Source organism: Urocitellus parryii, chromosome 5, assembly GCF_045843805.1.
Source record: "Urocitellus parryii isolate mUroPar1 chromosome 5, mUroPar1.hap1, whole genome shotgun sequence".
Classification (NCBI taxonomy): Eukaryota; Metazoa; Chordata; class Mammalia; order Rodentia; family Sciuridae; genus Urocitellus; species Urocitellus parryii.
This window is the reverse complement of record NC_135535.1, coordinates 687,594-826,671: the sequence shown is the minus strand read 5'-3', so window position 1 is coordinate 826,671 and position 139,078 is coordinate 687,594. Positions and strand designations below refer to the sequence as shown.

General features: G+C 54.6%; 4 protein-coding genes across 11 annotated transcripts in view; 2 read left to right on the top strand and 2 right to left on the bottom strand.

Annotated features, from left to right (window-relative positions):
- Nucleotides 1–35,621, bottom strand: part of Ttll8 (tubulin tyrosine ligase like 8) — a 40,490-nt gene extending 4,869 nt beyond the window's left edge. The window contains exons 1-13 of the mRNA XM_026413596.2: nt 35,552–35,621; nt 27,709–27,800; nt 26,311–26,449; nt 25,649–25,722; nt 23,667–23,795; nt 23,211–23,325; nt 22,447–22,569; nt 18,570–18,756; nt 9,884–10,032; nt 7,563–7,803; nt 5,918–6,353; nt 4,719–5,214; nt 556–669 (exon numbers count right to left, since the gene is read on the bottom strand). Of these exons, the coding sequence (XP_026269381.2) occupies nt 556–669; nt 4,719–5,214; nt 5,918–6,353; nt 7,563–7,803; nt 9,884–10,032; nt 18,570–18,756; nt 22,447–22,569; nt 23,211–23,325; nt 23,667–23,795; nt 25,649–25,722; nt 26,311–26,449; nt 27,709–27,800; nt 35,552–35,612 (2,356 nt within the window). The 5' untranslated portion in view covers nt 35,613–35,621. The remainder of the gene's footprint in view (nt 1–555; nt 670–4,718; nt 5,215–5,917; nt 6,354–7,562; nt 7,804–9,883; nt 10,033–18,569; nt 18,757–22,446; nt 22,570–23,210; nt 23,326–23,666; nt 23,796–25,648; nt 25,723–26,310; nt 26,450–27,708; nt 27,801–35,551) is intronic.
- A 3,445-nt stretch (nt 35,622–39,066) lies between these two features.
- On the bottom strand, nt 39,067–59,521 carry Mlc1 (modulator of VRAC current 1). 6 transcript variants are annotated; one of them, XM_026413599.2, is made up of 12 exons: nt 59,312–59,506; nt 58,188–58,277; nt 56,712–56,765; nt 56,424–56,525; nt 49,593–49,694; nt 49,195–49,266; nt 47,487–47,603; nt 44,838–44,894; nt 44,158–44,280; nt 43,989–43,991; nt 40,365–40,526; nt 39,067–39,141 (listed from the first exon to the last, which is right to left on the bottom strand). In XM_026413599.2, exons 1-12 carry the CDS (start codon nt 59,504–59,506, stop codon nt 39,067–39,069), a joined length of 1,152 nt encoding a protein of 383 aa, XP_026269384.1. The 6 variants fall into 6 exon arrangements, with proteins under 6 accessions (XP_026269384.1, XP_026269385.1, XP_077655311.1 ...); XM_026413600.2 differs by lacking the exon at nt 43,989–43,991 and having other exon boundaries at nt 59,312–59,521; XM_077799185.1 differs by lacking the exon at nt 44,838–44,894.
- Nucleotides 59,522–63,326: 3,805 nt separating this feature from the next.
- Mov10l1 (Mov10 like RNA helicase 1) lies at nt 63,327–123,982 on the top strand. The gene is made up of 27 exons (XM_026413589.2): nt 63,327–63,423; nt 64,815–64,999; nt 68,714–68,876; nt 69,711–69,823; nt 70,308–70,495; nt 73,122–73,265; nt 73,518–73,738; nt 74,149–74,281; nt 75,623–75,817; nt 78,563–78,677; nt 85,142–85,319; nt 85,560–85,630; nt 89,601–89,692; nt 95,015–95,073; nt 95,675–95,775; nt 103,843–103,951; nt 104,490–104,668; nt 105,295–105,441; nt 106,365–106,486; nt 108,489–108,588; nt 109,474–109,638; nt 111,523–111,696; nt 118,170–118,319; nt 122,480–122,587; nt 123,155–123,292; nt 123,418–123,509; nt 123,783–123,982. Exons 1-27 carry the CDS (start codon nt 63,327–63,329, stop codon nt 123,790–123,792), a joined length of 3,549 nt encoding a protein of 1,182 aa, XP_026269374.2. The 3' UTR covers nt 123,793–123,982.
- Nucleotides 123,983–130,094: 6,112 nt separating this feature from the next.
- Panx2 (pannexin 2) lies at nt 130,095–138,575 on the top strand. 3 transcript variants are annotated; one of them, XM_026413536.2, is made up of 3 exons: nt 130,095–130,359; nt 135,426–136,883; nt 137,667–138,575. In XM_026413536.2, exons 1-3 carry the CDS (start codon nt 130,134–130,136, stop codon nt 138,200–138,202), a joined length of 2,220 nt encoding a protein of 739 aa, XP_026269321.2. In that variant the 5' UTR covers nt 130,095–130,133; the 3' UTR covers nt 138,203–138,575. The 3 variants fall into 3 exon arrangements, with proteins under 3 accessions (XP_026269321.2, XP_026269320.2, XP_026269322.2); XM_026413535.2 differs by having other exon boundaries at nt 137,664–138,575; XM_026413537.2 differs by having other exon boundaries at nt 137,380–137,824.
- Nucleotides 138,576–139,078: the final 503 nt, after the last annotated feature.

Sequence of the window (139,078 nt, the reverse complement as noted above, 5' to 3'; positions counted from 1 at the left end):
AGGAGAACAGTCAGGAAAAGGCAGCCAAAGAGAAAGGCCATTCACTGGAAGGCCAGCCACCCTGCCCAGAGAAGCCCTGTGAGGATGGCCGAGGAGCGCCTGCTGGGAGCTGGCCTGTGAGTTCATGCATAATGGGGCAAAGGAATAAAGGACTCTGGCCTGTAAACACGGTTTCTTAACTGAGTAGCAGTGTGGGGGCCTCTCTTCCAAAGAAATAGTCCAAGGAAAAAGTGGGTGGCTGGGGACGCAGCTCAGTGGGAGAGCACCCCCAGGCTCAACCCCACCCCCAAAGAAGGAAAGCTGAAATGAGAAAGAAACAAGTCCATCCAGAACAGGCGGGAACAGAGGGCGAGGAGGCTGGACTGGGTGGGCTACAGGGCAGTCAGCTGAAGTGGAGGGTGACTGCTGGCCCCTGCCTGCTGCCCTGTCCCTCCCTGCTGCCCTGTCCCTCCCTGGCGCAGTCAGGACTGTTCGGGGAGATGGTGCATAGCAGTGGTGCCGGGCGCTCTCAGGCTGCCCACTCCCCGCAGGCGGCTCTCTGCGCAGCAAGCCCACCCCCAACGCCGCCCTGGGGGCTGCCCATGCCCTGGTGTGGGCCGGCGGCCTGGTGACCGCTGGTCAGCACCCAGGGCTCCCTCTGACTGCAGAGGTGTCGGACTCCTTGCACACCTAGGGGCAGACACAGAAAGCTCAGGGAATGCGCAGAGTCTCTCAAGAGAACAAGGGGCTTGGAGGGTGGTCACTGTGTGAACGGCAGAGAACAAGGGACACAGGCACTCGCAGAGACGACACAGGTGCCGTAGCAACCAGACCAGGTGTGATGACACGCACATGCCCTCCAAGGAGCATGCAGCGCAGTCACAAGTCCAAGGTAGTGGGAATGCACGAGGCTCGAGGAGGGGAAGGCAGATCCTTAATCATCAATTTCCCCAAGTTGGCCTATGGATTCAATGTGAGTCCCACCGATCCCTCAGCAGGGCTTTCTGTGACACTTCATAAGACAGTTGTGACATGTGTCAAGAAGAGAGTACAACCAGAGGGACCCTCCCCTGCAGATATAAGATGCGGCAGCTGGGCAGCGTGGCCCTGCGCAGGGACAAGGGAACTTCTAGCAACGTGGAGCAGGCTCCAGGCCCAGCTGTGCACCCACGCGGGAGGGACATCAGCCCATCAGAGGAAGGTTGTCCAACAAGTGACCGTGTCGATGTAGAGTTTGATCCGTACCTCACACTGTGCACACAGATCAGCTTCAGATGGGCTAAAGGTGTTCATCGAAAATCGGAACTTGAAGCTCTAGTAATTAATACAGGAGAGTAGTATTTTAAACTCTGACCTAAGGAAAGATTCCCTAAAACCAAGATAGCACTGAAAGAAAAAGATCGATAATTTGGCCACACGAAAATGAAGAACTTTTGCTGATCAAAGGGCATCTTTTAAAAAACTGAGAACAAATTGCTAACTGGGAGAAGCCATCCAAAACAGTGTCTTTGAGCACAACTCACCCCCAGGAGAAAAGGCAATGGTAGGAAACTGCACAGGAAGTTACACCACCAACAAAGCACACCAGGAAACCCAGCTGTCGATCAAGGGTGTGTGAGACATTAGCACAATCAAAACCGCAACCTGCCACCTCTCCAGTCCACTCGCTGGCAGCACCTGATGACCCACTTCTGTGGGTCCAGGAGACCTCTCACAAGCTTCCCGTTGTCTCCTTAACCGAAGCATCTGCAGATCCCATGAGCTAGCAATTCCATCAGGAAATACACTCACAAGACACTTGCTCATGGCCATGGGGCGTAAGAATGTTCACTAAAGCGCTGCCCCCCAAAGCAGAGCCTGCTACAGCCTCAACGCAGCCACGGGCGAGCAGGTCCAAGAGTTGCAGAATCCCCACAGGAACTGCAGCCACAGGGGCCAGTCTCAGCGATAGGACCTCTGTGGGAATGTCCCGTTCCCCCCAGGGGGCCTTACAATACCTCCTTAACAAGTAAGAATGGCTGCAGTCCAAAGTCTGTTAAAAGAGAGCACATAGGCTCAATAACGAGAATCAGAAAGGGACGCACAGGCAGGACTGGCGGGCGTAGGAATGGCGGCTCAGTGCTGGGGAGTCCCACTCCACTGCCAGGCCGCGCTCACACCAAGGCTGCCCGGAGAAGCAAAGCAGGAGGGCGTGATGGGCGGAGGTCGCTGCGGCAGCAGCTCATTACTTGATCACAGTGACTGAGATGAAAAACAGCCCAGCAAGAACACAAGAGTGTTTCATGAACTGAGAACTACCATCAGCCACAGCATGTGCACCTGAGGCCCCCGGAGTGAGAGAGGAATGAATGGACGAATCAGATAGAGTCCTGGCCAGGTGATTAAGTAAGGAAAAAAGGTACGACGATGATAAGGGTAAAGACAATTCATGAGATGACATAATCGCCTATGTGACAAATCCAAGGGAATATTAATCCATAAAATCGACAAAAATGTCCAGTGAGATGACTGGATTTAAAAAATCAACTCCATTTCTAGAAACCAGCTGTATTTGTAGATATAATAAAATTTCGACAAGAGGGAACATTTACAATAGAGGAAAAAGAAGAATAAATCTACCCAAAAGAGAGTAAGAGCATTACAAAGAGAACTACAGGGGTTTATTGAAAACTCTGAGGGATCAACAAATGGGGAGCCACCCAGTGTTCACAGACTGGAAGACTCGAGGCCGCGAAGGACTTGGCCCTTCCCAAATTAATACGTGAGTCTGATTTAACCCCAGTGAGAGCCTCAGCCGCCTCACTGCTGGGGCTCCTCTGTGCACTCTGTCTAGAGCGCCAGGAGCTCGGGGCCTGTCCAGGGAGGAGGAGGCTGGGACCTGCCTGGGGGATGCAGGCCCAGGGCAGAGCAGACCCACGCAGCAGGCCAAGTGGGCGCACACCAGTCACGGGGGGGGATGTGTGCCCAAGAGCGGGGAGGGGCTTTCCCACAGGGGCCGGTCGGCACCCACAAAAGTCACCTAGACCCTGACCCGTAGGACACCACAAGCCAGTTCCAGGAGACCTAGGGGTAAAAGGCAGCAGCAATCTGCTGAAAGACTCCTCTGGAAGTCACCTCCATGACCCTGGAGCAAGGACTCCAATCAATGTGCCAAGAAATCACCTGACTTAGGAAGTTGATGCTTGCATCAAAGGACACCCTGAAGGAGTGCAAAGACAGGACACGGGTGGAAGAAGGTCTCTGCAATCAAAGTCAGCTGAGAGGAAACTGCACATGAAGAGAAAGACCAGCACTCATGGAGCAGTGGACGGGCACGTTCCAGGACAGGAAACCTACGTGGTCACCAAGTGTCTGAAAGAGCGATTTGCATTCCATTTGTGAGTAGGAAGACACAGAGTCCCACTGTACACCACAGAGAGGCCCGTGCTGAGGTGTCGGGAGCAGTGGCTGCTGCAGTGGTGGTCAGAGTGCAGACCAGCCCGCTCCCTGGGCTGCTTGCAGCACCCAGGGAAGGGGTTGGCCGTGTCCCCCAAATTCACGTCCATCTGGAACCTGTGGAGGTGACCTTATCTAGGAACAGAATCTTTGCCAGTGTAATCAGTGAATGACGTCATGCCGGAGCAGGTAGGCCCAACTGCTGTCCTTGTGAGGGATTCTGAACGTACAGGCACAGGGGCAGTGTGCCTGGGGACAGACCTAAGGGGGTGATGCAGCCAGCAGCCCTGGGAGCTGGAGGAGGCAGGAGGGAGCCTCCCTGGAGCCCCCACAGTCCTTCCGACACTCTGGAGTGTCTGTTGTTCTCAGGCTGTTCACACACCCAGCTAAGGTGCAGCTGTCCGTCTACTGACCTTTCCCCCAGGCCCATGGAGGCCCCTTAGTCTTCCTGGAGACACCTTCTTAATAATGTAAGCCTGGAAGTCACCCGCACTAGGATGCCAGGCACCAGGCAGTAGGACAGACAGGCCTGGTGACAGGTAGGACCAGGGGCTGGCAGTGTCCTCCAGGGGCACTGCCCGCCCTGCAGAGGTATGGTGCTGCTCCTGCCTGGAGCCCCCGCAGGCAATCCATGCATCCGCATGTCCAGCAGACCTGCTGAGAGCCGGGCATATCCCAGGCACTGGGGATACAGAGGAGGAGACAGAGCGGCAGTCCTGCCCAGAGCTTCCCATCGAGGGGAGACTGGCCTGGCCAGGAGGGCTGCTGGGAGGGACCAGGTACAGTCAGACAGACAGATTGACCATGGAGGGGACAGCCAGTGGGAGGGGAGTGCACCAGGCAGAACAGGTGGGGGCTGGCTGGCCCTGGGTCTCATGGCTACACTCGGGGCAGCACTGGCGTGCAGATACAGTCCAGCCACACTGCCCCATCTCAGGCACGACTTGGCTCCATCAGAACCTTCAAGAAACCAAGGCCAGAGCCTGGTGGTCCGCTGCTTTGGGAAGCTGCTGGTCTAGTGACATTTCCCTTGCCTGGCTCTGTTCAAACACTCTGGCACAAACCCATCTGCACTACATCCAGAGAGACAGGGCACCGCCCACCGAGGCCCAGGGCGGGGTCACACTGGAATTGCTGCTCCCGGCACTGTCTCCACCAGAGACCCCATGCTGGGTGCCAGTTGCCCCCAGTCCCGCTCCCAAGCTCATGCTGATGCCCCAGTCCCATCCCTTCAAGACACAGCCGCTGCAATCCCCAAACAAGCACAGGTGACCTGGGGACACAGTCTTGAGCGCGCATCTCACCTGCTGCGGCGGGAGGCGTTGGGGACAGCGAGGTCTGCACCGACTTCGCGCTCTGCGGCGCGGGCGCCAGGGGGCGCACGCTCAGCGAGCTCGCATCCAGGAGTTCGGCGGGCTGCGCTTTGGAGAAGGTGCTCTTGGGGGCCTTACTGTCCGCGCGCGGGCAGGCGCAGGCGGGCAGCGCGAGCTTCCCGCCCGCCTCGGCGTGCGCCGGTCTCGCTCTGCAGCTTCGCTCTGCCGGCCGCTGCGGAGGCGCCGGCAGCGGGGAGCAGAGCGCCTTCGCGTCTTCCCGCTTCCAGTCCTGCACAGCCCCGCGCGGCGCGCCGCCCGCCAGGCCCGACACGGCCGAGGGGCACCGCACTTTGAGTAGCTGAGCGTCGCAGAGGGAAGCCGGGAAATTGAAGTTGGTAATGGGCGGCATTTGCCTCTTGGCCTTCTTCATGCCGATGCCCTCCACGCAGAGGTCGGATCCGTTGAAGGGCGGCAGCTCCACCACGGGCTGCGGAGAGGATGCGGGAGCGAGGGTGGGCCTGCACACCTGACTCTGGGGTGATGTGGACCCCAGGTGGCTCTTGGGACCTGCCGGCCAGGGGTCGGCCTCTGACCCCACACCCAGGGACCAGAGATGCCCTTCTCTCCCAGTTCTGCCTCGGTAGTGAGGCCGCAGCCAGGCACCTGGTCCCTCCTTCAGGGCCTGACCCAAGGTGCAGAAGCCCAGAGGTAAAGGCCCCAGATAGCCCTGCTGTCCAGCCTGGAGAGTTCTCTAGGGGAGGAGGCCCAGCAGGCCCTGGAAAATACAGCCTGGAGTCTGGGGGAGCCCACGGAGTTCTAGCCAGGACCCAGCCATGGCCACAGTCAGGATGGGGGCTGAGCACCAGGGGGAGCAAAGTTAGACTTCAGAGGTCCTGGGACAAGGTGGCCAGGGGTGCCCAGACCTCCCGGGGTCTGGAGTGACCTCTTGGCTCATTGCAGAGAAGACTGAAGGCAGGGGAGCAGGGCAGGCCCAGCGCTTAGAGCACACCAGGACCAGGCTCACCAGACCTGGGCTCTGGACCTGTGTCCTCCAAGATCCAGCAGGGCTGGTGGCCTGTGGCTCTGTCCAGCTGCTTCCAGGAACAGGAAGTGGAGGTGGCTGCAGCTTGGGACCCAAACCCATCCCATGGACCGGTGCTTGCAGCCAAAGTGGGCAGCTGCTCTCTTACCTGTCTCCACAGAAGCTCAAAGTTGCCGATGTCACAGTTTCGGTCCACCTTGCGGTCCACCACCACCTTGATGGTGTCCTCCTGTACCTGGGCACAGAGCTGGGCTGTGACAGGGGTGGATGGGTGCATGGTGGGACTAGAATTGATCTCGATCAGCCAGGGCTTGAAGTCCCGCCCGAGGATGAAGTCCGCGCCGTAGAGTTCGAAGCTGTTCTTGCGGGCCTCCACGTGGTCCTGGGCCACCTTCATGGCGTTGGTGATGGCCCTCTTCATGGAGGGGTAGATGACGCTGCCCCACATGGCCCCACAGCCCCGCTTCTGCAGGTACTCCTGAAACCTGGAGCTGGACCACATGTTGTGGCCAGGCAGCAGTGGGCTGCGCCCCTGGTCATTCCTGAGCCGCTTCTGGATGGAGTGGTTACACAGGTGGATGGCACTGCAGGGCAAGGTGCTGTGAGGCCTGATGCCATCCCCCGTCGCCCGCCCAGGTGGCTCAGGCCTGGCTGTTCCCGGGACTCCACACCTGGCCCAGGTGGTGGCAGGAGGGGCCCATGCTGGGTTCTTCAGGCTCTGCCCCCTGGGGCCACGGGGATTGTGTGGAGGCAATGCAGAAGCCCAAGGGACTGTCACGACCTCCCCAAGACTGTTTCCCTGTCTGCACGTTGGCAGGGACACTGGCCCTTGAAGGGCTGATCTGGTGAGACAGATCCTGTGACATCTTAGTTATACTCTTATCTGGCTCTAAATGGATTCAAAGTAAACACCACCTTTTGGGAGACTATCAAGTGCGACAGGGGGGACGGAGGACATTTTTGTTTGAACTGTAGCTGTGTCGGGCCAGCGCCCTGGGCTGGGAATTCCAACCTGTTCTGGGGGCGGGACCTGCTCTCACAGCCACACGTGAGCACTACCACGTGAAGCAGAGGGAGAGGAAAGAGGTCCGAGCTTCTGGAAGCTAGAGAGCCGTGGGGCCAGGCCCTGGCCTACGGGCCCTGCCTGCCACTCGGGTCTGTGCACAGGCGGCCACAGCCACGCAGGCAGACTCTGGAATCCTCTGTCGGTCCAGGCGGAGCAGGCTCAGCGAGGGTGTGGGACCTGCCAGGCAGGCGCTCATGGCTTGGTGAGGCATCGTGGGGCAGGCGTGGGGCTGGCGGGGGCTCCCTGGGGTTCTTCTCCCTGGGGTTCTGCACAGAGAGTTCCCAGATCCCCTCTCTCTGGACCCCCTTGTTCTGGACAATTAGCCAGCAGCCCTACCCCAGGTGTGACCTAACAGGTGGGACTTGGGTGTGGCGGCCCACCCCCCATCGGGGTAGAGTTCACCCCAGCAAGGTCTCTGTTGGGCCACTCACAAAACTGCAAGAGGAAGCCCTGGTTTGGGCAGAGGCTGGGGGATGCTCGTGTGGATGGCACCGTGCCTTAGGAGAGGAGTCACAGACAGGCCCTCACTGTCCTGTCCGTGCTGGTACCTGGTGAGGTGGGGTTCACCACCCAGGCGCCCTGTTCCCGGATGTGTGAGCCTCTGCCTGGTGCCCAGTGCTTTGGTGGTGGAAGGTGACCGTGAGTGTGTGGAGTGGTCGGCAGCTGGGGCACCTGCCCACACCCACCCCGGTGCTTGGCACTGTGGGCATGACAGCCCTCCACTGACCTGTCCAGATTGTCCAGGGAGAAGCGCTGTGTGGAAAACCGCAGGTAGCTCTCCTTGTAGAACCAGATGGTCAGGGGGTTCCAGTCTGTGACCAGGAACCACTGCCTGATGTCGAACTTGGTGTCATAGATGAGCATGGGTGTCTCGATGTACTTCTGCACCACCCACTTGTTGTCCTTGGTGGGCAGTTCCTCAGCCGCCAGCTCCAGGATGTCCTCCACCCGGTCCATGCACACTATGTCTGCAAGAGGCCACAGCTCAGGCCTGGGCACGGCCTCCAGGGTCCCAGCTCAGCTCCAGCGCCCACCTGGCCTTGGGTCCAGGGCCAGGAGACAGCCCGGCCAGCTGGGCAGGGCAGCTTCACCCTCAGTGGAGGAAGCCACAGTTAGTGCCCAGCTCGCCCACTGCAGGGCCACCGTCCACACTCCAGAGAGGGGGATGCAGAGATCCAGGAGGGACATGGCAGGGGCAGTGGGGCCCTCGAGGGCTGGACGGTCAGGACACTAATGGTGCCCTGATGGACGTGGTGCACGTGGGAGGTGGAGTCCCTGAGTTCTCTCTCTGTGCCGTGGCAGGTCTGCGGTTCCCCATCACCCCCTGAGGCCAGGTGACTTGCAGTGGCTGGGACACGTGGGCAGAGGGCAGGCCTCACTGGGTGCTGGAGTCCCTGCCTTTCTCTGCCGTGACAACTCTGAAGCCTGAGGGAGTGGGGTCCCCAGGCAGGGGACTTGACGGGCAGAGCGCCTGGTGGTCTGCCCAGGCCAGCCACAATGACCACAAGCCTGAGTGACAACATTTTGCTGAGGGCCACTGAGATTTGGGGCTGCCTGTTTCCTGACACCAGGGGTCTATCCTGGGTCTATTCTGACTGACACAGGGTGGAGGGACGCTCTGTCCACAGAACTCCAGAGGCAGGAGGGAGAGCTCCTCACAGGGCACCAGACGGGTCCCTTCAGTTCCAGGGAGTGGAGACCCTGCCTGACACCAGAGCTCAGGACATGGCACCCAACTCCTGAAGTCACTGAGCCCAGCACCTGGGCAGGAGCAGGGAGAGCACAGCCAGGGACCCGCAGAGGGGAATGCTGTGCTCTGGCTGTAGACAGGGGTCAAGGTGCCCAGGCAGTGGGAGGAAGGTTTGGCTGGCTGGATGGGCAGAGCACAGGGCAGGGGTGGGCAGAAGAGCAGAAAGAAGTCTGCAGGACACGGGGTGTGGACCACCTGCCAGGCAAGAGGAGGCTCAGGACTGAATGCAACAAAACCACATATTAATGCATGTTTTAAAATCACAAAAATCAACAAACCATTCAAAATAATTCAGGATGCAAATAGAATATCCAAACTAAAAATAAAGCTGACTCGGACACCCAGGAAGAAGAGGACATTCTGAATCACAAACAAGAGGGTGCCGCGAAGGCTGTCCACAGAGGGGATCTCGCAGCACTGGGGACAAGTGAGCTCAGCACTCAAGTCAGAGACAAGGGGGACGTGCCCAACAGGAAAACTGGAAAATGCCACCAAAGGTTGATTGAAAACACGGGTAAAGTGAGAAAACCACCTTGAGTTCTACCGAAACACACAGAAACACTCACTCCATTAGGAAAAAATCAGAATATAATAATGGCTGTAATTTGAGAAAATGAAGTAAAAAACATGAATAGGCAGTAACCACAACCACAGACAAAATCTAAGCAGTGTTAGGGCTCTGCTCTTTATTTTAGTTAATTAATGTGTCTAGTTTTCAGCACTGGGGATGAACTCAGGGGTGCTTTACCCCTGAGCTACACTGGCAGTCATTTTTATTTTTTATTTTGAGACAGGGTCTCACTAAATTACCGAGGGCCTCACTAAATTGTGAGGATGGCCTTGAACTTGTGATCTTCCTGCCTCAGCCTCCTGAGTTGCTGGGACTGTAGGTGTGGCCACCACATCCAGCAAGAGTCTGGGTTTTAGGGATGAGTTTGCTAGTGAATTAAGGTGTAGGAATCACTCTCCCTGAGATGAACGTCCACCCTCTGTTTCAAAGGCTGGTGTAAGCCTGTCACTAAGCTCAACCAAGGTCATAGAGAAGAGTCTAACCTGGGAATGCAGACGAGGAGACACTGGCTAACTGGCAGACCTGAACATGGCACTGAGACGGGATTGTGCGTCCTCCTCCTCCACCAGGCACCTGTGAGTCCTGAGCCCCCAGTGACCGCCACCCCAGCTCCCCACCTCCCCACAGGGCCACAAGCTGGAGACCACGGGTCGCTCCCGACACCCCCTGGGTGGATGTCAACAAGGGTGGCTCGTGCCCATGGAGCACCCATTCCCGGGGAACTCACCTCGGCCCCGGGACTTGGCTGCAGGTTTGATGATCCAGATGTTCCGGAGCCCGTCGATCTCTGTCTGGGGGTTCACAGAAGTGATCTTATTCAGCAGAGCCTGGCACTGCGAAAAGTAATTCCTTGAACTGGAGATGAAAGCATCGCCACTACAAAGCAAGATGCGGAAAGTGCGTGAGGCTGCAAAGATGGCCACGCCCAGTGCGCGTGGGTCTAGGACCCGCTGGGGCAGGCCTGGGTGTCCTTCTAACCAGAGCACAGCCAGGGACCCAGGCCTGCCAGAGTGCTCCTGGACAGGGAGGTCAAGAAGTGGGGACCCACCTTGTGGATCTGGCTGCATGTGTTCCCAGGATGCCAGGCCTGGGGCCACATGGGAACCACTGGAGGTTCCTATGCAGAGGCTCCATCTGCATGCACCGCGTCCGATGGTCCCCCGTAAGAAATGGACATGCCATGCAGACCTTCCAGTCCACACCAGTGGCCAGTGGCCACCCTGTGAGTCCACTGCTGCCCAGACCCCAAGATATTGTTGGTGGTTTTGCAGAGCCAGGCAGCAGTGGCCTGACCCAGGAGGCCCCAGGAGGCCCCAGGATCTTGTGGCACTAAGGCCAGTGGAGCTGCCGAGCAGCTCAGAGTCTGCGGAACCCTCTGCACCTGGAGAGGCTCCCATGCAGCACCTCGGCAGCCCGTGGCCTGGGACCCTCTGCGGGTGGCAGCCCAGCAGCTCAGGAGGAAGTACCAGGCCACGCTTCCTGCACAGGGCCCAGCACACTGGCCATGACCCAGGCTGAGGGGCATCTGTGTTCTGTTGCCCTGCTGGGAGGGCGGGCAGCACCCAGGAGAAAGTGAAGCGTGGGGGACCCAGGCCATGTGGGTGGTCACCATTGTGGAGCTGCAGTTGGGGGGGGGGCAAGAGAACATGAGCCCCAGCAGTGACTGCCTGCTGGGGGCAGGAAGCAGAGGACAGAGTGAGGGCCCTGCTTGCTGGCTGAGTAGCAGACAGGGCCCCACTCCCCTGAGAACCCTCTTGGGTGGTAGAGCAGGAGGGCCTCGAGGCTCAGAGAGCAGGTACAGCCCCTGCCCCAGAAAGCTGTGGCCTGAGCTGGCCCCAGACCTGCCGTGAGGTGGCTCCTGGCCACAGGCTGCTCCCATGGCTTTGGCTTGGGGAGGTTGAGCAGTGGCCGCCCCAGGGGAAGGAGTCTCTCAGCCTCTCCCAGGACACGGCGCCCAGGTCTGGAAGGACCCCTCCTCCAGGAGCTGCCCCGCCTGGGTCTGCTGTGGAGGGGAGCTGGGAGGCCACAGCTCTGAGAGCCAGAGCCCAGCCGGGCTTCAGGAGGCACCACAGGCCAGGTCTGGACCCTGCCGCTCAGGAGAACAGAGGGAGTCACTCCCACCCCAACAGGAGAAAGGGTGGTGCAGCCCGCCAGGCTCACTGGGTCCCCGTGCGTGGGGACCCCAGGAGCCTTGGCCAGTAAGGACACGTGCACCTGAGGCTCCCTGCCGGCCCCTCCAGAGCAGCCCAGACCAGACTCCACTGCCCACCCTCCTGACCAGACGCAGGGGGCCTCCGTGACCCCTGGGACCTTCCTTTTTATTGAGGTCTAAGAAAATGTGGTCAAGTGAATGACCCCCTACCCAAAAAAGGGGAGTGCTCCACACCCAACTGCCATGAGGGAGGAGGACGGAACGCTGCTCCTCAGCAGGTTCCCTAGGACTCCGCCGTGGACAGCAGCCACTCGCGTTCTGACTTCCTACCGCCTGGACCGGCTTTGCCTTGAACTGACACCTGGAACCACACACGCACCCTGATGGCCTCTTGGAACGGGCTGCAAGGCTCGCCTGGCCGCTGCGCCACGGGCAGGAGAGCCAGCGCCAGGTCTGGGCTCTCGGAACAAGGCCTTTCTGAGCACACGCGTCCGCCCTCGTGGGTGAAGACCTCGGGATGACTGTTTGGACACGGGGTGTGCAGGTGCCTGGATTTGTGGGAACCGTGGGAGTTGCAGGGGCCCACACGTGTGGGGTGGGTGGCCTCCGGAGTCAGGGAGCCGCTCTCCCCTCGCGAGCTCCTGTCTGGGGGCATCTGGAAGCCTTCTCTTGTGGACTCCTGAACGTTTCCCTCGGACGCCTCTTCCTGACCCACAGCAGTCCTCAGAGTGACTAGGGGAGGCCTCACCGGACCCGCGGGCTGTCACGGTCCTCCAGGACACTGCCTGGCTCGCCTTTCCATTCAGCCCATAGTGCGCTCCAGTCGGCTGGTCACCACTGCGACCAAGAGACCCGACAAGAACGAGAGGAGGGAAAGCTTATGTGGGGGCTCATGGTTTAGAGGTTCAGTCCTGGGGCAGCTGACACCACAGCTCTGGGCCCAGATGAGGTAGCACCTCATGGGCACGGAGGAGGAGAGCAGCTCAGGGCACGGCACCAGGAAGCAGAGAGTGTAAACCCCACAGGCCACCCCCACTGCCAGCAGTCACCACCAGCTGACCCCTCCGGTGGGTGAACCCACTGACCAGGTGACGGCTCTCATAACCCAGTCACTTCACCTCTGAACCTTCTTGCCTTGCCTCATGAGCTCCGGGGATGCCGCGTAGCGAACCCCAAGGCAGCGCTTTCTGAGAAACGAACGGCTCGTAACACCCACAGCACGCACGGCATGGGTCTTCTCATCCTGGTGGACTGTGGAAATCTTCCCTTGGGGGCTGGAGGTCACCCCAGTGTTGGTTTCTTAACTCTCTCACATCCTGTCTCAAGTTCCTCTTTGTGTGTCTGTGAAGCAGAATTCCACGTGCTGCCCGTGGCCCCAGCACTGTCCACTGAGGGGCCTGGCCTCAGGTTAAATGGCCGATTGAATGAGTTCCTGGGGTCTCCGTCCTGCCACGCTGGATGGATCTTCTATTCTATCCCAATATACCTTATTACTACAGACTTTGTCTTGAAATTGGAGCATGAAATCCTCTGATTTTGTTTTTCTTGATCGAGCCTTTCTTGTCTTAAATTATTATTATATTGCTGTATAAATTTTAGAGTCACTTTAATTTCTCTTGCCTCCAAAGAAATCCCTGCCCAGATTTCAGTTGGGATTCTGTTGACCTTTGGGTTGGTCTGGAGGAACAAACCACACCAGTAAGTCTCCTGATTTGTGAGCACATTTTTACACGCTCATACATGTATATTAGGCACCTGACACCTCTGAGCTTATTACTTTCAGTTTAGGGACTTGAGTTTTGCTACATTTATTTCTAGATCTCTGTTGTTGCTTTTTATTGTATACTGTGATTTTAAATGTTAGTCTTACCATCTCTGCTAGCACATGGAAATAGAATGACTTTGTATTAATCTTGAGTCCAGAGACCTTGTTAAATTCACTTAATTCTAATATTTTTAAATTTCTTAAAATTTTCTATGTGCACCATCACACCATCTACAAATAACGAGCTTCTCCACCTGTGCTCTTTGTCTCCCAACTGCTGGACACGCCAGCCTGCTGATCAGAGGACTGCTGTGAGCATCTGCGGACCATTCTGATTTCAGGACCACACTTCAGTGTATCCCACTAAGAAGCATCAGCTGTGGGATTGTTACAAACCACCCATCCACAAGCTTTTCTCTTCCTGGTTTGCTGAAAACTTGAACATGGACAGGGATAAAATTGTATCATTTTTGTGTGTGTTGAAATCATCACTTTATCTCTTCTGCAAAGGTGACAGAATTTGCTGGTCACTTTTTTTCCTTTTTTGGTACGGGGGTGAACCCAGGGGTGCTCTACCACTGAGCCACATTCCCAGCCCTTGTAATTTCATTTTGTTCTGACTCAGGGCTCACCAGTCTCCAAGGCTGGCCTTGCTCTGCATTCTTCTGCCCCAGCCTCCTGGCCGCTGGGATCACACCTGGCTGCCATGAGTCACTTTTAAATGGGTTTCTGGGTTTCCAAATGTGCAGCTTTCACACCTGTCTTCTGAGGTTGCTGTCTGGCTTAGCCCTTTCTCCAGAGCCCATGCCTCCATGGCGTTCACGTTGGGCATGGTCCCTGCACCTGCCTGGTGGGCGCTTTGACCATCAGGCTTCACTTCTGGCTCTGACCAGCCTCCTTGCTGCTGCTTCCCCGAGCGTCTTCTCTTGGTTTCATTCTGAGTGTCCCGCAGTCACATGTAAAAGGGGTCTCCATGAACCTAGTTGAGTCTTTGGGGTTTTTCTAAAGGATTACTCTGGGAGTCTTTGTCTTCAGGGTACTTGCTGCATTTAGCGGAACGGGGTGATTTTGTTTCTTCATTTCTAATCTGAATTACTCCCGTGTTGTATAACACGCATATGTTTGTAGGCTATATAAAGACGAGCCAACACGTTACTTACACACAGCTTGCATTTTAACATGGACTCACCGATGTGAATATATTCAAAGGGCTCCATGATTCTTATGTGCTTGGAAACTGGTAAGATGTTAAAAATCAAGAACCTATGTTCAAATTATAACTCAATAAGTATATTTTTAAACTTAGGCTGAAATGGAAGAAGTGGACATATGATCACCAAGGTGTATGTGGACTCCCGGAGAGCCGGCCAGACCATTCCCTTGGAAAGTCTGTCTATAGTGCCTCTGTGCAACTCTGACGTGGTCCTGGGCTTGTGACAGGGCCCTGGGGCCACTGATGACAAGGCACCTCACCATCCACGCGGTGGTATGTCTGGGGTCCTGAGCCACAAGCACAAGTTAGCTGGAGGTGGCGGGCCAGCACACAGAGGCAGAATGGGGGCCCAGAAGCAGCGAGGCTCTCTGCAGTGACTTCCAAAGTGTTCTCCCAAAGAGAAATGCAGGTAGACTGGACTCCAAGAGCGGAGCATTTTCTGGCCACACCCCCCATACCAGGATTCTGAGTGCATCCCACAAACCACCTGAAGAATGGGCAGGAGACGCACTCGGGCTCTGAAGAGCCTGTGAGGAGAAGCAGCAGAGACCGACCTCCTTGGTAGGAGCATGGGGAACACGCCCACTGAGGACAGAACATTCTGGAAGGGCCAGCAGGGCCAGGTCTTCCTGTGATGGCGTGAGCTGTGACTATGCAGGAGCCGCCCTGCACAGCTGTGTTTGGCTGAAGGGAGGACTCAGGCTAGTATCCAGAGTGGACCAGAAGGGCCTGGCACAGGGCAGGGCACAGCGGCCAGGGGGAGGCAGCCAGCCGTACACTGCACCTGCAGTTAGCCAGCGGTTCCCCAGAGCCGCGGGACAAGGCCCCCACAGGATGAGCAGGAAGACAAGGACTCCCAGGACCGCCGCCCAAGCCACTGAAACCAAAGCCAGAACCTCGGAGCAGCAGGAGAAAGCACCTGGCCTCCCGGACAGAAGAGTGCTGAAGGGTGGGGCAGCCATGGCCGCAAGGCACAGCCGAGCAAACCAAGAACTCTGCAGATGGAGGACTTCGCTCCAGAGAAGGCGTCCTTCAAAACTGAAGGAAACAGGCTGAGAAAGAAGCGAAACCAGGAGGGTCCCACCGGAGGGTCCCACCCGCAGATCATCCCTGGAAGGAATATCAAAAGCAGCTCTTCAGACGCAGCTGAGGGACCACAGGAGTCAGGAGCTGCTCTGGGAAGGGCCAAATCGCAGAAAACCCAGTAGGACTGACCCTGCAAAGCCACGGAGAATAGCCCTGGGCAGCTTGGAGCCCAGAACCAGTAGACCAGGGCGGGCGCCTCAGGGAGCCGGGGCTGTGAGGGGAGCAGGGCGAGTGCCGTGGGCAGTGGCAAGGGAGGGAGGCACAGCAACCGGGCAGACCACCAGCAGGGACGGGCGTGCCACAGGCTGAGGCACAGAGCCCTCAGGGCTTCCTCACCAGGTGGCCTAGGTGGGCACAGCGGCCATGTGCCCCTTGACAACCTGAAGAGGACCTGCTGTGCTGATCCACACGGCACTGTGGAAGCAGGGTGGATTGCAGGAGTGAGGGGCTCAGGGTGCCTTTCCTCCGAAGGCAGGTGGTCATTTTCTTCCCTGGCTGCAGGCTCCTGGGGAGGGCTTCACTGAGGGAGGAGAAGCCACGTGGCCACGTGAACTGTCACTGGGACTTGCCAGGGGGGCTGGACGCACAGCGTTTCCCAGCTGTCCTCCCTCAGTGGAACCTGGGTCATCTGCACAGAAACAGTGAGGCCGCCCGGCTGTGGGGCTCAGGAGGCTGTCTCTGGGCCGGGCCTGCGGCAGGCTTCTCGCATCCCCCAGACACCTGACCCAGAGCTGGCCCACGGCCACCCACAGCTGTCAGCTGGACCTGCGGATGCAGCTCAGAAGCACTGACTGACTGAGGACCTGGGCCCCTCGCCATGGCTTCACCACCACAGGGTGTGGCCCCAGGAGACGTCACACAGCAGTCCCCATTTCCTTCCTGCATGAGGTCTGGCGGGCAGGAAGAACCAAGGAGCAGGAAAAGAGAGCAGAATGTGAGTGGGGACGAGGACCAGCGGCAAGAGGGAACCCAGACCTGGTGCCAGAGCCAGGCAGACCACCAGCAGGGACGGGCGTGCCACAGGGTCCAGACGGAACCAGGAGACCTCAGACAGGCCAGTGGAAGACACCCAGGCTTCAGCACATGGGCCCAGATGGAACCAGGAGACCTCAGACAGGCCAGTGGAAGACACAACAGCCTCCCAAGTCTCTGGGATGACAGTGACACTGTGACACACTTTGAATATAAAGGTACCAGTAGATAAAAAGCAAAAGGTTGGAACAACAACAACAAAAAAGATCCATACCTTGCAAACTAAAGAATGCTGGTGTGGAGGGCAGGGCAGCTCAGTGGAGAGGGCCTAGCAAGCCCCAGGCCCTGGCTCCACTCCGTAGCCACACGCACACACACACTCACACACACACACACACACACACACACATACACACACAGAGTAAACAGAAGGCCAACATCGCTGTACTTTATCAGAAAAAGTGGAAAGTAAGGGAAGAATCACTCAGAAGAGGCTAAGAGGGTATTTCTTTACGACAGAAGATAGATTTCCCGTGATCACAGAAGAGAAGGCCACCTCACTGCATCCGAGCCAGCGGCCACAGGGTCAAGAGAGACACGGAAGTCTCCAAATGTGGCTGGCAACTCTAAGGTCCCCTCGGCATCTCAGGGAGAAGGAGGGGACACCATCAGGTCCTCAGAGGAGTGCCAGTACCTTCGGAGTACCCAGGGGCCAGAGAGCAGCAGTGCCGTGTCCACTCCCCACCCGCCCGCCCGGCCCTTGTCCTCTCGCCCCCGGCCGGTAGGAAGCAGAGGTGAGCCTCCTCCCGGGTGGCCAGGCCGAGGGGCTAGCTTGGTCCCCTCCTGACAGCGTGTGGCTGCCAGGTTCACCACCCCTATCACCTGCACCCACGCTGCACACTACACCAGTGACAGGGCCCACTTTGTGCCTCAGCAGGACAGGAAGGAGGAAGGAAAGAAGGGACAGGGACCAAACTGCCCTGGGATGGCATGGAGGCCCAGCAGACCCTCCTGAATGGGGGCTTGTCTCCCTCCTTTGCCCCAAGGGGCCTGGGCCGCCTCCGCCCCTCTCTTCTCCCCCATGGTGGCTGGGAAGGACTTGGCCCCCCGGGGGCGGTGAATAGGGCTGCAGCAGTAGGGATAGTGAGCATCCTGGACAGCCCAGGCCTGAGCAGCCCTGCAGACAGTCTCTCACCTACTACCCAGAGCCAGCCAGGTGCAGCTGCTCAGACCTGCCAGGCTGCTGTGGGATCAAGTGAGGCTACACATAAAGGTGGTACCCAGAGACACCCGAGGGTGTCTTCCTGTCCACAGCCAGCAGGGGACTGGGGGGACAGGCAGCAGAAGACCTGGGCAGCCCAGCACCCAGAGAGGCGCCCAACACCCAGGCAGGAGCCCCAACACCCAACACCCAGGCAGGAGCCCCAACACCCAACACCCAGGCAGGAGCCCCAACACCCAGACAGGAGCCCCGACACACAGACAGGAGCCCCGACACCCAGACAGGAGCCCAACAGCCAGAAAGGAGCCCTGACACCCAGACAGGAGCCCAACAGCCAGAAAGGAGCCCCGACACCCAGACAGGAGCCCCGACACACAGACAGGAGCCCCAACACACAGACAGGAGCGCCGACACACAGACAGGAGCCCCGACACACAGACAGGAGCCTGACAGCCAGAAAGGAGCCCCGACACCCAGGCAGGAGCCCTGACACACAGACAGGAGCCCAACAGCCAGACAGGAGCCCAACACACAGACAGGAGCCCCGACACACAGACAGGAGCCCCGACACACAGACAGGAGCCTGACAGCCAGAAAGGAGCCCCGACACCCAGGCAGGAGCCCGACAGCCAGAAAGGAGCCCCGACATACAGACAGGAGCCCCGACACACAGACAGGAGCCCCGACACACAGACAGGAGCCCCGACACACAGACAGGAACCCTGACACACAGACAGGAGCCCCAACACCCAGGCAGGAGCCCTGACACACAGCCCAGCACGGGCTGAAGTCCCACTGCTCAGGCAGGAGCCCGGCACCTGGACAAGCACCAGACATCCAGGCAGGTGTCCAGATGCCCAGGCAGGTACCCGATGCCCAGACAGGAGCCCAGCACTAAAGGCTGCTGGCCCCAGGAAGCTCCTGATATCCCCAGGGGAACGGAGGCCAGTGCAAGTGCCCACATCGCGCCTCCGCACTCAGGGCCATGGGAGGCATGTCTTACTGGACAAGGGAGTAGTACTGCTGGATCAGGTCGTTCCACTCATCCTCGGAGAGCTCCTCTTTGCTGCTCTCGGACACGTCGATGTCCTCGTGCTCCAGCTGCCCCAGGTAGGCCTGGCACACCTTGCAGGCTGTGTCCACAAGCTGCCCCGAGAGGCTCCTGAACTTCTCATCTGCATCCTCAGGATCTGAAACCCAAGCACAGGTGCTGGTGTGTCCCATGCCAAGGGGACAAAGGCCATCACTCAGCCACAGAGGTCCTCTGCACAGCCACCATAGGGTGATACCTCCTTCTGGGCAGGGGACCTCTCCCCGCACTGGACCGTCCTCCTCTGCTCGGTGTGCACCCCTTCCCCTCTGAGGACCAGACAGTTCTCCTGCCAGCAAGGAGATGCTACTGGAAAACTTTTTCAAAAACTCTGATATGACCACATTGGGCTACTGTAGGTGTTCCCCAGCACTACCGGCTTCTCAGAGCACAGGCACAGACGTCCCTGAGGCCCCTGAACCTGTCCATCACACAGCACCACATCCTTCTGAACCCCAGGCCTCAGGACCACTGTTCAATCTCAGGAAGTGCAGAGTGAAAGCAAGTCTTGGGCGCATCAGGGATGTGGGTACTGACTGAAAACAACCATGGCCCCCCTGGCCCTGGGGCGAGCCTGCAGCAACAGGGGACTCAGGACTCACTTGCAGGGGCAGCTGTGATGTGGCACAGACTTCCCAGCAACACTTCTGCAGAGATGACCGCGGGCACTCAGATTTCCTCCTTTTTTTTTTAATTTGTTTTTAGTAGATGGACACCAGACCTTTATTTTATTTATGCACGAAAGTCACACTCCATTCTCACGGGAAAAAGCCGAGCACATGAAAAACTAACAGCTCTTCCCTGATCTATCGGAAAAGTGAGGCAAAAACACCGTCTCCAAGCTGGAGAGACAGACGGACAAGCCCGAGTCTGACCTGCTGGAGGCAGGGGCACAGCAGGTGGACACAGAGAGGAAGTCCACAGGAGCAAAACTCACTTAGGTGGGGCTGTGGACCCCAGTGGAGGCTTTTCCCTGGATGTCCCAGCTCTTGCTCTCCACACACTGGTTGAGCACCCACATTCTGTGTGGAAACCCTCCTCCTGACCTGTAAGGCAGACTGACTCTTCCTTCTGGGTCTGTCATGAGTCTAGTCTTTTTGCTATTCCATTCTGAATGTCTCTCTGTGTGTCACATCTGACTACATATTAAATAACTTAAATATCTCACTTAACAGATCACATCAAAAGACTAAAGAAGCTGGACATGGTGCTGCATGCCTGTAATCCCATCAGTTTGGGAGGCTGAGGCAGAGGATCACAAGTTCAAAGCCAGCCTTAGCACCTGTGAAACTGTCTCAAAATACTAAAAAGAGTTGAGGATGTGGCTCAGTGTAAGCACCCCTTAGTACAATCCCTGGTACCAAAAAAAAAAAAAAAAAAAGCTAAAGATCAGATGCAGGAAAATAATTTGACAAATCCAACACCCACTCGTGATAAAAACCCTCAGGAAGAAAACTTCTTCAATGTGAAAAGAATATCCACCACAGATGCACAACTAGCATCATACTTAATGGTGAGAATCAGCAGCTATCTTGCAGGGATCAGAACAAGGCCAGGGCATCCTCTCTCACGACTGATTTTCAACACTGTGTTGGAAATGCTAGATAATGCAATAAGACAAGGAAATAAAAAGTATACAGATTGGAAAAGAAGAAATAAAACTGTCTTTATTCCAGATGGCATTATTGTCTATGTAGAAAATCCAAAACAGACACACACACTCCTGGAGGAAATAACTTTATTATATAACAACAATGAACAATTGAAATTTGAAATTAAAAACAAAATAGCATTTATATTAGCACCCCCAAAATTGAAATATTTATGTATAAATAAGAATAACAACATATGTGTAAGATCTGTGTAAGGAAAACCCCACAAAACTGTGATGAATGATCTCAAAGAACTAAATAAATGAAGAGTTATGTTGTGTGCATGAGTAGAAAAGACTCAATATTATCTTAATGTCAGTTCTTCAGAGTTTGGTCTATACATAGTCCCAACCGAAATCACATCAAGTTATTTTGTGAATATTGACAAACTGATTCTAAAGTTATACCGAGAGGCCCAAGACCAGAATCTGCTTCAACTCCAAATCGAAGGGGAAAAACTAACCTGACTCACTCTAGCTGACTTAGCAACTTCTGTGCCCGCTATGGTCAAGACGGCATGGTCCTGGGGACAGAATACATAGAGATCCGCAGACAGAATAGAGTCCAGAACAGGCCCACACAGATGTCACCCTCTCCACCAAGGAGCAGATGTAACAATGGGCAAAGACAGTCTTTCAACCAAGGGTGTGGAGCAGCTGGGTGTCCAAATGCAGAGGCAAACAGAACCACATCCAGGCACAGAATGCACATCTTCCCTCAAAGTAACTCCAAAGGGTTTCAGGCCCCATGTAAAGTGGAAAACTACAGAACTCCCAGGAGAAGAAACAAAATCCACACGACTTGGGGTCTCAGCGCCTTTTCATGGGGGGCCAAAGGTGCCATCCATGAAAGAAATCACTGGGAGGTCAGAACTCATTAAAAGCAGATGTATCTGCTCTGTGAGAGGCCCTGTCAAGAAGAGGGGAAGACAAGTGGCCACCTGGGAGAAAACACCTCCCAGTTTGGTAACGGAATGATCCAATTCAGCAAAGAACTCTTGAAACAGCAAGCAGACAACAGCCAGATTTAAGATGGGACAGGGGATCTGCCAGACGCAGATGCAGAGACGGCCAGCAGCGCAGGACAGGATGTTCCACATCCTGTTGCTGGGGAGCTGAAGTTAACAGCGGGTGATGCTGTGACCACTCTGCAGCACCAAGGACATGCAGCACATCTGTGAGCGCAGGCTGGTGGGAAGGCAAGGTGCCACCACCAGGGACACAGTGGGCGATTTCTCATGGAACTCAACACATTCCTGCCACAGTGCCTAGCAATCGCGCTCCTTGCGCTCCTTGGTATTCACCCAAATGAGTGGAAGACTTACACCCACAAGACCCACCCACGGAGCTTCACTGCAGCTTTATCACACCATGCCCTTGGGGCGAGCGGATAAACAAGCCAGAGTGCCAGGTTATTCAGCCCTGCAGGGAACAGCCATCAACCCATGGTGGACAGGACCTCAAAGGGCTATGGACAAGCAAATAAAGTCAGTCTGCAGAAAATATGGTCCTGGGACTCCAGCTATACCACCTTTATGGAACAGCAAAGGGACCAAGGCCCCAGGGGCCAGCTGAGCCAGCCACAGGTGGCCAAGGGAACGTTGGTCACACATCTTCAACATCCCACCTGGACAGGCGAATGAGGCAGCAGCTCCAACTGCTTCCACACCTACCCCATAACGGCCCTCCCGTTCGCCTTCCGCTGAACTGGGAGCCCCTGGAACCACTTGTGGCCCGGGACTGCCACATTCACAAATCAGTTTGCTCAAATACACGCATTAAAACGCCAACATTTAGCCTTTGACTGTAACAAATGCACCACTCTCGGGGGTGGCGGTGGTGGGCAGGGTATAGGAGACTCCTCTGCCTTCTGCACAATTTTGCTGTGAAGCTAAAATTTGCTGAAACAAATTTTCCAGAGTGACCCACTTATGTCCGTAGGCCACAGGGAGCGGGAGAGTGTGGTCCTCTCCTGAGTCAGCACCCTTGGCACTGTGAGCTCTGGTGCCACTGTGGGATGAGGGTCATGACCTCCCAGGCCCCCAGTAAAGGCAGGAAGGCCAACCAGTGAGAATCACGGGCGCCGGGGGACAGGACTGCTCAGACCCTAGAACCACGGTGCCACCCACCAGCCCTTACCTTTCCTGGGGCCAGTGTCGCTTTGCCTGGCCTCCTCCCGCCTCCTGGACCTGTTTCTGTTGTAGTTCTGGTGGCTGACCACCCACTTGAGGATGCTAGAAGCCACCGTGCGCCGGAAGTCCTCTGGAAGGAAATGGAGGCCTCAGCTGCTCCCCACGTCCAGGACTGGGGATGGGGATGCAGTGGGCAAGGCAAGGCTCCCTATTACTCTCAGCCAGCACCTAAGCCCTGCAGGGCCTCACTTCTGCCCCCAGCTGCCCTGTCCACCCCCCTCCTGCTCTTCCCTCCCTGTGCTTTCTCTGGTCCTGTCTTCAGCCCCACCCCCATCTCCACCCGTCTCAGCACAGGGCCAGAGGGATCTTTCTAGAAGCTCTTCTGCTACAGCTCCAGGATGCTCTGGGGTCTCCCAACCACTCTCCCCATCCTGGACCCCCTGGACCCTCAGGTGGCTGAGCCCTCCTGCCCAGGGGTCTTGTCTGCACCCCCCAGTACAGATGCAGAACACAGTGGTGGGTCCTGTGTTCTGGCTCTGAGCAGCACAGTGGTCACTTAGTCCAGGTCAGTGACCAGCAGGCAGAGCAGCTCAGAGCCCATCAACCAACACCCAGCTCTGCAGCCTCTGTCACCTCCTCCCTCCCATGCTCCCAGCATGGCCAGTGGAAGTCTCTGGATTGGTTCTCCCTGAGTGCATGGTGGTCCTTCCTTAGCGGTCCTGGCCCTAGGCCGGTGGGACGGTAGGCCCCAGGAGGTGGCCCGTCACTTACCCAGGAACTCCTGCTTTTCGCTCTCAGTGCAGAGGCTGTAGCAGCGCGGGAAGAAGGAGTCGGGGTTCGCCTGGACGTACCATGGCAGGCTTCGCATGTTCACACACAGCCCAATCTCCAGAGACAGCGGCACGTCAGGGACCCGCATGGGCAGCCCGGCTGCACCACACCCGCAAGGTGAGGACTGCTCGTCCACCTGGGACCCGTCCTTGGCTTGGCCAGTGTGCCCTGAGGAGGGGGCTTCTGTGGACCTGGCCGCACGTGGTGGTATGGCAAGAGACACAGGGGCGCCCTGGGGCGTGGGCAGCCAGGCAGGTGCCCAGCGACCAGCCACAGGAGGTAGGGCATCCTGGGGAGGAGCCCACTGACCCGGCGCTGGCTGTCCAGCCCTGAGGCCTGGGGCCTGCCCGCGCTCCGCCCACCTGCAGGCGCCTGGGGCCCGCGCGCTCCGCCCACCTTGGTGGTGAAGGAGGCGGTCTTGGCGTAGTGGTTCAGCATCTGGTCATAGGTCAGGCTGTGGTAGTCCACGACGTCCCTCTTGATGGTCCAGAGAAGGTACGGCATCTCGTTCTTTACCAACCTAGACTGGCAAGAAGAGACCTCTGTCAACAGCCGCCACTCAGGTCCGCCTCCTAGACAGAGGGACGCTGCCGAGACACGCAGGACTGGACAGGGCTGTGGCCTGACGGTTCCAGCAGGCCTTCCACCGCAACTGTGGCCACTCGCTGCCAAAGGCCCCAGTGGTGGACCCAGGTACATGCCACCTGCGACTTGGGGTGACCGCAATGCTCCACGAACCCTGGGGGGCTGTCTTCTCCCCCACGGTAGGAGGCGAGGTCTGGGCGGAGCCGACGCTGCGGCGGGGCGACCCTGGCTATAGGTGGTTTTCTAATGACCAGCAGAGGCCTGAGTGTGCTCAAATGTAACCAAGCAGAGACACCAGGAGAGGAAAACATGCTCTAAAATCCTGCCCCGGGTAACCCCTGTCCCTTGGCCTTGGTGAAGCGAAGCCCCTTCTGGGCCAGTTTCTGCAGACTAGCTTGTATGGCCCGAGGGCTGGACAGCCGGGGCTGGGCCGTGAGTGTGAGGGATCCTGCAGCAGGACTCCACCAGCTCTGGCCTGGCTGCTGGGCCTGGGGCCTCCTCCCACCGGGCTAGCCGCCACGCCCCAGAACTCCCGGTTCGCTGGACTCTGGGGCACTCTCCTTTCCAGGGTGGGACCTTTTCCCACCCTTAGAGAGATGTCCATGGTTCTGGTCCTCACTTTGGGGTGGAAGTCTCATTTCTAAATCCTGTTACGAATTCTCTTTGAAGCATAAAAGTACCCAGCAGGGGGCAGTAACCACTGTGCCAGGGGTGAAGCAGCGTGGGCAGAGCTAACCAGGGCGCCGTGCTCCCTGGAGGTGTCCCGTCTTCCATGTGCCACAGGTGGAATATTGTGTCTCCCCAATTCACACAGGCATCTTCGCCCCCCAAGGTGACAGTTTTAGGTGCAGACTCTGGGAGGAAATGAGGTCACTGGGGTGGAGCCCTCATACATGGGATCAGTGCCTTTATAAAAGGACCTTGGAGAGACTCTCACCCTTCCCACCTTGTGAGGACCAGCAAGGAGTCCATCACCTGCCAACCAGGAGGCTAGCACTGGTCCCAGGCGTCCAGCCTCCAGAACTGTGAGATGGGCCACCAGTCATGGTCCTTGTCACAGCAGCCTGAGCTAAGGCCCCCGCTCCCTTTCTTTGCCGCACAGAGATGCATTGCTAAGTGGTACACGCCCTGAAAAAGCCTGTGCTGGACACTCAGGCCTCAGGGCAGGGCTGTGTGGTCTCAGTGGCCCACCTTACCTGGGGACCATGCCCACAGGAGCCTGGGCTGTGAGCACATCTCCCTCCCTGTCTGCCGCCCTGGATGGTCCATTGTGGAGGCCCCCGGTGCAGCCTGTGGTACGGGACTCCCGGCCTCCAGAACCTCCTCCACGGCAGACCAGGACAGTACCTGGGCTGCCACGTGCATCTGGAGTTATGCTGTGAGCTCAGAATGGTGTGCTCCTTGGCCGTTCCTGAGGTGTCTAGCCACACTGGCCTGTTTTTCTGTCTTTTCATGGTTGATTTGTGAGTTCTTATAAATACTCTGGATACTTGAATTCTTAGGTCATTTGCACCACACGTAGCTCCTCCCGCACTTCGGTCAGGCACATGTACCTTCTCCATGGAGGGTCCTCTCCAGAGCCACTGAGTGGGGGCGAGGTGCTGCAGCTGCTGCGGGCAGCTGTGTTTGTGGAGACCCTATCTGGCGCATGGCCACGTCCCAGGATCTGCCTTACAGCACAGCCAGCTCCCCACTGCCCCACACAACCCGGGCCCACAAAGGCCCTGTCCCCATCTGCGGTGATCTGGGTCTGTTGTCCCTGCTCGTGCCCCTGGGCCAGTGCGTGGGCCTACCATCACACTGTGGATGTCCTCCATCTTCTCCAGGGCTATGGCTTGGTTTTCTTTGATGTCAGTGCATTTGTTATCTGCAAACAAAACATGCGTAAGAGACAGGCTGGTGCAGCCGGCACCTCAGTGGAGCCCCTCCACCGTCAGGGTCATGTAGCAGACAGAACAGCCACCTCTGATCTCCGTGGCATGGCACCCACCTGGGGTAGTGCCAGGGTTGGGGCCCCGGGGCCCTGGAGGCCCAGATGTCCCCATGTGGAGGGGCAGTGGAGGCAGCCCAGAAGTCGGCATGATGGAGTCTGAGGACCTGGGCGGTGGGGGAGGGTCCCTTCTGGGACTTGGGGGGTGGGGGAGATGTGTGGCCTGAGTCTCCAGGCCCTGGGACTGTCTAGTGCAGACACACTGTGCAGAGCAGCACAGGGACAGAGGGTCCTGGGGAGCAGCTGGCATGGTGGGCGCCTGAGGAGGAACACTGGGGCTGGGCATGGACATGGTGAGGTGAAGAAGTGACCAGTACCCTGATGGGTGCCTGGGTTGGGGAGCTGGGAAGGTGGTGGAGATATGGAATAGACCCCAGCAGGAGTGGGCATCCCCACACACAGCTCGGCCCTGCGACAGACTAGCGGAGCACCCCTACAGAAGCACAGGCCTCTCTGATACTCTACCGGCGGCCCCTTCCCCTCCGACCTCCACACCGGGAAGGGCCTTGGGAAGGAAGTGGAACTTCTTCTCCACCCAGCCCTTCTTCCGCAGAGCAGCCCGGATCACCGGGTAGTGTCCATAGATGGAGAAAATCTTCTTTTCCTAAGATGGCAGACATGACTTAACAGAAGCACAGAGAGCCAGGGGTCTGTCTCCCCACAGGGGGGTTTGCAAAGCAGAAGGAGGCACACTGTGCAGAGGGCAGACCCTGCCTCCTGTTCGGAGAATACCGCACGGCTGGGTGGGGGGGGCACCTGTGTAGGGGGCTCACCCACAGCTGGGACCAGGGGCTCATGTGCTTGGGGCATGGTCCCCAGTGCAGGGTGCCAAGAGGCACTGTCTTTACCAGCAGGCCTGGTGGGAGGTGGCTAGGCCACTGGGGGCTGCCCCAGGTCTCCAGGGTCAAGTTAGCTCTCCCACAGTGAGTTGTTATAAAGATCACCTGGCCCCCGCCGCTCTGGCTCCCTCTCTTCCCACAAGTCCTCCCTCTTGCATGCAGTCCCACCTTGATGCCATCTATGGTGATGTGATGCCAAAGGGGGCCTCACCAGGGGCTGCACAGAGAGGGCCACCTCAGCTTGGAGTTTCAGCCTCCAATACATGAGGCAAATAACATCTTTCCTTGATAAAGTTCCCAGTCTTGGGTATTTTGTTATAGCAACAGAAGACAGACTGACAGTCGTGAGGGCATCCCTGAACCCAGGTAGAAGATACAGCCTGGACTCAGTCACTGCCAGGCGCAGGGTCAGTGGGGCTGAGGCAGGAAGAGGGGCTGAGTCACCAGGGTCCTGGTGGTCCAGGCACACTGAAGGTGCCATGCTGAGTTGAACTCTGCAGAGCCCCTGCTGCACCAAAGGCAAGGCCTCTGTCCCACCCTAACCAACAGGTGCCTGCAACAGGGAGGGTCAGGATGTCACCAGGACTGTTGACATGGACCACCAGCGCCCAGGCAGCAGTCCCTTCCCCGGTCACCTGAGCTTCACGTTGGCGGGGTGTCAGATGTGGTGCCTTCCCACACACAGGACAAGATACCTTCTCCATTTCCCCAGGTCCCACGTGAGTGTTGCAGAGGGAGAAGATGGGCTTCCTGCCCTCCCCCCAGAACCCAGAGTTCCTCTCCTGTGGCACCAAGCCCCGCCCACACACCACGTCGGCCCCCTGGGGGATATCCCTGGCCCTCCTGTCAGGACAAGTGTGCAGACTGACATGGGGTCACACCCACACCACAGGGGGCTCCAGCCTCTCTGCAGGCAGGGAAGTGTCTCCACCAGCAGGGCCGCCAAGCCCAGCAGACACTCTCCAAATTCCAAAACAGATGCCTGCTTCAGAAAGTCTCCCCCCCTGGTCCCAGAGATCTTTACCCTGATGGCTTTTTCTGTCAACTGCCTTGCTATTTTGTATCTGTCCAGTTTGGGGGAAGATGCCGAGGCTTGGGAAACTCCTTGCTTTGATTCTGCAAGAGAGACAAGCATCAGAACAGAGGACAGAGCGCCCAGTTCCACACCACAGCACCCGACCTGACGGGGCGCTCAGCCATGGTGTCCCACTGCCCACCCTCCCAGCGCATGTCCCCACCTGTGCCCACCCACCTCATGCTCCAGCACCCAAGCCCCACAGCCTCTCCCCTCTCCCCTCTTCAGCACCTCTGCCCACCACCTCCTCCCCAGCCACCACTTCCTTCCTCCTCCCCGGGTGCCCTCCCTGCCTGCCCCTGGTCCCTCTGGCCTTGGGGAGTCTCCATCCTCTGGATCTTTCAAATGTGTGGCCAGAAGAGGAGCGGCATCTCAGCCCCTCCTGGCCGGCCCTCCTGCCCAGAGCATGCTCAGGTGACCTCTTCCCCTCCAGACACCCCCCTGCCTGACTCCAGATCCTTTCCTCCAAATCTCAAGTGCTTAGAGATAGGACTTGTGGGCAATGGTGAGCTCACCAGGGCTCTGGCTCCATCCGAGGGTGATGGACTCATCTACAGCTGAAGGACAACCGGGAGGGGGACCCAACTGAGGAGGTGGGCTGCCCAGGCCACCCTTAGGGAATGGGTCTGGTGCCCAGCTTTCTCTCTCTCTCTGCTTCCTGGCTGCAATGTCTGCCCTCTAAGTTATTCTTGTCAGGAGTTTGGTCACAATGACAGAAAACTAACCCACGTGGCCATTATGTGATCCTGACCCCACAAACACGCCCAAAGCTGCAGAGTCCAGAGCCCTCCACCCTGCTGCCCCAACTCTCCACTTCCTTCCTGGATACCACATCTGGTGGGCTCCACAGAGGCAGTGAGCTGGGTCCACACCTCCCCAGACCACCCCTGTGGTCCACCCTGCGTCTTCCCTCTAAGCAGCACGAGCATTGGGCTTACCAGTGACCCCACGTCCCCAACCCACTGCTGCCCCTCTCTCCCAAGCCCTCATGTGGAATCCTGGCACCCGCCACTGTGCCATCACGCCCATGCCCTGGGCACCTTGTCGAGTCTGAGGAATCCTTGAAATGCTCCTGCCCCACCAGACCATCCCAACTGCCAAGCGCCCTGACCCACAGTCCCTGGCTACCCAAGGAGCGCCCAGGAGGCACCAGTCCAGCCCTGCCCACATGTTCCTCCCTTGGTGCTCTGTGCCCACAATCCATGCCCACCAGCCAAGCGACTCCAACAAAAGGAAAGAGCGGCTGGGTGGGGGGACAACTATGCTAGAACCAGATGTCCATGGGGAAAAGCAAGTGCCCAGTCGCGTTCAAAGTGACTCGAGGTGAGTGAGCAGGAAGGTCACGGCAGGAACACAGGAGGGAGCGTTAGGACCCGGGTAGGCGACGCTCTGAGACGCACCAGAGAGCATCCACCACAGGAGCTGGGTCCACAAATCGGATCAAAATGTTCTAGATCAAAATGTTCTGCTTTGTTAGGGAAAGGAAAAGCAGTCCACAGACCCAGGGCAGTGTTCCCAGTGCTGCCCTGGAGCAGAGGCAGGGCGCAGGCCCAGGGCCTTCCACAGACCAGGGCTGGGAACCCACTCTGCAGAGATGAAGCAAGACGGCTGGATCACAGGAAGGCTTGAGGGGCGTCAGTGGGACTGAGGGTCTCAACATCACCTGGAAACACAGCCCCAGCCACATGGGGTCACAGGCACAGATTTTAGGGGCCAACAGACCAGTGGGGACAAAGACTTGAACATGACCTTCAGAAATGTGACCCACTCCCAGACACTGCACAGGTTTAAGAGCTGCTCCGGGCGGGGCTCATCTGAACTCAGAATTCAGACACCAAATATCAAATCCTGAGTGAGATGTCTCCAGCTCTGCTTATTAAGGAATTTCTAGTTGTATAAGCATCTATCAGAAAATAATAAAAGTGAAACACAATGAGTTAAGGGTGTATCCCAAGCAGGTGGAAAGAACACAATAAAACCTGAAGAAACTGTAAGAAAAAGAATAAAAAGCAGACGTGAATGAAAGATATCATTTTAAACATAATGAAGCAGATCAACCAATCCCAAAGTTTGGACTAGTAAAGTTGACAATGCCGTAGTGAGGCTAGTGCACAGACGAGGCTGAACCCTGACAAGAAGACAGGAAGCACCAGGCATGGCGGCCACACCTGTCATCCCAGCAGCCCGGGAGGCTGAGGCAGGAGGATCACGAATCCAAAGCCAGCCTCAGCAAGGGCGAGGCACTAAGCAACTCAGTGAGACCCTGTCTCTAAATAAACTACAAAATAGGGCTGGGGGTGTGGCTCAGTGGTCAAGAGCTCCTGAGATCAACACCCAGTGCCTCCCCCACCCACCCCAATAAAAGGCAGGAAGCTCCTGGGACGGTTAGGGATCTGGAGACACTCTGGGCTTCACAGCAACAGACCTGAAATTTAGATAAAATGAACACATTCCCCAGAAAATTCAAATTACCAAAACAGACTTAAGAAATAGGAGATGTAAAGAACACCCTACCTACTGCAGAAACTAAATCCTAGGCTTCATACTATCCTGGTAGGAAAGCTCCAGGCCTGCTGGCCTTGGGGTGAGCCCCGGTGAACTGCTCCTTCTGGGGCCACATTGTCCATGGGGCCTGGATATGGCCAGGACTGGCAAGAAAGTGAGGCCACACACAGGCAGCAACAACGAACACCAGAAGAGCCTGCTCCAGAGGTGGACAGGGTCCGCTCAGCCCCAGGGCTGTCCCACTCTGGGCTCTGAAAGTGAGCCTAGCAGTTCCCCCACAGAGAGAGCTGGGACAGGGAGCCCGCCTCCTGCAGAGACAGCACAGAGAGGCCGATTCCCCACAGCCCGAGAAGGCCATGAGCAAGAATGTCCCAGGAGACTCAGGAAAGTCCCTGGCATGAATCTCCCTTCCCGATCAAGCCCCTCCCCAGGAGACAGCTGGCAAGGGCCCTGGTGTCTTGGGCCCTCCCTGCAGGAGGACCAGGGCCTGCTGGAGGGGTGAGGGGTGGGAGGCCCAGGTGGCCTCAGGGCGTGGGAAGACCAGAGGGTGCTCCGTGAGCCCCTGGTGGCCAGCCCAACGTGCTGACTGCCCGTGAGCACAGACGTGCAGAGAGCACCACCAACAGACCATACCAGCCTCCGACGCCTCCGTCACACCAGCCGTCCCTGGAAAGCGCTCACCTGGGAAGGCCTGCAGGAGGCCTCTGGGGAGGGACCCTTCTCACTCAGCTGGTCAGCCACCCATGTGGGAGGCGTGGCCCCAGGAAATATCCAGAATGCCGACCCGCTGGGCAGTGCTGGGCAGGAGGCAGGAGGCCCCCAGATGCCCTCTCTGCCACAGGGGCAGTTGTACCTCACACCCCCACCAGGTCACACCCACCAGAGAGTGGTTCAGGATGACCTCCTGGAGTCCTGTGGGCTCAGCATTGCAGCCTGCTCCCCACAGGTACTGACCAAGGGCCCCTAGCTACCTCCCGCATGCCATCCCTGCACCCTGGAGGTCGGCCCCAGGGTACCTCCAGAGCTGCTGTGCTCTGTGCCTGGGTGACCCTGGCCACCGCCGGCTCTTTGGTTAAGTCCAGGACAGCAGCGACAGTGTGGCACGATGGGGTCTGTCTGGCTCCAGATGCTGGGCAGGACAGGGCACACAGCACCCCTGGAGGCATCTTGGCAAAGCCCCATTGAGCTACTGACATCTCCTCTAGGCACAGGGCACACTCACTGGGCAGAGGGACAGGTCAAGCACTCCAGGAGGCCACTGGCAGACAAAGCCTAAAGCAGGGCTTCCCACAGAACAGGTGCCCTCCTGTGCAGCAAGTCTGGGTCATGCAAGCACAGGGCAGAGGCCAGAGGGGATTAAGAGGAGCACCCACAGGCAGCGTGCGGATGCTGACCAGGGCAAACACTGGCGAGGAAGTGGGAAATAAGGACATCTGCTGGGAATCAGGTCTTACTAAGGTGCTTTTGTTAACTTGAGTGAGTGTGGAAAAAGAACTTGGTTACCTAAGTAAACATCACTTTTGGAGATGCATAGTAAATATCTAGATACATATTAACACTTAGGAACATTAACAAAAACTTAGGGAGACATTTCATAACATTAAAAAGACTTATCAGGCTGGGCTGGTGGCACACACCTATAATCCCAGCAGCTCAGGAAGCTGAGGCAGGAGGATTGCTAGTTCAGAGCCAGTTTCAGCAACTTAGTGAGACCCTAAGCAACTCTGAGACCCTGTCTCTAAATAAAATACACAATAGGGCTGGGGATGTGGCTCAGTGGTCAAGTGGCCCTGGGTTTAATTCCTGGTACTCCACCAAAAAAGAAAAAAAATCAATCTGCTCAGCTACTCAGGGAGCTGAGGCAGGAGGGTCACAAGTTTGAGGCCAGCCTTAGTAACTTAATGAGTCCCTGTTTCAAAGTAAAAGTTAAAAGTGTTAGAGGGTGAGCTAGGGCTGTAGTGGTACAGAACTTGCCTAGCATGTGGGAGGCACTGGGTTCAATCCTCAGCACCACATAAAAATAAATAAACAAAGTAAAGGCATTGTGTCCATCTACAAGTTTTTAAAAAAAGGGTTAGAGGGTGTAGCTCAGTGCTTACCTAGCATGTGCAAGTCCCTGGGTTCAATCCCGGGTACTTAAAAAAAGAAAAGAAAAAAATCAGTTTGTCAGGAAGGTACAAAAATCCCAAATGTGTATAGACCTAATAATATAGCTTCAAAATAAATAAAAACAAATTGACAGAAGCAAAAGACAGAAAAATCGACCATTATTTTGGGATATTTCAACCTGCTTCAGTAAGTGGAAGATTAAGCAAAGGATTCATAGAGTACAGGAAATCTGGACATGGTGATCAGCCACCTGGACCTCACCCCCATGCAGAGGACACCTGGGGCCCAGGAGCGTTTCCCAGCCAGCCATCACCACATTCCACAGGGCTGATGAGATGAAGCCTGGATTCTCCATCAACTGCCAAACCAAACCAGGAAGCGATGACACCAAGATGAGGAGACAATTTCCCAAATCTTCAAAAATCAAGTAGCACACTTTAAAAATAAAACAAGAAGGAGAAATCAAGTGGAAATTTAAAAGTGCTTGGAAGTAAATGATAAGGAAAATATGATACATCCAAGCATTACCATGCCACTAAAGTGGAAAGAAAAAGGAAATCTATAGCTTTTAATGCATGTTTCAGAAAAGAAAACAAATCAACAGGGCACAGTGGCCCACACCTGCCATCCCAGTGACTCAGGAGGCTGAGGCAGGAGGACAGTAAATTTGAGGCCAGCCTCAGAATCTTAGCAAGACCCTGCCTCAAAATAAAAAACAAAAAAGGCTACAATGTGCCTCAGTGATAAATCACCTTTGGGTTCAATCCCCAGCACCACAAAATAAATAAAAAGTGTTACCCAAAATGAAAACTCCCGGTCTAATGGTATTTCACATCAATCTCTCCAAGTATTTAGGGGGAAAAACTTTATATAAGCCATTTCACTAAATAGGAAACTCTTTCCAACTCTTTTTATGAGGCCATAATCTAATATCAAAACCTGATGAGAACACTACAGCAAAAGAATAGGGTATGCCAATGTCGCTCATAAAAATAAGCACAGAAATCTTAAACGATGAATTTGTAAATCAAATCCAGCAACAGAAAAACAATGCAGCATAACCACATGGGGTTTTCAAATACTAAACCAATTTTTATCAACAGAACACATCCTATAAATAGTCCAAGGGTTGGGGATGTCAGTGGGGGAAAATACTATCACCACTGCAAATGGAGAAGAAAGCATGGCATCTGTTCATTTAAAATCTCCTGCTAGGCCATCAATAAAAGGAAACTTTACCACCTACAGGACATCATAGTTTCCACTTAAGTTGGGGACAAAATTAAAAAGTCCACTATACCATTTCTACTCTGTTTTACTGAGAACACTAGCCAATGCAATAATGCAAGAAAAGAAAAGTCATAAAGATTGAAAAGATTTGTAGAGGAGGACTGTATACATGGAAAATCTAAATGAATCTATTACTAAGTGTACTTAGTGAGGTCACCAATTACTAAGTCAGTGCACTAAAACAACTGTGTTTTCAGAAAAGGTGAGAAAAATGAAACTAAAAAAGTCATCTATAGCATCTAAAACATCAAATATCTAGGAGTAAATCTAGCAACAGAAGTCCTGTGTATATGCACAATGAAAACAATAGACACTGCTGAGAAGAATTAAAGGAAAGTCAGATGCTGATGGGTTAGAATAGTCAATATTTTTAAGATTTTGATTCTCCAAAATTGATCCATAGGCTCAATGTAATAATAATTAAAATCCCAGCACAGTTTGTATGTATGTAAATTAACAATTTGATTCAGAATTTACATGGCAGTGCAGAAGTCCAAGAAAACCTAAGCAATCTTGAAGAATAAGGTCAGGGGACTTAAACCACCAGATAGTAAGACTTATTATAGAGCAACTGGAGCCAGGCGTGGTGGTGCATGCTTATAATCCCAGCTGCTCTTGAGGATGAGGCAAGAGAATCCAAGTTTGAGTACAGCCTGGACAACTTAGCAAGACCCTGTCTCAAAACTTTAAAAAGAAAAAGAAAAGAAGAAATCTCCTGGAATCAGAATGGTGGTACAGGGCCAGGACGGCCAGCAAAATCAATAGGATAAAATGGGGAACCCACACCTGAGAATAAGGATAGCCAGAAAGACCAAAGAACAGATGGGGATCCATGACTGGATGACCCCAGGGGACCTGCCAGGCAGAGGCTGAATCCCTGTACAGAATGGGGAATGTGCAACCTGGTTGACCCCAGGAAGCCGAGTCCTTGGATATACAAATGGGGGGATGACCCCTGCTTCACTTCATGTGCACCACTCAGTCCCAAAGGGTTGTATACCCAAATGTGAAAAGTGGAATTATAAAGCTTCTTAAAAAAACAAACCAAGGGCTGGGGATGTGGCTCAAGCGGTAGCGCGCTCGCCTGGCATGCGTGCGGCCCGGGTTCGATCCTCAGCACCACATAGAAGGAAAGATGTGTCCGCTGAAAACTAAAAAATAAATATTAAAATTCTCTCTCTCTCTCTCTCTCTCTCTCTCTCTCTCTCTCTTAAAAACAAACAAACAAAAACAAACAAACAAACAAAAAAACACCTTAGGGTAGTACCCTCTGGACAAGGGAGTAGGCACAGTTAAACAAGACACCAAAGCACTAAGGATAGGAGATTGATAAGTAAACACACTGAAGCCAGAAGCCCTGGGTACTGAAGGAATGGCTGAGTGACTTAAGTGACCCCACAGATATTTATGATACAGCTCTGTCAAAGAACTGGTATCCAGAACACACACGGATTTCCCACGTCAGCAACAAACAACCCAACTTGACCCCAGCCAAGATCTGGAAGGAACTCTCCAACAGGGCTGCGGGAAATGCAGAGAGGGGCTGTGGGGTGGCCAGCTCCTACCCAGGCTGCAGAACTGTCAGCACCCTACAAAGCAGAGGGGGTGCCCACCTGTGGTGCGGATCTTACTCCTAGGACTTTAGGTATTTACCAACCACGACCCTGTCCGACGGAAGGGAAGCGCAGGAAGGCAGCGAGGAAACCTCAGGGGAAGCCCAGTGGGAGTCCCCACCCCACCCTGCCCAGCGCCTCCCCTGGTGGGCCTGGGCGAGACACCTCCCTCTGAGCACCTGTGACCTTGGCCTCGCGCCCACTTAAGGCTGAGGACAGCGGGGACAGCCCGTCTGAGCGCTGCCCGACTCTGGGAAGCAAAGGCGGGTGCAGACTATTTTCTTCTCGGCGGTCTCCGTCCGACAAGGCAGAGGACAGCTTCTGGCCTGGCTCCATGATGGCCTCCAGCTCCTCCTTCAGGCTGTCGGCACCTGCTGGGAGAGGGGCACGAGGGAGCAAGGTCAGCAGGAGGGCTGGGTGGGAAGATCCAGGTGAGGGACAGGTCTAAGGGTAGGTGGACCTCAGTGAACAGGCCTGGGGATGAGGAGGCCCGGGTGGGGGCACAGGTCTGGGAGAGGGTAGGTCTGGGGGCGAGGATCTGGGTGGGAGGATAGGTCAGGGGTGGGGGGATAGGTGTGAGTGTGAGGGGGTCTGGAGTTGGGGGAGACAGGTCTGGGGTGGGGAGACAGAACTAGGCTGGAGGGACACGCCTGGGACCAGAGAAGGGAGACATTTAAGGAGTTCCAAGGGGAGGGGAGCAGCTCTTCCCGGCGGGAGGGGGGGTGGGCAGGTGGAGGGTTAGGGTTCGGGAGTTCTGGGGTTCCAGAGGGAGGAGGGCGGGTTCCGAGTGCGGGGAGCAGGGGGCCTGTGGGGTCAGAAGTGGGGACAGGCAGGCGTTGTGGGGCCGCTGCTCACCCGGGACCGGCCCCAAGGCGCGCGTCGCGCCTCCGCCCCCTGCCGCGCGTCCCCAAGTCCTGCGGTTGCCCAGGGCGACGGGCCCGGGCTGCGCGGCGCTTTGTGCAGGACCCCGGCGCTGGCGGTAGAGCCCGGGACGAGTGGTGCGGCGGCCGGCCCGGGGCGTGGGGCTGCGCGGGCGCGCGGGCGGCGGAGGGCGGCGGGCGCTGCGGTGGCGGCGCGCGGGCGGCGTGGGTGGCGCGGGCTCAGCCGGGTCGCAATCAGTGGCGCTCAGGCTGGGCTCGGGCTGGGGTTCTAGTCCCCGGCTGCTGTCCGAGCAAGCGCGGGGGCGGGGGCCGGGGCACAGGAACACGCGGGCCATGCGTCTGGGGAGGGCCCGCGAGTGGCCGCGACCCCCGCCCGGGTCACGCGCTTTGGCCCCGCGCGGAGGTCGGGGTCACACGGACCCGCCCTGGCACTTAGGCCCCTGCCAAGTCACAAAGACGGTGGTCACACCCTGCCCCTCCCGGGGCACCGGTCCAGGCCCTCGCCCCCTTGCTGCCCACAAGACACCCCACCCGGGCCAGAAGTAGGGGGTGCAGGGGCCAGTGTTGTGGTGGGGTCCTTCCCCACAAACTGCATAGGGCCCTCTCCCTGGACAGGGTGTCCTCTAGTGGGTGGTGGCGATGGGGTGGCAGGAGCAGGTAGTAGGTCCCACAAGGAGCCTGCAGCAGCCTTGGCACCCTTAACGCCATTCTTGGGAGCAGACCCACTCTCACATGGGCACTTCCTGGTGTTTTGCTGGACCCGGCTTCCTGGCCAGTATTGCTTGCCATGCAGGACCCCTGCAGTTCCTTTCTTCTTTGTCCCTGCCAGCCCAGCTTTTTGCGGGGTGGTTAGGAGAGACCCTCCCACTCCATCAGGGCATTCACTGCTGGGGATGGTTTAGAACATGGAGGTTATCTACATTTGGTTTAAATGCATCTTTATTTTGGAAGTTCTCCCCTCTGTGCACAGGTGGGCAGCTTCTCCTGGGCTGGCCAGTGCCTTCACCCACCAACACCTCTGCGCTGCCCCAGGCCCCACCTCCAAGGGTTACATCTAAATCAAGGAATCGATGCCAAGGTGCCCTCAGCTCAGCTCACCCTCCTGTTTTACATCTCCATTTGTTAAGAATGTGGGCAGGCAGATGCCCGGGCACCCCACATAAACAAACTGCTGGCCACATTGTATGTTAGCGTTTATTGTTCTAGCATATTAAATGATATATAGAAAAAAGTGTAAATCAGAACTGACAATTTTGAAATTCCACTTGGGTTGTTTAGTTCTGTGGAGTGCAAGCCAGTAGTGATCCTCCAGCCACATCTGTCCCCTGATGACCACTGCCCCAGGGCAGTCCCTGTGACTCCCACCCACTCTCAGGAACAGGGGAGCAGATCCCACCTGGCCTCCTCACGGCAGAGCTGCAGGGGGGCAGTGGCCTAGCCTGAGGACCTGGGCCTCACGTAGGCAGGAGAATGACCTCCATGGTGGTGCTCGTCTGGGCATGGCCTAGCTGGCCCTGGCTTTGTCCTTTGGAGCTGCCCAGGACAAGGGCTGCAGAGAGGTCACCCAGGGCTGGAGATAGCTGCTCTCTTGGCACCTTCCAGCTTCCTGAGTCTTATCTGCATTCCTCTTCTCCAGCTGAAAATAATGATCTCCCAATCATGATTCCTGGCAACCAGGGCCACTGGGATCAAGAGTAAGATGCCTGAGAAGGTCCTCACATCCCCCTGGCCAGGCTGCCCATCCCACCAAGTCCCTGGTTTACTGGTCCATTGGTGATAATGGCCTCCAGGCCTTTCCTCAGCCTCCCTGGGGTGGGGGCAGCAGTTAACACCCAGCTCAGTGGACAGCGAACATCAGTGCCTTCCTGAGCATGGCTTCTCCTCTTGTGCAGAGAGAGAAAAAACACTTTTGACTGCAAAAAACGCTGGTACCCAACTCACCGGGGATTAACAGGTGCCATGTCAGCGGGAGGATCCTGTGTCCTCAGAGGGTAGGCAGAGGGCACACAAGCCAACTTGTGGCCATGGTTTTATCAGAAACCAATATTATTCTCACCCAGACTGTCCCTGCAGCCTGGCAGCAGGCAGTGACAGACATGCTGGAGAGGTACACAAGTGCCTGAGACACCAACAGCTGACCCTGGCCAGAGCTTGGTGAGCAGGGATCAGTCAAGCAGTGAGAGGCCTGGGGCACAGGGACTTCCCACGCTCAAATGGGGTCTATCCTGCAGGAGCCAGGCAAATGTGGAGAGACCCAGCTTCAACTGTCCCTGCCGCAGGGTGGTGAGTGGCTACGCAGTCAGATCCATTTTTCCAAAGCCCCACAATCAGCTCCCTCCCTGAGAACAGTGGTCATGCAAAGCTCCAACTGGACCTGAGGATCCCAGGGACACCCTCCAGGGCTGGGGAGGAGGTGGAGCCTCTGGAATGCTGGGTGTATGGAAGACCGGGTGGAGACTTGGAGTGTGGGAAAAGCCATGGCAACTATGTGAAGTGGCCAGTTCTAGGGGTGGGACAGAGCGCTGGCCTGCTCTGGGGAAGGATGCTTGGTGGGCTGGGCCCTTGAGAGGTGTCATCTCAGAAGGGGAAAGTGCAAAGTGAAAGTGAGGAAGAGCCCCACACACACAGGCCACAGGGAAGGGCACACCAAGGAAGCTGGACCAGAGAGGCCTGGAATGCGGAGGGGCCTCTGCCCAGGCTCTCCCTCTGCCATCTTTACAGGGGCCTGGGTGGCTGGGCCACCAAACTAGCATTAAGCTGACGGATCCCACAGGACAAAACAGCCCACCTTCACCTACTTCAAAGTTAAGTCTGATGAGAATAAAAGCTGCCCTCAGGAAGGGAAAGGGTGTGTTAGAGAGTTGTGGCCACAGGACAGTGGGGCCTGTGCAGCTGGACATCTACTCTGGTCACTGGGCCATCTGCACCACAACGGCTCTCCAGGCTTTCTCCTTGTCAAACTCCTTCAGGGGGCTTCTGGCCACCTGTGAGGGAGACAGGACCTGGGTTAGCTCACCAGAGCCACGCCTGCTGCACCAGCAAGCTGGACAGGAGGTTGAGAGAGGCCTCCACTGTCCTGCTGTCCTCAAAATGACAGGCCCCTCACTCAGGGTTGGTCTCTGAGTCTCTGTACATATGGAGCCTGGGGTGGGGCAGGCTCCAGGGGTGGCTGGGCACATTCCTGGCAACTGAGGAACAGGTCACCTGAGGCAGAGGTGACTGCATGCTGCCAGGCAGCAGGGAGGACAGCAGCCAGCCTCGTGGTGCACCCAAGCACTAGCACGGGCAGTTCTGGACTTTGGAAGCACCAGGTGTCCACCTAGCACTGCCCCATTCTGGACTTGACCCAGAACCAGGAGGGTCTGCACTAGGCCAGGAACAATGCTGGGACAGACAGGAGACCTCCCTGGAGCAGAGAGGACCAGGTACAGGGGCCCTGTGGCTGCTGCTCCCAAGGGGTCATTAGCAGCTTTGCCCAGGGACACGCTGCCTGGAGGGGCAGCCCACAGAGAGCTGCTGAGCCCCTGCTGTCAGCTGTGGCAGCCTCTGGACTCAGGCTGGCAGCAGGAGGTGGGCAAGAGGCAGGGTCTGAGCAGAGGGCCGTGCAGGTGGCTGTGGCCTGGCCGAGGGGTGGGCATATTCCAGGCTGGGTGGGCACCCCTCTCCTGCAGAGCTGGCACTCTCTGGAGCCAGGGAGGGAACTCTGATGCATGGGAGTCCCTGAAAGGAGGCTCTATGTTTGTGAGAGCAAAGAAAAGCCTGAGGCCCTGGTACTTTTCAGGATCAGAAGTGCGTTTGTATTTGCCGAATGTGGAGAGGCCTCTGTCCAGGCTGTCCCTCTGCCATCTTCACAGGGACCTGGGTGGCTGGGCCACCAAACTAGCATTAAGCTGACGGATCCCACAGGACAAAACAGCCCACATTCACCTACTTCCAGGCTGGAAGGACCAGGTACAGGGGCCCTGTGGCTGCTGCTCCCAAGGGGCCATGAGCAGCTCTGCCCAGGGACACACTACCTGGAGGGGCAGCCCACAGAGAGCTGCTGAGGCCCTGCTGTCAGATTCACTTCTTCAAGATTTTTTTCTGGGTTAATTTTAAAATACAAAAGCATGAAAGGTTTTGAAGGACATTAGTGCAGGGGATGGTCACCTCCCCTGGGTTCTCAGAGGCCCCCAAGACAGGGAGTCTGTGAGAACAGGCCACTCACCTCCCCCTCTGGGCGCTCCTGGTGGCCAGCCTGGGTGTCCCAGGATGTGCACTGCAGCTTCGCGCTGACCTTGAAGCTCACACACAGGATGGCGGTGCCAGTGTTGAGGCCGCCCTGCAGCAGCAGCACCAGCAGCAGCAGCAGCAACAGCAGGTCATAGGACTGGGAGGCAGATCGAGCTGTGAGCGACCAAGCAGCAGACCTGCCCAAGGGCTTCCCCAGCACCCAGCACCTGCCAGCTCCATCAGCCACTACCGTCCCCTGCACGTTCTGCTGGTGGTGTTAACAGGCCTAAGAGTGCCCCAGAGGCCGCCAGGCCCTGTGGACAGCATGGCTGCTGCTCCTCTCCCCACCTCAAGGACCCCAAGGACAGATAAGGAGCCTACAAGACCACTGTGCTTCACACTCAGAGGGGAGCTGGCAGAAGGGACCACAACCTTCCAATGAGGGAAGGAGAGAGAGGGTGGGGGTCCTGGGCAGTGGGACTCTGACCCACCAGCGGAGTGGCCCAGCTGCTGGAGACGCAGGACTGGGTGCCGTGAGGAGGGGAAGGAAGTGGGAAGGGCTCCGGGGAGGAGGACAGGCCCAGAGTCCTCCTGGTGGCCAGAGCCCAGGCCAGACACAGCACCTAGGTGCAGCAAGGGAAAGCCTCCGTAAAGCACCCAGCACCTTCTGCTCCACACAGGGACGTCCCTCCAGGTGGCCCATGAAATACAAAGCACAGGAAGGAGTACAGCTGCCACTGAAGGGGAGGAAGTGGGAGGGAAACAGGGCACAGTTCCCAGAGGACCGAAGTGCTGGCCTCCTGCAGCCAGGCCCTGGATCTGAAATGCATGTAGAAAAACAGGTGTACCCCAAGAGAAGGCATCCAGCCCTGCCTGGCAGAGGAGGAGGCAGGTGCCCACTCTGCCATGGGCCCAGGGTCCTGGCACAGGTGAAGACGGTCATGGCAGAGAATGGGAAGAGAACAAACAGACCTCCTGGGTAGGAGCACTGCAGATGAAGGGGCTGAGGAAAAGATGGGTTTTTAATTTTTTAAAAAATGAAGGGTCTCATGACACAGGTCTAGCTGGGTCCCGGCGTGTTCTTACGAAACCTGGCTGAAGACGCAACTCAGATGTCCAGATGCAACTCAGGACATGTCGAAGAAACTCCCCCATGCAGGGCCAGGAGCAGAGGGGAAACCACTGCCAGGCCCTGAACCTGCTCCACACCTGGAGGGCGCCTCCCCAACAGCAGCGCTCCAAAGCCCCCTAGAAAGTGGGCTGGAGATGGGAGCAGAGCTTGCCGGGCTCAGTGAGGCCACACACGCTTCACCTGCATGGCCAAAGCAGCCCCCCTGCCTGAGGAGGAGGTGACCAGCGCACAGCATGGATGCACCTTCCCCTGCAGGCCCTCTCCCAGCCAGCACTCCGATAAAGTGCTGTGCAGATGGCTGGCAGCAGCCGGGCTCCCATCCCTAGGGCTGGTGGGATAAGGCTGGTTACAGCTGCGCGGGGTAGTAAAGGAGGACAGAAGAACACTGACTCCTGGGTGTTCAGGAACCACCAGAATAAATTAAGTTAAAAAGAAAAAAAGTTGGGTATGGTGGCCACACCTGTAATCCCAGCAACTGAGGCAGGAAGATTGCAAGTTTGAGGCCAGCCTCAGCAACTTAGTGAGGCCCTGTCTCTAAATAAAAAATAAAAACAAAAGGGCCTGTGAATGTAGCTCAGGTGTTGAGCACCTCTGGGTTCAATCCCCAGAAACAAACAAAAAAAGGGCCAAGGTCCAGAGTGATGGTTTTCGAGTCAACCTGTCCAGCATGGAAGGGAAGACTGTGGTGATGTGGCCACCTCCTGGACAGCAAGTCAGCAGGGCTGGCACCAGCCCCCCAGCAGGTCTTTACACAGCTTTGACTCTCGAACCATACAAATGTTTTAAACATTTACAAAATATCATTAAAAAGGAAAAAGGAGGGGCTGGTGTTGAAAGCTCAGTGGTAGAGCACTTGCCTTGCATGTGTGAGGCACTGGGTTTGATCCTCAGCACCACGTATAAATAAATAAAGGTATTGTGTCCATCTACAGCTAAAAAAATAAGAAAAAAAAGGAACCAAACCCTAAAGCTGAACACATTCAGAAACCATATATTGTGCATGGCACAACCCTCGGAGAGCCACACAGCAGGTGCCCGCCCTCCTTGGTGGGATGGACCTTAAGACTGCCAGTAGGGATGCCAGGCCCTGCGGTGGCAAGCAGCTGTGTGTGCCTGAGAAGACAAAATCTGGAGCCAGTGCACGGCAGCATGGAGCCATGGAACTGGAGCAAAGAGGAGCAGACCCAGGACTTGCCGAGTCTGACTGGAGACAGCATGCGAACCCCACTGCTGAATAAGTCTGTCCAGCTCTGTCCGCCGAAGGTTCAGGAGCTGTGGTCCTCAGGAAGGTGTCAGTGCTCGCAGCCCCATCTAAGCTGTGCACACTGTCCCCACCCGGCCCTCGCGCATGTCTGGACAGAGACAGAAAGGGCAGGCCTTCCGGTGTCTACCAGAAGCACAGTGCTGGCCACATGTGGGTCAACTTGAGTATTGAGAGAGGGACAGCTGTGACCCTCTAAAGCCTGGAAAACTTGGTGGGTCCTTGGCAGGTCCTTTGCTCAACAGAGGAGGGTGGCAGCCCGCCACACAGAGTGCCAGCACAGGAGCAGAGGAGGGGTCTGAGACCCCAGGCTCACCCTTTATTCACTTCCTTAGGTAAAAATGCCACCCTAGTGCCCTCACTAGACCAGGGGAAGACAGCAGGGACTGGCACCTGTGTGTGGCCAGAGCCTGGCCATAGCCCAGCTCCACAAGCACCCTGCACCACATATAAATAAATAAAGGTATTGTGTCCATGCGCCCCATGCATCCAGGTGCACGGAGGGCCCTCCCAGTCAGGGAGGAAAGGAAGAGGGCCCCTGTGCTAAGGAGCTGGAGACCAGGCATCCACTCTGGGGCTAAAAATCACATGAGGACAGACACCAAACAACACTGTGTCGGAATTTTGATGGTCACAGGTGTGATGATGAGACTGATGTGTGGGGGCAGCTGTCACTTTTAGAAATGCTGACCTAAGGCCAGCCAGCGTGAAGGGTCAGTTGTCCACGCCAGACTGCACTTTCAGATCCTCCCATCAGTAGGAGCAGCACACGCGGAAGGCAAGCTGCTATGGCACCTGTGTCCACTGCATGGTCTTTTCAGCCTGTGCTGAGGTTTCTGGGAGTGAACTTGGGGGACACCACTTATGCTGGTCACAAAAGACACAAAGTATCTAAGAGCCGTGAGGAGGCGGCTGGAAGGCCACGCAGAGCTCCACTGGAGACAGTCAGACTCTAGCTTTTCTCTGACTGACCTGCCCCCTCAGTGCAATTCCGAGCTAGACCCAGTGACAGCTGGTTCTACCGTGGCACGATGCTCAAGAGCAAGAAACCCACTGCCACTGTGCTAGGGCGGGCAACGTCCCACAGCTAGAGAAGCAGAGGCAGCCTAGGTGGAGGCCAGGGCAGAGCTGCCCGCTGAGCGGCGGCAGCAGGGCAGTCAGGTGGGCAGCCATGCCACTGTCCAGCGGGAAAGGCACGTTAGATCCACCTCACAGTACACGCACACTGGCTGCACCTGCGGCCGACTGAGGAGCCACTGTGGCCACGTGGTAGGTGCTTGTCTGCGCTGGCCACTGCCAGGACAGATCCATCTGCCCCAGAGTCCTCCTCGGATTCCCACGGACTATGAGTGGCAGTTTCTAGGAAGTTTCAGAAGAAAATGAAGGGATACGTACTTTGATGGCTGGTGGGTAATCTTTGAAGATCTCCACGAGCCTCACCACGCTGAAGGACAAGTACCCGGACGCCGTGAACAGCAGTGGGGACGTCAGGCTGCTGATGGCCAGCAGCACCTCCACCTGGGGAGGCAGGCAAGGGCAGACGGGGCAGGCCGTGTCACTGCAGTCAGCAACGCCTGGGCTCCTCAGGCAGCGGGCACCCAGCGCAGGGCAGCCTCGGGAGCAGTGGGCATCACAGGTTGCCCAGCCCTTCCACACACCACTCCACTCACCAGTCCCTGCCTCTGAGATCTGTTCCGCTGACCTCCCCATCTTCCCAACTCCTAGGGTACTGCAGGTCAGACTGGGGAGGGGCTTTGAAGCCAGGAGCAGATGCTCCCGGCACAGAGCCTCAAGCATGGGTAGCACGGGGGCCGAGGACTGCCTACTGAGAAAGGACTGGTTCCTCCCCTCCTTGCTCAGTCTCAGGAGTATCTCTGTCCACATCCGAAGTGCTCACTTCCTTGCTATCCACAGGCAGGGCATCCCTGAGCCCTCTGCTGGGGGTGGGTCCAGCTGCAGCCCTCCCACTGCCTCAAGAGCTGCTCCTCCCTGGCCCCTCCCCAGCCCTGCAGCTGCCAGTGTGGGCCAGAGCCTTGTCTCTGGCACGGGGGAGGGACGGGCAGATCTTCACCCACCAGGCACTTGCTGGGACACTCCGCCGTCACATGACTGGCAATGGCGCTTGGAAAACACTAGAAGAAAAAAAACAATAACAGATTTTTTTCTTAAATTTTGAGACAGGGTCTAAGTTGCTGAGGGCCTCCCTAAGCCACCGAGGCTGGCTCGAACTGGAATTACAGGATCACCACACTCAGCTGGGTTTTGTGAACAAAGAAAGATCTCAGAGCCTCTGCAGTGTTGTGCTCTGCTCCGCCCCCTGAGCAGTTCCTGCTTCCAGCCAGGGCCGAGGAGGTGGGGCCCTTTGGGGCTGATGGCTGCCTGGGCTGTTCCCTGGGGGCCTGGAGGCAGGTGGTCTCTCACTGGCTTGGTGGGCTCCTTGTTCCTTGAGCATTCATTAAAGAATTTAAGCCCCTAGAAAATCTACAAGAATGGTGTGACTCCCCAGAGTCACCTTGCTGGTGCCTTCTGTGCCCTCAGCTGAGTACCTGGTCACTTGTGTCCACACACTGGGCGTGGTCCTCACACAGCAGGTGTGATGCAGTCCCGGCTTCCATCCTGCAGACCCTCTGCTTCCAGATCCAGGGTCCGGTCCCCATCACACTCTGCACCTGTCTCTGTCTGTGGGCCAACTCTTGGCTCTGGCACCCCTGAGGGCTGCACACCCCTGCTGCTCAGGTTCTCCCTGGGTGTCTAGGTGCTTCAGGACTAGACAGGGGCTGCAGCTCCCAGGCGTCCACGTAGCCCACAGGGTCAGGCATCTGCTGGCTCTTCCCCTTTGAACCAAGAAGTGCCTCTTCCCATCTACCTCAAGGAGCTTGATCTAGTTCCACAGAGCAGGCAGAGGGAAGGTGGTGGGTGGCTACCCACCTGGGTGTGCCCTCTGGTCATCCCCCTGGGCCATCACCCCTAGGCCTCCGAGTGCCTAACATGGCCTGGTGAGCTAGTGACCCAGGCAGTTTCCCAGCTCCAAAGTTCCTATCCACACCTTGGGGCAGTGGTGTTGGCCAGTGACAACTGACTCCTCTCCAACAGGAATGACCCTTTTGTCAGGGCTCTGAGGAGAAGCTAAGTAAACACAGAGAGAGTTGATGAGGGAGGTGAAGGAACTGCATGTGCAAAGTCCTCGGAGTTGGACCAGATGTGACTGCAGAGGTGGGTTTGGCCTCAGTCAGGAGGCAGAAGCATCCACACATTTCCCAAAGGGCCTCTGGCTACAGCAGGACATGTGCTGAGGAGGGAATAAAAGATGGGGCACAGCCAGTTAGAAAGCAGCTGGGGTGGCCACCCACCATGGGGAGAATGGGGAGGACCCGGCCTTCAGCCTAACTCCAGGCCCTGGACCCTGCCTGGTGTCCAGTGATCTATGCCCTTGACCTCTCTGGCCACCCCTGGCAGGGATGCAGGCAAGCCGAGCCAGGTAGCTTCCTACCTGAGAAGGTGTCCCACCTGAAGTGCCCCACCCTCTTCCTGGGGTCTCCTTACCCCACAGCTGCTTGTTCCCTGGAGGAGGAGGGAGGGCACTGTGGGTGCATATAGGAATGGCCAGGGGACAAGGAAGAGCACCTTCCATTGTGAACTTGGTCTCTGCACTCAGGGGCTCAAGGTCTAACCCCCAATCAGCTCTGTTGCAGACACAGATATCAGACATGTCCCCTGCTCCTTCTGGGGACTGTGTGCTCAGGCTGCACCCTGGGGAGTTCTCCTCCACTGGACCTGCCAGCTGAGTGGCTCACCCCACCCCCATCCCTGCACTGTTCCAGGAGCCCCTGGGCAGAGAGGTCTAGGGAGTCACGGGCCCCCATGTGCCTCCCAGCCACGTCAGACCCCACCCGGCCAGTCTCCCTACAGTGGGGGTCGACTGCAGCCAAGCCTGCGGGGCAGCCTCAGGAAGGACCGTAGCCGCTCTGAGGAGCTGTGGACAGGACACGGGTGCTTGCCATGTCCTGTTCTTTTCTATGAGATAGTAGGGCAAAACTGAAACGTCCGCAAGGCCAGGCACGCAGCATGGACAAGCTGTGGCTGGCGGCAGGCCACATAGGTGGCAGGTGCAAAATGATGCCTGGGGCCCAGGTCTTCTGCACAAAGTATAGAGGAATAGCAGCTCTGGGTGTGAAGGGACACTGTGGTGTGACGGTCCCCAGGGGGGCCAGGATGGCCGACTGGTACACACTGTGCAGGTTTGGGCTTAGCCCTGAACAGCGTGAGATCACATGGCAACTGAAAAGACCCGCACCGCACAGTGACCTGAGACCAAGTTCAGAACAGAGGCCATGCGTCCACACTTCCTTTGTGCCAGGTGTCCTGCTAAGCATCTGCTGTATCAGCACTTAGTATGAATTACAGCAGAAGTATCACATTTTATAAAACATATGCTACAAGTTGCATGGGATAATACAAGTAATTGGCTGTCTTAGGAAACATAGGAGTGATATAAAATATTAGCAACGAATATAAAATCACACGCTGATTGTCCAGCCCTGTTTCCAAGTGTTCTGGGTCAGGGGCCAACAGGACTCTCTCCAGGTGCTTTCCTGTCAGAATGCCACAAGACAGGACTCAAGACCAGCCACCTTGGTTCAAGAAGAGGAGCCCAGAGCTGTGGCCAAGACTGTGTGGCCAGAGCAGCTGTGCATGGACAGGGTGGCCAGCCAGGAAGTACTCACAGCCACTAAGATCCAGAAGAATGTCACTGAGAGGTGTGGGCCTGAGACTGCTTCATCCACGTTCATAGCAATGACCCCACCGAGGACAGCAGAGACACCAGCGATGACCTCGACCACCTGGGAGGGGACAGTGGGACAGCATCACCTCACAGGGCCACCACTCTGAGGGTCTGCACCCACCATGAGGGAGAGAAGGCACTGTGTAGATTTCGGCTCCCAGGGTAGGCCATGGGGTCAGTGGGCGGCCTGCTCTCAGGCTGAACAGGCTGAGCCCCTAGAAGCTGATGCAGGGGACCCAGCTGGCCTTGAGTGAAGCTCACGGAGGCCACGGGAAAGCTGGATATGGATGTGGCCAGCAGGAGTGCCAGAGGACACACTGTCACAGGGCTTGTGCTGGGGACAAGACTGGCCGGCCATCCTCCTTGCATTCAGACCCCACCAGACCCCACGTGGACAAAGAAAACTGCCCCGTTCAGAGCAGTCACAACACAGGACAGAAAGCTCCCCAAAGAGAGGTCACCTGTAGAGGGCGGTGGCGATGGCCCACCACAAACCCACAGGGACACCGTTGGCCTGGAACTAACACTCTACTGGGCAAAACAGTCTCCATGAATGAGGTGACCTGCAAAAGTGGAAGCTGACCAAAACAGACACCCCTCCCAAGGTGTCTGAGGAAGATGCACTAAACAGGAGAAAAGTGGGGCAGGAGGAGGACAGAAGCTTGGCAGAGGTGGACACAGAGGCCTGGGAAGCCCAGGAGCAAGTCAGGAGCCAGACCGCGGAGGCAGGAAGGTACCTGGCGCCCTCCCCTCCCCAACCAGGCCAAGGGGAGAGATGCACACTGTCTACAGGAGGCAGACTGAACAGGAGGAGGTCTCCAGCTGAGCAATGAGCAACTTCTAGTCCAAAACCACCAGGAAGAGGACAGGAGAAGCCTTGGCTGACCCAAAAGAAGGCAGGGGAGGAAGTAAAGGCAGAGGAGAAAAATCCAGAAGTAGGGAGGAATAAAAAGGATAAAATAGATAAAATTATGTTAGAAACCACTCTCAGAGGAAATGGGCTAAACTCAAAAGCCAGGCAGATTAGACAGAAAAACTAAAATAGAGCCTTGCACCATTGTAAGAAACATACCCAAATAACACCAGAACAAGATAAGCTGGAAATAAGAAGGGTAAAGATGCCTTCAGCCGAGGCCAGCAGAGGACAGTGATGTGCTCATGCAGTGGGAAGAGTCCGTGGCCGGCCCTATCCGACACAGAGAATGTCGCTACACACTGCTCAAGGAAGAGCTGCTTGTCTGTAACTGAGAACACGGCCTCCCAGATCCAGGCTGGAAAGCGACAGAATTACACGGAGAAGTCAGTACCCACACTCTCCTGGAGGTTTCTGTCTGAACTTCCCAAGAGAACAAGCAATCCTGAACAAACAGGAAATGGAAAGGGCCTCCAGAGCTGGAGGTTCCAGGGCACAGTGCAAGCCAGGCCCCTCCTTCTTCATCTGAGACCCCAGGAAGCTCAGGAACACCAGCTTCTCTGAGCAAGGTGCTGCTGGCCCCAGTGATGGATGGCTGCAGTGGCTTCAGATGAGGGCAGGACTCACGTGCACGCCCTGGCCAAGTCCTGGACATCTTTAAACATGAGAACGAGGATCTGATCCAGCCTCACACACCCAACCAGTGAGAGGAAATTAAAAGGGAAGTTTTTCTTACCGAATAGGATTTCAGGACCCGAGCAGGAAATGGCACTTCCTCCAGAATGTTGCTGCTGTCGGAGATGGAGCCCTTCAAGGAAGCGAGGCTCATCAGCCACAGTGCATGGGCTCGGGGTTCAGCAGTGCTGACCATGGCATGAAGGGGCCACTGGCTGGTGTGGCCCAACAGACTTAAGGGGCATGCTGAATTGCCACCACTGCAGGTCCCAGGCACCATGGGCCCCAGGCACCATGGGCCCCAGGCACTGTGGGCAGACTTGGGGGCAGAGATGCCTTCCTAGGTAACAGCCAGGGGCACCACCCCACGCCCGCCTCCTTGTGGCCTGAGTTGCCTGTGGGGACCCTGGGGCAGCCAGGCCACCTCAGGGTCATGATGCCATTGTGGAGGCCACCCACCTTCTTCCTCCTGCAGGGCTCCTCACTGGACCGTGCAGAGATGATCACTGTGGCTGCCATGAGAAGCTCCAGCAGGAGGAGCAGAATGAGGTTGAAGTTTATCTGCAAGGGAAGCAGGAGCCTCAGTGGCCCTGTTAACCTCTCATGGTGGCACAGCAGGCCAGGCTGCGGGCCGGCGCCCAGCCCCGGATGGGCCATGCACCCCACACTGCCTCGGTCCCACGCGGGCCTTTGGGATTTTTGTTTATTTCCCCACTCTCATCAAGGGCTATGCAAGAATAGGCTGTGGATGGATCAGGTTGTTGGGTGGCATCTGCCGTTCCCTGAGCTAACCCTCTCACTTATACAACAGGCTGACACTCGGTTTACAGCAGCTCCCAGTGTGACTGCCCAAAACTGCAAACACAGGGGTCTGAAGGGAAACAGAACTATTTTGGGTCCTGACGGCACTGGCAGTTTCCAGAATCTGCACACTTGTTAATATTCTCAGAACCAAGCCAGTCAGACCCCCCCTGGGAAAGGCAGATGCACTCTGAGAACTGAACCAACAGCCTGTCCACCAATAAAAGATAGTATGTGCTTCCTCCTGTTTGCAAGCCCTCAAAAAGTATGCTGTGCACTCCTCCGTTCTCCACTGGCTCACAGGATCGCTCAGCCTCAAAACCAGGGCATCACTAAAGCTGGAGGCCTAGCCTGCCCATCTCCAAGCAGGGACTGGACCACAGCTGGCTCTACACCACTACTGGCATATCTGCGCTCCTCCCTCCCTCCCCTATGGCTGAGCCACAGAGTCTAGAGCCTTGCCTGGCAAGTGCAATGTTCTGGATTTGATCCCAGCCCCACAAATACATAAACACAATAACAAGACAATTTAACTAATAACTAAAAAATAAATTTATAAAAGAAAGGTTGTGCTGGATACAGTGGTGCACAACTGTATTCCCAGCTACTCGGGAGGCTGAGGCAGGAGGATTGCAAGTACTAGGCCAGCCTCAGCAACTTAGCAAGACTCTGTCTCAAAATAAGATAAAAAGCATGGGGGTGTGGCTTAGTGGTAGAGCACCCCTGGCTTCAACCTCTACATACTGCAAAACATGAAATTAACAATAGCATCTCAAGATACACAAAGTAATTAATAACAGAACCACAGGAAGAAATAGGTGAACCAATGGTGATAGGTGAACAATTTGACATACTTTCCTCAGAAACTGACAAAGGAAAAAGACAAAAGCATAAGATCTCTCACAATCACAAGAAAGTTGCTGCATTAACCATGTCTCCTTTGATGCTCTTCCATCTGGGGCTGGGCTGCCCTGGACAGGCTGCCCCTCCTAGGGCTGGCTAATTCTGGGATTGGCCAACGACATCATGTTCAAAGCACCCAACCTGTGCCCTTCTATCTGCTTGCCCATGTGGGGCCACCACCCACCTGCCCAGTCACCCCAAGGCAGCCAGGGACAGCTCTGTGTCCAGTACCTGCTGAAGGTATTCAGACTGGCTGATCCTAAGCCCCCTACGTGCCCCGCCTGCTCCTTCCTGGCTCCGCACCACCACTGGTAGATCCATGCTCCTCCCTCCTGCCCCTGTGGCTGAGCCAGGAGTCACAGTGGGGATGCTTCCTCTGCCTGTACCAACCCTGATGCTCCCCTGAGTGGCCCTGCGTGCCCCTCCTCTGGGGTCTGTTAGGCTGTTAGACTGTCTTTCAATGGCCGGCATCTCCTGCTCTGCTGACCTCACCATATCTGAACAGTAAAAAGCCTGGATTTTAAAACAAATGCAACTAATAAGCTCATCTACAAAACTCTGCATGCCAAATAAGGCAGAATTTCCATTCTTTATAGTAATTGTATAGTACTAACAGAACTGAGCATCTATTAGTCCATAAACAGGCCTGGTAAATTTCAAAGAACCAATGCACTCTAGATCATATATTCTGGTCATAATACAATAATGTCATGCAAAAATAAGCAGCTGATATTTAAAAATAGGGACTGGGATTGTGGCTCAGGTGTAGAGCATTCACCTAGCAGGTGCATGGCCTGGGTTCAATCCTCAGCACCACATAAAAATAAATAAATAAAGATTAAAAAAAAACAACAGACCCATCCATCTGTTTTATTGGGTCCTAGATAGTTTATGGACTTTGTTGTTGACAAGAATGGAGTCATGTTTTTTGTTTTTGTATTTTAAGTTGGACACAATACCTTTATTTATTTATTTTATTTGGTGCTGAGGATTGAACCCAGGGCTTTGCATGTGCTAGGCTAGCCCTCTACCACTGAGCTACAGCCCCAACCCTGGAGTCTTGTTTTTTTTTTTTTTTTAAGTTGTATTTTCAGATAGACTACTGCTAGTACAGAGAGACGCTTATTGAATTTTTAAAGAAAGTTTTATTTTGAAATATTTTGAACTAAAAAAAATTGTAATAATACTACAGACTTCCTATATGTCCCTTTTAAATATTTTACATTTTTATTTACTTATTTTTTTAATTTTGAGAGAGGGTCTTGCTGAGTTGCCCATCTATGGGCCAGGCTATATGGGCAATGACCAAACAGACTCCATTTTGCCCTGAAACTCCATGTCCTGTAAGAAATGCTTCCCCCAGGGAAAGCCCCACCTCTGTACCCATCAACAGTTGCTTAGCATAGCATGTTTGGCAACACAACATGGCAATTCTTATACAAAGTAAAATTGTTCTTTGATTCCCATTTTTCTTGGATAATGTACCCTGTCAGAGATTGACTGTCTAGATGTTAGAAACCATTCTTTAACTTGTACACAACTAGAGATGTTTTGGCCCACTCTCTTTTCTGCTTGATTTTAGATCTCATGACATTTGTTTATGGGTTTTGAATCATAGCAACAGTCATGTAGACTTGCAGCCTACCCCCTTGGACCACCAGCTGGTGGACCCGGACCTCCAACTGGTGAATAAAGTTTCCGTCTCCTGCTTTAAGATTGACACGGTGATTTATCGCAATCTTGTCTTAACACCCAGATGGCCTTGAACTTGTGATCCTCCCGTGTCAGCCCCCAAATTGCTGGGATTACAGGTGTGGACTATCACTCTCAGCAACTTACACTGGATTTTTATAAGTTGGTTTTGTGTTTCACAACTTTTCAGAATTCTTATTTTTCTTCCATCCTAGGAGTGAAACCCAGGGGCTCGTGCATGCTGGGTAAGTGCTCTGCCACTGAGCCACAACCCAGCCCTTCATCTTGTTCCACAGTTTAATTTGTATCTTCATGGCCCCTTCAGCCACCTGCTGCCCCCCACACACACTGTGCAGACTGTGGGAACGATCCCCTCCCTAACTGTACACTCCATTTTGACTGTCCCTTCTGCTTCTTGCCAGACCCTAAAAAACAGGCATGTGGGGCTATCTTTAAATAGCACCCACTTATTGATTTATAATCTCATTACATTATGACTAGAATACATGACACTCAGAACTACAGCTCTGAAGGCCACATGGAAACAAGAAGTCCGTATCTCTGCTGTCCTCTGACTGGGAACAGTCTGAGTTGATGACCCCGGGCAGGAGAAGCTGCAGGATGCTCAGGCTGGTGGGGAGGACTTGCAGCAGGTGGCACTCTGAGCCTGACAGAGCACAGGCATGACCCACAGCCAGCAGCCTCACTCCTGTGGCCCAGGGCAGCCTGGCCTCGGGGGCTAGAATGCAGAGTGTGCAGGGGCAAGACGTTGACGTGCCACCAACAGGGGACATGGTGGTTTGGAACTCTGGGGAGAGTAACAGGCTGCAGAGACCTATGACAAGATGGGCAGGTGGAAGGATCAGGAATAGGTGCACTGTGCCACCAGCTGCCAGCAGTGCACACCTCCGAGAGCCCAGAGGACCTGGTGACGGCTAACAGGACACTCATGGCACACAGAGCATGGATCCAGCCTCCAGCCTGTCTGGCTCTTTCCCACTGTGTGGTGTTCTGCCCCATGGTTCATGACTGTGTCCTTGAGCACAAGCACAAGCACAAGCACAAGCAGCTCCAGGGCTTCCTTCCTGGGTCCCCACTGCTCAGTCCTGTCATAGCTCTGTGGTCGGAGCTCGGGTGGTGCTGGGATTCTGCAGGTACGAGGCCCAGGAGATGCAGGGCTGCGGCTCCATGGCCACCAGGGGATGTGGTTCACCCCCCTTTCACCACGTGTTAACCCGTCTTGTCTCCCACTCTGTAGTTCACCTGCATGTACAGGCACTGTTCTAGGTTACAGACATCTGTTTAGACAAGTGTCACTGCTGTGACCTTCACATGTGTACTGCCTGGTCACAGGTGTGAAGCAGTTCTCCAGGGCTTGCACCTGGGGTGGCACAGCATATATCTTAGAATGTCTAGCAAATCCCTAACAGTTTTTCAAAGGGCCTGCACTGGGCAACAGAGTTTCCCTGGGTGTGCGCTGAGCATGTGGATGGCTCTCGCTGGCTGTAGTACGCCTCTTCTCCCTGCTGCGCGCCTCTTCAGCCTGCTGCCAGGCAAGTTGAGCCCAGCCCTCGAAGGCTGTGGCTTCCTCCTGGGGCACTGGTCTCCCTGGGGAACTGAAGGGGTGCTCCATGTGTGCTGGGCAGCTTCCCCATCCATCACCCTCTCCCTCACAGCATGCTTCAGAGTCTCAGGTCTGGATCTCCATGGCAGGTGGGAGGTGGTCCACCCCAGGTGACCAGGCACTTGTTGCGTTCCAGATCACAGACTGCCATACATACATGTGAGGAGGCCCAGGCTGACCCAGTCAGGGCTGGTTCCCCTGCCTTTGCCAAGACCACCCTGGCAAGGACAGCTTTTTAATAAGCCTGGGGGTGTGCCCCAATCTGTTCTTCAAGGGGCTTCCTTTCCCAGCCTGAGTTCCTATGCAGAGCTGCAGGAATTCCATGCATTCTGGAAGATTCCAAGAGGTATCCCCCCCATGCCAACATGTATGAGTCTCCTGCATGGCCTTGCCCTCCGATGGTTCAGGATGTCTTGAAGAAATAAGCCTGTATGCCTGAGTATCTGATAATAACTAACAGAAAAGACTCTTCTAAAAGTCATGTTGTCCTGAGTTAATTTGTCTGACCAACAGAACTGTGATTGACAAATCCAGGTCCCAAAATGTGCACAGGTACCCAGAAGCCATGTAGAGCTCCCTTGTCTGCTTTGTCTACTGCTGCCTTTGTCCAGGCCTCCGGCTACATCCTGCGTTTTTTCATCTCCTAGGACCTTTCAGACTGCAACAGCCTCTTGGTTAAGATGATGTCAACGTGAGATGCCATCCGTCCCAGCAACTGAGACAAGTCTCTTCTGTCCCCATTGCACCACGCTGACAGAGACTTCAGATCCCTGGCTAGACAGGGCCATCACCCCTGTCATCTCAAAGCAGCCACAGAAGATACATCTTGACCTTTTAAGAATAAGGGATCACAAGGCTGGGGGTCGGGGTGAGATAGGAATTTGGGGACACAGAAAAGGAAAGACAGACCATCCCAAAAGAGAAGTACCCCCAGAGCTATTGAGATGCAGGAAACACCCATGCATTCTTTCAATGCAAAACAAGCATTGTGAACAAACAACCCAGCCTGTCCTTAACCTGCACTGGGGCCCTCACCCTTGATCCTTGCCCTTGCCTGCAAAAGTTACCCAGGGCCATGACCAAGTGCAGAGAAAACTGGCCTAGAAGTGTGTACCCTGGCCCTGGCTTCACCTCTAGTGCACCTTGTGGCCCCTGTACCTCCACATTAACACTCACATCCAGGGGTTGCTGTCTCTCCCTCTGGAGATGGCCTGCATTCTCCCTTGAATGTATATTTCTTATTTTACCCCAAAAGACATCTCCCTTGATACAGCCCACATCTTCCCTGGAATGTATAACTGCTTTCCTAAAAAAGGAAGGGCGCACCATCATTTTTTCACTGTAGGGTCTCTCAGATCTTAGATTTCGTTGGATTTATCCCAGGAATTTGATATGTTTAATTCTACAGAATGATATCTGCATGTAGGTTGTTGATACAGTTAAAAGTTTTATGCTGGTTTTCATGTTCAGCAAGTTTGCTACATGCTCTGAGTCCCTGTGTGAAACTGGCAGGAATCGCTCTTTCTGTAGGTGGCAGGTAGAAAGAAGTCCCTTTCCCATCCTTCATTGTCCTTTCTGTTTCTCACCTTGCAAAGCTAAGACACTTCAAATTTTGTTGAGGTTTCTGTTCTGTTTTGTTTGGTACCAGAGATTGAACTCAGGGGCACCCAACCTCGGAGCCACATCTCCAGTCTTTTTTTTTTAGAGCCTCACTAAGTTGCTGAGGCTGGCTTTGAACTTGCAATCCTCTTGCCGAAGTCTCCCAAGCTCCTGGGATTACAGGCACAAGCCACTGCACCCAGTTGGTGATATTTTTATTTGGAGGCAAAATTGAGGTGACAATGTTCTTCCACTTCCCTTAGTAGTATGTAAACTGACTGTGTCTTATAACCGACAGCATCACAGTTATTAAAACGTGTTTTTGTCCTGCCAGGTTTGGAGCCCAGAGCCTGCTCGTGCAGGGCGAGCATTCTATCACTGAGCCACATCCACAGCCCTGTTACTATTAATTTTTAAGAGTTGTTGCAAAAGAGATGTTAAAATATTGCTTATAAATAAATTAATTCACTGAAATCAGTTAAGAGTTCAGTGGAGATAATTCTCCTCAAAAACATGAATCAAGTTCTCAACACTGTCAATTTGGGAGTCTTGGAAAACATCAGGGCATATCCCCACTCACTCAGACATCCACTGCACCCCCTCAGTGCTGGCAGAAGCCCAGCAGCTGATGTCAGCACAAGGTGTGGCCCAGGTCCCTTCCAGTGACTCACGTTGATTGCTGATGGATTCAGGACCAGTTTGCACCCAAACCATATCAAGCACGTGGTGGTGACAGCGAATGTGGAAACAAACAGTATCTGAAAGTTGGGAATCTGGAAGACAAGGCAGCTCGTCAGCTAGAACCCTGAGCACATGAGGGGAAGCACTGGGGGTGGGCCCACCTCAGGGGCAACGCTGCTGTGGCCCCACCTATCCCTGGGCAGCCCTATGGGCAGCCCTGTGGCTGACCTACCTCCCACCACCACCCTGCCCTGTGGAGGCTGCCCAGAAGGACTTACCGCACTGACATTTCTCCTTGAAACAGCGAAGCTCACAATGGCTGAGGGGATGCACTGCAAAGAAAGCAGAGCTGGTGAGCACCCTGCTGGCCATGGCTTTAATCCCAGCCCTGCAGTGACAGCAATGCCTGATGGAATAATCCCAGCCATGTTGGCAAACAAGTGTTGGGAGTCACTTGATGCAGGGGACCCTCGACACTGACAGCCCCAGTTACTTCAAAACAATTCATCCTGAAAAAGGGTTTCTAGCCAGGCACACTTGGATCCCAAATATAATTTAGTATCATTGCACAAGACCAGAATGGTCTCTCCTGGAGAACTACACAGAAGGAAAAAGCCTTGGTGGGGAGGAGGCACAAGAGTTCTCTGGTGTCCAGGGTCCCACAGCCCAGGAGTGCTCATCCAGGCCATACACTCTGACCCCACTATGGTCCCAAGGCTGGGAGTGGGCCAGCTAATAAGGGGACCAAATCCTGGGGGGAGCTGTGAATAGGGCCTCTGAGAAGCAGAGAGGATGTGTCTGCAGACAGTGGGGATGCGAGCAGGAGGAGCCCATGGGGGGCCTAAGCTGAGGATCCAGGGGGACAGGTTGGCTGGTGTCCTAGGGGCCAAGCTCTGGTAGCCAAGACAGGCCACCAGAGGCAGAGCTCTCTCCCAGACAACTATGAGGGGGAAGGGACACTGCCTAATGTGGAGCCGACCTGGAGCACTCTGGGTCTCAGGTGGAGGTCACCGCCCCCCACAAGGGCAGCTCCCATGGTGAGGACCTGAGGCCAAGAAGGTGGTTCCAGAGAGCAGGAGGGAAAGGTGTCACCTTCTGCTAAGAATGTCTGTCCTAAGGGCCCAAGGGAGATGCTGGGCGCGGGGTGTGGGGAAGCTCATGTGTTGTCTTTTAGGGCATGTGGCCACTGATGGGGTGGCGCAGAAGAACTAGCTGGAGGCTGGAAAGGGACAGACTCCCAGGACCTTCTGCCTGTACAGGCCTGTCACCAGCTGGAACCCCAAGGAGAACCCAGACCTTGGTGGCTCTCCCTACTGACACACAAGACCTCAGTGGACAGTATGCTATATGATTGAGCTGGCTAGACAGGGGATGGCCGGAACCACAGGCCCTGGAGGTCTGCGGTTGTCTCTCCTCCCCTCCTGTGAGGACCACTGCCTCCTCCCCAGCCAGCCTGGGCACTAAGTGAAACTCCATAAACAGGGCACCAAGCTTTGGTCCCCCAAAGACAGATTCCCCCACCGGCTCACTGTCAGCTGGAGCCTATGCAACTACAGGTAGGAATCAAAAGTGCTATTTCTTATACCAAGTCTCGGGAATGAGGTTCAGACCTACTTCACTGGAGCTTTAGAAGTAGTAAACCCTATTTGAAATTAAAGTCATACAAGAGATTGTTGAATAAGAAACAAGTGGCAGGAACCCAAAATCAGGGCAGGGACTAGGGCACTGGCAGGCATGGCTGGAGCGCTGCTTACAGAGCCCGCTGCACACCGTAAGTAATCCATCTCAGAGGGGAACACGTTGCCCAGGTAGAGGGAGAATCCCGAGGTCACAAGAAGGCAGCTCTGCAAAATAGCAACACAAACTCAGGTCACAACATGGTTCTGTCTGCAAATTACACATGCAAGGAGTGATTGGCCTGACACTGCAGCATCTTAGAGCCTGCATCTGGCCCTGCCTGACCAGGGCCCTCTCCAGGGACAAACGAGTCCTATGCCTAAGGCCAGAGCAGGGACCTCTGTGCTGTAATTTAGTGGAGAGGACAGGGGCTGTGTCAAAATCAAAGGCAAGAAGTGGTACCTCTCCCCAGGGAAGCCCTAGTTCCACCTGGTGTGACCACCTGACACAGATCCACTCAGAACCGGGACACGGTGCCTGCCCCATCGCTCTGCAGAAGCAAACCCTAGCAAACATCTAGAACTGACTGCTGGAGTCAGACTCTATAGCCCAAGGTCCGGGCTAAACCTGGAGTTGTGAAGAGGCTGCTGGAGGGCCAGGTGTGGTTGTGGCCATCCACGGAGGTTGCTGCAGGTTGGCCAGAAGAGCCTGGGCAGGAGAGAGGTTGCAGCCAAGATGCTGGTTCTCAGTCCAGAGCCACAGGGAACTGGGTCCTGCCATGGAATGGTGTGTCCAGGGGCCTGTCCCTCAGCTATGAGGACCACACCACTCCTTCAGGTCTCTAGTTGTCTGCCATCTATGTAGGAACACCCCAGGAAAGACACTCCAACATTTGATGCAGCCCTGCCTGGGGCCAGCTCAGACCCGAGACCCCCTCCCACCCTTGCAGCCCCGGCCTCAGGGACCCACAGGAGTAAGGAGGCCACCTTGAGCTAGTGTTGACCGTGGGCTCAGTACAGTCCCCTGGCGGGACAGCCGCAGACCTGTGTGGTAGGTACTAATTGAAGAAAACAGTTCAGAGGACACAAGCATGATAAACTCATCAGTATCCGAGAGGCTCTCCAGGATTCACCTGATGGCTGCTCCTGCCCATCTCTAGCCTGGGAACAAGCAACACCTCTGCCAGGGGCCTCGGGCCACTGTCTTCACTGAAGGGATGTGCTTGTGGACCTCACCCCAGGGCCATTGTCAGGCTACTCACCCCCATCAACACGGAGAAGACCCAGGTCTTGTAGCTGAAGCACGAGGGCAGCCTCTTAGACAGCTGAAGGTCGCCAGGCTTTGCATCAGGGGTGTAGCTGCCCTGGTCCTGCCGGCCTGGGTCCTGCCGTCCCCGCTCCAGTGTGGGCATTCGGTCGTAGCCCAGCTCCTCCCTGAACTGCCCCTCCCGTGTCATGGCACTGGGGACAGGCATGCTGCGAGTGGTGACATGCGGCCGTGCTGAGACTCACAGTTACAGGCCACCATTCACTGGTTTGTAACAAAATTATCAACTTTGACCCCTGAGAAAGCTTCAATTGTAATAAGCTGTTTTCAAGAAATAATTTTTCTTAACAAAGAAATATTGTGCACACGGAAATGCTATGAATTTAAAAAATAAATACTTATTTCTATAAGTGAACAAATCACTTTCCCAGTAAGACAGACCCAAGCAACATGGATTCAGGGTAAGACTTGAGGCTTCACTTGCTTTGGCAACCTGGGTCCTCAAGCACACCCCACTTCCACTCAGTGAGCAACTTCCTACACACCTCACGCTGCCCTGGGGTCTCACTGCTACTAGGCTCAAGGTGGTGACTGCCCAGGAGACAGCCCAAGACTCACTTGTTCTGCAGCTTACGTCTGTGTGCTTACCTCTGCTGCTGTCTGGCCGTTGGAAGAGCTCGTCTTGGGGTGAGGGGCTTCCAGCAAGAACTATTCACACATGGACAAAAGCCCAGCAAAACTGCACTTGAGCCAAGGGAAGGAGCACTGCCTCCTGAATTTCAATGAGATGGAGTAGATCCTAGAAACATTGCTGCTTGGTTGTGTAACCATGGCTCAGAGCTGTCCTAACCCAGCAGGAGAGAAAAGGCCTCCCTACTCCTGCTCATCACAGACTCGCCAGGTGGGCATCTCCGAGGAAGAAGCGTAGCTGAGAGCAGAGTCCACCATGTGCAGGATCCCAGCCAGCCTGTGCCTGGAGCATAGCTCTATTCAAAGGGTGTACTACATTCTCCTGCAGCCCTTTTCTGTCCCCTGTGATCACATGATGGAATCTCCTTCACAAGGTCACACAGACCTTTCTGTTGAGGACTGGCTGGACTGGCCCTTGCTGTGGTCCAGGTTCCGCCCACTGGTTCCTGTGGCAGTCCCTAGGGTTGGCATGGTGTCGCTGCACCCTTTATTTCTGCTCACCAAGCAGAGAAAAAGGACATGAATGAATTTCATCCAGAGACACTGGCCCCTGGCAGTTTCTTTGTGAAAACTGCAAAAAGTACTAAAGTAGTTTGAAAAATTGGCTCCTTAAACCACAAACCCACATCAAACCTGGACACTGTTGTCAAGTTTCAGATCATGGGGGGTTTGCTTGTATCAGCTTCTCAACCAAGCAAGGACTAGGGATGATTTACAGAAACTAGCACCTGTGAAGTCAAGAACTTATTTTGAGTGGGTTGAGAAACTTTCCAAACTTTTAATTTTAAGGCAATTAACAGTTACAGGAATTGGTCCAACTGGATTGAACCCTGTGCTTCTTTTTGTTTGAAGAAAAATGCGGAGCCAATTTCACCCTTTGGAATCTTTCAAAAGCTGCTCCCTACCAAGAAACAAACAGTGGCCTTGACTCAGAAGTTACAAAGCACACCCCAAGGCCCCCAACGCACAGAGTAGAAGTGTATCCTCCTGGCTGGAACAAGTCCTGTGCTCCTGCATGCTCTTCCAATCATTCTGTCTCAGAGCCCTTCCTCCCACTGCCCACTGAGCCCTCCTCTGCCCCGATATTTACACAGCCTTCAGCAAATATCTGAGTGAACACCACAGGCCACAGTCCTCCACACAAAGGTTCCTGCATGGACAGGAACACGTGTGCACCATAAATCATGTCAGCTGCATGGCACCTGACCTTCTGTCTCCAGGAAGAGAAACAGGAGGGGGACAGGCCTCAGTGAGAAGACATGAGAGCCATGGCATGCTGAAGCAAGGAGGACAGACAGAAGGGCTAGTGGCACGGCAGGTGCAAAGGTCCCAGGTGGCCTGGGCAAGGCTGGAAGAAGTGGGCACATGATCCTGGGATGCAAGGGTGTCCAGGTACAAGATGCCTGTGGGTGTGCAGACCACTTGCCTTTGACTCTAAGATAGACCTGCTGGAGGGGTCTGCTGGAGAGCAGGTGAGGAAATAGGACAGGTGCTGCCTGGCACCAAGGTGGCAGCACTGGGAGTGGAGAGAAGAGAGCCATTTAGGAGAGACCTGAAAGAGCCAATACTATGTGCTGTCAGTGGCGTGGGCTGTGCTCAGCCAGCCAGGGGGACGCAGGCTCAGAGCTAGGGTCTTGCTTTTCATTTTGGCAAACCTGTGGGTGTCTCAAGTAGATGGAGTTCAGGGATAGTCCTGCCTGGCAGTAACTTCCACCACAAACCACCCCTATTGGGAAGCTGGACCCGTGAACCCAGCCCCCATGTCAAATGCCCTGGTCTGTAGGGTGTCTCTTCCTACCAACCTAATACATCCCTGGGATCCTTCTCATTCACCTGTGAACTCCCTGGATGAGTCCCAGGTGGAGGCATGGCAGGACTCCACAAGTGTATAAGGAAGGGGTCACTCCCTCCCAGCCCTCAGAAAGGAGGTTGTCAATCCAACTGTCAGGTCTGGTCTGGTAAAATACAGATGTCCTGATCAGAACTAAGTAGAACCCTTGGCCAACACAGCAGCACACACATTGCTTACAGCAGTATGTGGAACATTCTGGCAAGAAAACTATTTGTAAGAGAAAGAAAGCCTCAATAAATTTCAAAGACTGAAACATCCAGGTTTTATTCTCTGACCATGACCAAATTAAACTGGAAATCGGGAAAGTTCTCAGGAAAATCTCCAAATTTTTATAAATTAATCAATCTACGTTTAAAAAAAATTAACAAAACAAAAGCCCCTGTGGTCAAAGTAGAGATCACAAAGGAAACTGGAAACTCACTGAAAATGGAAGTCAAATTTTGTAGGATACAGATAAATCAGAGCTCAAAGAGAAACTATTAAATTTTAAATGCTTACATTGTCTAGAGAAGAAAGTTCCCAAATCAATTAGATAACTTTCCACCCGAAGAAGCTAATAAAAACATAAATTAAACCCAAAAGGTAGGTGAGAAATAATCAAAAAATAACTGAAATAGTAAAGACATACACAATAAAGATCAATGAAACTTGGAGGTGTTTTTAAAAAGACAACAAAATCGACAACTCTCAAGCCGGGTGAAGGCATCGGAAAGCGGACTTGAACAGATGCTCTGCGCTGCAGACCGCGCCCCCACAGAAGAGCAGGACGGACAACGTCAGGCCGGCCATTTGTCAGGTGGGAGGAAACGGGGGACAACCTACAGCTACGGCGGAAGATGGATTTGTCATTTAAGGACGTCCCACGAGGAGACCGCAGGCCGATGGCTTCACCAGCGCTGGCTGCCAACCCGCAGGCTCGAGTCCCGCCAGCCCTACAGCCTCCACAGGAGGAAGGGGAGAGGGCCGGCCAAGAGGAGGCCAAGGCCAGGATGCCGCGGGGCGGAGGCCAGAGAGAGCCCTGGCCCACCCCGCTCCACCCGGGCCCCACCCCCGCCCCACCCCGCCCCACCCCGGCCCCACCCCGGCCCCACCCAGGCCCACCCGGGCCCCACCCAGGCCCTGCGGGGGAGGCCTACCGGCCCGCCCCGACCCGCCTCAGGCTGCGGCACGCACTACTCAGGCATGACGTCACTGCAGAGCGCAGGGTCTTCCAGAATGCTGACCTACGTCAACCGCCAACCGTCGCAGGCACGAGGAGCTGCCAGGGAGTCAACGCAGGCGCACACGCAGGCGCAGGCGCAGGCGCAAGCGCGGAGCCCCCATTGGCCAGGAGCAGAGAGAGGCGATTGCAAACGCAGCAATCCCATTGGCTGAGCTCCGCGGGCGGCGCCCCCATTGGCCGAGGGAGGTGGCCGCGTGCCGTGCCTCAGGTGGCCAGCGAAGTCGACTCGGCGGGGAGAGCGGAGCCATGCTGCGCCTCGCGGCCAAACTGGTGGCCTTTTTCTGGAGGAGGGAGGACGTCCCGGAGGAGGAGCCCGGGCAGCCGGAGCCGGAGCTCGCGGAAGGTGCGCGTGGGGTGGGCGGGCTCCCCTCAGCCTCCGCTGGGAGGCCCAGGGCTGCGGGCTGCAACCAGTCTGACCTGTGACCTGTGACCGTGACCCCACGGAGCCGCCTGCCCTCGCGTGTTGGGGCCGCAGCACGTTCTGCGTTGCGCGGACCAGGGCCTCGCCTGTCCTCCAGCCCCGTCAAGCTGCAGCCGCGCCTTCAGCTGGGCCATCAGTTCCTCCCCTCCCAGCGGAACGCAGGGCGGCCCTTTTGGCTTATGCACAGTTCCTGGTTTGGACACGGGTCCTTCCCCGTCTTTCTGGGAAGAACCATCAGGCGGTCCATCTCCCGCCGGGACGTTGCGCCTACGAGGGCACCTCCGTCTCTGCACGCCTCTGCCTTATCTCTTTCCCTGGCGTCACTTGCAGTTGTGAGCTTTCCTCATTCCAAAAAACGTCATCCGACCCTCTTTCTAAATGCGTCCTTTCTAAATGTGATGAAATTGCTCCTCCTCTCGGATTCTCTCCTTTCTTGTGCCGCTCATCCTGGCAGACTCCCTCTCCCTGGTGCAGCTTTCCCCCAAGGGTACAGCTGTTTCTCCCTGTTCCTCCTCCACTACAGGAATTGAGTTCAGGGCAGTGCTTCCCTTTGGCTTTCTCTAACCTCTAAAACGATGGCATTCTCCACAAGAGAAGCCAGAAATAGAGTGAATTGGGGGCAGCACAGTGAAGGCCACCCTATGCTGATGTGTTAAGGCCGACAGCCAACTGCGACCTGGCGCAGGTCACTCATCCAGCTGGTCTCATCTGTAGAATGGCTTTCAGCAACAGCTTGCACTCCAGCAATGTGCCTCACTGAGATTGCTCAGCTCTGATGTGGCCTGGGCCCCAGGCTTTCTCCTGTGAGAAGTCACAGGGAAGGCAAAGCAAAGACTGCAATTACAGTTCTCAGGAGATCTCTCTGGCTGAGGGCCAGTTGGTTCTGGGCTGCTGCCACTGCTGCTCTTGATAATAATAAGGGAAGATGATAGTAACAGTTCCTGAAAGCCAAGCAGGAGTACGTTGTGTGTGTGTTGGTACTTGACTCTCCAACAGCACTCATGGGTAGTGACCAGTATTCTCTCCATTTCACAGATGGAAACTGAGAAGCCCAGGGTGACACATGGCAGTAGAAGAGCCAGGAGGCAAAGCCCGACAGTTTGGGTTCTCCCTACCACATCTAACACCTATGTCCCCCGGAACCTGAGCCTCTGCCCCAGAAACCCTACATTCCAAACACTCCATGCCATGTCAGGGTCTCTACATCTCAAATCCCGCCCATAGGCTCCTGTCCCCTGTGGATGCTCATGGTCTTTCTCTGGTAGGGCACAATCGTAGCTGATCTTGCTAACCTCTTTGCTTGCCTGTTTCAGGTGACACTAGGTTGAAAACTGTGCAGGGTGTCGTGACAAGGTACTGCAGTGATTATGGCATGATTGATGACTTGATCTACTTCTCCAATGAGGCTGTGACTAGCAAAGTGCTTCTGAACGTTGGACAAGAAGTCATTGCAGTTGTTGAAGAAAACAAAGTGTCAAATGGACTGAAAGCAATCAGGGTGAGTCCTGGATCATTCAGGAACTGTCTGCACGCTCCACATTTGTCAGCCTCTCAGACATGGCCTGGCCAAGGGAGAGTGCAGTGTACCTGAAGGGGAAGCATTTGTTTTAAAGTTCAGAAGGTAAAGTTTGGGGATGTAGCTGTAGCTCAGTGGTAGAGCACTTGCCTGGCATGTGTGATGCATGGGTTTGATCCTCAGCACCACATAAAAATAAATAATTAAAAAAGGTATTGTGTTCATCTATAACTAAAAAAAAATTTCAAAAAGGTAAAGTTTGCTTATAAATGTATGCTAGAATACTGTTAACAGTTCTTTGTTCTTCTAGCCATTTTTAAAAACTGTTCTTTAAATGATAATGATTGAATCCTTTATTAGCAGATTAGCAAAACTCAGTGGACTCTATTATTCAGCAACTTTTTCAGATAAAATTGTATTTTTGTAGCACAAATTCTTGGAGGTACAATTGCTAAGTCAAAATGGTATGCAGATTTCATAAGATTATCTTCAATTTGTCATCAATAATGTATGAGTTTATAGTCTCAGTTGCAGAATGGAGACTTCCTGCTAACTGGTGTTTGCAGGGATATCGTTATTCCTGAGCTTGGAAATATTTGCCAGTTTAGTAAATGAAGAGTGATCTCATGATTTTATTTGTGTGTAAGCCTTAAAGTATGTTAATTTTTCAAATTTTTCACTGAGATATCTTCATATCCTTTATCAACTTTTTGTTGGGTTTAGCTTTTTTGCTTATTAAAGCTTACCTAACAATGAAAATTAGAGCTTTTAAAGGAAATTTATTATGTGAAAGTGTTAAAAATATTTTCTCTAAGATCATCTTTGACTTTGTTTTACAGTTTCATTTATTTTTTTTAAAGAGAGAGAAAGAGAGAATTTTTTAATATTTATTTTTTAGTTTTCAGTGGACACAACATCTTTATTTTATTTTTTATGTGGTGCTGAGGATCGAACCCAGCGCCCTGCGCATGCCAGACAAGCATGCTACCGCTTGAGCCACATCCCCAGCCCTACAGTTTCATTTTATGTAGTTAAATGTGTCTTAATTTATTGGATGGATTTGGGTCTCTTAAGCATCCTTTGAGAAGCCGGGCATGTTGGCACATGCCTGTGATCCCCGTGGCCGGGAAGCTGAGGCAGGATTGCAAGTTCAAAGCAGCCTCAGCAGCTTAGCAAGACATTAAGCAACTTAATGAGACCCTGTCTCAAAAAAATAAAATAAAAAAGAATCCTTTGAGAGGGTTATTCTACTCCTTATCATAAATATTCACTCAGATTTTCCTCTGAAAATTATTTGTTTATTGATATTAATCTTGAGTCATTTGTTGTGTCCTGTAGACTGCCAGATGTTCCTTTTCTCACAGCTCACCAATCACCCTCCTGAGACATCTACTTTTTTCCTGCTGACTTGAAAGGTTTCTTTCCATGTATCAGAATCCCACTTTCTTGTGGTTATGGGTCCCTGTGTGTCCTTTGGATCCCTGTGGCATGGCCACTATCACTGATGGTAGGCAGGTTTCCTTTCCTTACCTTTATTTGTGGGTGGAATTTGCTTGGCTTTCATATGTTCTGTGCGAGATGTATTTTTTGTTGTTAATTTTCTGCTCTGATTGTTTTTGTGCTGAGTTTATGGATTCCATTTAGGCTTTATTGACATAAGCTTCAACTATAAATTATGTCTGTTTATTTATGTAGTTTTTTTTCACAATTTAATAGTTTTTTTAAGGTTCTGCAAACTTTTTAAGTTATTTCAAATAATTTTGGGGTTTGTACCGTTATTGGTATAATTTTATTTTTTTATTTGGTACCAAGGATTTAACCTAGGAACACTTAACCACTGAGTTCATCCCCAGCCCTTTGCCAAATTGCTTAGGGCCTCACTAAGTTGCTGAGACTGGCCTCAAACTTGTGATCCTCCTGCCTCAGCCTCCCAAGTCTCTGGGATTACAGGTGTGCTCTGCCACAAATATTCAGTATAATTTTGCATAGTGTTTTCAAATTAATCTTTTTCTTTATCGGAAAGCTATTGATTTTTAATGTAACTTACAAGGTGGCAAACTTATTGAGTGCTTAACTACTTCTTGGAAATGCGTGGGTTATATAATGTTATCTTAATGTTTCGTATCATAATTTTTAAGTGATACATATAAAAATAATTCAGATTGCAGAATTACATCGGTCAGTGTGTAGCTACTTGAATTTATTAAAACTAAGTAAAATTTAAAATTGGTTCTTCAGTTTCATCAGCCGTATTTATCAAGTGCTATTTGTAGTAGCAGCTGCCAAGTCAGGTGGCACAATCAAAGGAAGTCCATGCCCCACAGAAGGTGCTTGAGGCAGCCCTGGCCTGGATGCTGTGATGTGGGAGGCAGAGCCTTTCCATGCTCCCAGCTGCATCTCACCTCTCACACCTGCGTCTTCCAGCCACGATGCAGTGTCTTTCCACTTGTGAGGCTTCATTCCCTCCCTCAGTGGTTTGCAGTTGGTAGGGTAAATCTTACATCTCCTTGTTGTTTCCTAAGTATCCTCTTTCTTTTGATGCTCGATTTCCTCTTCAGATTCTTCATAGAGTCTTATAAAAATAAAACTAATTTTGTGTATGGACTTTGTATCCTGCTACTTCGCTGAGTTTATCAGCTCTACATTTTTGGGAGGGTAGGGACAAAAACATGCAGTCGTAGCAGTTCTTATGAATACAGATGTATGATCCAGTCAGCTCCCAAAGGCCTCACCTGCTGTCCTGGGGCAGCTTTAGGTATTTTACATGTAAGATCAAGCCATGTGTGAACAGAGATAATTCTACTTCTTCTCTAGTTTGGATGCCTTTTATTTCCTTTTTTTGCCTAATTGCTTTGGTGAGGATTTGCAGTGCTGTATTGAATAGAAGGAGAGAGTGGGCCTCCTTGTCTCCTTCCTGATCTTAGGGGAGAACTATTCATCTTTCAGCGCTGGGTTGATGCTAGCAGTGAACTTTTATTTATGACCTTTATCACATTGAGGAAGTTTCCTTTTACTCCTGGTTTGTGTAATGTGTGGTGAAGAGATGTACAGTTTAATCAGATGCCCTTTTTTTTTTTAGGTGGACACAATACCTTTATTTTATTTATGTATTTTTATGTGGTGTTGAGCATCGAACCCAGTGCCTCACACTTGCTAGGCAAGCGCTGTACCACTGAGCCCCAGCCCCAGTCAAATGACAGGTCATGTGGTATCTTCTGGTCAATGTTCTTCTACTGGCTGGATTTCAGGTGTTGGGCTGCTCTTGCATTCTGGGATAAACCCACTTGGTCATGTTGTATAAACCTTTCAATATGCTGTGCACTCATTTTGCTATTTTGGTGAAGATTCTCATCTGCATTCATGAGGTATTGCTAGATAGACTTCTCTATGGTGATAAATATCATTAGCAGGTGGGGCCTTTGGGGAGTGACTGTCATGAAGGCTGGGGCTTCATAAATGGGATTCATGCCCTTGGAGACTACAGGGAGCTCCTCATCCCTTCTCGCATATGAGGACATGTTATGAAGGTACCAGATGTGAATCAGGAAACAAGTCTTCATCAGATGCTGAAACTGCTGCCTTGATCTTGGACTTCCCAGCCCGAAAGGACTAAGATAAGATGTTGGCCTGCAGTTTGCTTATTTTGTCCTCCTTTTGTAATGCTGTAAGTTGGTTTGTGATTTGTCTGTCTTACAGGTAGAAGCTGTCTCTGATAAATGGGAGGACGACAGCAAAAGCTACGGCAGAGGGCTGTCCGACTCCAGTCCCCGGGTGCTGATCGGTTGCGTGACTTCCATGATGGAAGGCACTGGCTATATTAGTCAGACCACGTACTTCTCTCTGGAGAGCGTGTGTGAAGGTAGCTGGATGGGCTTCTGCTTTACATTTAAGATTGGGCTTTGCAATTTAACTGGCTTGGATTTGAGATGGCAACGTGCATTCTTGGAATGGTTGGGTTCAGTCATGCCTCTGCCAGTGCCAGCCCTGTGCAGGGGTCTCAATGCTAACCGTAGCCCCCCAAAATGAAATCAACAGGCAGCTGCTGGGGTTTTGAAATCTGCTCTCTCTGTGGAACTCCTGAGTCCTGGGAAATGCTGCCTGGGATTGTCTATTCCCCTCAGCCATACCAACAGGAGGCGGCTGCCTAGGTGGCCTTGTGGAGAGAGGTCTCATGGAGAGATGGGGAATGTTTCATGCTGTAGATATTGACAAGAGACACACAAGGGAAGACTTACCCTTGAGGAGTAAAGACAAGCCCAGGCAGAGGGTTTTGCTGATAATCAAAAAACTCAATTGAGGCAAAACCAACTCCTCTGGAAGCTGAGGGAGGGTCATGCTCAGAGATGTTCCTGGGTGGCAGAACGGCCCTGATGTAATCCTCTGGCTCAAAGTTTTGAGCCCAAAATGTGAGTGGAGGCCTAAGGGCCCTTAACCCAGGAGCCAAGTGTCGGCCCAGCCCAGTGGGGTCTGCCCTGTCTCAGGTGTCTCTGGTAACCAATATGGTTGCTCCAGGGACCTTTTCTCATCTTTGACATTCCCAAGGTCCTCAGACTGTTGCTCTAAAGCCTGTGCCCCATCACCGCCCCCCCATCCCTGCTGTCTAACAAAAGAAAACTCCAGATATATTAGAACAGTTGTGATATTGATAATCTGAACTGTGCAGTTGGACGCCATTTCTCTCTTGCCATTTCAGGTTTCCAGCCGTGCAAAGGAGACTGGGTGGAGGCTGAGTACTGGATCCGGCCAGGCACATGGAGCAGTGAGGCCATATCAGTGAAGCCGCTGAGGTACAAGCGCATGGACAAGGTAGTGTGTTAAAAGTGGCTCCTCCCTGTGTTTCTGCCACACCTGCCTCCAGGATTCACTTCCATGCCCCAGGTTCTCCCAGATGAGCGCAGCTCAGCCAGCCCTGTGTTTCCTCGGGGAAGTAGACAACCCTGAGTACTCATAGATGTGGGCGTGTTTAACATGTTCTAGGGGCAAAACATGCCTGGTGGAGAATTGTGGGGTGAGTGGGTGGGCTGTGGGACTTGCCCTTCCTCATGAGCTGGTGTGACTGGGGAGTGAGGTGGGAATGAGGAGGAATTGAGTTTACACCAGGGCGAGATGGGGGCATGGCTGGTCCGTGACCAAAAAGTGGGGAAGGAATGTGGGCCACCTCCGTAGCCCTCTCAGCCCGAGCTCACAGACCCCGCACATCCTCCTGGGTCAGGCCCCCTGGGTCTGCTGCAGAGTTGGAGAGCTGTGCCCCTTGCCAGCAGTGTTGTCAAGCTCAGCACCACACTCGCAGGTCTGTGTCTCCAGCCTGTGTGGGAGGAACGGGGTGCTGGAGGACAGCATCTTCTTCAGCCTGGACTCCCTGAAGCTGCCGGAGGGTTACACGCCTCGGAGGCACGATGTGGTCAACGCCGTGGTGGTGGAGAGCAGTCAGTCGTGTTATGTGTGGCGAGCGCTCTGTATGACCCCTGTGAGGAGGAGGTAAGCAGCAGCACTCCTGTTTGGGTGGGGACAGGCCAGACTTGAAGAGTCAGTCACATGCTGTGCCACAGTGGTTTGGCTGATCGTTTCCATGCAGTGCTGGTCCCCTAAGATACACTGCTCAGTGACATTGCAGCCTTCCTAGTTCATGTAGGTACACCCTGGTGCTCACACAAGGACAGACTTGCCTCAGGACAGTCACATTTCTCAGAACATGTCCCCATCTGAGAATGCATCACTGCCCTTTGGTAAGGCAGAGAGCAGGCCTTCCAAGTCCCGCGTTTGCTGTAGGAGTTGAGTGTGGAGGGCTCAGCCTCCCGGTGGAGTGCAGGTAGATTTCCAATGTCCTTCTTGTCTCTTAGTCCCTTCGTCCTAAGGTGATGACTGTCTAGGCCCCTTTTCTGTTGCTAATGACAGAGTACCACAGACTGGGCAAGTTATAAAAGAAAGAGGTTTGTTTTGGCTCAGGGTTCTAGTCCAGGGTCAAGGGCTGCATCTGGTGATGAGCTTCTTGCTGGCAGAGCCCCTAGGCCATGCAGGGCACTTCATGGCAAGAGGCCAGACTGGCCTTTATTTGCTGACCCCTGCAGATGACTATTCATGCATTAATCACATGAGTGGATTAATCCTTTCATGAGGACAGAGCCCTAATCACCCCTCTAAGGTGCCACCGGGTCCCACTCTTACGTTCTTGTAATGGGGATTAGATTTCACCGGAGTTTCAGAGGAGACAGCATAATCAGATCGTAGTGATAATTGCCATTTGGTGTAGAGTCTTGTATCTTTTGTTCTTTCATGTTTTGGCATTTAAGAGCACATGTTGGACATAGTAGGTTCTTGGGGCGGTTGTCAGGGCATCCTCGTATGTGGTGTCCTTCTTGTGTGAACACACATAGCTTGGTGTGGCCCTTCCTGAGCCCTGCACATGGCTGCCCAAGCCCTGCCTGCCTTTTCCCTGGGCAGGCTCCTCACTCCTTCATTATTCTCATCACTGCCCCATTTCCTCAGTTGAGTGCAGGCTCTGTGTGGGGAGTGTTTTGTCTGTTTTCCCGCCCCACATCTGGTGCCTAGCTTGGTCTCTGGGTTGGGCAGGCCAGCCCTGTGAATCCCAACGGCCACAGGTGCATGAGGGAGGTGCATGAGTTGACCAGTGGTGCTCTGCCCTCACTCTGCTCTAGACCTTCACCTGACTCTGGCCACGTGGAGCCTGTCTCCTTTCCCAGGGGACCCTGCTTTTCTCCTGGGGCAGGGAAGAGGGATGTGGCCCTGTCTGCCAAGCAAGGCCAGCTGATCACTGACTGGAGCCCCAGCCCTGGGTCTTGATGACCACAGGCTTCCTCTGCATTGTGCCTTGCTGTAAAGCCCCCTCCGTGGCCTTGAGAAGCATGGCCAGCAGGTCTTACTGTGGGCCTGTGGTTGGCATGACTACTTGAAGGACATGCCCCACCACTCCACCCTGCTGTCTTCTTCAGGCCACAAGTGCATGGAGGTAGGTGTATTTCTGCCCCACAGCACAGCTGTCTTCTCATCCTCGCTCGGGTTTCCTGTCCAGGGTGTGGTGCTGCTAGGCTGTGGAGTTGCGCGTACACTGCCCCTTCTTGCTGGGGTCAGGCCTCATGTGCAGCTATTGGACTTTGCTTCCAACTTTGGCTGCCCCCTGTAATTGCAGACTCCTGGTGTCTCCCTGTGTCTGATTGACAGCACAGATAAGCAAGGCAGCTTCTGTTCAACTCTCAGTCCCAGTACCCCCCTGAAAACAACCTGTCCTGTATGTGCGTTGAGCCAGAAACCTGGAGGCTGCTTGCCTCCCTTCTTACTTCCTCTGGCCTCATCCATAGCAGACGTGGACAGTGCACACCAGGCCTTTGCACAGAGGGGGGAGAAGAGAAAGGAAGGGACAGTACCGACCCAAGAAGGGACCACTGAGTTTGTGAGCAGGGCCAGAAATGGAGAGGTTCATTCTAGAGGCCTGTTTTCTTATGGGCTGCAGGCCAGGGTAGTGCTCAAGACTGGGTTGACCTTCTGGGCAGAGTGAATGGCAAAGGGAAAAGACACTCTGTTTTGAGGCAAAGTAAAAACTTCTCATTTTCTAAAGAGCCAGACTTGCTGTAGTTGGCGCTGCTTAACCAGAGGTGTTGGGAGGGCACGCTCAAAGCCCTGGTGGTGATGCCTGTCGCCACACATTGCCATGCTGAGCTCAGCAGGTGTGGTGAGGTCTGCCTCTGAACACAGATGTGGAAAAACTACCATAAGTGTGAGGAGGCGACTTTCAGCTTCCTCTTAGTGTTACAGTACTACTGTCACACGTGTAGTCCCTTGTGAGGACACTGTCATGCTGCCTGTCACTGTGTCAAAGCAGAAAGTGTCTCTTCCTCCCTCCCTCCCTGCCCTGGACCCTGGAGCTGGAGAGAAGGGGAGCAGGCCTGATGACATCTGTGCTGCCTGTTTTTCTAGACTTCTTCTGTGAGATAGCCTGCTATCCCTGGAAATTCTGGGTCTTAGGGAGTTTCTGCCTGTAGTTAGGTGGGCACCTCTAGGCTCATCCACAGTCTGCCCTGGAGCTAGAGCAGGGACAGAGAGCAGGGGCCTTCTGATGTCCCACGCCTCCAATTGGCCCTTGCTTCAGAGACCCTGCTGCTGCTGGTGAAGCCCCAGAGGAGTCCTGGGGAGCCCTGCTGTTGAAAAACAAAGGCAACATTGAAGTCACAAGGATGACAGACTTTGGAACCCTGAAGGAAGGAGGAAGCAAAACCATGGTGATCTGCATAGAGTAAGTGCCTCTGGGGGTTTGAATAAAGCCACAGCACAGCAGTAGTTTCAGCTGCATGCCTGTAGAACCAGCTGGACTTTCCCTGTTTATTGTTTCCCTCTGAGAATATTTTCAAACTTTTGACTCCAAAATGTCCTTTTAACTTAAACCCACAAAGGCATTTGCAGTTGCTGTTCGCCAGGTTGATTTCTCCTTTGTGGTGACTGCGCCTCAGCTCTGGAAATCTGCAGCCTGTTCTCTTTCCTTCTTCAGGAATAAAGGAGACGTTCCTCAAGACCTAGTCAGCTGCAAACTGGCTGGCTGGGACAGAGCGCGGCAGTTCAGGGTTCAGACCCTGGACAAAGGCCACACCTGCCTGGACGAGTCTGTTCCAGAGAAGGAGGAGCATTTTTCAGATGACGGTGTCAATGCGCTAAACAGCTACCAGAAAACCCGCAGTGACGGGACACTGGAAAACACGGAAGTCTCTCCAGGTGGGCAGTCCAGCTGCTAAGGAGGAGCCCGTCCATGAGCTGTCACAGCACGAACCAATGGGGTCTCAGCCTCGGCACTTGGTAGTGGTTTATGCTAAAGTCTTGAGTCTGGACCCTTCTGCTCTTAATGTTTCAGGGCTAGCGAGGGGGACCAAAATAGCCTGACAGTACCAACTTCAGCTTCCAGCAGAGCCTGTGTCCTGCTGGGGCGGGTTGGGCTACAAGGTCAAGCTGCAGACTTGAGTTCCTGTCTGGAGGCTCTGATCACACACCTTCCTCCTGCCTGCTGCTTCCTCCCGAGATTGGCTTTGTGTGCATCTGAGTGTTTCTGTGTCTGGCCATTCATTTCCAGCTATATTAGAAATGACTCACCTTTTGGTCTAACTTTGGATTTAAACTTCCTCCTCCAGGTGGCTGTACCTGTGAAGAAGAAAGTAGAGAAAAAGAAAACAACCCATCAAAGAAGCAGCTGACAGAGACCTACTCTGGGGGACTCATCCCTCCAGGGGGAAAAACCTTCATTGCCATTACGTGTGAAGCCAAGTAGGCCACTGGGGGGCTGCAGAGAGCTCCCTCGGGGCCCTGTGCATGTTCCCTCTATACCTCATCTGGGGTGCTTCTCGGTTGGGTGTCCTAAGAGCATCTATGGCTGTCTGTGATGTAATCAGGTCACAAGGAGAAGCACAGGTCCAGAAAGCAGCCAGCCGAGGGAAGGGATGCCCAGCCTCAATGTCTTTCCTAGTCCTCAGCAGATGACCCAGGGTCTTTACAAAGAAAGTAGAACATTCATGATCCATTGGGCATGAGCTCCCTCCACGACTTGTGAGCCCTCCTGATTGTAGCCCTCTAAGGACTCCTGCACTGTGTCCTGGGTCTCTGAGGCCTTGGTTTATCCCTGTGCCTCCCCCCTCCCCAGGCATCTGGCTAAGACACAGTGCCAGGAGTGAGGGCCAGAGGAGAGAAAGATAGGGATGAGCTTCCTTCCCACTCAGACCCAGCTTGCACATCTGGCCTCCATGCACCCCTCTTTCCCCTGGGTGGTTGCGACCAGCTGGGCCCCTAAACCTGTCCCTGTTCCTCCTCAAGTCCCCTGTGGAGGCTGCTTGCCAGTAAGTGGCTATCTCTCAGCTGGGCGTGCGAGTCCCATCCTCCTTTTGTCTCACCAGTCATCTGAATAACTGTCTTGCATCAGGGCCATCAGTGTCCAGTTGTGGGTGACAATCATGCAACAGTAGTCCTTTAGTGAATCATGTGAGATGCTGTCCACCTAGCTGTGGTAGCATGGCATAGGTGAGAGCAGAGCACACCTGCACAGAGTGTGCCAGGCTGGCCACTGCCAGAAAGGAGAAGGGAACAGGTAGAAAGCAGTGCTATTGGTGGTTAGGTGACACTCTTCTCACTTAGCATGTCACCTGGAGCTGGGTGTGGTGCATGCCTGTAAGTCCCGGTACTTGGCAGGCCAAGGTAGGAGGATGGTTGATTGCAGGCCAGCCTGTTCTACTCACCAAGACCCTGTCTCAGGATGTAAAAAAAATAAATAAATAAAAAGGGCTAGTATTCTGGCTCAGTGGCAGAGTGCTAGCCTAGTGGCGGGAGGCCCCGGGTTGTCTCCAGCACATGCTCCTGTACACATGTGTGTGATCTTGGCAATGTTGAAAACAGTGTTTGTTCTGATTACGTTAAAGAGAACTACAGGAAGGACAGTTTTAAGCCCTTGATTCTGTCTTGGGAAAAAGCATTGTTTGTTTTATGAAGTAAACTTCTATGTAAGTTCTTAAAGCCTCAGCCTGACTCTCCTCTGTAGCCCTGTCACTTTCCCTGTGTGTCCCGAGGGGAGCTGTGGCCCGTCTGGCTGCTGATTGACGGTTTCCCTTGCTTCTCAAGGCACTCGGGCCGCTGCAGGGAACTGCTCCTGCTGTGCTTCTCCAGCTTCCTCATCGGGCGGCACCTGGAAGTGAATGTGATCAGTGGCGAGGAGGCGCTGATTGCCATACGTGAGCCCTTCTCCTGGAAGAAGCCTAAAAGCTCCCAAGCATTGGCCTCCACAAAGACGACTGTCGTGGTGACTACACAGAAGAGGTGGGCCCCTGAATCCTGCAGCTTGTTGATCAGTACCGGCTCTGGCTGTGGACAGGCGTGTGTTCTGGCAGGCTGGGTTTGCAGTGCTTTTTCTTCCTGTATTTGGGGCAGGGTGCATTTTCACAGAATGCTTAAGGTCAGATTTTGTCTTTGCCACTGGCACCACCATGGCAGTGTGGAGGACAGGGCAAAGTGCCTGCATGTCACAGTGCCCTGTTCACCCTGGAAGGTCCCAGCTTGACTCTCGGAACAGACTGGACTTGCCCTCTGCTCCTACTGACCTATCTCCTGAGGGCAGGACGAGCTTTTGGCATCCAGTGTCCACACATGTGCCCAGCAGCACCGTCAGCCTTGGGTTAACATGATGCTGGCTAGTGTCCTCCACGGTACTCAGGCGTCCCATGCAGCTCACACTGGGCGGTGAGATTGCTGGGTTGCTCAGGCTGTTTGAAGGAGTGCCACCGTTTCAGAAGGAAGGGAAGGAAAGCAGCATGTTCTCTGTTAGCTGCAGGCTGGGGATACATGGTGTGCTTTAGTGGCTGTCTCCTGAATGATGGGGCATTAATCTGGCACTAGCACCACAGCGGGTTTGGCGCAGCTGCCGCCCAGAACCCATTGGGGTGAGAGACAGGGCTTTTCTAATACTGGAAAATTCCAGATTTCAAGTCACATGTTATCCCAGTGACAGTTTGAGATAAGGGTCAGGGGACTTTTGTCGATGAAGGCCACAGGGAAGTGTGATAGCAGAGAAGGGTGCTGTATGACTGGTCAAGTCCAGAACGTGGTCTGAGTCACAGCACTACTACCAAGAAGCCGTGTGACTTTGGGCAAGTTTTTATCGCTCTCTGAGCATTGGTCTCACTTACAAGTGGAGTCCCTGCCTCAGAGGGCTTGAGGAGTAAATGAGATAGAGCATGTCAGATGTGCAGCCTTTGGGCACAGAGCAGGCAGTGAATGCTGATGGTGCTGCTCACCTCAGGGCACGTTCTAGGTGGGGACCCAGGAAAGGAGTGGCTGTCTCCATAGCCTGCAGCACAGAGTCCTGGATGATGGCAGCTGGTGACGCCTGGTTCTCACCCAGGGGCACAGGAGTCACAGCGACTCCATAACAGAGAGTGCTGTACACACCAGCTGCCACCAGAGTCTCAGTCCCTGGGCATGTATGTCCTTGGTGTGATAGCATAGCCCCCTTCAGGTGTCTCTAGAGCAAGGTTGTTAGTTTCCTGGTGGTCAGCCTGTGGACCAGCGTGCCTGGCCCTGGTTGGCTGCAGAGTGCCTGCCCAGGGCCCACACCAGGCGCTGGGTGTTCAGTCTCACTGCTATTAGACCTCTCTACCAGCACCTCCTTGCCAAGTCCCCAGTGTGTTGTGCACTGAGGTCAGAGTGGCCAGTGGTCTACCACGTCCTGGTCTTTTGGTCTCCTTCACTTTGTATCTGTGAGGAGTCGTGCCTGGCACTAGGTCCTGAGCGTCCCTGCTTTCCCAGCGAGCTTCCCAGCTGTGCTGCTCTGGTGTTGCCCTCTGCTCACTCACGGGGAGGACGCCCTGTTTTTTGGTGGGGGCAGTGGCCTGCCATGCTGTCAGTGACTCTGGGGTGGCCTGCAGCTGTCCAGCCAAAGCTGCTCTCGACCTAGGTGGACGGTCTCTAAAATTCCAGTCTCCTCATCTCCCTGGCCCTTTTTCTGCATCACTGTTTGACTCAGGGTCTCATGCATGCTAGGTAAGTCCTGCACCACTGAGTCATACCCCGGTCCTTTTAAAATTTTATTTTGAGGCCAGGCATTGCCAGGTTGCCCAGCCTGGCCTTGAACTTGAGATCCTTCTGTCTCAGCACCACAGCACACATGCTAGAATTATAGGCATGGCCACTGCACCCAGCTCTCAGAATTTGAGTGACTCAGATGACCCTGTTCTTGGAGAAAGCAGAGGCTTGGAGAGTAAAACCAGCTTTCCCCAGGGAGTCACAGCTAAAAACAAAAACAGTTAAGGCTGCCCATGTGTTCTTTGCAGTGATGTGTGGGTGTAGTTTCTGATACTCATGTCCTTATTAAAAACACAGTAACAGTTGGGCTCAGTGGGACATGCCTGTAATCCCAGCAATTTTGCGAGGCCCTCAGCAACTTAGACCCTGTCACAAAAAAAAACAGGATGGGGGGGTGGTGGTGTTTGGAATGTGGCTGAGTGGTAAAGCACCCTAGATTCAATCCCTAGTATCCAAAGAAAAAAACAAAACATGTAGTGAAAACCGAGTTCATTAAAAGGCTAAAAAACGGCTGTCTTCAAATTCCCTGGTCCAGTAGGCTCCTGGGAAGCCAGTCTGGCTCCAGGGGGAGGAGCAGCCTTGCTGCCCTGCAGAGGTGAGAGGCCAGCTAGAGCTGGGGAACTTGGGACCCAGGACCAGGAGCAGAGGCTCGGCACAGCCAGCCTCTGCCGGTGGCTCCTGTATCTGGTCCTCCTGAAGCAGGAAGTGAAGTCTGATGAGGTCGAACACTCTTCATTCGAAAATTCAAAATCCTGGAGTATGAAGCTTCAGTGCTGATGTGGTGCTGCAAAAGCTTCAGATTTTGAAGCACTTCACATGATGGATGCTCAGCTGGTAGAGTCCACACAGGTATTCCAAAATCAAAATCTCCAAAGTCTGAAATACTCTGGTCCCAAGCATTTCAGATAGGGGATACTCCAAAACTACACACGGAAATGCTGGGGTAGCAAAGAGCTGCTTTAACTTGTGGATTTGTGTCTTAAGGAACTCGCGACGACAGCTCCCAAGCTTTCTTCCACAGTACCCGATACCAGACAGGCTGAGAAGGTGTGTGGAGCACAAAGTGGACATCCTGACCTTCCAGCCACTGCTTGCAGAGGTAGGACATCAGAGGGTTCCAGGGCATGCACCCGTGCCCCTCACACAGTGTCCCAACAAAAGCAGGAGGACCCTTCAGTTTCACCACAGACAGCCTGAGCTTAAGGGTGACATGGAGGGGCAACTTGGTGTGTCTCTGGAGACTGCCACTGGGGATGTGGGGCAGGGAGCAGGGCTTTTGCCAAGCCCAGCCTCGGGTGCGAGCAGGAGGGTTTCCAATCATGACAAAACCCTAGCACTCCAGGGGCCGACGGAGCCGGCTGTCAAGGGAGGCTGAGAAAGTCGGGGTCTGTGGGAAAGCCTCGTGGACATGTGAGCCCCTGTTAAGGTCAGCAGCCTGGCAGGAGAGTTGGGGGCAGAAGTGTCCACCTAGCCTCAGGGGGAGCATTGTCCTGTGCCGGGAGGCACTTGCTGTCAGGAATTTGAGGTCATTCATCCAGAAGCAAGTGGGTGACTGTGAAGTGGGGCATGGCACAACCCAGGGACAGGCTGGATGGCTGGAAGCTGGTGTCGGGTCATGGAGTGCTTGTTCTGCAGGACAGGCCTTGAGCCGTCAGCAGGCTAGGGTGAGAGCCATGCAGGAGGGACAGACAGACCTGCGTGGAGGGTGGGCCAGTGCTCCTGCAGGCCTGGCTCAGGGCCCTCTGGAGCCTGAAGTGCTTTGTGCCTGTGACACTGATGAGGCGGGCAGTTGGAATGGTGCTGGCTTCCGCCAGCGTGTGGTGGCTGCGTGGCCATGCAGCTGAGGTGAGCCTGATATGTGTCTGCTCCTTGGCTGACCCTCGTTTCCCGCCCCTTGCAGGTTGGTCTCCTTTCCCAGAATTCTGTGAATATTACCCACAGCATGGACTTTCCCTTTATTCTAACTTCTACTCAGCAGTTATTTTAGTTTGAGGTTCTGGAAGGGCTGAGTAACAGCCCTTGCTGATGTCCTGATCAGTGCCTGGGAGCCAAGGATGTGACCTCATTTGGCAAAGAGACCTCTGTCAAGGGAATGAGGTCGAGAACCTGGACCTGGAAGATGACCCTGACTGAGTGGCGCCACATCATCTCAAGGTCCTTATAGGGAGGCAGGGGGGTCCAAGGTTGAGGAGCATGGCCTCTGCAGAAGCTCAGACTACGCTGCTGCTCCCTGGAGCCTCCAGGACGAGCCGCCTGCCATACTTCAGAGAACACCCTGACCCCTTGTGTGTGCTGCCGGGCACAGGGTGGGTTGCGGTGGCCTAGAAAGCTCACCTGGCCTCCGTGCTGTGTGAACATAGCCAGGCTTTTCTGGCTTGTGCCTGATGATGCTGAGGGAGGGATCTCACACACAAGGTCACAGTTTGCGTGATTCCATTTGTACAGATTCCCAGAACAGGTTAGCCCTCAGAGACCAAAGAGGTGGACAGCTACCCGGAGGGTGCTGGACAAGGGGCGTCCCCCCTGGGCTGTTGGGTGTCTTGAAGGACAGGTGTGGTGGCTGCAGGAGGTCGTGACTTCTCCGTGTGTCCTGTTCTGTGAAGTGGTCCATCTTACCTGGCATGACTTTTAAGTGCTTTTCCTGCCTCTCTTGAGAAGACTGTGTGGCTTTCTTCCTGACTGTATTGCCGTGGTGACTCACATTGGTCTTCAGGGGCGAGGCTCACCTTGTGTCCCTGGGTGGACCCCCACCCATGGTGTTGTCATGGTGTGTGCATTTTACTCTGCAAGCCCCAGACTCTGTGGGGTTCCAGTGCCAGGGCTGGGAATGAAGGGAAGCCCGGCGTGGGTGTTGGCAGGGTGCCCTGAAGGATCCTTTTTACCTGCTGGACAGCCTCATGACAAGAGTCTGATGGTGCCCATGGTCCCACCCCCAGGAAACTTGTTCATGCTGGCAGGTGCTCTTGGAGCGCTCATCTGACCTGCTTCAGCTTGTGCTATCTGACCCTCACTCCACACAGCTATTGCAGCCAGCATCCTGTGGGAAAACCTGTCCTGGTCCGGGGCAGCCCCTGGTTCTTGAGATCCACTGTGCAAATTTAACACTGCCTCCCTCCAAAAAAGAAACAACTTTCAAGATCTCTTTCAGGTTCTGGGCAGGGAGGGCACCACGAGTCAGAGGGCCGTCCTTCTTCCTGAGTCCCGCCAGACCAGAGAGACAGGTGGAGCTGTTGGAGAGGCAGAAGCAAGTGGCCCTGGGTGTTCAGTCTCCCTCAGGGGCCCAGAGAAACTCTTAAGCCTCGCCTTGGCTCTCCTGGGCCCTTGGGTGTGGCAGCGTCCTCCCTGTGCCCAGGCAGCACCCTTACTGTGCATCTGCCGTCACACACCACATGCCCACGTGAGAATTTTGCTCCTGCGTTGGTGGAGGTATTGGTCTGCAGTCTTCTTTCCTTGAGGGGTCCTTCGTGGGTGCTGGCATAGTGCCCTCAGGGACTTGGAGGAACTCTGGCCTTGTGGCCGTCCTAGAGTTCATGCACAACTGGCCCCACATCTTCCTCGTGCTGATGGAAGGTTCCAGTGATGCCTTGTGACTGAGCTCTTGGCCCACAGACTGAGCCAGGAATTGCTTCTTCTAAGCTCCCTATTGGTTCCCTTTTCTCTGCGCTATGGGGATTTTCCCCCTGAAAGAATATGCGCATTTCATCTGTCTGACTGGTTGCACATAGCTATTGGGCTCCTGTTAGGCTCTTGGTGATGGTGCTTCTCTTTCCTCAGGCACCTGGCTGGCAGAGGGCTGCTCACTGCATCAGTCTTCTCAAAGAAACAGCTCTTTGCTTTTGTTGGTTTTGTCTTGTTCTGATTTCCCTTTCATCTGTCACCTACTGTGTTCTTTTGTTTTTGTTTTTTGTCTTTTTTTTTTCTTTCACTAGTGTATTTGATTTCTTTTGCTCTTTTTTTTAAGAAGAAAGCCAAAGTCATTTGGTTTAAAATCCTTGGTTTTTTGCTAACGTAGGTTTTTAGTGTTAGAAAATTTCTTCTTAAGTACCAAATTGGCTGTGTCCTGCAAATTTTAATACATTATATTAAAATTTAGTTCAAAATGTCTCTTTCTTTTCCTACTGACTTCTGATCTGTGGTTATATAAAAGCATGTTGAGTTTCTGAATCTGTGGGTAATGCTAACTTGATTCCACTGTGGCCGTCAAGCATACTTCATGACTGAATGCCGTTGCGTTTGTTGACAACGCAGCCTCTTTGGGTAAATATTGCTTGTATGTTTGTCTTGTCTCAGGAATGTCAGCTAGGTGAAGTCAATCGGTGGAGCTCTTTATGTTTTTCTTATTTTATTGCTTTTTATTTTATTGTGTTTTAAATATTGAGGTAGGGTCTCACTGTATTGCTGAAGCTGACCTGGAACTCCTGGTCCTCCTGCCTCAGCCTCTCGAGTTGCTGGGTTCCTAGGCGTGCACCACTGCCAAGCTTCTAGTGCTCCTTACTCTTTTGTGTAAATCCAGATTTCCATTTGGGATCATTGCACTCCTGCCTGGAGGACTTGGACTCTTCATGTCTTGCTTGCCTATGGGATCCATTCTTTCAGTCTTTTATTCTGAAGAAGTCCTATTTTACTTTCATTTTTTAATAGGCTCTACTGTAGAGCAGTTTTAGGTTCACAGAGGAAGGTACAGACATTTCCACATAGCCTCTGCACCCAAGCTCAGCTCCCCTCCATCTACATTCCCACCAGGGTGGTACATTGCTGAAATTGATGAGCCTACATTGACATGCCCTGGTGGCCAGAAGCCCATAGTTTATGTTAGTGAACTGAATGTTGAACATTCTGTAGTTAGGACAAAAGGATAATGTCATGCTGAGCACAGCGATTCACTCCTGCAATCCCAGCAACTCTAGAGGCTGAAGCAGGAGGATCGCCAGTTCCAGGCCAGCCTCAACAACCTAGGGAGATCCTGTATCAAAATAAAAAGGGTTGGGGATGCAGCTCAGTGGTAGAGCACCCCTGGGTTCAGTTCCTAGTTACAAAAAAGTTAAAGTATAATGTCACGTGTGCACCATTATAGTATCACACAGAGCAGTTTCACTGCCCTGAATCTTCAGGGCTCAGCCTTTTTGTTCGGCCCTCCCTCAGCCCATGGCAGCCACAGCTGTTTCTTGTGTCTGTAGTTTTCCTTTTCTGGAATTCCATGTGGTGGAGTTACACACATGCAGCCTTTTCAGGTGGACTTCTTTCACTTACAAAGGCACATTTGATTTTCTTCCATGTCTGTGCACGGCTGGCAGCCCTGTTCTTTTTAATGCTGAGAATATTCCATAGTCCGGATGGACCACAGTTTGTTTATCCACTTCCCTTCTGAAGGACATCTTGGTTGCTTCCAGTTTCAGAAATTAGAATAAAGCGTGATGAGACACCCAGTGCAGACTTTCTGCTAATTTTTTAAAATATTTTTTTAGTTGTAGATGGATACAATCAATTTATTGATTTTTATATGGTGCTGAGGGTCAAACCCAGTGCCTCACACGTGCTAGGCAAGTGCTCTACCACTGAGCCACAACCCCAACCTAACCATACAGTTTTAATGACTGTGGCTTCATAGTAGGTTGTGAAATTATGAAGTATGAGTCCCCCATCCTCGTTTTTCTTTTGAAAGATGACCGTTCATCATCCCTTGAGAGTTTCTATGAACTCTAGAGTGAATTTTTCTTTTTCTGCAAAAAGTATCAGTGGAATTGTGATAGGAATTGCATTTAATCTATAGATTACTTTGGTTAATGTAGACATTTACTGTTCTAACATTAAGTGTCCATGAACATGGGTTGTGTTTCTATTTATATTTTTTCTTTGAGCAGTATTTTGTAGTTCTTAACATACAAGTCTTTGACACTTTGGTTAAATTCATAAGTGTTTTGGTGCTATTGTAAATGGAATTATTTTGTTACTTTCTTTTTCACAGTGTTCATTGTTAGTGTTTAAGAGATGCAACTTATTTTTTGTTTTGACTGTATCCTGCTGCTTTGATGAATTCATATATAAATTCTAACAGTTTATTGTGAAATCTTTAGGTTTCTTACATGTAAAGTCATGCCATCTGCAAACAGATGACTTTACTTCTTATTTCTAACTTGGATACCTCTATTTTCTTTTCCTTGCATACTTGCTCTAGCCAGGAGTTCCAGAAATGTGTTGAATGGAAGTGGTGAGAGTGGGCATCCTTGTTCTGTTCCTGACCTTGGAGGAAAAGCTTTGCATTGAGAAGATGTTAGCTATGGGCTTTAATGACCTTTACTGTGTGGAGGAGGCTCCCTCCTCCCTGTAGCTCAGTGTCCCTTGATGAGGGCACTGGACTTGTCCTGCTCTTTCTGCATTGAGCTCGTGTACGTTTTCCACTTGGTCCTGTGAAGGTGTACGCTGCTCAGCAGCCTCCTGGGTCCCGGGAACAGGCCTCTTGGTCGTGACATGTGGCCCTCAAGGGCTGCGCCACCCTGGGTCCTGGGAACAGGCCTCTTGGTCGTGACATGGGGCCCTCTCAAGGGCTGCGCCACCCTGGGTCCTGGGAACAGGCTCCTGATCGTGACATGGGCCCTCTCAAGGGCTGCGCCACCCTGGGTCCTGGGAACAGGCCTCTTGGTCGTGACATGGGCCCTCTCAAGGGCTGTGCCACCCTGGGTCCTGGGAACAGGCTCCTGATCGTGACATGTGGCCCTCTCAAGGGCTGCGCCACCCTGGGTCCTGGGAACAGGCTCCTGGTGGTGACATGGGCCCTCAAGGGCTGCGGCTTTGGTTTGCTAATGTAGTCGTGGTGTTTGCATCAGAATCGCTATTCTGGTCAGAGCTGTTTTTGTGTTAAGATGAGTCTCGCTGTGTGGCCCCTGGATTTCTGGACTTAGATGGTCCCTCCCTTCTTGGGCTTCTGAGCAGCTTCAGTGTGTGCCTCCAGCCCGTTCTCTCTCTACGTTTTTTTAAATTTTATATATTTATATATATATGTTTTTCAGTTGTCAGTGGACCTTTATTTTATTCACTTATTTATATGTGGTGCTGAAAATCGAACCGAGGGCCTCACACCTACAGCCCACCACTGAGCCCCAGCCCCAGCCCACGCTCTCTCTTAGTCTGGCTTTGGTGTCCTTGCAATGTGGCCCCTTAGAATGATTTTCAAATGTCCTCTTCAATGTTGGAACAATGTGTAGTGTTTAGTAGAGTTTACCGTGAGGCCCTCAGGCCCAGGGCTGTTCTCCATCGGGAGGGTTTTGACCACTGATTCAATCTCCTTAGAAGCCGTAGCTCTGTTCAGAAGACCCAGCAGAGAAAACGGTGATGACAGAGGCATGCTCACTAGGGAAGGGGTCTTCCTCCAGAACTCCCTGGTCCTCAGGAGGCTGAAGGCTGGGAAGCCTGCTGACTGAACCCTCACCAGGGCAGACCCTTGGGTGGGTGCCAGCCATGTGGACATGCTCACGCTGGGCTGCTGCTCCGTGGACATGGCCTGCAGGACCTGCTGCTCTGCTCTCACGGATGTAATCCTGTTTGTTTGTTTTTTTTTTTTTTCAGCTTTTGAACATGTCAAACTATAAGGAGAAGTTCTCTACTCTGCTGTGGTTGGAGGAGATCCATGCAGAAATAGAACTGAAGGAGTACAACATGAGCGGAGTCACCCTGAAGAGGAACGGGGACCTGCTGGTGCTGGAGGTCCCGGGGCTGGCAGAAAGCAGGCCCTCCCTATATGCAGGTGCGCTGGCCCTGGGGGCTCCCTCCCACTGTCTCTCCCATCTTTTCATGGAGCGCTCCACTTGGACACCGTCAGCGCTGTGTAAATGTTAAGCATGCCACTTTGTCAACTCACAGTTGTCTGGGAGCTGATCCCAGGACTGTTCTTCGTTCACATCCTCAGGGCCTGGTTTCACAGTGTAGCAGGAGACATTTGTGACCTTGTCTTAGTTTGACACATGATAATTTATGTTTTGACTAGGTGACAAACTGATCTTAAAATCCCAGGAGTACAACGGGCATGTCATTGAGTACATTGGCTATGTGATCGAGGTAAGAGGACTCCCTCCTGACCCATTGGGCTGACCCACTCATTCTCAGGAAAGGTGCTCCCTTGGGCTTTGGCTTCCTGTTGGGAAGTGTGAAGATAAAGTCAATCTTTAAATAATCTTTGATGTGTGAAAGGAACTTGGTGTCTAAAGAGATTCTGTCATTTTCAACCTCATAAGTCACCTATGTTGTGATGCCTGCACTGGGTTGACTTGGGCACACTCTGGAAGAGCCAACAGGGCAGTACCCTGCACAGGGAGGATTCTAGAACGTGTAGAGCTTGGGGTGAGGCAGGAGGTCCCATTGGCTTGGCTCAGATCGTAGCCTGGACCTCCCTGCCTGCATGGTGTGTGCTTCTCAGGCTGATTCTCACTGCTGCTATCCTGAGCGAAGTCCCAGGAGTACTGCTGGGAGCTGCATGGGAAAGGCCTGCTCAGTGTGTACAGGGAGCCCATGCTGCCCAATGTGGAGAGGGAGGGGCATGTCCAGCTTCACTCTCAGAGAAGAAGGACTTGTGGGACCAGAGGCTCTGACGAGGATTCTGAGGGGACCCACATAGCTCTGGTGTGGAGCTGTGCTGTGGCTGAGATGAGAGGCAGGTGTTTTCCTGAGCTCCAAGACTCTAGTGACCCAGAGCCTCAGCTGTTGATGGCGCTGCAGATCACACTTGGTCCCGGGCTCATCCTTGGGGGTGCATGAGTGGCAATGGTGGAAGGTGCAGGGAGGATGGGCTTGTTAATCTGCTTGAGAAGAGGAGGGTGGCCTTGAGTAGCTGGAGGGCATGGAGAGCCCTGGAGAAGGCACAGGGACTTGAGCAGCACTGGAGGCTAGTGGCTTTGTGGTCAAGGTGTCTAGGCTTCTTGGACGAGGCTGGAGCAAGCTACCTGACCAAGCCTCTTGCTGTGGGTGTCAACTGTGCGAACTGGTGGGAACAGAACAGTATGATTCTGAAACAGTGGGTGGCTCCCATAGCTGCCACTGAGGTGGGCAAGCCAGAGGAAGGGGCAGGTGCAGAGTGCAGCCAGCTGAAGTGCGTAGCCAGGTCTCAGGAAGACACACCCTGCCCACCCCTACCCTCCTCCTACAGGTGGCACCACGGGCATCACTGCATCCGGGGTCAAATGCCGGCACCATGGCCGTCCTCAGAAACAGGTCTTCCGTCCCTAGGTCAGCCTGGAGTGTCCAAGCAGTACAGTGCCCCAGCACAGGGACACTGGGCACCTGGCACCCCTTTAACTGCTGTGCTGCGATCACATTATCGCTCCTCCTTTTCTTTGAGTTTGAATTCCACCTGAGACCTGCTGAGCAGCCTGAGAGCGAGCCAGCTGGAGAGCTGTCCAGTCTCAAGTCTCCTTTTTCTGGTGAGGCCTCCACTCTGTTAAGCTGTAGGGACCATCCTGTCACAGCTTCTGTACCCACCCAGAGGGAGTTCAGAGCAGGAGCCAGGAGGAGAGTCCTTGTCACCTGAGAGAGTGTCAGCCTGCATTTCTTGACAGGCCCTGAAGAGCTTGCTCCTGCTTCTTTCCCCAGGATCACACCCATGAGTCCTGTCCCCGCACTGGCACGCCCTGCACCCTGACACAGTATTGAGAGTGAGAGGATGGGGAGAACGGGTGTGAGTACCAGCCTCATCAGGGCAGGACCCTGGCCACAGCCCATCCATCCAGCTGGCAGTAAAGCCAGTCCCTCCTGCTGGTCAGGCCCACCAGGCCCAACCACACTCCATGTGGGAAAAGATCACCCCTATGGGCCTATACCCATGGGCCCCTGAGCACTCATCGTGAGTGGCAGTGTGGTGACAGGGCTCAGGGGTCTGTTCACCTTGCCAACTCTTTAGCCCACTCCAGCTATTGACAAGTGGCATGAGGATCCCACAAATTGCCAGGCGACTGTCTTACCTTTCACACCACAGACCAGTTACGCATCAAGGAGGAAAGCTCTGGGTACCAAAGCCTCCAAGTAGGACCAGAGATCTCGGCAAGAGGCACTGTCCACTAATTCCTGTGGGGTGGTGGCACCACCTGGGCACTCGCACAGAGCTCTGGTATCGGAGGCCGACTAGCACTTGACTGGTCTGACTCCCCTGCTGACCGGTGCGGCATCCTAGGGTCACGCTGTGATCTGGATAGCCCCGTCTTCTAGGGTGCGAGCGACTTGTCTTGTGTATGGGCGTGCCTTCCCACATCCCCATGGGTGGAGCTTTGCTCACCTGTTCCTTTGTGATACTACCTCTTTGCCCTATTTAGGATAGAATGTTCCATGGAAACGCCTTGTTTGTGTCCCTGTCTCTTACTGTGCCCTTGGGTGTGGCCTACCCAGGTGTCAGTCAACCTGCTGAGAGCAGACATCATGAAGATAGACTCAGCCCCCTAAAACCTGACCCCTTGCCTCATTTGAATGGCTTCTCCTCAATAAAAGGGGTCAGCACATGCTCACTCTCTTTCTGCGGACCCTTAAGGTCAGAGGAGCTGTCATAGCACCCCCAAAGAAAAAGGTATTTCTGTCTCTTGGTGGTTATTTCACGCAGCCCAGTTATTTCAGTTTCCCTGGAGTGACCCCGGAGTATTTTAGTCACGTGCAACCTGGCAAATGGCGTCCCTGGGTGGGCAAAAGGTCTGAGTGCTTAAGTTGCCAGGAAAGTGACACTCTGGGTCTAGAGGCAGAGTGGGCCACCCAGCTGCTCAGGTGGTGCACTCTGTGGGGCCCCCTGGCTATACTTGGTTTTGCCATTGGTGTCTTGGCCAGAGAGCACGGTGAGGGACTCAGGTCCTGAAAGGCGTGGCTGACGGAGGAGACCCAGAGAACAATTAGTCACCCCACTGAAGTCAGATTGGCGAGTTGGGCCCTCTACAGGTTAGCAGTTCTGGAGCCTGGGGAGAGAAGGCTCCTGTGCTGACTCTCTATCTAGCACTGCCCACTGGCCATGCCCACAGAGGGCCTCCTGCCTGCCCTCCTGTCTCCCTCCCTGTCCTCACTTCTCAGGGCCTGCATGGTTTTGTAAAGCTGCCCTGACCCTTCATGTTGCCTGGTGCTGCTTGTCTTTGTCTTTCGCCTTCTCACTCCAGGCACCGCCTCTTAGATTCCTCTAAGTGGTCAAGTCAGCCTGTGGCATCCTGGCATCAGACCTGCCACAGGCTCTCTGCCCTGGCCCTGTGTTAGGAAGCTAACACAGGTTAGTTTCCTGTGTGTGTGGTGGTCTTTGGTTATGAGCTCACATTCATTTCTTGTAGTCTCCTCTGGTGAGCTGGCTGTCCCTGTAATGGAGATGTGGCCACATCTGCTGAGAGTGGGAGGGCATTGACCGGGGTCCTTTCCAGCATGTGACTCTTCATTGCCCTCATGCCCATGGTCTTAGTTGCTCAGATTGCAGCTTCTGCGCCCTTTGCTGGAGTTGGCCTGGCCCTCAGGAAGTGGCCCTGCCTGAGTGGTCCTTATTTACCTGAGAAGGTTTGAGCTCCTTCTGCAGCTCGGAGTTTTCCTTCCTATTTTTGCTTCCCATGTTTGCTCAGAAGTTGCCTCTTCCTGCTTGCCCAGGAAAGAATATGAGGATTGTTTAATGCAGAATCTGGCTTCACCCCTTCCCACTTCCAGCAGGAGGGCAAGTCTAAATGATCTTTCTGTGGCAGCTGTGATCCACAAGAGCACCTGGCTGCACCTGCAGCTGCGGGCTGGTTGGCTTCCTGAGTCAGTAGCCTGGCTCAGCCCTGTCTCCTCAGAGCCTACGCCTGGGGAGACGCTGGCTAAGTGTGGCTGGTGTGAGTGGAAACACTGACCATTGACTCCTGTTTGTGTGACTCAATAACTTCAAGATGTGATTCTTTCAGTTAAATTTGCAGATATTTAAGATATAAAATGTGGCTCACATTTGTAAAATGAGTCTTTCTTGTTATGTTGCTGGACATGGATGGATTATTCCAAGAAGTCAAGGTTAATGTAAGAACTTGTCTAATGTAAATCCCTTGTCTTTCTTCAGATTCACGAAGAAGATGTAACTCTTAAACTTAATCCAGAATTTGAGCAGACGTACAACTTTGAACCTATGGATGTGGAGTTTACGTACAACAGGTAGGCACCAGGGAGTCCCACCATGCCCTCCTCACCGTGATGGGCATGCTCCCAGCAAGGCCACTGACGTCTCCCTGGGGGTAGGGGAGCTGCTGTGTTGACGCCGTATCTGTGGTTTTGGGTGCTCTGTGTACCACTTGCCTGTGCCTGTGAGTACAGCTTCATTACAGTTAACTTGTGAGATAAAGACGCAGGTGATTCTGTGCTCACTCATTTTTGGAACTTCTCTGCACCCAGTCCCGTTGCCCACGTCACCTCCAGTCCCCATCTCCTTCTCCTTGCCACCCCTTTCTGTCTCCCACTGACCTTTCCAACCATTAACTGGAACTTTTTTTTGGTGGGGGGGACTTGGCCTGGGACCTGTGCTTCTCCTGCCTCAGCCTCCCAAGTACTGGGATTACAGGCGTGTGCCCTCACTTTTATAAGAGATTGTATGTCTGTGTATGCACATGTGTGCACATGAGAGGTGTGTCCTTTGGCTTCAGTTCTTCTGAACCTTTTGGAAGGCTGGTTGCTGCGTGCAGTTGCAGGAGCTGTGCTTCTCACTAAGCATCATTACCAAGAGCGCCCCGCTCCTGTCTATAGCTGGGGCTCCTATTTCCACCACTGTACTCTGCGCTGTCGTGTGACTCTCCACCCCCATCTGCTACTCTGTTGATGCACATTCTCATCATTTCTGAAGTTGACGGTTTGTTTATTGAACAAGCTGCGGGCACACTTGGGTGACATTGCAGGGTTGGAGTTCAGTGGCAGGTCCACACCTCACATGGGTGCACCTGTGCTTCCAGGAACAGTGTGTTGGCCCGTGCCCCTGAGCCTGGTGGTTAAACTTCACAGTTTGTGCCAGCCAGGTGGGCAGATAACACACTTCATTGTGATTTTTTTTTAAAACCAAGATTTTTTTAAATATTTTTTTAAATTTATTTTTATGGGGTGGTGAGGATCCAACAGGGCCTTATGCGTGCGAGGCAAGTGCTCTACAGCTGAACCATAACCCCAGCTGCCCTCATTGTGATTTTACCTTGCATTTCTTTACCTACAAGTTGAGAATCTCCACATTCATTGGCCATAAAATTTTCATCTTCTGTGAAATATTTGCTTGTATCTTTTGCCCTCTTTTTTATTGAATAATTTGTCTGACTTATATTATTTGCAGTTATTTTTCGGTATTCATTATGTGAAACTATTCTGAGATTTTAAATCTTTTCTGGGCTTGTCATTTATCTTTTAATTCTATTTTAAAATTTTTTATTAACTGAAAGTGTTGATTTTTTCAGGCTCATCAGTTCTTTTCTTACCGCCGTGCTTGTCCTCTGTGGTTTGAGAAGTCAGGGCTGCACCCAGTCTGGCCTGTGTGGAGGGTGAAGGGGCTGGGGAAATGGAGCCATGGAGCTAGTTCTCTTTTAAGGTGTTTGACCGTGGAAGCAGAGGGGCAGTGCGTGTGGCCTCCACAGGGACCTGGGCTGTTTGCTATTGGGGTGAGAAGCGGCAGAGCAATGAGACGTGTTTGGAGCCTAGGAGAATATGAAGTGCAAGGTTGAGGGAAGGTGTGACCAGGTGGGCCCCCGGGGACAGCGACCTGTGCAGGGATGTGCAGGGGTGGGAGGGCGGAAGATCTCAGCTGGTCAGTGAGCCTGAACTTCTGGTAAAGCCGTTGCAGCCAGCGGCAGTATGGCTGGTTGTGAGTTTATTAGCATTCCTCCATTGGTGAGGAGCGGGACACCTTTTCACAGTCGTGCCATTTGTACTTTCATGGGTCACACTTTCAGTGAAACATCTTAGAAATCTTTGCTTAACTCAAGATCCTAAGAGAGTCCTCTGGGTACCTTTTGTAAAGACTCTAGTCCTGTTCATGAAGACAGCCCTTATGGCCTTCTGCCCTTTCAGAGACCCCACCTCCAAACACTGTCCTGTTGAGGGTTAGAGTTCTGGGGGATGCACACACTCCGTCTGTTGTGTGTGGCTTTGTGGCAAGTTCAGGAATCAGGCAGGCCGCGCTCCACCTGGCTCTGCCCGGAGTTGTCTGGTCTTCCAGGCCGTCTGTGTTCCCACTCGGGTTTTAGCTCATCCGTCAGTGTCTATAAAAAGCCTGTGGGATTTGGATCAGAATCACATTAACTCTAGGTCGGTTTAAGGGAGAATTGTTGATGTTAAGTACTGAATCTTCCAATCTCCGAAAACGCTGCGTCACTCCATTGATTCTCCCCACTTCTTGTCTCCATGTCTTTTGCAGTGGTTTGCACTATGCAATGTACAGGTTTTGTGTATCTTTTGTCAGTTATTCCTACTTAAAGAAAATTTAACTATTGCAAGTATCAATTTTAAGTTAAGTTTCCAATTACTAATTTTCAGTATTTATAAAAGCAATTGATTTTTGTGCCTTTATCTTACGTTCTGCAAAATTGCTAAACTCACTTAGTTCTAGCAGCTTTTTTACAGATTACATAGGATTTTCTACATGTATAATTGTGGTTTTCAATGAAAGGTTCCTTCTTCCTGTCTTGCCCTGTGCATTTTGTGGTGTCCCTCACCTTGGGGCGTGGCCTGAAGCCTCTGGGCAGGGTTGTGCGGCCGTGGATGTGGCCCACCGCCTTATTCCTGACCTTGCAGGCTGCCAGTCTCACAGCATCAGGCAGTGGGAGTGGAGGATCCTGTGCCGTCCCTTGGGGGGAGGAGACATAGCCCTCACTGGCTGGAGTTTCTAGCTAGGGATGGATGTGATGGTGTCCAGGGCTCTCTGCTACAATGCCATGGTCCTCCTGTCTCCTGAGCGGTGGAGGTGCTGGTGAGCTCCTGGGAGCAAGCACCGTGGCTGTGACCAGGCGGCTGTGTGTCGCCAGGTCTCACCTGCAGGTGTGCCAGTCATGTCTGCATCTGTGTGGAGGGCTGTGTTAGGCTGTGGCGTCCACTCCTCCGCCTTTCTGGGAGTGTGTGTGGAGTGAGTTCCTTTTCTCCCTAGGTGTTGGTAGAATTCACCTCGGGGCCCTCCCTGTGGCTCAGGTTTTGTGGGGCACTCTTCTTTCCCGGTCCCAGGAATGGAACCCAGTGGCCCTTGCTCTTTTGTGTTTTATTTTGAAGTAGGGTCTTGCTGAATCACTGAGGCTGGCCTTAACTTGCCATCGTGCTGCCATAGGCATGGCCACTGTGTCTAGCTGTGGGGCACTTCCATACTCCCTGTCCTTAAAGACACAGGACCCTTGGGTTGTCCGCTTTTCCCTGAATGGACTTTGGTGTCTGAAGGAAGCTGATCCACCCAGCTCTAGCTGCTTTACGAGAGTGGCTCTGTCTCCCGGTGGCCCCTTCCATAGCTCCCCCTGCGGGCTCCGCTGGCCGCTGCTTCTGGCTCCTGGTGTTCTCACGTGTGCTCTCTTCCTCTCTCAGCAGTCTGGCCACATGTCTGTCATTCAGTGACCTTCTCGCAGACTCTAGCGCTTCTCATCTCACTGCTGTTCTGTTTTCTCCAGTGTCCGTGGCCCTGTCCCGCTCGCCCTGGGTCCCGCCTACCTTTCTCTGGCTCCCTCTGGTGGCGGGGAGTTGGGGTCTGAGCCTTTCTTCTTGCTTGGTGCTTGGTGCTGGTGAGTGCCCCCCTCTGGGAAGTGTCCCCAGGGCTCTGCCCCTGGCTACTGTGCCACAGGACCATCCAGCGGAGAGGTCCTTTTACCTGGGTGCAGTGACGCTCAAATGCAGGGGGAATTGTCATCCTTGACGCTGTATCCTCTTCTTGGACAGTGGCTTCTTTCTCTTCCTTGTCCTTTTTCGGGATTCTCATTCACTGTCTCTCTCCTGGCACCCTCCTGTCTGTTTTCTTTTTTCTAGTAGTTTTCTGGTGCTTTGTGTCTGTGTCTTGTTTCTTATTTTAGGGAAACGCCTTTGGTATTTTACCCCTTAGTGTCTTGATTGGTCAGGTCCTACTTTAAGATACTGATTTTGAATATTTTTTAGTTACCTCTTCAACATTGTGTTTTCCTTCAGCCTTGCAATAGGAAGCATTTCAGCTGGAGAACTTTGTGACCACCTTTCTTCTATACCCAGAATGGAAGGAGGTGTTTGGGTGAATCCCGGCCTCTAGGCTCATGGCTGGGCTGCACTGGTGCTTCTCCATGGCTCTTGGTCTCCGGGTGCCAGTGTGGTTTTCTTGCTGCTGCTTTCGTTGTCACGTGTTTGGAGTCCGTCGTGGCAGCTCTGAAGAGACGGTGAAGTCCCTCTTCTCTCTGCCTTGGTGAGGCTGGGGTGCGTGGGCGGCCGTGTCACTCCTCGGAGGCGGTGCTGTTGAGTCCTCCGTGGTTCTTTTCTAGCTCTTGCTCCTCCTTGGGTGGAGGTGGTCGTGCCCAGGCAGGGTCCATCAGGGGCAGAGAACTGGCTGCTCTCGGGAGGCACTTTGGTAGACCTCATAGACCTCTTGTCAGGCTCCACGCCATGGGGGTGGGTCCTGCAGTGACCTTGAGCACCACCTGCCCTGGCCGTGCAGTTGGGGTTGAGGGGTGGCCCTGCAGGCCCATGTCTGCCCTTTCCAGGTTCCAAGAGGCTGCAGCAGCTCCTGGGGGACCCCTGCCGAGGGACCCTGGCTCTCTTTACAGACCGTCCTCTTCATTTGCACTTTGGAGCTGTGGCCGTCCTGTGTCACTGAAGATGACTTTTATTTTCCATGTTTTTCTTCTTGGTTATTTTCAGTGAATTTCAAGGGAGCAAACCCTTAAAATACCATCTCCCTTCTGTTAACACCGTGATATTGGTATCGTCCTGACACTTCATGGCTGCACCTTCAGCTTCTTCTACGCACCTGCTTCATGCATAGAACATAGAATCCAAGCTCTCCTGATAACATAAACTCTCTCTTTTTATAATTTGGAATAAAACTTGTGATTTTGTGTAGGTAGACCCAGTAAAGCACTCCTCACACCCCAGGGCTGCCTTCAAGGCCTTATAAGACCAGAGCTCTACCATGGCCTTTATTTTCCAGTGCTTTGTGAAAGACATGTTAGTTTGACGCCTTGAAGATTCTCATCTTAGTCTGACTTATGTTGCTGTAACAGAATGCCACAGACCAGGCAATTTATAAGAAAAAGAAAATCATTTCTCCCAGTGGTGGCAGCTGGGGAGCCCATCTGGCGAAGGCTTCTTGCTTCACCTTGAAGAGCAGCAGACACCAGGGACAGGAGAGCAACTGGAGGGAGGAGGGCGGGAAAGGGGAACGCGTCTTCCTGACAAGGCCTGTAAATGCCCCATAAGTGTTGGAGGGGACGTTCACCCATGCCCGCAGGCCCGTCCTGCTGGCCTTCATGGCTCCAGGCCACGCGGCTCACTGTGCTTTCTCTCTGGCAGGACCACAAGCAGACGGTCGCACTTTGCCCTGGAACAGGTGGTGCACTTGGGTGTGAAAGGTAGAACTTCGTGGCCTGCTGGCCTTGCTTACATCTGTCTTCCCCAGCGCTCTCCCAGTCTTCATGCAAGACTGTGTGTGTCAGAAATGAAGCAGCATAATATCCGTGGTTTTTACTTTTCTGTTGGGAAGCTTGTGGGTCTTTTACTGGTTCAATTACATAAAAAATAGCATGCTTGGGCTGGGGTTGTAGCTCAGTGGTAGAGCATTTGCCTAGCATGCGTGAGGCACTGGGTTCAATTCTGAGCACCACATATAAATAAATGGATAAAATAAAGGTCCATCAACAACTAAAAAAATTAAAAGGAAAAAGAATAGCATGCTTAAATCATTGGAAATAGGTCCATTACCCTCTGCAATAGCTTCCCTTGTAATGTAAATCATTTTTGTACTCTCAGAAAGACAAGTGGGTGACTTTGTTGTGAAGAATAGGCAGCACTGGTGCTGTGCTGAGTTCAGAAGTAGATGAAGGGGGTCCAGAGAGGAATAGAGTGGCATGTGGGCTGCTGCACACAGTGAGCCAGGGACATTCCGGGTGCTGCCATGTGTTTCTTCTGAGCTCTTCAGTAATATCTACCCTCTTACCTTTTCTCATTTTCAAGTGTTGTTTCCAGAAGAAATCATTTTGCAGTCTCCTCAGGTGACAGGGAACTGGAGCCATGCCCAAGACACCAGGAGGAACAGAGAGCCCACCACCAAGGTAGTGCTTTGACGACTCCCACTGTCTAAGTAGGTGATGTTACAAATTCACGTCCAGGTAGATTAGCTCACGTGGACTAGAGAATTAGAGGAGCGTGGAACTCAAAAAAGCAAAATCAGTGAAAACCAAAGTATGCATAAAATTGATTTAGTGTGCATTTATATACAATTACTTATAGGTGTAATATGCTGCAGTAAGTGGGAAACAAGATCTAGGTGTGTATGTGATCTTGTTGTTTTATTTTAAAATTGGTTTTGGAGACATTTACATCATTATATATTCATAGAAAATGAATGCCCACTCAGCAATATTTTTCTTCCTTGTTGGAAATGGAAGCCAGATGTTGCTGTAACAGAATGCCACAGACCAGGAAATTTATAAGAAAAAGAAAATCATTTCTCCCAGTGGTGGCAGCTGGGGAGCCCATCTGGCAAAAGCTTCTTGCTGTACCTTGAGGAGCAGCAGACACCAGGGACCACAGGAGAGCATCTGGAAGGAGGAGGGCGGGAAAGGGGAACACGTCCTCCTGACAAAGCCTGTTAAATGCCATCAGTACTTTTGCCTCACACATGCCAGGTGAGCACAGTACCACTGAGCCACCCCCAACCCAAGCAGCTCCTTCACGTCTGTGGTTTTGTGAGTGCTGCAAAGAGGTGCTACCTTTGCTTCTCCAGTCAGTCCCTCCATAGTGGTAGTGTGGCACCTGCTGTGTGTTAGGTGTTGTCCTAGACTCTCAGTGTATTTTTGAATAAAACAGAAGCCGGCTGGGGAGGCAGCTCAGTAGTTGACTCACACTCAACATGGGTGGGGCCCTGATTAAACACCAGCCACAAAGAGAAAGTGTGACTGATTAGAGCCCCCTCCCCCCAGAGTGACAGCAGTCACAGTTAGCAGAGACGCTGAAACAGGTGTTGTAATTAAGTGCATCCAGGAGCATCAGAGAGAGACACGCGCACATTCAGTGGACATGTGAAACAAGAGGCACACGTTGTCATCTCGAGGTGAGAAATGTAGTGCCTGTGACGAGCCGTGTGCTGGACAGAGTGGGCATGAGACCGTGCAGTCCACAGGAAAAGGGAGAAAACCAAACAGAGAAAAGAGAGCAACCCACTTTCCTCTAAAACTAAATCTCTTTTTAAAGTATGTAACGAGCACTGGTGAGTCGTGGGCCAGCTCAGTGACCCTAGGGATGTGTGCCTGGAGTCCCAGAGAGGGGCACAGGGACTTCTGAGAGCCACAGTGGGCAGATGTGGATTTGAGAGATCTGCACGTGAGAAACTCCTCAAGCCCTCAAGAGAGGACTGGGCAGCGACTGGACACGGGACACCAGATCCCTCAGGGCCAGTGATGGCCAGTAGAGTGCGTCTCCCAAGCTGCGTGCAGCAGTGCCTCCACACAGACCAGAGATGGGACAGCCCCTTTCTGAAGCAGCACAGAGCAGGTGGCATTGGGGTGCTGTCTTTAAGGTGTGGAAAGGAAAGAGAAAACTGCCAACCTGGAAACCCGTGAGACCTCTTCACGGCTGAGACGTTCCCACACACTGTGGTCATCTGACCCCTGGCAGAGGCGCCAGAACGTGCTGGAGAAAAGAGCCTTTAAACAAGTGGTGCTGGGAAGACTGGTTGTCCACATGGAGAGGAACGGCCTGTGCCCTGCGCAGAGTCAGCCCACCGTGCATCCGGCTGGGGACGGGCCAGGAGCTCCGTGTGCCTGTGGGTAGTATGTGTGTCTGTGCTAGTACAGCCACTTTGCAGTCACCAGGGAGGCTCCTCAGAGACCAGGCCTTGGCCCGCCATGGGCCCCAGCTCTGCCACTCCTCAATATTCACCCTGAAGGATCAAAGTCAGCGTGCGACAGTGAGACATACACACCCTGTTTACACCAGCACAGCTCACAGTCACCCACTGTGGACCAACCCAGGCCCGCCAGTGGACAGTGGATGAGTGAGTGGATAAAGGAAATGTGTGTGTGTGTGTGTGTGTGTGTGTGTGTATGCACACAATGAGGTTTATTCAGCCTAAAGAAAAATGAAATTACATCATTTGCAGGAAATTGGATGGAATTTGAGAGCATTATATCAAGCAAAATAAAGCAGATTCAGGTCAAGGTTTGTGTTTTCTCTCATGTGGAAGCTAGAGAGTAAAATGGAAATAAGGATCTTATAAAAATAGAAGGGAGCCATAGGGTAGAGGAAGAGGTCAAGAAGGGGTTGGGAGGTGCTAGGGAGTGAGATTGACCCAGTGCTGTTCTTTGCGTGTGCATGTGTCACAGTGAATGCAGTTTTTGTATTATTATTATGCACTAATAACACTTTTTAAACATTTATTTTTCAGTTGTAGTTGACACAATACCTTTATTTTATTTTTATGGGTGCTGAGGATCGAACCCAGTGCCTCACACATGCCAGGCAAGTGCTCTTCCTCTGAGCCACAGCCCCAGCCCCATTAATAACATTTAAAAAAAAAAAAAGAATCTTTAGATGGGCCGGCTTGTGGCTCAGAGGAAGAGCACTTGCCTGGCATGTGTGAGGCACTGGGTTAGATCCTCAGCACCCATAAAAATAAACAAATAAAATAAAGGCATTGTGTCATCTCCAACTTAAAAAAAAAAAAAAACATATTTAAAAAAAAAACTTTAGACATACAAAATTTGAAAGATCAAAGAATTAGTGACCAGCGTACCTGTCTTGCTAAAAATAAAGTCCTTCAGGCATGAAGAAAATGGTATCAAATGGGAATAAGGATCTATGCAAAGTAGTGGAAACTACCAGAAATTAATTATACATATACAGGTAGTATAAAAACATTTTTATTTCTAAAAACTCTCTTTAAATGACTTTTTTTTTTTTGATAGCAGGGATTTAACACAGGGGCACTTAACTGTTGAGCCACATACCCAGCCTGCTTTTTTATGTTTGATTTGAGACAGAGTTGCTTAGAGCCTCGCCAACTTTCTGAGGTTGGCCCCAAATTGGCGATCCTCCTGCCTCAGCCTCTGGAGCTGCTAAGATTACAGGTGTGCATCATGGCACTGAACTAAAAAGACACTGTGAAGCTGAAATGCCAGCAGTATATTGTGGATTTGTCAGATTCACAGGTGTAAAGCATGCAGTGAAGAACGATGTCGTGAGGTTTTTAGAGGATGTGTGAGGCCAAGCAGTGTCACTTACAAGTAGGCTGTAGTCAGCTAAAGACGGTCACTGGAAACCTGAGGCAACCCTGAACAGTACAGAGTAAGTAACTGAGAAGTAGGGACACGTGCCCCAGGGTCTGTGACCTTGCTGATGTCCAGTCCACTTGGACAGTCAGAGAGAGGTATTGAAATCTATGACTGTGATTCTGTACCCAGAACAGATGAAACACAGAAAACATATATCAAGGTGATAGTTTCAGGGTTTCTGGTACTAGAGATTGAACCAGGGTCATTCTACCACTGAGCCACATCCCCCATCCTTTTTATTTTTTATTTTGAGGCAGGGTCTTGCTAAGTTGCTGAGGGTCTTGCTGAGTTACTAAGTCTGGCCTTGAATTTGATCCCCCTGCCTTAACCTCCTGAGTCACTAGGATTATAGGTGCATGCCACTTGTACCCATCTCATGGTGGTAGATTTAAGTCTAAGCACATCAGTGTTCTAAACACTGCAGTTAAACAGTTCAGATTGTCAAATTAGATGAAAAAGAAATACCTACCATCGTCCTCAGTGTCCTCAAGGGTTTGGTCCAAGGCCCAGACCATGCCCAGGGTACTAAAGTCTGTGGACACCCGGGGAGTCCTTTAGACACACAGTGCCATCTTGTCCAGCCTGCACACATCCTGATGCCGAGTTGACCGCAGGTGGCATGTGGTGCCTGGGAGGGCATAAACGCTCCCTCGGTGGTGGCCACACAGCATTCAGTGGGTAATGACAGAAGGTTTGCACATGACGCTGCAGGTGTGGAACCCAGGGATGCAGAGAAGAGACTGTGTGTGCTGCCAGTGGGAAGCACACTTAAATACAAGGACAGGTAAGTCGAAAGTAAATGATGGGAAAAGATAGGTAAGGAAGAAAGACAATGATGCCAACCATTCGTGTCAAAGAAAGTGGGTCTCAGAGCGAAGAGCTCTTAGAAGACGGAGAAGAACCAGGAGAAGATTGCAGTGTCGCCATGGGGTCATCCGTCAGGAGCACGTGGCCGTGCCAGGTGCCTCCGTGCTGCAGACAGCCCTGAGTGCCTGGCTGCTTAGGAGTACCTCCAGCACCCCGACTCACGCAGCCACAGCACCATACAGGCCCAGTCAGCCAGCACTGTCTGCAGTGAATCCAGAGCTGGGACCGGAACAGCAACACCCACCAGAGTGACTTCAGAAGTCAGAATTCCCCAGAACCTGGAAATCAGGTGTGTACCCCAAAATAACCCATGGATCAAAGAAATGAGGAGTGGAATTGGAAAGTTCTTACCAGACCAAAAATGCGGACTCGACTTGTCAAAAGTCATGAGATGCCACCAGAGACGCCTTGGGGAAAGTCTGTAGCACCAACTGCCTGATTTTGAAAAAAGACTTCACGTCAGTGGCCTCAGCTTCCTCCTTTAAAAAGAAATTAGAATGGGCACAGTGGCACACACCTGTAATCCCAGGGCTCGAGGGGCAAAGGCAGGAGATCACAAGTTCAAGGCCAGCCTCAGCAACTTAGGGAGACCCTGTCTCAAAAAATAAAAAGGACTAGGGATATTGCTCAGTGGTTAAGGACCCCTGGGGTCTAATCCCAGTACCAAATAAATAAATAAATAAATGAAATTTTTAAGAAGCAAAAAAGCCAGACAAAAACAAATAGAACTTGAATAAAGCAAAAGAGAATGATATACACTGAGTAGAAATTGAAGATGAATTGCTGAGTAAACGTCAGTCCTTTGAGAAGATGAGTGAAGTTGCTGAACCTTGAACCAGACTGATGGGGTTATAAGAAATGCGCTGCCCCGTGAATCCACGGGTGTTGGCTGACCGCATGCTTCACCTTCATTGGCCACTGGTGCTCAGATATTTGGTCAGACCTTATTCTGGGTCCACTAAGGTCAACGATCTCAAAGAGAAAAATTGTTTGCACAGCAAGAACAAACCTATCCTGTGAAATTCCAAGAAAGGAAAAGGAAATTTGTTCTCATTTTGCTGTGTTACCTTAAAACTGCAAAGGTTATGGCTACACCACCTGCTGAGTGCCTAGGAAGGTGGGAAGGTGGCTGGGACAGAGCGCAGGGGTGGAGGGGTCAGCCCCAGCACTGCATCTGCAGGAGAAAGCACACGTGCAGCTTGGCCCTGTCCACAGTCAGCATCCCACTGGGCACGGCAGTGGTTCAGTTTTCCCTGGAGAATTCTGGCTCATACAGCTATGAACAGATTACTGATTAATACAGCAACTTGCATAAACAACTTCCATATTTGTTGAAAGCACAAGTTGCTAAAGCTCCCTCAACAAGAAATTGTGCCTGATTAGCCCTAGATCTGTTCAAGAATGAACTTCCAGTTAGAAACATCACCACCTTCCCCACAAAAAACCTCTGCTACACAGCGTTGCTGGTGAATTTATCAAGCTGGTGAAATTTTCAGGAAAAGATGACACCAGTTCTACAGACTCTGGCTCAGGGAAGTTTAATTTCACACTCGTGGCCAGTGTTGCTAGGTCTGGTGGCTCATGCCTGTAACTCCAGCACCTCAAGTGGCTGAGGTAGGAGGATTGCAAGTTCAAGGCCAGCCTGGGCAACTTAGACCTTGCATCAAAATAAAAATTAAAAGGTCTAGGAATGTAGTTCATTGGTAGGGCGCCCCTGGGCTCCAGCCTCGGTACCATGAACAAATGAATGAGTGAGCAAGCAGCCGGTCGGCGCACTGAGGACAGACTCCATTGCAGAGAGCTTTGGCACCTGAGAGCTCATCCTGACAGGACAGGTGTCCACTAGAGGACACTTGGGATTTCCAGTACTCGAGGTGACACTGCGTCTATGAAGCAGAAAAATTAATGGGATGGCCTTTTTCCCTCCTAGTGTAGTTTTCCTGACTCCTGCCAGGGTCACTCGGGAGCACAGAAGTCCAAGTCAAAGTATCAGCAAGTTGAACATGCATGAGGCCAGGAAGCACTCCCCTCACATCAGCCAGTGTCCTTCACCTTATTGACAAGCTGAAGAGGAAATCCCAAGTGTCCTCTAATGGACACCTGTCCTGTCAGGATGTCCTTCCCCAGAGAAGCCTGCTCAGTGGTGAGGGCTCTCTCCTTGTGAGATCAGGACCCTGGCATTTCTGTGTGACACTGAGCAGGCCCTGGTGGATGATTAGTGTGGCGAGGCAGAAGAGGAGGGACCTATAGGGTGCGTGGGAGTCTAATGGACTCTTCAGGGCATCCTCAGGGCTGAGCAGCTTAGCAGGACAGAAGACATGAGGCTGGCGTGGAAAAACAAGCCACTCACGTCCTTTCACAGACACAGGTGGGGTGTTGGAATGCCACTTAAAATAGCATCTAAATGTTTTAAGACCTCAGGGAAAGATCAGAGGAGCTGTGCAGGACTGTCTGCTGGCCACTAGGGAGCGCTGATGGTACCTTCCCCAGCTCAGACTCAGTATAGTTTAGATGCCTGTTTTCTCCAAGTTGATGGATAAATTCAGAGCACATGCAGAAAGGCACACCTGGATTTATACCTGACAGCAAGTACAAAGCTAACGCGAGATGGCCAGAGCCCAGATCACAGAACTTCAGGAAAGCGCACAGAAGACTGCCCCATCCTGTACTGGGAGGGTCGTATGTGACCCACAGAGAAGAAGTTGACAGGCTAGACTTCAGTGAAATGAAACAGCTTACTGTCAGGAGACACTGAAGACCACAGACGACAAGAAGCAGGTAGAGAGAAAACTCTTATGCAAATCCTCCATCTTGTAAAGGACTGGTGTCCAGGTCTCCAGCAAAGAACTGCAAGCTCAGCAGGAAGATGGCCAGCCCTTTACCAAAGAACACAGAGGTGGCCGACCCTGGGAAGGCCATCAGCGTCGGCGGTCATCGTGGGGGAGACAGCCACAGTGAGCTACCACCACACACCTGTTGCAAGGGCCAAAACTTGAGAGGAAATGGAAAGCGGGCTTATATGCAGCTGTTCCAAGACACGTACTGAGAGTTCATGGCATGTTGGTTACTGCCCAAAGCTGGAAACAGCCGTGTCAGTCAACAGAAGAATGGACAGAGAAATGGGGTGTGTTCTTGGAGTAGAGCCCCCCCACTCGGACATAGGAAGGACCTACCCAGCAGCATGGATGGTCTAGGAGCCGTGGAAAAGGGCACAGGCCAAAGGAGTTCCTGCCACATGCTTCCCTGTGAGTGAGGACCAGTGCAGCAAGCCTGTGGCACCACCTGGACATCACATGCATGTGGCTGATGGCACCACAGTTGTGCTCCATAGCACCTGGCAACAGTTGTAGACAGATCACCTGGACAGAGGCTTCTGGGATAAAGTTTGGCGATATGTACAAATTTTTAATGAGGGAACTTTTATGTAGCAGTTATACAGATCCAAGAATTTATCCTCTGAAAGTAGTCAAGTTAATTTACAAAGGTGCTTGCACAAGCAGTGAATATTCTTGTAATGGCAAAGAAGTCTCATTGGTCCAGGGCCAACTCCATCTATGTTTAAACATGTCTGCCAGACCAGTTCCTGGGCAGGACCTTGCCCGGCCCAGCTGTGCCTGGAGGGGCTGCCAGGTCCACCCACCTCTGGGCAGCTCATCAGCCTCTCGCAGGCCAGCGGGAGGCCAGCTGAAGGCCAGCCAAGGAGTGGAAGGGTGTGCCTTTGTCAAGTAAAATGTAACCCTTTATTTTGGTTTCATTGCCACAAAATTTATATTTGTTTTTAAGAGACATAGAAAACAAAAACTGATGGAATCTTTTGATCAGATATCCTGTATTTTCATTATATTTTGAAAATATGACTGTGGCCCATATCAAGAGCTGTTAAGCATTAGAAGCAGATATTGGTAGATGTTTATGTCTGTTCTTCAAACTAACCCAGTGCATTCAAAACTAAGTTTTTAACATCCTCTGCGTGATCATTTCTAGAATAGGAAAACCGGGAAGGACCAAACTAAACATGCCGGGAAACAGAGGCACACTGGGGCCAAGGACCTGCCAGGGGTGGCTGCCCTCACCATAGAGACGAGCAGCCTGGGTGCGTGAGTACCGGGGCTCAGAGCAGAGCGGCCTGCTGCACGTGGGTGCCACGAGATGCGGGCTCCCGCTCTGCTCAGGGGATGGGCCAGGGCCTCATCCTGATTTTGGCTTAGGCACTCTAGAAAGACTCAGATTGTGGGTTATTTTTGGCCATTTGAGCTTTTAAGCAGTTGGAGACAGGTCTCAAACTCCTGGGCTTGAGCAGTGCTCCCTCCTCAGCCTCCCCAGTACAGGGGCTACAAGTGTCTGCCACCGCACCTGGCTTATCACAGACATTTTAAAATCCCGTGTCCAGTACTCGAGGTGACACTGCATCTATGAAGCAGAAAAATAAATGGAATGGCCCTTTTCCCTCCTAGTGTAGTTTTCCTGACTGCCCCGCACTGCTCAGGTAGGCATTCCCAGGGGCGTGTTGTGCTGGCGTCTGTGTGGTGGGCGTGCTCCAGAGCCTGTCTGCCGCTGCCTTTCAGCCATCAAGGCGTCAGTGCTCCGACTCCTGGCCTCTAACCGAACCCCTCTCTTCACTCCAAACACAGCCGATGAAACCCAGACCCCCAAAGCAAGAGACACGGAGTTCTTCAACCCAGTGCTGAATGAGAACCAGAAGCTGGCCGTGAGAAGGATCCTCAGTGGCGACTGCCGCCCTCTCCCTTACGTCCTCTTTGGACCTCCTGGGACTGGGAAGACTGTGACCATCATCGAGGCGGTTCTGCAGGTAAGGTCAGCAGCTGGCTGCTTTGAGCTCCGTGCTGTGTTCCTGCGTCTCAGCCTGCAGGATGGGTCAGTTCACACTGTGGTCGGAAGGGCTAAGAAGGCCAGCGCTCCATGGTCAAGCGAACTGGTGTGGATGCTAGGGTGGTGAAAGCCTACTTGGGGAGGTCCAACTTAGTGTCCAGAACAGAACCACTGATCTTGTCACAGAGTTCTGCTGCAGAAGCTGCCTTGGCTATTGCTGAAGCTACCACTCTGCAGGAGCTGCCAGTGTCTTTTATATTTCAGATCAAATTTATGAAAATACTGTGTATTGAGTATTTCTGTGCCATTCAGGGTTCCGTTAGCAAGCTCACCTGAGTGCCTGCTGGTGCCGTACAGTGCTGTGACCTGGTCCTGCCTTAGGAGGTGGTTTAGGACCATGGGAAATGTAGAGCCTCACTGCCCAACCTGGTGCCTGGGGACGCCTTGTGAGGCAGAACCCTGGCTGTGCTGTGTTCAGGGGTCTCAGGGGTCGAGCCGGCATCCACGTCTGGCAAAGCAGCCTGTGTGCACCGCACATCAGGCCTGGGGTTTCTGCTGTGCAGGGTTGAGAGTTATGATCCTCGGTCTCTTGTGTCTTGGATGAAGGTACATTATGCTTTGCCGGACAGTCGGATTTTGGTCTGTGCCCCCTCTAACAGTGCTGCTGACCTCGTGTGTTTGCGACTGCATGAAAGCAAGATGCTGAGACCAGCCGCCATGGTCCGGGTTAACGCCACCTGCAGGTTTGAGGAGGTGAGCCCCAGGCATGGAATGGTAGCAGGCTGCCTCCTCAGCAGGTGCCCTGGGCAGGCAGGGGCAGGGGCAGGAGGGTGACAGCCCCAAGCCGCCTGCAATTCTGGTGTGCCCTGCACACCTTGCTCACTGTCACATTCCAGGTTGTCTGTCCTGTCACAGGTGTCCTGAGCTTTCTTAAAGTTTTTTGTTCCTCTCTTATTTGACCTGCAGATGAATTGTTCTGTTTTAGTTCTGTTTTGTTGGCTTGGTTACAAGTAGAGCTTCAGGGAAATGGTAGGCTTTTGGTTTGCTTATAGACTGAAATGTTGCTTAAAAAAAAAAAAAAATTGAAGCCAGGCTCAGTGTGGTGCACATCTGTAATCTCAGCCAATCAGGAGGCTGAGGCAGGAGGATCACAAGTTCAAGGCCAGCCTCAACAACTTAGCGAAAGCCTGTCTCAAAATAAAATTTTTAAAACGGGCTGGGGAAGTAGCTTAGTGCTGGAGCACAACCGTAACACATGAGGGTCCCTGGTTCCATTCCCAGACATCTCAAAAAATAATAATGAGTTAAGATGAGGAAATGTTGTTTCCTGGAAGGCTCTGCAGGGGTATGTTATGTTCATGGCTCTAGAGCCCACAAAACATGGACTTAATCAATATGAAAATGTAAAACATGCTAATTAAGAAAAAAGCCATGGGGCTGGAGATACAGCTCTTTGGTAGAGTGCTTGCCTGGCATGCACAAGGACCTGGGTTCAATCCCCAACACCACCACCAAAAAAAAAAAAAAACCCAGTCCTGAATCACTGGGTAGCTCCCTCCCTGGGAAGTGGCGAAGGGAAGATGATCTCAGAATCCATTTGGCTTGGTCATCCTGCCCAGTTTAAAGGAGCACTTGATAATTTGAAGACCAAATGTGTTCTGCCTCCCTTGCCCTAGACCATCATCGATGCCATCAAGCCCTATTGCAGAGACGGGGAGGACATCTGGAGAGCATCGCGCTTCAGGATAATAATCACCACGTGCAGCAGTGCGGGGCTGTTCTACCAGATAGGAGTGAGGTGAGCCGGTGTGGGCAGGGACCTCTGTGGGAGGCTGCTGCACAGAGGCCAGGAGGTGGGACAAGCAGCAGCCAGGGCCAGATGACAGGCCAGGATAGCTTCGGTCCAACTGAGAAAGTGGTACTTGTGCTGGGCCCTAGAGGCTCACACAGCCCACTAGAGGGACACACCAGCAGATGGAGGAGTGCATACAAAGATCCTGTGGTCAGAAGGCCCCAAGCATTTTACCCAGAGGGGCCTCTGGAGCTGGAGCCTGTGAACACAAGGAGTGGCAGGAGGGGGCTGGAGAGGAGCCTGTGTCCCAGGGACGGAGGTCCAGGGAGGCACTGGACATGGCCCCTGGTGTGGCAGGAAGGTTCCGAGGCCTCTGTGATGGGGGTGAGTTGCTTAGAGGATGGGAGGAGGCAGGACACATAGGAAGTAGTTGGGCGCTGAGGTCCAGTTCTGTGGACCTCAAGCCCCTGGTGTGTGGGCTCCGTGGGAAGGTGGAGTAACGTGGGGTGCCCTGTTGACCAGAGGCACTTCTGCTGGACTTCCGAGCTATAGGAGGAGGCTGCCTGAGACGCAGGCTCATTCACTCAGTGCTGTGGGGAGGGAGGCAGGGACAGTGAGGGCCACCAGGTGGTGTGCAGCAGGCTGAGGTGCCAGGGAGCCCCACCTTCCCCGACACATGAGGGGCAGCCTGAGGCAGTGGTTGTGAGGGTGCCTGGCCATGGGCTCCAGGCCTCTGCCAGCGTCACAGGGAGCTGCATCTAGAGGTCCCAGTTGAGCCCGTGCCTGCTGGCTCCTCTCAGAGAGCACGCCGTGCCCATGCCGGGGGAGTGACAGGTCAGAGGGTGATTGTTTTTCAAGGACCAGAGTCTTAAAAACCCCATCTTCACCCTTATAACATGGCGTGTTTCTGGCTCGCCACCTGAAGTGCCCCAGGGCCACACGTGGCAGCTGAGGTCCCTGCATTGGATGGGGCAGGTCTGGACAGGGTAAGGGACTTTATCAACACGTTGGTGGCCTGGAGGTGGAGAGGCTTCAGCAGAGACAGCCCATCCTTCTCTTGTGCAGGTCTGGTGTCATTGGGGTGCAGGTTTCGTGCAGGGCAGGGTAGCCTGGTGTGCGGAGTGTGGGTGCACCAACGTCCAGGTCCCAGGGGAAGAGGTGCCTGGCTGGGCCAGCTGCTGTGCTGGTGACAATCCAGAGCTGTGGCTGTGAAGCCCTACAGGACAGAGGGGGCAGTGTCTTCTGAGAGAAGTGCCTTTAAGTGACACCAGCTAATGCAGCACTCGGCTTCGTCCTCCTGGGCTGGGTTAGTGTCCAGCAGAGGTGGAGAGCGCAGTTCACCTCCTCGTCTCTCACAGGGGCCCCGACTCTGGCCACGGTGGGAGGTGGGAGCGAGGAGCCTCCCTGGCACTTCTGACTTCGGGTTTGATGTCCTAGTGGGACCATTGAGGCTTGGAGGCCAGGTCGGCGCAGGCAGTGTCCCCTCCACCCTGGGCGCCGTCCTGCTCTCACCACGGCCGTGCCACCTAGAGACTGCTGGGTGTGTGGTGAGAGGCCGGGGTGGCTGGCGGGACCAGTCAGGAGGAGGCGCCCAGGCCACCTGCTGCCAGCTGCCCAGTGCTGCTCCTTGGCCAGTCTCCCCTCACTCCCAGGGAAGCAGGCAGAGAGGCGGAGCAGCCAGCCTGGGGTTGCGAGCTCACTCACGGTGGGGAGGCCGAGCCTGATGGAGCTCTGTGGAAGCTGCTGCAAGGCCATGCAGTGTCCTAAGGTACTCAGGCTTTGTCATGCCCACTCTCACACTGTCCTGTCCATGTCCTTTTGAGCAACACACAGCGCCAGGCACTGATCTGTCACGGGCTCTCCTTGCCAGCCTGTACCTAGTCATTCAGCCGGGGAGGCAGGCACGCGGCCCTTCTGGGTGCCACTCGACCACAGGTGCAGAATGGGGCCTGGCCCCGGGTGCTAAGAGCCATGATGGGCATGACCACTCAGACACCTCTGCTTCTAGAGTCGGACACTTCACCCACGTGTTCGTGGACGAGGCCGGGCAGGCGAGTGAGCCAGAGTGCCTCATTCCTCTGGGGCTGATCTCCGACGTCAGCGGCCAGGTAAGGCCTGTGTGCAGCTGCACACTCTGTCTCGTTCGCCCAGTCTTCCCTTGGCCGGGCGGCTGCAGTGGTCGTGGCTTCGGGCCAGGAGATCGCACCAGGCCTAGCAGAGGGAGCTCAGTGCTGCTTGCTGCAGCACAGTGCGGGGGGGCTGCCATGGTGGGGTTTTTCACTCGGAAAACGAAGTGAAGAACATTCTAGGTGTTGGAGACCCAGTGGCAAAGTCAGCAGCTGCTCCCTGCCCTTGGTGATCCCCCCGCCCCCGCCCCGTGCCAGAAGGCAGGGCTGGGCCTGTGCCTGCTCCCTCTGGGCTGCTCTGGGCCTCTCCCTTCTGACCCCCAGCCCTTCCTGCTCCATGTGCCTGTCAGGCCCACCTGCTGCTTCCTGTGGAGCCTCTGAATTCATCTTAAACCCCTGTTCCCTGCACCCCTCGGCAAGGAGCAGTCATCTAGAACTGCCATGTGGGCGTGGGCTCCTTGTGAATAGGAGGGTGAGAAAGTGCCCCTCCCTTTCTCCTCCAGGGGCACCCGCCTCCTCTCAGGTCCCCAGACTGGGCAGAGCACGGGAGGGTGGGGGAGGAAACGGGCTGGTCTAGATGGACCTCCAGCCTCCAGGCAAGACAGACAGGGACAGTCAGCCTGATACGGCCACATGTGGGGCCTCCACCAGGACGGAGTGCTGTCCACTTCCCTGCCCTCTGGAAGTCCTCATGGGTCCAGCAGCACCCTCTCTGTCTCTCATGCATCCACAGTGGACGTGGGGCCCCCTGCCTGCACAGCCTGACCCTGACCCGGGAAGCCAGCCTGCTGCTCTCCCAGGGTGCTCCTCCTGAGGTGGGGACCAAGTGCCGTGCTGGTCCCCATCAAGCCCTCGTGTGTGCCACAGATTGTGCTTGCCGGAGACCCCATGCAGCTTGGCCCCGTCATCAAGTCCAGGCTGGCCATGGCCTACGGGCTCAACGTGTCCATGTTGGAGAGACTGATGTCCCGTCCAGCGTACCTGCGTGACGAGAGTGCATTCGGTGCTTGTGGCGCGTACAACCCCCTGCTGGTGAGTCGGCCAGGCCTACTGAGTGGCTTGAGCACTGCGGGGCAGGAGTAGCCCAGGTTGGCAGGCCAGCAGGGGAGGCTGCCACACTGCTGTCCGCCTACTTCCCCTTGTCCACTGGCTGTGGCTGTGAGCGGGCACCCCTGTCTGCCATGCCCAGGAGGCATGGAGCGTGCACCTCCTCCACAGGAACACCAGTGTCCTCCACCCACCCACGCCAAGGCTGCACCCTGAAGCAGGGGCCCTCACGGATGCCTGTCAGCACATGGGACGCTTTGCCCGCTGCCCTGCCTCCCAGATGGGATTTAGGCACTTGCATCCGCTCTCCTTTCCCAGGAGCCATGCGGTGCGCCTCACAGGGCCTGTGCTGGGGCCAGGGACACCAGGCGGCCTGGCACTGATGCAGGGGTCTTTGGGGTCCAGGACAATGGGACCTAACTTGGAAGTGCCCCATCGCAGCAGGAGAAACGGGAACTGGTTCTGTAACTCTGACTAAAATAAGAGAAGATCTGCCCGGGAAAGGCTGTGGGAGTGTCTCTGGTGAGCTCTCCTGACTTGAGAGAGTACCCCCCCCAAAAAAAGGCCCAGCATGGTGGCCATATGCCTATGATCCAAGCAACTCAGGAGGCTGAGGCAGGAGTATCGAAAGTTCAAGGACAGCCTCATCAACTTAGCAAGAGTCTCTCTCAAAATAACAGCTGGGTATGCCTCAGTGGTGGAGTACCCTGAGTTTAACCCCTAGTACCACCAAAAAAAACATTCTCCTAAACAGCTGTGTCATTCCATTACTAACGTGCCATGATACAAAAAGAAGACAGGTTTCCATCTGATGGTGGATTCCTGGTGTGGGTGAGGTACAATGCTCATGAGAGGCTTGGGGCAAGGGGCAGGAGCCTCCTGGGGCCTTCACCTCACTGAAATAAGAGGGGTGAGACTGTGGGAGGGGTATTGGGGATCTTCGGGCTGAGGAGGGCCTCGCAGGCTCACCCACCTGAAAGGCACCCACTGTGGGAGGAGTGGACCACCCAGAGTGGCTGCCCCAGGAGGTGAACTAGATAGGGTCCTGAGAGCTCTGCTGCCAGGGGAGGGGCAAGCCGTGCTCCAGCCTCCTGGGCACCTGCCAGCAGCCTCTGTGGGAGAGCTGCTGCTGCCTGCCAGCCCCGCCACACCACCTGCAGGTGCGCCCAGCAGTGGCCCCAGGCGCCAGGAGTCTCCGCCGGCCCAGGGCTTGGTTCTGAAGCTCCCACCTGCACATTGAGAGCAGCTCTAGGGCACGTGGCTCTCAACATGCCCCAGGCCCTGTGCGGCTCTGGGCTGGTGGTGTGGTGGACAGGTGAGGTCTCGCGTTGTGATTGGCTTCTTGGAAGCGGGACACATGTCCTGCTCCCTGGATTAACAAGTCCCTTGCCCTGGGTCAGCAGTCCAGAGCGTTTGCCAGGAACCAGGGAAGAAGCGTGTAAGGTAAGCATGTGAACTTTGCAGACCAGATGGAGGAGGAGTGTGGAGCCGTCCTCACAGCGTACAGCCCATCAGGGAGGGCACCGCGGCTCTGCCTGCCTGCCTGCCTGCCATCCAGCAGAGGTGCAGGCGGACAGGGCTGGGCTTAAGGGCTGGGGTCATGAGACTGGATCCAGAGTGAAGCAGACGGCACACAGTGGTGTGTCTGGAGCCGTCTGTCCCCATTGGGAGATTCCCAGCCTGTTAGGACCCAGGAGAGGAGCAGTCCTTGCTGTTAAACAGACCCTTGCAGAGACCGTCATCTGGGGAGCTCGTGTGGTGGAGGTTTCAGGCTCAGGGAGGCACAGGCAGGAGTGGGGAACTGCCCTGGGAGTGGACGAGCTCCAGTGCTGCCTCCCTTAGCGCTCTGCACCTGTCCTCTTCCTGCAGGTCACAAAATTAGTGAAGAACTACAGATCCCACTCGGCCCTGCTGGCGCTGCCCTCTCGGCTCTTCTATCACAGGGAGCTTGAAGTCTGTGCAGACCCCAAAGTGGTGACCTCTTTACTGGGCTGGGAGAAGCTGCCCAAGAAAGGCTTCCCTCTCATCTTCCACGGGGTGAGGGTAAGTCACACCTTGGACCACGGATGCTCTGCGCCAGCCAGGCAGGAGGTGCTCTTCTCTGTCTCCTGTGTGTGGCCTCACTGTGTCAGGGACTGAGTAGTTTCTCAAGAGCCTGGGGAGGGGCAGAGGGATGCTCATGGTCCCCAGGGGCAGCAGGCAACAGGAGGACTGCCACCAGCCTATCCTGTGGGACAGCTCAGGAGTGGCCTGCAGGGTGGGCCTCCCAGGGCAGCATCTTGTGATGCTCACAGCAGTCGAGCACTGGTCCCAAGAAGAGGCCCAGGCTGACTGACCGCCCATCAGAAGGCCGGGGAGGCACGGCAGGCAGGACACGGGAAGCGGGGCCTAGGAAGCTTGCTGCCCAGCAGTGCCCACCCACCCTGCAGAGCACATCCATCAGCACCGGAGTCCCAGGTCAGGGGAGACCCCAGGTGACAGCCTCCCTCTCACCAGGGCCTCACACAGGGAGGGGCTGGATGCTCAACAGCTAAACACAAGTTCAGCCGTTCACTGGAGCCAGACAGATTAGGAGTTAGGTTTCACAGGCACTGCCAAAGAAGGAGGTTTGAGAGCTGGGACGGCACCAGACAGGACAGGGCGCACTGGTGCCAGGGACCCCTCCCGTGGCAGTGAGAGTCCAGGCTGCAGCTCCACACAACACAGCCCCTGCACGGTTCCTCTCTAAACCCCTTGTCAAGAAACGTGTTTGAGGCCCATTTGTCTTGGGTGGCTTGGAGTCCAGTGGCTGGTGGAATCCCACCCTCACAGGGGAGAGGAATTGAGAGGGGTCTGCTCTGAGGCTGTCCCTCCCCGACAGCCAGGGCTCCTGAGCCCTCAGTTACCGCCCACTGCCTGGCTGACTCTGCACACCCTCAGAAGCTGCCTGTGCATCAGAAAAACAATGAGAAACTGTATCCTAGGGGACTCCTCTGAAGTGTCTCGAGGTGAGCCTCCGCAGATGTAAGGGCGAGGCTGGAGAGGCTCGAGGCTATGCCCGAGCACAAAGCAGGCCCTAGGTGCAGGTCTGGTTCACGCAAGGCTTCACCTGGCCTCTCTCCACAAATTAACTAGTGTGCTCAGTGCAATCTACAAATTACCACAGGCTTTACATGAGAAACTGATTACAAAATGAAGTTGTGGGTTTTTTATAAAAGAACAATTAGTCTTAGTATGCTACAAAACACACTGACCTAGCTGAGCAGCTCAGGAGGCTGAGGCAGGAAGGTCTTGTGACCCCATCTCTAAATAAAATACAAGATGGGGATGGGGCTCAGCAGTTGAGTGCCCTGGAGTTCAACCCCCAGTGCTCTCCCCAGAAAAAAAAGTCACTTTAGTAAATAACAAACAACATATATGTAGTTGACAAAAAGAAGTCCTGAGTTGGTCCAAAAACTTAGAGAGAGAGAGAGAGAGAGAGAGAGTGTGTGTGTGTGTTGGGGGTTTTTTCTTTTTCTTTTTTTTTTTTTTTTCTTTTTTTTTTTTTTTTTGGTACTAGGGAGCAAACTCAGGAGCACTCAACTATTGAACCACATCCCCACCCCTTTTTGTATTTTATTTAATGACAGGGTCTGAATTGCTTAGCTTAGGGCTTCCCTAAGTTGCTAAGGCTGGCTTTGAACTCATGATCCTCCTGCCTCAGCCTCCCAAGCCATTGGGATTACAGGAACATAGGTGTTTTAATGCAGGGTCTTACGATGGGAGAGGCCCACCTCAGTGCTTAGGAGACACGAGATGGAACAAAGATTTCATCACACACAGGCCCCCAGGTACACAGCCTACCTGGTGGCCAAGCATGGAGGTCCAAGACTTGGGGGGGCGTGGGCCCATGCCTCTGTCAGGCCCAGAGTGCTATCCAGACAGATTTCCCACAGGCAGTTTTAACTGGGCGTCCAGATCAAGCCCAGAGTTCCAGGAAGTCACGTGGAGGCGAGAGGTGGTCAGTGCAGCAGGTCTACACAGTCCTTGCAGGTGTGAGGGTGAGGTGTGGGCGGCCCAAGCAGGCCTCATCTAGCTGACCCATGGGGAGGTGGTCATCAGGGGCAGCCATATGAGGCAGAGATCTAGGTGGGCCGCAGGAGAGCTGGGAGGAGGTGCAGGACTGGGAACTGTCAGGGGCTGAGCCCTGCTTCTGGTGTGAGGATGTCCAACGTGCATTCCCATGGACGCTGAGGCAGTGTAGACTTGTGCAGGCTCACACTGCAGTGGACTGATTTAGTAAGTGACCTCTAAATGCCGACTCGTCTGCAGGCATTGTTCTGAGGCTGAGGTGGGGTGATACTGCAGTCCTGCTGCTGCGGCCCACTCCCACCCTTCCTGGCCCTTGCTCCCTGCACACTCAGGCTCCCTCCCCTGAGAGGAGAAAGACCTCCACTCGCTCGCTGCCCATCCCCCGCAGAGCTCAGGGGCAGCGGTCCATTTGCTGTGCCCACCCAGCCCTCAGGGGTCTAGGCAGAAGGAGGTCAGTAGAGGGTCTCCGTGGCACCCACAGGCAGGGCTGAGTGCTGCTGTCTCACTGCCCTGAGGAAGCCAAGGCTCTCAGATCTTGGACTCTGCTGCCTTTGGATTTGACCACAGTGTTGGGCAGGACAGTAAGGCTTAAAGCATTGACCATCTGGGCACAAAGGCCAGGCCGCAGCCTCTGCTTCAGCTGGAAAGCCAGCTCATGCCTGTCCTCTGCTCCATTGTTTGCAGCATGTGGTCTTCACCCTGGCTCCCTTCCTTGGCTGACCTCTGGTTTCTTACTGGCTTTTAAGTCCCCCTCCCCTCTAGTCTTCCTCCGCCTGCCCTCCCAGACCTGTGACTTCTCAGGGACTTTCTTTTCCATTCAAGGGAGGTAGAACTCTAGGGCCCAGCTTTCCCGCTCCTGGGCATTTCTCCAGAGTCACTAGATTAGCCTTCTGTGGAGGCACAGCCACACCAGTGCCTGTAGCAGCCCAGCCCTCCTAGCCAGGCTGGGAACCAGCCCAGGTGCCTGTCAGTGGAGAGAGGATCAGGGATGGGGCACATGTACACCAGGGAGATGTCCAGTCATCAGGAAGACTGGGATTGTGGGGCCGAGGGTGGGTGGGAACGGAGAACCTGGTGCTGGGGGAAGTAAGCCAGACTCGGGAATCAGGGGGCGTTTCCCCTCCTGTGTGGAACTAGAGCACAATAGGCAGAGAAGGCCTGGGGAGGGAACCAGATGTCACAAAGGGAAGATCGGTGGCCGAGAAGGAGGGAGGAAAGGGGGGAAGGGGGTCCAGTTTAGCTGTGTGCATATGCAGATGTACCACAGGAATCCCACCTTCATGAATCTCTACAGAGCACCACTCAAAAGGAGGGTCGGGAGAGCAGAGGCAGGAGGACGGGAGGAGGGCGGAGGGAAACGGATGCAGCACACATTCCACGCAGGCATCATTTGTCAGGAGCCCAACTTCTACGTACAACTTAACGCTCTGATTAGAAAAGTACCAAGGGAAGCAGAAAATAAAACACTCCATTTGAAATGGAAAAAAAAGGATGGTGGAGAGTAATTTTCTTAATTTCCATGTGACAAAGAATTTTGTGATACCTCATTTTTTCTATTTCTGATTTTATTAAGTTCTGATCAAGGACTTTGGCCTGTAAACTCCTGCATTTAAAAAGTGTGGCCAGTTAGGTGTCAGCTTTGGTCATTGTCCCAAGTCTGTCCTGTGGGAGTGTGCCAGCTGCTCTGTGCCCTGCTCGGGACAGGCCTGGTGTGGCCCACGCTGTGTGTGACGGAGAACTTAAAGCCACCCCCCCCTTGCAGCTTGGCTCAGGCTGGCGCCCGCACACAGGCCCCATCTCGCCCTCCTGTGCGGTTCTCCGTGGCAGCCAGGTGCCGCTCTCACACCGCACCAGCCTCTGCCTGAGGAGCGACCTCAGCTCCCTTCTCCTGTGTTACTCAGGGTCCTCTCCACCTTTCCTGATGTTTCCAGTTCAGCATTGGCTGTTCCTCGGATTTTTCCTCCTCAGTGTAGAAGTTCTGCTCTAAGTTTCCATTCTTAGTCTTTTTAAAACTTTACTTCAGTTGTTCATTGTAAATCTGAAGGGATAAGTTGCATATAGCTTAACAGAAAAAAATTCTGAAAAGTAGTAAATTTTTGTTGCCTTACATGGTGTTTGCTTTTTAAAATTGGAACCTGAATACACCTAACAAAGTCTCCCACGTGAGCCATCCTGAGTGTGGAGCCGAGCGCTGTTAGTATGTGTCTTGCTCTGTACCCAGCGTCCCAGAGCCTTGTCATCTTGCTAACCCAAATGCTCCCCAGTGAACGCGGGCACCCTGCCCCTCCTTTCCTGCTTCCTGCAGGACAACTGGGAGGAGGTGCAGAACTGTGTGTGTGAGACTCACTTAGGAGTGAGGGTCCGTCACCCGTGGGACCTCTGCATAGAATGGCAGTCTTGGCTCTGCCACTGAGCTGGTGTCCTCTGGGTTCATCCAGGTCCTGGCGTGGGTGTCAGAATTCTCTTCCTTTTAAGGGCTGAACACGGGAGCCCGCACGCCTTTCACCCCAGGGACTCACCCCAGGGACTCGGAGGCTAAGGATTGGATCACAGGTCCCAGGGGGCCTTGGCAACTTAGGGAGTCCCTGTCTCAAAGTAAGAACAGGAGCGGGAGGGTGTGGCTCAGTGCCGAGCCCCCGGGGCACCTTCCCCAGCTTGCCCTCGAAGTACCCGCTGCTGTGGCCCACTGCGTTTTGTTCACCCCCCTGTCCATCAGTGGACACTTAAGCTCTGGACACTTGCTACTAGAAAAGACTAGGAATGGAAACTCAGAAGTGCTGCTGTGAACGTGGAGAGTGTGGAGGCTCTGGCGGGAGTTCTGGGGGCCTTTCCTGCTCTCCACAGCAGCTGCGCTGTCCGGGCTCCTTTCTCTCCATCTCTTGCACCACTTTACATCTCTACCAGCAGCGCACAAGAGTTCTCTTTTCCCCATATTCTCACCAACAGTGTTTTCCCTTTTGTTTTTTTAATAGTATCATTCTGTGGCCATGGGTAGGTTTTTTTTTTAGTGTGTTTTGCAGAACAGGGAACGGAAAACCCAGGGCCTCCCACGTGCGAGGCAACTGCTCTGCCACCCAGCTGTTTCCCCAGGGAGACAAGTTTTGCTAAGCTCCTCAGGCTGGCCTCAAGTTCCTCCTGCCTCCACCTCCCAGGTAACTGGGATCAGGGCTGTGGCCACATGCCCAGCACAGGGCGGTTTGGGTCTGCGTCTCCCTAGGGATTGGGGATGTTGGGCAGCTTGTCCTGCCCTTTGTCTTCTGTGGAGAAATAGCAGGTCCTTGGCGTGCGCTTACTTGGTTGTGGGTTTTGTCGTTGAGTGGCATGAGTTCTGAACGTATTGGGGACATTTTCTCCTGTCCCAGACTGTCTCTGCACTCAGGATTGTCCTCTGGTGAGTAAGTTTAGTTTTGAGGTCCTCCATTTTCCTGGTGTTTTATGTTGCTTCCTGTGCTTCAGCATCACGTCCAGGATGTCACCACCAGCTACAATGCTGGGAGCTTCCTCTGTGTTCTCTTGTAAGCGCCTGCAGACCTGGGCTTGTTCAGCCTCTTGTCCATCTTAGTTAGCACCACACGGGCCCAGATCAGGCCCAGCTTTGCCCTCTTGCGGGTGCGCATCCAGTCTGAGTCATCTGCCGGGAAGACTGTCCTCCTGGTGGCCTTGGTACCCTTGCTAAGGACATTGAACTGTGTGTGTGAGACTCACTTATGAGTACCCTGTGTCTTGGTCTGTTTGTCCCTAGAGCAGTGCGTTCTTCATGCTTCAAGGAAGAGTTTCTCAAGTTGAGAAATGTCATCTGTTCTCTCCTGGGAATGATCCAGAGAGTGACAGCTGCCCTCCCTGTAGCCAGGGGCTGGCTGGAGTGGGCAGGACGCGAGCACCTAGCTCTTGGTGGACTGCCGGGTCTGTGCCACTGGCCGCGGCTGGCTGGTTCCTGTCAGGCCACGCTGTCCGCTGCACATGGCTCCCAGGCTTTGGGCACATGGCCTTTCCCCTTGTGGGCCGTGAACCCTCCTGTGTCAGGCCCTGCGTGGCCTCCCGCCCAGCCTGCTCCTTGACAGCGACTGCCCATGCTGTCCTCGGTGGAGCTCCCTGAAGGAGTTCTGCCCTGGCCTTCCACCCGTCAGCCCGAGGCAGGTTGTGCGGCGTGTTGTGATTGCATGACAGTTTGACACTTGCCCTCCTAGACTATAAGCCCTGCATGAGAGAGGGGCTTTCTTTTCTTTTTCTTTTTAAGAATGTGACCTCTATTTTAGTTGTTGTTGTTCCTGATGTGGTGCTGAGGATCCACCCAGGGCCTCCCAAGTGCCAGGCAAGCTCCTGAGGCCCAGCCCCAGCACCTGAAAGAGGGACTTTCTTTCTGTCAGTTCAGTGTGTGTTTTATAACATCAGGGATCCCGATCCTTGACCGTGGGCCCGGGGTGATGTCACTGAGTCAATGAAGTCTTCTCTCCTCTTTCCCTCAGGGCAGCGAGGCACGGGAAGGAAGAAGCCCGTCATGGTTCAACCCCGCCGAGGCTGTCCAGGTCATGCGCTACTGCTGCCTGCTGGCCCGGAGCGTCTCCAGCCAGGTGTCTGCCAGGGACATCGGTGTCATCACGCCCTACCGGAAACAGGTGTGCCCGCAGGGATGTCCCTTGTTCTGCAGTCCCTGGGGCCCAGGTTCCCCATTTTGTGGAGTCTGTAGAAGGCAGAAACAACCTCACTGTGAACAGCAGCAGGTTTTTAGAGAAGCAGGACCACGTTCGAGTGCTCTGGAGGGAAGGTCCGCAAACTGCTTCCCCCAGCCATCCCTGTTCTGCAGAGCTGAGCGTGCTTCTGTTTCCAAATGGTTACATCATAAAACTTTGCATAAGAATCTGTGGAATACCCTGGATATTTGGCCCTTTAAGGAGAAGCTCGCCAACCCCACCGTCAACCGGTGCTTCTCAAAAGGGGTGGTGTGTCATCCTTGGAGGGGACTGTGCTTGTTCCCGGTGGCTCTTCCACCTAGGTACAGGATGGTGGGTGGCATTACCCTGTGTTGTGGTTAGCATTTACATCACTGTGACAAATGACTTGACAAAAATGATTAATCGTTTATTTGGGGCTCACAGTTTCAGAGGTTCAGTCCGTAGCTGGCCGACTGCAGTTCTGGGCCCACGGGGAGGCAGCAGGCCATGGAGGAAGGGTGTGGCAGAGGGAAGCAGCTCGGGACCTGATAGCCAGGAAGCAGAGAGAGCTCTGCTCACCGGGGACAAAGTGTGATCCCAAAGCCGTGCCCCCTGTGTCCCACACCCTCAGTGATCTTCCAGTCACACCCAGTTAATCCCCTCAAGTGGGTCCATCCACGGATGAGGGTTCCTCTGGTGATAGGATCTCTTCACTCTAGACCCCTGCATCGCCTCACGTCTAAGCCTCACCCCAGTCAGGCTCTCCCCGAGTTGTACAACAGCCCCGCACTCCTGCCTGGCCTGGGGAGGAAGCCCCGGAGAGGCAGGCAGCGGCCGACCACACAGGTGAAGGTCAGAGGGCATGCCCTGGTGTGTGCCCTGCCCGGAGCCCTTCGGCCAGGCCGTGTCTCTTCTGTGCCTGAGGTTGAGCCGAGTGCCTGGCGCTCCAGCGGCAGCGGCCATGAAGGCTGGAGCAGGTAAGCCTCTGTGGAGGAACCCAGGCAGCCTTCCCTCAGGGCTGGGCTGGGCGGCCTGCTCGCGGCTCGCGTGTCCACTGGGCCGAGTTCAGGCATTGGTGAGCTCCTGATGACTCCTGACGTGAATTCTTCACATTGGGCCCTTCCCGGCCAGTCTTCCTCACTTGACTTCTTTTGCTGCTTTCTCTGTTTCTGTTTGTTTGGGGGTTTTGTTTGTTTGTTTGTTTGTTTGTTTGTTTGTTTTTTAAGTGGCGGTAAATGTAAGAAGCCTGCAGTTGGGAATGCTGAAGATGTCAGCCCTGGCTGCCTGAGTCCCTTGGGGTAGAGCCCCTGGTCCTGTGCATGGACATTGTCCTTCCTTGCCATCCCTGCAGCCACAGGACCACTGTCCTCTGTGTGGATACGTCCTTCTTGCTGGCTGTGGGTCCCTGGGTATTTGTCCTGCTTGGGGTTTGTGGAGCTTCTTGGCTGTCTGTGATCTGATGTGACCCTTCCAGGGCTTGTGGGCTCGGGAATCACAGTTCTCAGCCTGAGGCGTGTGGTTAGTCCCGTGACAGTTGCTGTTCTTGCTGGGACTTACCGCAGTCCTCATGCTGCCTGAGGGTTTGTAGCATGGTCTCCTGTAGTTCCCTGGACCCATGGTTCTAAGCCATCACCTGGGGATACTCCCAGTTCCTGCTATGCATTTCTTCTCGAGTGTGGGTCACATACTTAAGATTCTTTGCATGTCTTATAATTCTTTGTTGAAAATGGAATTTTAGAGAATTTTTACAACTTTGGAAGCCAGGAGCAGTGGAGCACGCCTGTAATCCCAGCAGCTCGGGAGGCTGAGGCAGGAGGATCGTGTGTTCAAAGCCAGCCTCAGCAACGGCGAGGTGCTAAGCAACTCAGTGAGACCCTGTCTCTAAATAAAACACACAACAGGGCTGGGATGTGGCTCAGTGGTCGAGTGCCCCTGAGTTCAATTCCCAGTACCAAAAAAAAAAAAAAAAGTAAAGAAGATGTTACAACCCTGGGTCCTGATTCCCACTGGTGGTAATCCATGTTGTGCTTTTGCTGGCTCCTTTGTGCGTGGCTGCCTGCACTCGGCTTGTCCTGTGCTTGTTGAGGTTTTGTTTTGTTCTGCTTGCGCTGAGGGCAACACAGCTTGGCGGTTGGCGGGTGTTGCCCGGCAGTGGGCAGCAGTTGTGCTTACCAGCAGGAGCAGGTAAGACTGCCCTCTGCTGGCGGAGGGTCTCCTGGCCTCACAGCCTCACCTCCCAGGGTGGGGCTCAGCCCTTCTCTGAGGTCCCTGGGTCTGGCCTCACCCCAGAACAGAGCACGGCTGTCTTCACCCACATGCGGAGTTCCAGGCATCAGCACCTCTCAGGTTGAGCGCCTCTGGTCTCCAGAGCTCCCAGCGGTGTGTCAGTTTTTTCCAGCTACATGACTGCTTTGGGCGCACCTGGCTAGCGCCATCCTGCCTGCCACGTCCTGACCTGGAGCCCTCAGGCGCACCAGCACGGCCCAGGAGAACCAGCCCATGTGACACCAGGCTGGTCCAAAAGCTCGGGCCCGCTCTTGTGGCTGCACTCAGGCACGGGTCCTTGAGCCACGTGGCCCTGAGCCAGGTGAAGCTCCCAGGGCTTCCATGCTGCCCTAGTCTCTGCACAGCCAGCTTGGCTAGTTGCCTGCTTCAGGGTCTGTCCACTCAACTGATTTCTCTTGGGGACCAGTGAGAGTCCACCCTCTACCATATTCCACACACAGTCTGGCACATGTGGGCCTGGGAGCCCTGAGCTATGGAGAGGGGTGAGTCATGGCTCTGGCAGGAACAGCGAGGTCATCAGTGAAGGTGGCACCTGCTGGCAGCAGGTGGCTAGTTGGCTAAGAACTGCTGCAGGCAGCTTCTGCAGCCTCCCTACTCCCAACCCTGATCCAGCACAGCCCTGGCCAGCCTTCAGAGCCCCTGCCTCCACTGGCCGCTCCTCCTGCAGGTCCCATTGACCCCCACGCTGTCTGCTGTCCTGCTGGGCTCTGCCACCCTCTCAGCCTGGGACTGGCAGGCAGGCTGGGCCTGGGTCGGCCAATCTGGGCGCAGGCTCGAGCATCCCCTGTAGGTGTCTGAGGTGCAGCCAGCTGGGGGGCCGTGCTGCCCTCTCGCATCTTCGCAGCCTTTGCCCTGCACGTCTCCTCACCCCCTTCCCTAAGGCTGGGTGTAGGCATGGCTTGCAGGAGACACAGAAGCCATGCTCTGAGGTGACCTGGCTGGGTGACAACGGGTGCTGAGGGCCTCCCTCTCCAAGGCACATGCTGCTGGGACTGCCTAGGGGTGGGCATGGGGGCCTCCTTGAAAGGGCAGTGCATTGAGAACCTCTCTCTGCTCACGGCCCTGGATTCACTGTTGCCTGGGCAGTTGCTCCGTGTGATGCCCATCTAGGTGGAGCTGTGTCTAGTTCTCTCAGCGGCACGTCTTTCCACATTGTTCTGGGCTCTGCCCTTGGGGGCTGAGTTAGGGGTCTCATCCAGCTGCACCTGGCTTTGCTGTTGGTTGGGGTGTTTCTGATTCTTGCATGGTTGGACATGCACTCGCTCGTGGCCTTCAGTCTGTGGGCGTATGCTGTCCCTCAGGCCTCCATCTACCCGCCGCCTTCTGGCTGTGTTGGTCTTATCTGTTGCCCACTCTGCTCTCCAGAGGTCCAGCTGAGCTCACTCCTCACCACACGCCGGCTCTCCACGGGTGTCATCCCACCGCAGCCCCTGGCACCTCAGCCAGCTCCTCCTGCCCGAGCAGCGCTGTCCCTGAGTTAGGTGGCTGCTTCCTGCCTTGCTCACCTCCTGTGCTCTCCTTGGTGGTCACACTTGCTGGAGCTCAGCCCCACGGGGTGTGCAGTCCCCCAGAAGGGGCCCGCAGAGGTCCTGCTGCCATCGTGGTGCACAGCCCACCTGTGAGCAGCAGTGCACCGTCTCATTTCTTAACCCCTGCTCCTGGGAGAGGGCAGGTGTTCCACAAGGAGCAGTTTATCCCCACTGACTTAGACTGAAGTAGAGGTGGTGCGTGACTGCAAGCAGCACTGCGCGTGGGCTGGCATGTGCTGTACACCAAGATGAGAAAGAACTGATCGGATTTGTACAGGGTTATCTTTAACATTTCAACCTCTTTTAAAGGTGGAGAAAATAAAAATTCTTCTGCGAAATGTTGATTTGATGGACATAAAGGTTGGATCAGTAGAGGAATTTCAAGGGCAAGAATATTTGGTCATTGTGATTTCAACGGTAGGTATCGCTGTCTTGCAGCCACCTCGCTGTTGTGGGGGCTGAGAACCCTGGGGTCTAAAGCGGCAGAGCTGGATGCCTGCCCTAGACAAAGTGCAAGGTGAGGCCTTCCAGGCCCAGGTGCACCGCAGGTGCTGACTGCGGAAGTTCTTCAGCAGACCCAGAGGTCAGGGCCAGAAGTAAAGGGAAGTCCCCAGGAGGCAGAAAGAGGCAGCTAAAAAGGAGCCCCACCATGGCGGCTTCTGCAGCACTGCCGCCTGCGGAGCCAGGTCGGACTCACAGCCCCACGAGTTACTTTTACATTAACTTTATTGAAGAGTACACGTTAATTGCAGACAAGGTGAAAGTTCAGATACAACAAAGAGATTAGGAGCCACCTAAACCCTGCCACGTGGGGTCCCTGTCGGCTGTGTGGCCATGTGGCCATGTTCCCTGCTTCTTCCCAAACAGTACAGACTCTTGCTAGTACCCCTTCCTACACGTCTGCATGGGACAAGGGTTTTCCATGCAAAAACAAGAACAAAAAGTGTACAATGCCATTTTTTATTCCTCTTTTGTGTTTTTCAGGTGCGGTCAAATGAAGACAGATTTGAAGATGATCGCTATTTTTTGGGCTTCCTGTCCAACTCAAAAAGGTTCAATGTTGCAATCACCAGACCCAAAGCCTTGCTGATTGTGCTGGGAAACCCGCATGTGCTAGTCAGAGTGAGTGTGCAAGACAGGGGACTGAGGAGGAGGGCTCTGGGGAAGGGCCAGGCCACCCAGAAGTGGCCGCTGAGGTGAGGGATGTGTGTGGGGCACAGGAGACATGGCTCCCTCGTATTCAACAGGACCCCTGCTTCGGTGCCTTGTTGGAATACAGCGTTACCAATGGTGTGTACACCGGCTGTGATCTGCCTCCCGAGCTGCAGGCTTTGCAGAAGTGAGTGTTCCTGCTGCTTCCTAAAGGCTGGGCTGGCTTTAGGATGGCCCTGCCCCTCCTCTGCTGGCCCTCACTTAGGACCCCCACATCCATGCCTGCCACACTGCTTCCCAGGCTCTCTGCAGCCCCTGGACTACAGAAGCCACTCTGTCCTGATCATTCAGGGCTGGCATCAGCCTCCCCTCACACACACAGGGATAAACAAAGCACCTGGTAGGAACCCTGGGGGAGGGGGCAGGTGGAGCCAGATCCACATGCTGCTCCTCCCTGCAGCTGTGCCTAGAGGAGGTGGGTTTAGCCCCCAGTGCCAGCATCTGCCAACAGAGGAGCCGGGCCCACTGGAAGCACAGCAGCCTGTGTGCAGGGGAGTGTGCACCTCATGCTATGGGCCCGAGACCCTGCCTGCCCGTGTTCCTGTTTCTGCCTGTCCTGCAAATCCTGTGGCCCCTTGTCTTACAGCCGTGGGCATTGGTGTGGGCAGCAGCTGATCCTGCTCTGGCTGCTGACCTTGGCACACACCAGCATGTTCCTGCCATTTGGCAGTCACTGCTGCTACCTCCCCCCCCCCCAATAAATACTTTGGTGACCCCTAACTTCCTGTGCACCTGAAAATGTGCCCATCATTGATGACAGTCTCACGAGGCCTCTGCCTGCCACTAACTGCAGTCTTTGGAGCTGACCCCAGCAGCTCCATCCTGATCCAGACACGTGCTGGGCAGCAGGCCAGCCACCAGCTCTCCTCAAAGCATGCAGAGCCCCCAGGGTCTGTGGGGCTCCGCCTGGGGTTGAGGGGAGGTGGCAGCAGCATTCAGGCCCGTCCAAGACCCAATACTTCTGGAAGGCTCAGCAGGCAGGCCTGTGCCGGGGCCTCTGCCTGTCCTGCTAGCCAAGAGCTCTTTGGTCCCTGTGCCACATGGACACCAGGCTCTCTCAGCACCTTCATGGGTGGGCGGGCTCCCTGGGGGGCCGTGCTGGGCCTGTGGGCCTTCACTCCAGAGGCACTGAGTGCAGAATCAGCAGGTCACTGAGTCCTCGTGCCCTGGCCAACCAGAGGCCAGCACAGTCGTGCCCCATGCCGGCTCTGCCACAGCCACCTCCACCCACCCTGGGGACTGTTGCTGAGTTTGCAGCCCTTGGAGATGGGCGCTCTCCAGGTCCAGGAGGAAGCAGTGCCAGGCCGGTGCTGTGTGAGCAAGTGGGAGTCTGGCTGGCCGGCGGGTCCCTCCTGCCCTGCCCGTCCTGCAGCACCCTCCCTTCACAGGACTGCCCCGCCCAGGTCCTGGGGCAGCGGGAAGAGGCTGGTGTGGTACCCTGGAAAGACTCACGTCCTACAAGCCTGCACCCATCCGATTGTGTCCTCCCCACAGGGACTGGTCTTGCCCAGGTGGAGCACTTAGGCCAGAAGGCCCAAGGGATGAGCCCCACAGAGGCAATGGCTGAGGCCTCCCACCCCAGGGACCAGCATGGGCAAGGTGCCCTCCCCAGGTGGAGAACAGAGAACCTTTGGGGAGACACTTCCTCCAGATAGAACTGAGGGCAGATCAGACCAGCCAGGTGGTTCTGCCCAGGCCTGTCCCTCCTCCACTCAGCAGCCAGGTAGTGTCCCATGGCTGATGGTGCCATCGACCAGGAGTCACCCACACAGCAGTCAGCCCTGCCCACCCCAGGGGCAGTGCCCAGCCTCTGCACACCTGCCTCGGGGCCTTCCTATCCCACCCTCTATCTGCAGCCGCTCAGCTGCTCCCTACGGGCTCCTCTTGGCTTCATGGCCCCTGACTTTCCTTGCACCCTGTCAACATGAGTCACACACAGCCACCCGGGAGGTCTTCAGTGTTGGCTGGCATGTGAGCAGGTGAGGGAGGGCAGGAGCAGGGCCAGGCCTGACACTTAGAGGTGACCAGTCTGTCCCACAAAAGCTGGACACGTGAGATGGATCATGGTCCGGTGTCATCAGTGATGGAACCAGCCTCTGTCCTTCCAGCACCAAGCACTGAGCTAAGGTCAATCCTGGGCCTGTGGGCTCTAGCACCTCCTCCCCAGGGGCGGTGCCCAGCACCACCCCTCACCCTCCACCACAGAATCATCCACACGGCCAGGGCTTCACCCACACCTGCTGTGATTTCACCTGGATGTTACGGTACAGGAAAAAGGCCAGGCCTTGTGGGACCACAGCTCCAGAAGACCCATGGCCCAAGAGCAGGGGGGGTCCCGCAGACAGGCGAGACCAGCACCAGGAAGGTGGGAGTCCCTGCGAGGACTTGGTGCCCTGTGTTGAGGGCAGGACAGAGTGGGTGGGAGCCCCGGGACAGGTGGCAGGGAGGGAAGCAGGCTGCCTGGGCCAACATAGAGGTCTTAAGATCTGCACCTGGAGATCCCCAAGGAAACTTTAAAACAGCATCTCCCTGCTTGTTCTTAAGTTAGCTGAAATGGTTTTTTTTTCATTTTTAAAAACTCTTGGTGTCCTTCCCAGCACATGGTAAGTATTGCCATCTTAAGGCAGAAGAGTCACAGTGGTTTGTCAGCCTCAGTGGAGGAATGAAAATGCCGCCATCACCCATGGGACGCCGGCCAGCTGTCTGCGGCAGCTCCTTGAACGCAGGCCCTAGCCAAGTCCCACAGCTTGTCCTAGTGCAAAACATGCTGGACAGCTGTGCACCATACACCTTCCTGCTCTCCTAAGCATGGAGTGGGAGCTCAGACCCCCTGCCCCACAGCCACAGGGGTGTGAACAGGTGAGGGTTCAGCCATTGGGGCCAGAGTAGAAGGCACGTGACCTGAGACAGCTTGAAGGGTGGAGTGCTGCTCACCACTCCTCCCCTGCTCGGCACCTGGCTGCCTATCCAGAGAGTGGACAGCATTCCACGGTGAGCACAATGGGGACAGAACCCCCAGCCGCCCTGGGGTTCACAGGGGAGGGCTGGAATTACCCTGTGCTGTTCAGGCCATTGAAAACCTGGGGGCCTGGCCTGGCCTTTCCTGCCCATGTCTTAGCTCACCTCTCCTGCTTTTTGGAGACAATGTACACATACACTGAGAACGTCATTGTCATAATTTGTGAAACCCTGCGGCTGAGCATGGCAAACAAGAATTACATCTGGATCATCCTTACAATTAATTCTAAATACACAATCAAAATAACACACACTGCCATATTTCACCAGTAACTGAGCACGCAGGTAAAGGTGAACTGGAAGCAGAGCCCTCAGTGGTCTGCAGGGGCTTCTTGGCAAGCACTCCTGACCTCATGGAGGGTGTTGTGTAGGGCTGCAATGAGACAGGCTGCCATGACATTGTTTTCCCATCTTCCATCCTCATGGACAGAAGAGTTGAGAAACCCCCTTCACCTAAATAAGGGATGGGATGAATATTTTGCTGTAGTACTCTTCCCTCAACCAGTCAGGAACCTGCTGGTCAACACCACATGTTAACATATCCCCAAGAGAAAGGACAAGCTGCTCCCCAGTGCAGTTCCTTCCCCAGATAGGATCTGGGAGAGCACCCTGCAGTCTGGGCTGCCTTAGTGTGAGATGCAGACATGGACCCCACTCTCCACTCCCTCATGCCTTCTCCTGGGAGGACCACAAAGCAGAGAGGCTGGGCACCAGGGGTCCCTGCAGGATCTGAGCCCCTAACCAGGGTGCCATCAAGGACCTTGGCTCTGGCTCCTACCCCACTCCCACCTAGGCCCCTCTATGTCTTTGCAGTGGGTGGCAAAGACAGAGAGCTCAAGGCCCAAGTTCCAGTTTGTCCAGGTGCCCCTTTCCCAGGATTCCATGCTTCCTCTGCTAGATGTCAAGATGGTAACCATCCAGCAACTCTTAGGGTCACAGGATCCCATCCACACATTTACCATTAGTTTTTACTGAGCATCTATTATGCTCTGGATGCTGCTCTAGGCCAAAACAACTGCATCCACTCTGCAACTGGCATGCCAGATCAGAGTTCATCTGGAAATCGGCAGCCTCCCTTATGCCAGAATCATCAACCAAGACGCATAACAGAAATAGGTCGCCTTTTGTGCTGAGGATGTGGCTCAAGTGGTCGCACGCTTGCCTGGCATGCGTGAGGCACTGGGTTCGATTCTCAGCACCACATAAAAATAAAGATATTGTGTCCATCTAAAACCAAAAAATATTTTTAAAAAATAGGATGCCTTTTAGAGAAAAAGCGCATGATCTAGGAAATGACCTGATGCACTAATGCAGTTAGACCTTCATGTAGGAAGCATTTTGATTCTATTACATGATAGATCTAAATAAAGCAAGAGATGTACTATGTTCATGGATAGTATGACAGTACATAGTTCAATTTTCCTCAATCTATACATTCAAGACAATTTCATTGTTCCAGCTAGATTTTTCAGAAACTTGACTAGATCATTCTAAAATACATATGAAAAATAAAGTCTGTGCATACCCACATCAATATTAAAAAAGAACAATGGAGATACCTGCCCACTACAGATTAAAGTATACTACCAAGCCATCATTATACAAACAGAGGTACAGGGCCAGGCACATGGACCAAGAACACAGAGACCCATCTAGGATGCATGGCCAATGCCTGAGAAAGGGATCTGCGAGAGGGTGCTTGCTTCCTTGGCACTGAGAAAACTAGCTCATTTTGTGGAAAACTAAGCTGCACTCCTACATGAAAGTACCCTTCCAGCTAAAGATTTATGTCAAATTGGTAACATAGTCCATGGGATTTTTGGATTGAAATTTTATGGTAGAATCATCTAAAAATCTCCAAATTACAAACTACTTCAACTGAACTGATTTGCCTCAAAATGCAAGGTTGTTTTCTGATACTTATTCTCTCTGAAGTCACTGAATGACTGAAACACTATCACTCCCTTGGACAGACACCAGATACCTTTGTGACATCAGAAAGAAAATCCAAAACTACAAGCCTTATTTAAAAAAAATATTTAAAAAAATAAAAGATGGTTTTGACTCCATCAAAATTAAGTATCTCCATTCAGACCCCATGGATGATAAGGCCGACAGACAGAAGGACATGGAGGGGTCTACAGCTGGTAACAAAATGCATGTACGGAAAGGGAAGAACTGCAAACTGCCAGGGAAAGGGAGTTCAGAGGCACGGTCAGCTCTGAGCAGCCCAAGTGAGGACTGCCCCAGTAATCAGGAGACCCACACCCTGCACCCGGGAGTAGATGCTAGGAAGTGTGGCAGCCCCACCCTGGGAGTCCTCAGAGAGCTTTAGGGTGACTGTGCCCGGGAGTCCGGGGTACCTGGGGGAGGGTGCTAGAAGCAGCTGACTCAGCATGGAGAAAGCAGAATCTGCAGAAGCAGGAGCACATCCTTCAGAGATCAGGGTTTGGGTGCCAGAGAGGGTCGAAGGTCCAGAAACTGGCCAGGCTGGGAGAGGGTGGGAGCAGGCTGGGCACTGCACATCCCTTCCAGAACATCCCCGGGGGTGGGCCGGCTACCGGTGTGCTCACGAATGCTGGGGCTCGGGAGGCACCTGCTGGATGGATTTCTGCAGGACGTGGCAACCCCAGGCACACTACACTTACAAATACTGAGGGAGGGGGCAGCAGCGGAAGATCTGAGCCAGAGAGTCCTGCAGGCGGCCAGGGCAGAGGGGCGGCCCCGGGGCCCGAAACTAAACCCACAAATGGGCCTGTAGTCAGTCGCTCCCGAGGGAGCAGCGGGCCTAGATGGCTCCAGATGTCGGATGAGGGTCAGAGAGGTGGCAAGGGAAGCCCCAGAGCACTGGCGACAGCCGATGGCGCTGTGGGGCGGAGGTGCGGGGCTGAGGAGCAAGGGGACCCGCACCGGGTGACGTCGGACCACCGCCATGGACCCGGAGGCCTGGAGTTGGGGGCGATGGCTGCTGCAGTGGAGGTTCATGCGAGAGGGAAGACGCTGGGGAGGGCGCCCCATAGTGTCCGCGTGCCGGCGCCAGCAGGGGAAGCGGAGGCCCGGCCTCCCCGCCGGTGCCCGCAAACCAGGCCGGACCCGCTCCGGGCTGGGAGCTGGAGAGCCGAGGTGGCAGGACGCGGAGCCGGGCGCGACCCGACCCCGGGGACCCGCGGCGCAACGGTGCAGCCCAGCGCGCGCCCCCCGCCTCCGCCCGCGCGCCCCCGCCCGCGCCCAGGGCAGGGTAGCCCCGCTCGGCCCATCCCGAGGCGCAGGGGCCGGGCACCTCAACTCCGCTCTTTTAATTTAAATATTTTTTGCCAAGTCATCGCCGGCGCCGCATCTACGTGGCGGGGGGTGGGGGCGGAGCCACGCCGCGGAGTTGCCGCAGGTAAACAGCCCCCTCCCCGGCGGGAGCGGGCCGCGCGGCCCGGGCTGGAGAGCCGCCGCCGCCCCCGGGAGGGACGCAGGGCGCGGGCCGGCTGCAGCGCGGCGGCGGGGGCGGCGGCGGCCCTGCGCCCCGGCGGCCCGACCCCTCCCGCGGGGCGGCGGACCCCCGAGCCCCGCGAGGTGCCGCGTCCCCACTGACCTCCCGGTCCCGGAGCCCCGCGCCCCCGCTGCCCCTTCCCGCGCCCACCCGCTCACGCGCCAGCAGCTTCCCGACGCCCCGCGCCCCCTCCCGCCGCGGGCCCGCCCGCGCCCCCCGCCCGCGCCCCGCAGGGCCGCGCCCCCGCCCCCCATGCACCACCTCCTGGAGCAGTCGGCGGACATGGCGACCGCGCTCCTGGCTGGCGAGAAGCTGCGGGAGCTGATCCTGCCGGGCGCGCAGGACGACAAGGCAGGCGCGTTGGCCGCGCTGCTGCTGCAGCTCAAGCTGGAACTGCCGTTCGACCGCGTGGTCACCATCGGCACCGTGCTCGTGCCCATCCTGCTGGTCACCCTGGTCTTCACCAAGAACTTCGCAGGTGAGGCAGCGCGGGAGGCGGCGCGTCCGCAAGTGTCCGGCGCTGGGTGCTCCCCGCGCCCCCGCACGCCCCGGCGCTCACTCCAGCCAGGCCGCACCCACCTTGCCCGGCACTGTCCAGGGCTGTCCTGAGACCCTCTCTGTTTTATTGCTGCTTTACCTTGCATTTCTTCAGCCTCAAGCCCCCGAGGACTAGGCCTGCCCTTCACTTGCTGGGCTCAGATGTAAAAGGGACGTGGGGTCTGGGCTGTAAAACGTCACAGCGGGTCTGAGATGTTGAAGTGTCCATGTGAACACCAGAAAAGGATCTTATAGGTGTAGAGGGCAGACAGCCCTGGGAAAGGATGGTGGAGACCCCAACTTCTGGGGGAGGGTCTGTGGAGCCCTGTTCCTGGCCAGGAGGGTAGAGGAACCCGGGTCTCTCAGGACAGGCCCAGAGAGCCTCTGTAGGTCTGCAGCAGAGGAGGCCAGGCAAGGTGCACCACGGAGGCAACATCAGGCTGGTCCAAGTGATGGTCCACTTCGGTGGCACCTGCAAAAGCTGTTTCCGCATAGTGTGCAGACATGTGGCTAGGGGGTCAGCTCCATGATGGACAAGCCTCCTAGGACAGACGCAGATTCAGGTGCACACATGGGCTTGGCCTCTCTGGTGCCCTCTGCATGGGGCTCCATGTTCTGACACTGCTAAGCCCAGCTCCCCATCTCTGGGGCATCAGCACACCCCTATATCCAGCTGGGCCTGGGGCTGACAGGCTCCAAGTGCATCCCTGACCCCAGGGCCTGCCCCTTCAGACCCTCTGCATTTGCACACAGACACACCTGGGGACCACATGCCCTGGCCCTCTCCCCACTGCCATTCGGGGCCCACTGCAGTGTCAGGAGGGGTCCCAGTGCCTCTCCAGCACAGACAGGTAGGGTTCTGAGCAGCAGAATGTGCCCGGCCTGCGAGGTCACTCCAGGCGATGGGCCTGGGGGGCTCTCTGAACTGCTCTTCTGCTAGTGAAGGAGGCCCGTGAACCCATGACTTCCAAGCTCGACCACAAAGCCCTGGCTGCTTCTCCTGCTGGCTTTGATCAGGGTCTCACTGAACCTGAAGCCATCCAGGGTCCCCAGACACATGCTAACTCCTGGGGTGAGATGACCCCGGACAAAAGGGAAGTTGTGGTACCACCCAGGTGGGAACCACATACGACCTGGGTGGACTTGGGGGGAACTCCTGGGCTGGGGGGGGGTGGAGGGTATGGTCAGAAGCTCTGGCCTCTCTAGAGACCCCCCACTTTCTGCTCTGGACAAGAGCACCAGGAACCTGGGCCAGGGTCCTGAGATGTGACTGCCCTGAGAGGCTGTGGGGCTGCTTCTCGGCTCTGTGTCTGCCTCCGTCTGCCAGGACCTGAGCCTGAGGAGGCAGGCACAGGGCCACCAGGGTGAGCACCTGAGGCTCCCTCAGCCCTCCTGGCCGGGCGTTTCAGTGGGTGGGCCTCAACCCTTCTGGCTGAGGCAAGATGCTGAGACCCATGTCCTGTGTCCCTGGTTTGTGCACCAGGGACACAGAGTAGGCCTGTGCCATGACCTGTAGAGGTGCCATGGAGACAGGGCCTAGTGTGGCAGCACATGGCCAGTGCTCATCAGCCTGGCCCCATCCCAGTGCCAGGGCCTGGCATGCCCTCCTGGGGGTCCTGGCCCTCGGTGCAACCCGCTCTGCTGTGTTAGGACAAGCCCTCCCTTGCAACACAGCTGCTCACCACTGGGCAGAGCTCAAGGTAGAGGTGGACTTTGGAAGACCCCACGCCCCTGCCTGAAGACCAGCTGGTGGTGGGCCAGGGCTACCATGAAATCCCACTCTCCCCGCTCCGTCCCCTCCCCTGGACTCTCTGCTGGGGATGGCATAGAGTGGGGGATCAGGTGGGCAGAGCCCAGACATACTGAAAGGGGAGAGGCCAAGAGTCACCAGCTTCCTCAGATGCTGCCGAGACCCTGCGGGGAGGCCACCTGCTTTCCCTAAAACAGATCACCAGGGCCAAGTGTGCAGTGTCCTCAGTGTGTCCTGGTGAGCCGTCCAGCCCACCCCAGGAGTGTCTTCTTCCCTCTCAGGAAAGGCACCAGGGATCTGCCTGGATCTAAGTGTCGGCTGCCCAGGGCCTGCACCGGGCAGCTGGGGCCTCTCTGCCTCAGGGTCCCAGGAGGGCTGGGTCTCCAGGGTCAGCGCCCACTTACCCACTCTTTTCCGCCACCTCTGAGGGTGAGCCCTCTCCTCCCCAGTGGGACCCCCCTGACAGGCCCAGCATCTGGGGCCTTGTTTTTGTGGGGATCAGTTCTGGGCATTCACTCAGCTGTGGCAAGAAGGTGCTGGGTGGGCCGAGACTGGCTGGGACGTCGCCCGGCGGGGGGCACCTGCTGGGTGTACAGGCCCTGGGCCCAACCACCAGGACTTAAAAAGAAAAAAACCACAGCTGCCGCCTCAGAGTTCTGCAGTCGGGAACCTGAGTGAGGCGCAGGGGCTGCGGCTACGCCCGCGGGCACGGTCCTTCCAGAGCAGGTCTGTTCCTCCGCTTCCAGCTGCTAGATGCACTGTGTCCCCCTCTGTCCAGCCAGCAGCACCTCCCTCTCTGGCACCCCTGCCGCTCCTCTAGCCCTCCCCAGCACCCTCCCCCGGGGACCTTAGGATCACACATCCCACCCAGATCCCTGTCACTCGGCCTGGGTGGTGGAGGTCTGGGAAGGACAGCTTCCAAGCAGTGGCCACCTGGGTGTGTGCTGACTTCCCTGGGGCTGCATCAGGCACTAGGCTCCCGGGCACTGCGCTGGGCCCCATGTCCCCAGGTGAGTTGAACAGGCTGGGCAGGTGCCTGGTTACCAAGCAAGCTTCTTGGGTGGGAATCCCAGTGTCCCCTCATCAGGGACAATGATGCCCGTGGCCAGGGCCCATAGAAGGCTATCCTGTAGGGAAAGGGCTGCCCAGAACTGCCTCTGTCTATGGGCTGGGCAGGCCTGTGTCTCCCCCAGACATCTCCCTGGCCCAGCGGGGGCCACAGGGCCCCTGGGAAATCCCAGGGGAGTCCCCTCGAGGGTCTGGCCTGTGCGCCCCAATCCCACTGCCCCACTCAGTGTCAGGTCCGTGGTAGCCCCTGCTCTGCGGGGCCACCTCACCCTGCTCTGCACACCCCGGTGAACTGCTGCACTGCAGGGAGCACAGGGTACCTCCGCAGGTGCAGGCCCCTTCCTGTGCCTTGTGAACCTTGGGGCAGGCCTCTCACCTGCATGGTCCTGGGGAGCAGATTAGGAAATGGGCAGAGTGGCAAGTGGGGCTTGTCTCCCTTACTGCCACCGCCCAGCAGACAGGGTGGCAGGCTCTCCACACCGTGCCCCAGAGGCACTGCACCAGCCACTCAGGGGTTGGGGGCCACCCCCATCCCAGAGCCTGTTTCCCTGTGGCCTCCCCACAGGGTGTCATCACAGGGTGGGTGCCTGCCCCAGGGAGAAGAATATCCACCCCCCTACAGCTCCTGGGATTGGTGTTAGGGACCAAAAGGGAATAAAATGATATTTTTTCAACCAAAAGAACTGATCCCTCTGCCTTTCCCTGTTTGCTTTTCTCTGAACTCAGCTCGGCTCTTGGTCTGGACACCTGTCCTCAGGGAACTCAGGCTGTGGGGACAGTCCAGGCTCCCATCTCATGAGGATGCGGTGCCAGCTGCTTCAAAGAACCCTGGCCCCCACCCCATCTCAGCAGGGCTCCCTCTGCCCAACCCACACCTCCCTAGAACCCCCCACAGCTCCCCAGGACTGTCCCATAGAGTCTGTGGGCCCTGTCTTTGAAACCACCCTTGGTGGACCCACCTGGGTCCTTACTGTGTGGACTGGAAGACACATTCCTGGTGAGAATGGTGGCAACCACGGGATCTGCACTGGGTTCTGAAGGGCTGGGGGGGGGGGCCTGCTGCTGAGTGGAGGCCAGGGCTGGAGGCACCGTGGGGTCTCTGTGCCCAGATGTGTAGCCAGCCACTGCTCCCAGCCCCCTGGGTCCCTGAACAGCTGCAACAGTGGATGGTGGTCTTCCTAGAGAGAGCTGGGGTCTCTGAATCTCCCTCTGGGTGCAACTCAAAGGCAGGGCACGCACAGGCTGCTGTGCGTGCAAGCCTTATAACATGGTGGTTCTGAGCTCACCTGCCCTGGTACCTGAGGGTGCCAGTCCCATTTGTGCAGAAGAGGGTGGGAGGAGGCTGGAGCCCCACCTGAACGCACATTGGCTAGGGGCCCTCAGGCTCTGAGCCTCAAGGCTCCACTCCCAAGAAGCCTCAAAATCCAGAATCCCTGCATGGGCAGACTCGTGCTGTAGGCTGTACTGACATCAGGCAGACAGGCTCCTGGGGAGAAGGTGCCCTGCAGCAATGACCATGGGACTGCAGTTACAGTGGCAGGTGTGAAGTCAGGTCCCTGGCCAGGTTTGGTGGCGCCTACCTACCAATAATCTCCGCCACTCAGGAGACTGAGGCAAGAGAAATCATCCCAAATTCAAGGCCAGCCTCAGCAACTCAGTGAGACCTTGCATCAAAATTAAAGAGCTGAGGGTGTCTCTCAGGGGTCGAGTGCCCCTGGGTTCAGAACGTCCCTAGTACAAAACAAAAGGGGGATGAGTCCCTCCCTGGATGCTCAGGCCAGCAGCCAGGACCTGGGTTTCAGCTGAGCTGGGGTGTTGGAAGATGGCCAAGTGGTGTGGCCTGTCTTGTTCTCTTTAGGACTGTTTCCCCTTGTGCCCAGTCTCTGTGGCATTTAGAGACCAACATACATGTATAGGCCAGTTCCTGGGGCTGGCATGGGCAGGGCTTAACCCCTGGCTGACCACCTTGTGGGGGTATTCAGGATAAGATAGTGATCAGAAGATGGGGAGAAGCTAGTGGGGGCGGGTCCATTGGGGCACAGCATCCCTGCACAAAGCAAGTAGCTATGTGGGAAGGAGCCATAGTACTGAGGCCAGCAGCTGGTGCAGGAGTGGGCCCCCGCTGCCCTTTGCCCCAAGCCCTTGTCTCCACCAGGCCAGTCCCACCTCTGTCTCCTCTCTGCCCCCAGAGGAACCCATTTACTGTTACACCCCGCACAACTTCACTCGTGACCAGGCGCTGTACGCCCGCGGCTACTGCTGGACGGAGCTGCGGGACGCGCTGCCCGGTGTGGACGCCAGCCTGTGGCCTTCCCTGTTTGAGCACAAGTTCCTGCCCTACGCCCTGCTGGCCTTCGCCGCCATCATGTACGTGCCCGCGCTGGGCTGGGAGTTCCTCGCCTCCACTCGCCTCACCTCGGAGCTCAACTTCCTGCTGCAGGAGATTGACAACTGCTACCACCGGGCGGCGGAGGGCCGCGCGCCCAAGATCGAGAAGCAGATCCAGTCCAAGGGGCCCGGCATCACGGAGCGCGAGAAGCGCGAGATCATCGAGAACGCCGAGAAGGAGAAGAGCCCCGAGCAGAACCTGTTCGAGAAGTACCTGGAGCGCAGGGGCCGCAGCAACTTCCTGGCCAAGCTGTACCTAGCGCGGCACGTGCTCATCCTGCTGCTCAGCGTGGTGCCCATCTCCTACCTGTGCACCTACTACGCCACCCAGAAGCAGAACGAGTTCACCTGCGCGCTGGGCGCCTCCCCCGATGGGCCGGCGGGGGCCGGGGGCCCGGCGGTGCGCGTCAGCTGCAAGCTGCCCTCGGTGCAGCTGCAGCGGATCATCGCGGGCGTGGACATCGTGCTGCTCTGCTTCATGAACCTCATCATCCTCGTCAACCTCATCCACCTCTTCATCTTCCGCAAGAGCAACTTCATCTTCGACAAGCTGCACAAGGTGGGCATCAAGACTCGCCGCCAGTGGCGCCGCTCCCAGTTCTGCGACATCAACATCCTGGCCATGTTCTGCAACGAGAACCGCGACCACATCAAGTCGCTGAACCGGCTGGACTTCATCACCAACGAGAGCGACCTCATGTATGACAACGTGGTGCGGCAGCTGCTGGCCGCCCTGGCCCAGTCCAACCACGACGCCACGCCCACAGTGCGCGACTCCGGCATCCAAACGGTGGACCCCAGCGCCAACCCCGCCGAGCCCGACGGCTCTGCCGAGCCTCCAGTGGTCAAGCGGCCTCGCAAGAAGATGAAGTGGATCCCCACCAGCAACCCGCTGCCACAGCCCTTCAAGGAGCAGCTGGCCATCATGCGTGTGGAGAACAGCAAAGCCGACAAGCCCAAGCCCGTGCGCAGGAAGACGGCCACCGACACGCTCATCGCGCCGCTGCTGGACGCCGGGGCTCGTGCGGCCCACCACTACAAGGGGGGCGGGGGTGACGCAGGCCCGGCCCCGCCCCCGGCCCCCGACAAGAAGCACGCCCGCCACTTCTCCCTGGATGTTCACCCCTACATCCTGGGCACCAAGAAGGCCAAGGCTGAGGCCGTGCCCGCTGCCCTGCCGGCTTCCCGGAGCCAGGAAGGCGGCTTTCTGTCCCAGGCAGAGGAGTGCGGGCTGGGCCTGGCCGAGGCACCCACCAAAGGTAGGGTACAGAGTGGTCTGGGGTGGGAGAAGGAGGGTGGACCCCCACAGAGTCCCGGACAGGAAGCCTAGGAGGGAAGCAGGTGCTGGGAGCCAGGCGAACAAGGCGAAGTTGCATAGCCTGGGTCTAAGGAGGGCGCAGTTGTGTCAGCTGCAAGGGCGAGGCACAGGCCTCTCCGCAGCTTGGAGGACCTCCCCGCAGCTTGGAGGACCTCCCGAGCCCCGAGAAGGCAGGCCAGGCTCAGGACTGAAGGCTGCTCTTCCCCAGTGGACTTCAGCTCCCCTGGCCAGAGAGGTGCTTCAGGCAGACGAAGGCACCATGTTCCTGGGGCAGGCTGCCTCTGCAGGCCTGGGAGGAAGCTCAGGGAGGGGAGGGCCAGCCCCTCTGGGATGCTTTGGAGCCGGGAGCCTCTCTGCAGGCCCTGGAGGGCACGGGGAGGGGCCCGGCAGCTGGGGGGACTAGAGTGTGAGGTGCCTGTACACCTGGCTGTTCGCAGATGCTCCACTCCCGGAGAAGGAGGCTCCCTACCCCACGGAGCCAGCTCTCGCAGGGCTTCCCTCTGGTGGCCCGTTTCATGTCTGCTCATCCCCAGCAGCCCCTGCCACGGGCCCTCTGTCACCAGCCAGCCTGGGCAAGGCTGACCCCCTTGCCATCCTGAGCCGAAACGCCACTCACCCCCTGCTCCACATCAACACCCTGTACGAGACTCGGGAGGAGGAGGAAGGGGGTCCCCATGTGCCCCCAGACATGGGCGACCTCATCGCCATCCCCCCACCCCAGCAGATCCTCATCGCCACCTTCGACGAGCCGAGAACAGTTGTGAGTACTGTGGAGTTCTGAGGGCACCGGACACCCAAGCCAGTGAAAGCCCTCTGCATGAGCAAGGGATGTCCAGCCCCGAGTGGACATGGCCTCGCTCACCCAGTGCCGCCCACATCCCCAGTCTCCCATCGCATGCTGCGGGGCTCAGCACCCTTCCAGTGGGCCCGAGCTGGCACAGGTGCGTGGGCGGATTGGGCAGAAGGTGGGGTGCTGGGCTGCCAGATGAAGAGTTTATTTTTTTAGTCAGTTTTGCTGTGGACCAAGGCTGTGGCACGACAACTCGGTGCCCCCAGCCCGGATCCAACCCAGAGCCAGCCAGGAGGACACGGGGGAAGGAGGTGCCAGCTGCAGAGCCACTCCCCAGGCATCACCGGCCCAGGGCTGGCCCCTGCAGGGACCTGATGCCCTCAGGTGGGGGCCCAGGCCACCCTGGGTCTGATCAACATGCACTTTCCTCAAAGCCTGACTTACAGTTTATTTTACTATGGCTACTATAACTGACTATTGTCATCAGGAGACTTAGGGTGAGTTGAAAGCAGAGGGTGTGTGTGTGTGACCGTGTGAGCAGAGATGGTGTGAGCGTGGGTGCAGGTGCGGGTGAGTGAACCGAGTGAGTGTGTGGGCGAGGCTGAACAGGTGTGTCTGCAGGAGTGCCTGGTGCCTGTGAGCAGGAGGGCAGGGCAGGCGTCCAGGGAGGGACTCCTACGCAATAACCACGCCCCTCCTGGGCCCCAGCTGCCAGTGAGGCCCATGCGGCTTTCCAGGGGAACCCAGGCCGCGGCTGGCCCCGTCCCTATTACCTCAGCCACCGTGGCCGGTGACAGTATCAACAAGGTAGCACTGAGCATATCAATAAATATTATTCTGATAACCGCCTGTGCTGCTGCCGAGTCCGCATCCCTGCCTCTGGCGCCACCTGCCCACCCCCCAGCACAGCCTGTCAGCGTCATCATGGGGGCACCTGAAGGGCCCAGAGGGTGAGGAGGGGGAGCATGTGGAGGGCACTCCTGGAGAGTTGCCACCGGACTCAGCCCCTGGGCACAGGCACAGATCGGGGCTCCCACACTGAGGGGACCCCAGGGAAGACATCCCTAGGTCAGATGCTTGCAAGCAGGGGGCCAGGCGGACTGCCAGAGGAACGGAGCTGCAGGACCCAGAACAGCTTCCAGGAGGAGGGGCCCTTGCTGTGGACAAGGGTGTTCATGTCAGGGGTCCCCTGCAGGGCATCTGCCACCTCAAGTCCAGGGTTCGGTGGAACAAGGCTGGCCCCATGGAGCCACATTCCCTGCAGGTTGGACCTGTGGGCTCCCTGGAGGCAGGTGGCTGGGGCAGATGGGGCCAGAATCCATGGGCAGTGGGAGGTATCGGCCCCA

Coding starts and splice junctions, on each gene's coding strand:
- Mlc1 (XM_026413599.2), bottom strand. CDS start 59,506: ATGACACGGGAGGGGCAGTTCAGGGAGGAGCTGGGCTACGACCGAATG. Junction 58,278..59,311: donor TCTTCTCCGTGTTGATGGGG/GTGAGTAGCCTG, acceptor GCTATTTTGCAG/AGCTGCCTTCTTGTGACCTC. Junction 49,695..56,423: donor TGAATCCATCAGCAATCAAC/GTGAGTCACTGG, acceptor CTTCCCTTGCAG/ATAAACTTCAACCTCATTCT.
- Panx2 (XM_026413535.2), top strand. CDS start 130,134: ATGCACCACCTCCTGGAGCAGTCGGCGGACATGGCGACCGCGCTCCTG. Junction 130,360..135,425: donor CTTCACCAAGAACTTCGCAG/GTGAGGCAGCGC, acceptor CTCTGCCCCCAG/AGGAACCCATTTACTGTTAC. Junction 136,884..137,663: donor GGCCGAGGCACCCACCAAAG/GTAGGGTACAGA, acceptor CCCCCACCCCAG/CAGATCCTCATCGCCACCTT.
- Mov10l1 (XM_026413589.2), top strand. CDS start 63,327: ATGCTGCGCCTCGCGGCCAAACTGGTGGCCTTTTTCTGGAGGAGGGAG. Junction 69,824..70,307: donor GGTACAAGCGCATGGACAAG/GTAGTGTGTTAA, acceptor CCACACTCGCAG/GTCTGTGTCTCCAGCCTGTG. Junction 85,631..89,600: donor ACATTGGCTATGTGATCGAG/GTAAGAGGACTC, acceptor GTCTTTCTTCAG/ATTCACGAAGAAGATGTAAC.